Here is a 127,763-nt window from a genome sequence, read left to right on the forward strand (position 1 = left end):
ACTAACTAACATTGTAGCCTCTATGGTTGTAGCCTAGCAGAGTGGACAAGTTGCTGTTAGCTGACAGTGAGGCATGTACATGTCCATCAAAGTGACCACGCCCTAATTTATGCAAAAACGTAATATACCTAATATAAATAAAAGGGTCGTGTTAGAAAACAATTCACTCACAGATTCATAATCATGAAGGTGGAATCTAACTATATCGATAATAATATTTATTGCATCCATGGGTAGAAACATGTTTTTTTCTGCTGTAAAGTTGGGCATTTTAACATGGGGGTCTATGGAAATTGCTCCTTTCTGCAGCCAGTCCCTAGTGGCCCATGTATGAACTGCAGTGTGTGGCACTTCCGTATTGGCGTCCCGGCTGTTCCCCAGAGTTTGCGGCTTGGGTTCAACCGATCTGAAGCACTTTCTGAAGCAGTCACGTGGTATCGACAGGCAGCGAGGCTTTGTTTGTCATCGGTGACGTCACTGGCCCAAAATGATACAAGCCTCGATACAAGCTTCACAAAAAGCTTCGGGGATTACTCGACACACGCTCCGAAGCCTCGGCGCAATACATAACATTACTAGAAATCATTCAAAGTGACACAGATACATTGGATTTTCCTATGGATTAACTTCAGCATCGTTTTTATCGTTTTAATGCCATTGAAGACCACTTTTGACCAGACTACAACAGAGGTGAGCCATGTTACCGTTTCTAGCTACCTAGCTCTATATATTTTGATGTGTGTTCTTGTGAGTGAATTTCGGTGCAGTCATCTGTTAGCATTTTTCGCTCGTTGCTAATTCAGAGGCTCAGCGTTAGCATTGTGGGGTTTTTTTTGAAAAAAGATTAGAATGATCAGTTAGATGAGTTTCTTTCCGTTACATGGATATAAAAAAATCATAGTTTATTGAATGAACATGCCCTCAGACACTGTTTCCTGCAAGATGTTGCAGGAGGCCCCCAGTACCGGGGTCTCTCGGGCTTAACGGGATTTGTTGACTGGATACAAAAATAGAGACTTGATTTGTTTTTTGGATTTCTCAATGTGCTGAGTTTGAAAAGCTATTTTAATCTTCCTTATAAAACATTTGCCAACACTTCATATCTGCAGTGCAGAGCAGCCAGAGCCGGCGGTGCAGAAGTCATCAATACAGCCAGTCAATAACACTCAGCTTATTATTTTTCTGAGGCATCAGAGTTAGCGTCAGACAGCATGTGACTCCGGACACTGGTTAGAAAGAACTTACAAACAGAAGCCCATTGAGGACTAATGACTTAATAGAGTCTGTAGGAAATGGGTCATTCCTTTGACTTTCTGTAAACTCGGCTACACTTCCTGTACCTCTCTCTGAACTGAACAACAGAAACACACAGATACTCATGTTTTTAATCATTTTGGGCTACAAACTTTTCACAAGAGAAATGTTATGTATATAATTTTTTTTATAATTCATAAACAGGGCATTAGAATCACATTAGTGTTTTAATGTTTAACTAATTAGTTAGTAGGTGTACAAGGGTTTGTAGCCAGTTTATCACCAAACACCAAAATCATTTTTTCAGGTTTTATCCATTAAAGGTTTATCAGTATAAATATATATTCTGGAAAAGAAATGGAAAATGTAAAAACATCATATTTTGTATTTGGTTAAAGGTAGGGTAGGTAAGAATGGAGAAATCAGCTCGAGTGCGCTAGAATTTGAAAGTGCGCAGCCGAAACGTAGTTCCCAGCACTTATGGTGCATTTCCACTGCAGCGGGTAGCCCCGTTTAAGCGTCCTTAATCGTCCTCAAGTGGCCAGGCCAGTTTTGGGTGGCCTTTCCATATAGCGTAGCACCAGCTAGCGGGTACTTTTTCCCTCTTTTTCCAGCCCCATAAAATCGTGGTTCTATCAGGCCAGGGCCAGGGCTGAACTAGTGACGTCAACACTCTCGACTGCTGATTGGTCAGAGAGAATCGTCACAAGATCGCGCGCGAGATCACCCCTGGTGTCGCATATATATCTAGAAGCAAGCTTGCAGCATTTTTATACACAGCATTTTTGTAAACGGAGGAGCTACAAAAATGGCAACGTCAAAGAAAAGCACACCGTGGTCGACCGAGGAGGTGACGACGTTCCTACATCTCATTGGGGATGATAAAATCCAGCGGGAGCTCGACGGAACAACTCGAAATGTGAAAAAAAAAGCCGATCGCCCCGCCTACACTGCGTTGCTACCCCAGGTCCTAAACTGTAATGGAAATGCGCCACGGCCTCGGATGGCCAGCGAGGTAGCCCGAGGCCTGAGCGAGGACCCTTAGGGACGCTTAAACGGGGCTACCCCGCTGCAGTGGAAATGTGCCATTAGTTCCCCCATGGAACTAAAGAGCAGATCGCGTTCACACCGGAATAAGTCCCTGAGGGAAGATTACGCAAATTAAGCATGGATGTATAATAAGAACTGGATACAGCGTGGGAGGCGGGGTCTCATTCATTCCTATGAGAGTTGTTCATTGGCGCATGAAGACAAAATGGCCCAACTTTTGAGAGAGTGAAACGTCACGAAAGTAGGCTATTCATATAATCATATAATCCGTTCTTATTGTGCATCCATGGGTAAAGGTAAAACTCATGTAGTACTGAACACGTCTCTTTCCCAATGTTAGTCAATGGGAAAAAGTATTTCCGGGCCCAGCGACTGATACGGAAGTGTAGTACCACCTTTTGGCCACAACAAATATTTTCCTGCGCACTTCCTGGGGGCTTGAAATGAAGCCGCTGACGTCACTTCTTCTTCTTCTGCTTTGGGTTTACTGGCAGGCCGCAAACAACTTTGCGGCGTATACTGCCACCCAAATTCCCCGGCCGGAAGCAAGCCCCTGGGGCTGATAGTTTTTGTAGGCCCCCTATTTAAACATCAAATCAAAGTCATTTATAGCCTCGGCAGGCTCTATGATCTTCTCCACATATGCGCGCCTGGTCGTCTCCTCCAGATGAGTGACGTATCGGGCCTCCCTCATGTATCTGTCCGGTTGCCGTTGGCTCCCCGCCTCCACATAGCAAGTCCTCGTCGTCCTCCCATCTCCTCAAACAGATAATGTCCCTCCTGTCTGTTTTTCCTCTCCCGCTACTCCAGCTACTCCATCGCTATCAGAACCAGACGGCCTACTTGGCTCCGAGGCCGGCACCGCTGACGCTCGGTACAGAGCTCATCTGTCCTTCCTCCTCATCCTGGCCTACAGGTTTAAAATAACCTGTAAGCTTCGGCATGTTTTGTAATAGCTGCATGTCTCGAAACTCCTTTTCCCTCAACAATTTCCTTTTCCGAGCGCCACTCTCAAACATTTTCTTCTCCGACATTTTCTCCTAAACAACCTTCATCTGTCACTCAATCACTCGCAATTTGAATAAGTCACATGTGAAACATATTCTCATTCTGATTGGCTGTTAAGTGGTGCCCACGGACTGTTACGGAGTCATCTCTGGAATCCATCGATCTGATTGATTGAGCATATTATCAAAATAGTATGGAGGGAAGATATTTTCGTTGGGATTACTGGTCTGGGGGAAGCTCACGAGTGTGTGTGTGTATACATGTGTGTGTTTGTGTAATTTTGCTTTGTGTGTATTGTGTTTGTTTCCCGGGGAAAACACTCACGAGAAACACCGGCTGTTGTTGTGCCTGCTGTGACGTCAAGTTACTCCGTTCTCCGCTTGTAATTATGCCGTTACAAGCTTCAAAGTTGTATTTATCATCTGAATTTGCTGAAACAAGTTTAATATTCTGAAAGCCAAGACTTTGTTTATTTGAAATCAGATGAAAACAAACTGTAACGGACCCTGCCGTGTTATCTATGATTACTATACACCTTACATTCATAATTTCAGCCGGAGGGAGGGGGAGTGAGTGGCGAGTGAGAGCTGTCATCTTCCCTTTACAAGCTTCAAAAATGTATTTATCGTGTGATTTTGGAAATAAAAGTGTCATATTCTGAAAGCCAAGACTTTGTTTATTTAATTTTTTTTTAAAACACCCAAAAAAAAGAGTATTGGCTCATGATAGGCCCCCGATCTCCGTAGGCCCCTGGGCTTCAGCCCAGGTCAGCCCGTGCATTAAGGCGGCCCTGGCCGGAAGTCCCCGGAGTTGGGGACTGGAATCAGTAGAAGCCTTCCGAGTAAATGGCCAGAACGCCGACACTTCCTCATCACTCCACGGCTCCCATGTTTTTTTTTGTGTTGCCATAAGTTATTCTCTCTCCGTCGGGGCTAATGCTAATAATGCTAATGCCAGCAAATATAATGGCGGCTTCACAAAACCTTTCAGAGTTTTACAGGGCGTGGTTTGCAATTCGCACAGCCAATCAGAAATTGGAACTTTTTTCTCCCTAAGAAAGTACCTGCTCTCTAGCTGGGACTGAAAAGGGGGGAACAGTTCTCATGAACTAAGTTCTCTTTTTGGTGTGAACGCAAAATCCCGGGCACTATCGGAACTAAAAGGGAAAAGCACAGGGGAAAGTACTCCGGTGTGAAAGCGCCTAATGAGGGCACGAGATGGAAGGCTGACAGGCAGGTAGGCCATCCAGTTATTTTAGCCGGGCCGGCTAAAATAATTGGTCTTGCTTTTTACAGCGCCATGGCTTCCACAGATGAAATGTTGTTATGTATTTATTGTCAAAGCATTTAATGTATTCATTGCTATCGGGATGTTACGAGCATCCATGGAATATAACAAAAAGTGTTTCTGAAGTGAATTACCTACCCCACCTTTAAGGTAATAACTACAGCAGAATAAAATACACAATGTGTGTGTAAAGGTTGGGGGGGGGATTTTATAAATAAAATAAAAAATTAAGTCTATCGAAGGAGCTGTTAGATATGACAGAACTATACTACTAATGACAGAAATTCATTCATCCTCATGGGAAAAATCTTCATTACTCAAACATACTTGTACCAAACTAAACATCCTGAAGATGATTTACCTTTACCTCCTTTTTCTAGTACAAAATCAAATGTACATTAAGTTAAATAAAAAGCTCCTCCTTTACCAGCTGGATCCTTAAAGTAAAACACCTGAATGCATCAACAATAAGAAGGCAACAATATAAAATACATTATTCAGAAATAGGCGGTGCGTTTAGGTTAATCTTGATGCTAATAGCCTTCTTTACTTTTACTTAATTAAGTACAATTTGTCATGCAAAAATGTTACATGATATGTCTCCACAATGTGGTTTGAGTTATTTTAGCAATGAAATATTTGCTGTTATCAAGAGACTCGGAGCACTGCTGCCCCCCTGTGGTTATTATTGGAGTTACACTCAACCACGCACCGAAAGGTAGGAGAACAGCGGCTTTATTTCTGTATTTACCAGGGGTTTTATTGTTTCGCAGTTATCCATCCTTTGGCTTGGTTTTCTCATAATTGATGACCTTTTGCCACAAGGAATCCTCTAAATTGCTGTAAAAAATAAGTAGATTTAGTATGCTCACCTTTCGCTGAACATTTCCAAATCTGGAGGTGCACTATCATGTTCATTTAGTTGATACGAAAGGAAATACTTGCTGAAAATGTTTGGTTCCTCATTACGAATAAACGTCTTTGAATTTCTGTAGTAAAACAATCTGACCAGAGGAATTTCCCCTAAACACAGCAGATATATTTTCACTTAGCATGGCAGCTACCAGTGGCGTCGCCAGACCTGGGCATTCGGAGCTTTAGCCCCGAATGTTTTTTCTGTAGCCCCGGACAAATCTCCCTCAATAATATAATACATTGACCGTGCTTTACGTGAACTTCATCATGACACAAGAGAGGATAGGACTGTAATTTCCCTTGTTCAGTGAATGCAACAGAGGCATGACACCAGACCAATCGGAGAGTTGCATGGAAATAAACGTGTGCTTGTGTCATTCAAGCTCGGCTCTGTATGTGTGTGGCAATAGCGCATTTAGTGTGATCGAGAGAGGGAGAGAGGGACCGGTGCCAGCAGGGACCGTGTTGTTAGCATCTGGTTAGCTAGCTGCACTAACGGACATAAGGAGCTGTTTGTTCCACAACAAGCTGGAGGAGGGTCCTCTCCTCTCAGACTGAGAGACTCAGGTGAGCGAAAGGACTCTGAGTGTTTAGATAGTTCACTTTTTTCCTTGCATTCACACCTAATAGTCCGCTTCTCTGGTGCGCACCAGACAACAGTTTGTTACATTGTTTCATTTTCAAGGTTCGGTTTGCGTTCACACGGGCAAAACTCAAACGGACTATAAACTTTAAACACAAGTCATGTGCACGGAAATGCTGTTCAACAATTGGTCAGACATTAAGGGGGTAAAAACGCAAATCCACATACGATTATATAATCAGTCCGTTAAAAAACATCATAGCACATATAATGAGAGACGTTCTGCAGAAAGGAGGGGCGTTTCACCGACGACAGGTGTTCTTACTTTTATGTTGTTGACGGAGCATTTTTACTTTACACGACACTGTTCAACACTTAATTCTGCTTCACTCTTTAACTAAACAACCGCGGATGTCTTGAAAGACTCTTTCGCTAAAGTTTTTTTTTTGAAGACATCCGTGTTCTTGTGACACATAAATACTACGCTTCCTATGTTTTGGTGCGGACTGCGTTCACACCAGCAATGAACCGCTCCAGAGTTCACAAGCAAGCGTTCCGAGACCACATATTTTAGCGGACCAGAGTCCGGTTGTTTACTTCACTTCAGAGGTCTCGTACTGCGTTCACACCGACCCAAATGAACCGCACCAAGCGGCTAAACGCACCAGGGTTCGATTCAACTGGACTATAAAAGGCTGGTGTGAATGTGCCGTTATCTCAGTGGGTCTCAAACGGTTTGGTCACAAATTATTCAAAAGATTATATCCGCGGCACACCTTCATATGATCATTATAGTCTATATGGCAGTAAAACAAGAATAGAGTTTAAAAGGGGAGTGATTTGTAAAATATCCATAAAGAAAAAGAAAATCTGTTTACAGTTGTGTTTCATCTGGGTGTTGAGAGATGTATCCATAGATCTCTTAATGTTGCTCTCAAAGTGCACCAGATTGATGCTTTTAACTTCAATATTTAAAAAAATCTTCTCGGGGGAACATCCCCGCGGACCCCCCTAGAGGAGGTGAGGTCCGCCCCCCACTCATAAAAAATAGCACTTTACCCCTGCCTAATCAGTGAGCTGATTATCGAGCCTTCATTGTAACAGTCACGGGCGTACTGTGTGTGCGTGTGGGGAGTGTTGCAGTAGAAAATTCCACTGTAGCGCTGCGGCCGCTGCCACTGTGGGCTAAGCCCCGAATGTTTTCAGGTCCAGGCGACGCCCCTGGCAGCTACAGGTGTAAGCAATCAACGTGGCCCCGTTCCGTGTAGCTGTACTAGTCAACCAGCATGCGTACTGTGCGGTCTAAAACTACAGTTTATTTTGTCATGTGACCAATTGACTCCAACTTCATACCAGATATTGTATTTGGACTTTAGGACTCTTTTTATTATATGTGAATATTGCTATTTAAAATGCAGCTGTTTTTCTATTAGTCTTCTATTTTTTAATGGCTTCCATGTCTTGTGACCCAGTGACTCTGGCCGTTTCTCAATCTCGAGGATACTGGCTTCCAAGCCAATATTTTAAGGATGCTACGTCATCGAGTGCCGCCGAAGGACTGTTATTGTGGGGATTTTAAGGACGCGAAGTCTACCTATGCCTCGGTGGAATTCCAAGTATGCTGAAGATTGAAACAGTACTTCGGGGCACTCGATGACGTAGGATCCTTGAAATATTGGCTTGGAAGCCAGTATCATCGAGATTGAGAAACGGCCATTTTTTGGTAAACTGGACAATAGGACACACCTCAATAATTTTAATGTCATTTGACCCAATGACCTCAAATTAATGCAGCATTGTATTACTACACTAGACAAGTATGATGACACATCTCTTTATTGTATATTAGCCCTTTTTTATACTCTACAAATAATGTTAAGAACATTCTTTACAGAAACGTGTTGAGTGTGGTGATGTTTCAGATTTGTTTTCAATAGTATAAATACAAAATAGGTGATGTTGACTTTTAGAATGGGATAATAAATAGTAAAAATAAATGTTGGCAATTTCCCCTAAGAAATGTATGCCTGTGTTGGTTCAAGTTTGTATCTTCTTGGTCGAATGCACTTATTGTAAGTCACTTTGGATAAAAGCGTCAGCTAAATTAAATGTAATGTTGGTTGTGTCAAACAGTCCAATTTGTTGTCGATTGCATTTTATGAAAGGAAATAAAACAAGTGTAAAAAATAAATAACAAATGTTGATTACAAGCTAGATACTTACAAATTAAGTAAATGTAAAAAATGCATCGTAAAAAAGTCAATAAGGAAAAGAAGTAGGGCTGTCAGTCGATTAAAAATATTTAATCGCATGATTGTCCATAGTTAATCGCACATCTTGTATCTGTTCTAAATGCACCTTAGAGGAATATTTTTCAAGTTTTTAACACTCTTAACATATGAGTGGACAAATATGCTTTATGCAAATGTTTATTATCATTTGAACAATGACAAATATTCTCATGAATATTAAACACAACAACCTCTGAACATTACAAATATTCGCCTCAATTCAACCTGGAACCTCTCATTCAATAATACAATACAGTGTGTGTGCGTGCACGCGCGTGATGGAGGCATATGCTCGAACGGGAGCTGCAATCATGTTGCGCACATTACCCGTGCTGAGTGTGCTGACTTTTCGTACAATGTCCCACTGTCTGGCTTCCTGCATAAAGTCAAGTGCTCAGCACAGTTGTCGGCGAAATGTTGCTCCTCTGTTTTCATTGAAACAGCTCCTTATATCCGTTAGCATCTGGTGCTAGCTAGCTGCACTAACAACAATACTCGTAAGGTCTCTCTCTCGCTCGCGCCACACATACACACACCCTCCCGGTCCTCCCGATGGCCAATCGGTGCCTGCCGGTGAGCGTGGAAGTGTGGTCTGCCGCAAGCAGATGGCAGGAGCGGGGCTTTCAGCATCAGCTTGTAGATGGTATTTTAAACTCGATGCGCTCTGAAACTACGGGGCGGCCGAGGACAAAAAATACACATGCTTTAATCGCTTTAAAATAATTAGTGGCGTTATTTATTTTTTTGCGCGTTAACTTGACAGCCCTAAAAAGAAGATTTTAGAATTTAAAGAAAGGTATAACCTGTTTGTACACAGGAAAAGAAGGAATCAGGACACTTGCCATTTTTTATACATATTTTAAGAAAATACTGACAGATGCTAGCAATGACTATATACACAAGGGTGTTCATAACAGCAGGTTATTTTGCCATTTAAGGATGATATAAAAACAGATCGATATCACTGGCTCGGCTTCTCACTTCTTGGACAGCTTGACTTGTTTATTTTTTGGGGGCGCCCACTTCAAACACATAGTGTCAACTGTGGAAGAGACAACACACAAAAGAGAAACATTTTCATAAGACACAAAGCTAGGAAGAAACCATCCATCTTTTTCTGGTTTTAAAACCTAAACATTTTGGTATTATTGTTTCAGTCAGAATGAAGGTCGAATTAAGGGAATAAAAGAATTGCAATGCCTAATATGAAATGTCTGGACCTACCTGTGATTGGTGGTTTTTTGTACTGGGCGCTCTTCAGGTGCTCCTCTACCAGTTTGGGCGTCACACAGATAACGTGCTGACCTTTCCAGTATTTCACCATATTGAGCGACTGCAGCGTGCTGATTATGTCACTCTGCGTGATGCTGGTCATCTGGCTGAGGGACAAGGAGAGGGAGGAGGGTCTGATATGAGCATCAAAATCAGATAAGAAAAATGGCTTGGTGTCTGATGGTAATGGATCTTGTTATCGTACAGTATTACACGGCTTAGTTGAAAGGTTGATTGCCATTGGCTTATTTTTGACATTGTACAGTATGCCCTTGCTATATAGCAGACCACTGTTAATAACAATCTAATCATAGGACTATGTCCAATCCTATCAATGAATTTTGGAATATCTCGTGAATATTCCGATTTTTTGAAAGCACAAAACTTTGAATACATGCTTGAACTGTCCCCAGTAAAGAAAACATGTTTTGAAGAAAAAGCAAGACACGTTAAATGAGAGAAAGAGCTGGACAACAGAAAAATCAGCAGGAGACAGACAGGAAGTAAACACTAACTGGAACACCATAATACTCTGGCAGTGTTTAAAGACTGGTTAATGGAAAAGAAAATGTGAACAGACTGACAGAAACAGGGCAAAAAACATAGTCAGTGCTGCAGTTGTTTCATGAATATGTTCAATATTCTACTTGTGAAAAACAGATATGACTCTCTACCTGAGGTCCTTGATGGACAGCGTTCCTCTAAAGTCCCTCAGGATCTCCAGCAGGACCCAGGACCAGTAACTCCTGTAGCTCAGCTTCCCCAGGTCAGACAGAGGCTTCTCTGGAGAACCCACTGCACTCTCCAGCTTAGACAGCTCATAACCTGCACACACAGCAGCAACAACTCAGTGTTAAGACAAGAAATTGGGTTTTGTGAAAGTTTCCACATTTTAGAATGAAATAAAATAAAAGATAAACATCACGCTAAAATAACGCTCGTTTTTGGCTGCGATCATTAACAAAGAAAATATTAAATTGAAGGTAAACTGCATATATATAATTTTAGGGAGTGTATAGGCTAATCTATAATGAAAAGACCTAATTAACTGCATTTTTTTTAAATAATATGTTCCATCATTAGCTGTTCAAAAACATATTAGCTGCAGTCATGGTCTCTCACTTACTGAAGGCTATGAGGAACTTCCCGTAGCCTCTGCGTTGGTACGGCGGCAGTGTGAGAATACACGCCACATTATTCCCATCTGGAGACTCTTTCTCCTGGAAAGACAACAAGGCAAACAGTTGTTAATTATTTCAGTAGGAGATGCTCCCCACCACTATTGTTAGTCAAACATTGAGATTTAGACACTTTTAAAATGTTTTGTAAGTAGAGAAATGCATGCAACACTGCCACAGAGATACATACATTGCCTATTATTAAGAAACATGGTATATAAACACAACTGTGGCTAAGAAATAAAACTCCACATGGTGCATACAAGCGAGATCGGACACCAGTTAACAAAAATAAAACGTACTTTGGAGAAGTAGCCGACGATGTGCGCTCCCTGTTTGTTGACTTCAGTGAGAATGTAGAAGATGAAGGGCTCTACGTCAAAATAAAGCGTCTTGTGGTCGAGGAATAGTTTTGCTAGAAGACAAAGATTTTGACAGTAGATCTGCAAACAGAGACCAACAATGAATCATACGATGATCAACACCATCACAAAAAAAAGTATTTCTTACAGAATAAACTGATTCCTAAAATAAATATCTGTCTAGTTTTATTCCACGAGAAACACAGAATTGACACAGAGACCATTATTAAGCATTAATTCATATTCAGGTGTTGCTAAAGCCTCCAGTTGGACTCACCTTGTGGTCCCGCCCATCCACTTCATACACCGATATGTTGCTTCTTCTGTAGATTTCTTTGCCTGAAGGCTGCTTCCACTGACAATGGGACTGAGAAGACAGTCATAAAGTTCAAACCTCTTGCAGTCAGGTCGTCACTTAATCACTGCTATTTTTTAACCTTGGTACAAAACATTATCAAATGTTGCTTCACAGGTGGGAAAATGTGTGTCAAAGAAAAACACATTTCCCGGTTTTTTTCAGTTTGAGTTAAAATTCAAGACATTCTGCAGCACATTTACTATGACTGTTCATTTAGAAGAAAAATACATTTTGTTTCACAAGTTATATCTCTATCCTTAAGACTTGGATAGAGGAAATTGGAGCTACAGATACATTGGCAAGTACAATATTCCCGACTATTTCAAAGATAGGGGCTTTTGTTTGCAAAAAATCAACCATTCCCAGGATCATAAAGCGAGGGGTAAGCTGCACGTACAAGGTGATGTCTGAAGGTCTTCTCGAACTTCATGTATTTAAGGCAATACTCGCAGATCCACAGCTTGGGCTGCTTGCCGTAGTCCTCTGGAAACGGCGAAAAGTACCAGGCGTCAATCTCAAAGTTTCCTATCTGGATCTTATCCACATATTTCACTTTGGTGATCTGAGGGAGAGACATGCCATTGAGTACAGTGAGGAACAATAACTTAAATCACAAACAACAATTACACAAGCCAAATAATGTAAATAATGTAGAGAAGCAGACCAAGGTTATTTGCTTACTGTATTTCTAGTCTTTAATAACAGAAACTTACCGCCTCATGCTCCTTCTCAAGCGCAGCTGTTGTTGGGTCCATCTCAGCGTACGTCTGCAAATAAATCACTATTAGATACATATCTACTAGGGGTGTAACGGTACACGTACCCGTACCGAAATTATTCGGTACGGGCCCTTCGGTTCGGTACACGTGTGTACCGAAGTGTACCGAACGAATATAACGTTAAACGTAAAAAAATTGAGAACGTGAACAACTTCTTGGAAGTAATCTCAGGTGCTGCGTCGCAGCATTCAGAGTAATTTGCTCCCATTGTGTTCAACGCGTCATAGAGCGAGCAAGTCATTTCATTGGACGAGCTGGTCAGAGGGATGCGTTCAAATGTAGTCAGTAATTTGTGGAACTGTCGAAATGGCGAACGCAGATAAAGTTGAGCTCGAAAATCCTCCAGCATCATTGAAGTCTCCGGTTTGGGAACATTTTGGTTTCGCAGTTACGTACAAGGATGACGGACAAAGACAGGTGGACCGAACCAAAGCTGTTTGTCGGCATTGTTCAACTAACATTGGTTACGCGGCTGGCGATACATCAAACTTGCACACTCATTTGAAAAGGCATCACCCGAACGTGAATATCACCGGTACCAAAAGACTGAAGTGCAAACCCAACTCCCACTAGCATTTAAGCCTCCACCACTCGCAAAAACTTCAGACCGAGCCAAAGCTATTACAAACGGCAAATATCCTTATGTTGCCATGTTAGCAAAGCGCTACCTGGCTGTATCTGCTACTACCTCTGTCCCTAGCGAGAGGGTGTTCTCCACAGCAGGAGACATTGTTAGTGCCAGCAGATCTGCCCTTTCGGCAAGCAATGTGGACAAGTTCATCTTTCTTTAAAAAAACATGAAATGACAAGCAAGTCCTAATGTCAAACTGGCTGCTTAGGTACTAGTACAGTACAACTACAGATTATTTCAGTTCATCGAAAAGCTGCACCTTAATGTTTATTTTATTATATTTTATATTTATTAGAGTGAATATTCATAGTTTAATAATAATTAAAAACCCAAAACTAATATGTTGTGTTTTGTGAGTACTATCAATCAATCAATCAATCAATCAATCATCAATCAATGTTTATTTATATAGCCCAATATCACAAATGTTACATTTGTCTCAGTGGTCTTCACAGTGTGTACAGAATATCAGTATGACAATACGACACCCTCTGTCCTTAGACCCTCACATCGTACAAGGAAAAACTTCCAAAGAAAACCCAGTTTAAAGGGAAAATGGGAGAAACCTCAGGGAGAGCAACAGAGGAGGGATCCCTCTCCCAGGACGGACAGACGTGCAATAGATGCCGTGTGTAAATTGAAAAGATAATACATTTGCAACTAGTACAGTAAAGTTCAAATACAGATTATTTCAGTTCATCGAAATGCTGCACCTTAATGTTTATTTTATTATATTTTGTATTTATTTGAGTGAATACATTATTCACAGTTTAATAATAATTATGTTTTGTGATAATTTTTTCTGCTGTACCGAAAACGTACCGAACCGAACCCTGACCTAAAAACCGAGGTACGTACCGAACCGAAATGTTTGTGAACCGTTACACCCCTAATATCTACCATTTAGAAAAGCAGCATGAAATATAACAGACATAACGGAAAACACCCGTACCTTCTGTACATGGTTGATCTCATCATGCTTGCGCTTCTGGTTGCGAGTGATTTTCCTTTCAGGCTGTTCACCCAAATCCCCAACAGCTCCGATCTCTGTGCTCTTCCTCACTGCATCCTTCACCTGCTTGGTGAGTGCCAGGCGGCCCTTTAGCACCCATTCATCTAGCCGTCTGTTGACTGCATGCCAAAGAAAAGATCATCATGGTCATTGTCAGAGTAGTGGGTAGGGGGAGAAAGTTTGTATGGTCAAATAAGAAAAGGGTATACAAAGGAAGCGAAATGACAATGGAGCATTAGCAAATAAACATTGACGATGTAGCAGATATTAAGGTGTTAAATGTGCATTGCATTCATGATTATAATCATCATTTCATGTACTTACATCCTACATAGTGGACATAGAACTCCTCCCTTCCCTCCTGTTCATTCAGTCGGGACTGAATAACCTCTGCTGTATCTGGAAAGTGAGAAAGATCCAATGAGACTGGTGTCAGGTACAAATAATAAGCTTTGCAACTGCTGAATATCACGACTCGCCAAACTCCATTCATTTGTCTGCGCCTTGACTTTTTTGCATACCCACTTATTACTATCTCAAATGATAAAGTGACATGTTATGTGTTGGTCTATAATACAATTCGGCAATCTCATAATCACTCAAACTGAAACGTTATTCTATTTAATCCATTAGAAATACAATTTTATTAGCACGCCTGCTGTTTGCACTGTTATGGTTTTATAACCCATGACGAATGTTCAAGAAAGCCCCGCTGCTCTGCTGTAAATTAAAAATATCACAGTAACGTCTGACTGTCACAAGAATCAATAAGACTTTGCGCAACATTTCAATTTAATTTGGTGTGAATTTGGCCTAAAACACAAGCAGAGTGCACGCTTCTAACGTTAACCCGCTAACTGAAAAGAGACATCACTCACGCCATGTCTTGTCGGCTCGTTGACATAAATACGTTTCTCCAATCTCGACCGACACCTCCTGCTCCCTGCCGCAGCAGAACACCCCACCACCTTCCGGGGTGTAGTGAATACTCGATCCCCCGGCTTCCCTCAGACGGCCAATGGCCTCCGCCTCCGCCTCATCCTCCTCCCCGCCACTGCCGTTTGAAGAGCACGCAGCCGGGATACCACTGTCCATTTCACCCCGCTCACTCTCCATATGACTAGAATCCATGTCTACATCCATTACAGGCTCTGAGTCCGTGTTATTCGTGTAGCTTTTGATAAAGTCGGTCCCGCCAGTCATAACCTTAGCCGTTTTGAAAACAACAACACGCCGCTGCGATCCTTCTCTCCTGCGCAGAGTATTCTCAGGGGCTGCTCTACAATAACAAAAGAAACTGCCAAGATGGCGTCGCTGCGAGCTTCATCATTACGTAGTTCAGTTTCCGCCTCTCCCAAACAACTACATTTCACATGAATCTTAGCAGCACCATGTTGTTTAAAGATATATTGAACCCATGGGCGTCGCAGCCATTATATGAGGGTGGAACAAGTCCCCCCCACTTTTTGAAATGATTAGTTTAGACCCCCCCACTTTTACCATTTGGAAAGTCCGTGAATCGGACTATCCACTCGCCGCACTTTGTTCCTCGCCGCGGAACGCGGAATGTGGCGGGGTCGGATAAAAGGCGGGGTTGGATGTCCGACCCCGCCTTGTGAGTCCACATTACACATCAGTAGATGGCGGTAATGCGCCCGGAGCTGGTAGTGAAGTGGCATACCTTTTCCAATATAAATGTATCCCCTTCTGTTTATAATCTTTTCTGGACTGAAATATGAACTGTTTTACAGGGCATCAAAGTGTTCTCGGCAAACAGCTATGTCGTTCACACTTGGTTTATACCTAGGCTATGTTGCAGAATCCTGAACAGCATCTCCCGGTAGTTATGCGTATTATCATTATTATATTTTCTGGAATCATATGAAAATCCCTGAATGTAGGCCTATATTCATTTTACCATCTCTCACAAGGATAAAGCAGACGATTTCCGGAGGATTCTGGTTCCTGTGTGGCGCCCAGGGCATTGGACAATATATGTCAGTGATATAAATGTACTTATCTGTATTTCAAGCTAAACACAAAATATTATTAATTTCATCAATAAAGTACAACATCTTCTTATACTGTTACTGTAATTTCAAAATTAAGATAAGTATTTCAGCTCAAATTTTGTAATTGTGTGTTCTATTTGCTGTGGTAACTATTTTGTAGATAATGAAGCCACAAGAAAGGGAGATCTTTTTTTTAGATTCCCTAAATGGCACTGGCTTCCGTGATGAAAGCCAAATGGAAACATTGAGGTTTTTAAGCACAGCAATTATGTTCAGTTTTAAGGTTCTGTTCTCTGCAACCTGCGGGACGAAGACAGCTGGGAAGACAGGATGGATCCATTTATGTTCAGGTTCAAATTTGAGTCGGACTATTTAATGTTTTTTGAGCAGTGCATTGATAAAGACAACTTTAAAGTTCATGCCTGTTTTGAAGAGTGCGTTGAATGTTTCCATCAGCAAAGCCTTTCACTGTTGTATAGATTTTCTTTTTATATACTTGGTTTGGTTTTTATATTTACTGTATTTGCTTTTTCGGTTCTATTATCTTAATGATTGTTCTGTTATATGATAAATGTTGTAAATAATAAATGCTTTTTCTATCATTCTATGAAATGCAGTGCAATGTATCATTTGAAATATATGGACTAGATATGAGTATGCACAGAAGTGACTAAATGAATAATCAATTAAAACAAATATTAAATAATGAACTTAAATACACTAATATAGAAAATATGACTTTGTATACCACATTGCACATGTGGTATAAAAAGGTATATTTAAATACATTGATGCATTTAATTAGTATGACGTTTTTATATTTAGTTTTTAAATTATATTTAGTCGAGTGCAGAGTTGTATTTGTAGGCTACTTATTGTAGTTGTCCAGCAGATGATGCTGTTTGTCTCATTAGGATATCCATACACCCCGCCCATCGGACGTCCAGCCCCGCCCACATCTGACCACGCCCCATTCCGCGTGCTGCAGGACCTATAGCTTTGTAGAGCGCTGTGTCAGTGCTTCACTATCAAATCCATTCCACTTGCTTATTGAGAGAATGCCCAAATCAATGAAACTCCGTACCATGTTTTCACTGCTACTTTGTACCAAGGCAGATTCTCACATAGCGCGCGCATGTTCAAGGAGTGTTGTCATAGTTGGACAGCTCAGATATGTTCGTTGTATGAAGCGATGCCGGTAGCGGAGGTAAGGCACACACACCAAGTGTTCAGGAAATGGTTAATACAGCGAAAATCAAAGCTGACGATCTCTTGGTTTGATATGTTTTCTCCCCCAGACAACATGGACATAAGAACATTGTTTTACAAGAAGAGGAAAGTAAGTCTTCAGCTGTCAGCAGTTAATCAGTTAAAAGTGATGGCGGCGGGGGCAAAATCGTCTCACTTCTGGAGAGGAGTTTCGTCTGTATGTCATGATAGAGAGATACAAATAATGAATAGTTTAGATGAGAAAAGGCATCGAAATGCCAGGTTACTAGTATTTACCATGTAAACAGGGAACATGAATAACCCGATCTCTCTGTGCTCATGTAAACACCATGATGTAGCCTACTGTAGAGACGCAGTCAGTGTGTTTTACTGGAGCCTCAGTTCGATAAGAGATTATTTTCTTTAACTTCGGTACTCTCTCTCAAAATGGTAATGTGCATTATGTTTTAATTATACTTCTTATCATTCAGAAGCTTTTTGTGTGTGTTTATGTTTTACTGAGTGCTTATAGGCAATTTCCATCCCAGTATTCAGTTAACTATTTATTTTCTGTGCACATTACATAGACTAGCTAATATTCTACCTACTGCTTGGGACTTTGAGTCTTCAAAATGTCCAATGTCACAGACTGGGACTTACTTTAGAGTCAGTTGTATTTACATTCAGTATGACTTGTTATGATTCAATGTGAAAGAGTATACTGCTCAATACATAGTGATCACTTCACCACCTCTCTTGACATCTAGGCGCTTGAGAGTGAGTCAGAGGCAGAACACAGGGACAGTGGAGAGAGATCCATTGCTGAGGTGAGTGATGAAAGGGAAATGACAGTTTAGAGTCAATTGTGATGTGGACTCATCCCAGAATTTTAAGGAAATCAGTGGGGATATTGAACAGGAAACATTTCAGTCAAGGGGCATCATATGACCAATATAGACGGAAGAGCAACATTTATTTGAACATTTAAGTCAATGATACCATTCCTAGGTGAACTTAATATCAGTATGGGGTCAGATCAGTCTCAATATTAATAAATGCTCACAGAAGGATTCACAAATGTATTTTGCGATTTATATATAAATGACTCTCCACAACAATATCTCTCAATGCAATCACAAATATTTATTGTTGTATATAAATGTACACAAAATGGGCATTTAAACTGCTTTTTATTAATTCAAAGACGGCTCTGAATTAATAATCAAATATGTTTCCTTTCTTTACTACTGGATGAAATTACAAAATGTACCCATCATTTTCCTCATGCTAGTATAGCCACATAAAAGTATCAAACCAAATGCACCAGAATACAGGAAATCTATTTGTTTTCGTGGGGGAATAGCAGAAGACCCAGGTGGAGCTAATTTAGCCATTTTACTTAGTGTTGGTTTTATTTTATTTAACACGCATTTGAATGTTCACCTCCAGAAACAACAGTAACTTGAGGTATAAACCAGGCACTGTATGTACCATAGGATCATATTTCCTGCAACAATACAGTTACCTGAATTTGCAATATTATTGTCAATCAAACAATATATTAAGCTGCAAATGTCTGTAACTGAACTAACCCTTCATAAAAAAAAGGACAGGGAACACAGATGCAATGTGACACACAGAACATTTAATCTGCAGTTCTTTCAAGTCAAATAGCACCACAACGAAAAGCAACAACAATCTGTATCTGATATTAGTGTGCATGTCAGTACAAACCATAGAGCGGGTTAACGGCAATGTACGGGAGGAAAGGAAACTAAGCCAGTCGTTTCTGGTGCAGGGCTTTAATTTACGCAGACTGAAAATGGAGGCACACGCACATTTGTTCACTGGCCCTCCTGTTGCCCTTTGTCATAGAACCTCCTCCCTCGCCCTCTCTCTCTCCACCACATTGTGCTGGAAGCCCCTGACGTGACCCCGGCGGGGCCCCCCACCTCTGTCGTACAGGTTGTTGGGTCCTCCCCTGCTTCTTGAAGCCCGCCCGTCCCACTGGTAGCGCCCGGTGGTTGGGTCCGAGTCCCCCCAGTGAGGAGCTCTTCTCCTTCCACGGTGACCCCGCCCGCCTGCAGCTTCTTTTGGGCATCCAGTGTCCAAGGCTGCCTGGTACAGTGGGGGACCCTCCCCAGACATCGGGGTCTCTGCCGGGACCACCCTGCCTGTCTTAGACTGACAGAATTCTGCATTCTCTTGCATGTGTTGGTTACCCTGAGCTTTAATCGGCCCCTCGTGGCAGGACAGAGACAGTTTGTGCAGGTGCTCCGTGACGGGGGCCGCTCTCCGGTGATGTTGCGGTCGGAACCGGCCTCCTCTCCTCGGCCCCCGCCTCGGAGCCTGAGCGCCCCTGCAGTGGGAGAGTCCAGGAACAGAGTGGTCCGCTCTGAAACCAGTTTCATAAGAGGGAACCTTAGAAGCAGAGGGTGCCGGGGGGGTGGGGGAGGCGTCTGGGTCGAGGTTTTCGTTTTCAGCAGCAGGTGGAGCCTGTGGGAGTTTACAGGCGTCATGTTAATCTTTTTGTATAAAATGAGGCATAAAACTCAAATGTAAGATGTCCTCAAATAATAAATTTCAACTAAATAAAACATTAAAGGTCCCATGTCATGGCCATTTCTACTGATCATAATTCCATTGTTGAGGTCTACTAGAATAGATGTATATTGTGCAATTTTCCAAACTCACATTGGTTTCTCATACAGCATCTCTGTATAGTATGTGTATTCAGGGCCGGCCCTGACCAATTTGCTGCCCTAGGCAAGATTTTAGCTGGCGCCCGGTGCATTCCTCCGTCTGGATGTGGAGCACTTTTGCTAAATGTTTCGACAAATACATGCTAAACTCTTATTGCACTTTAGGCAACGAGCATCGAGACGGGTAAAGTTTAACCACATCTCGGAGCGCGTTCTCTCCGCCATGGCCTCCGTGTGTGTGTGTTGCTGCATGTCGAAAATACAAAAAATAATCAGACGCATTTTGCAGTCTATTTCTTTCTTTCAGTTTTTAGTACTTTATCAATTTTTTCTGTATAAATAGTTACAATATTGCTTTTTTTACGCAAGTTGAGATTTTTTTTGAAACACAATATTTTGTATTTTCGAGAAATAGTTACTGAGGAAAAAAATACATTCTAAACGTGTGTTATATATAAGAGCAGAACACTGCAGCCTGTATCTGAACCCAGAAATCCAAATACGTCTGATGCAATTAAGAGAAGGAATCATGGAACATTTTAATGCGACGTGTTTTATGAGCTGCAGCCTGTCAATGTGTGGCCATATCATTTCAGATTCATTCTCACCTCGTTGGTATGGATGAGAAATCGATTTGATTCCACCTCCGGGTCAATGATCCCCCCTTTAGACCGCTGCCTCTCCAGAAGCTTCTGCAGCTTGCACCACTTCTGCTGACATTTTGAACCAATCACCACTTCGTCCAGCTGAGTGAGAAAAACAAAAGACTTTCAATGGTTATTACTGACTTTGGAAACGACTTCCAAAGTGGTGAGATTGTGAAATTAAGCTATGAGCCGCAATAATGAACTATTTATTCAATTAGATGATGCAACATAAAATAATAAATATTCCCATCGATACAAGTACATAAGGTGCACTATGTTACCTCGGGCAGCTGGGGAGCAGGCGAGGACAGAAGCTGCTCCACGTCGTACGACAGCGGCTCTCTACACACCGGACACACCACAGTCAGCTCCTGTGAGGGGAGTCAGAAAATGAAATCACTTATAAAAGAGAGACACAAAAAGGTTTGTTTGGCCGGAGCTCCTCTCACCTGACGCTGGGTGTGGTCTCGGGTCTTGTCCTCCTCTAACTCACGCTCCCTCTGCTGGAGCTCACTCTCTGCGTGGCTGGCGTAGCGGCCGAGGCAGTGGGAGTGGAAGTAGTGGTAGCAGCTCGTCTTGGAGAACGTCTCTCCCTCCTGGAGACATCCAGTGCACATAGAAACATTAAATGGGTTTGCAGAGGCAGATTTTAGGAACATTTCTGCTTACAAGAAGTTGCTTAAGAAATATACTTTCCTTTTCAACATTTCTAATTGGAATTCTTTTGTATTTATTATATATACATTATTCTATTAACTAAAATGAATTATAGTGATAGACAAAATGTTATAGGGATTGATGTTGTTGATGATGATGATGATGATGTACCTTAAAGCCATAGAGGCAAATGACACAGTTTCCATGAGGAATATTGCTTTCAGTCAAGATTTCTTTAGCTTTCTATAGGAGAGAAAAAAAGGAGAAAAGTTAGAAACTTGACTTCAAGCAGCGGTACTTCTCACTATTACCATTATGTATGAATTAAATAAAAAGCACTATATATAGTGACCTCAATGAGCTGATACAGCACGGGTGAACCCAGACAGGACTGAGCCTCCAACTGAAGACACTTTTGGACACTAAAAGAAAAGGTGGCACATGCTTATAGAGTTTTACACTCCAAAAGAAACATTTCCGAGCAGAAAGTAGTGATAATAGAGTTCAATCGCACTTTATTACCTACTGATCTTGTCATCAGAAAGCCCCCGAGGGTTACGAATGGAGATTGCTGGAGAAGACGAGGGATACTAAGCACACAAAACAGGGAAGAGAGTCAAAATGTAATTATGTCCATCAGTGTGTTGAGCTTTACAGGTGGTGTTATAGCACTATGGCAGCATTCCATACCTTTTCTATTAGTATATACTGCTACTGCCCTAAAAAGTATGTACGGTTGCAGGCAGTATGCATACAAACGGGACTATACCCTGAGTTCCAATACCCATACATACTACTAAAAAAAAATTAGTATTTCCCAATAAATAGTATGTCAAATGTAGTATGCCAAAAATACCTGGATGTCCTACAGCATCAGGTCCCATATTAAAGAGCCTGTGACACGAGTTTCCCCCATCATCCAAACCCATCAATTTGAGTACATATCGTCCCCTTGAAAACCGTTACTGAACTGATTTTGGATATTTGTACTTTGATAACCATTAATCTGCCTTCAATGTTGACAATTTTCTGGATCTTCTCGGGGATTCTTCAAGTCCCGCCAAATGATGTGTGACGTCATTGCGGGCACAGCGCTCCAGCTGCACCGTCCAGGATCCCAGCATCTGCATGCAAACGCACGATGGCGCACACAGCAGCAAGCGATGACAGCGATCACAGTTTAATGTTGAACGTGTCTGAGAGCTCATATGAGGCTGAAGGATCAGTTTATGTTGTATCTGTTAGAAGTTTAGGAATGAGGTGTGTCAATATGGGCGATCATACGGTCATGTAGCCAGTGGTGGAATGGGACTACAAATCATCCCGGGACTCTCGACCAGCCCACTTCGGTACCGCTAGTAAATTGTCAACGGGGGGAGTGGGGGATGTGCTAGTGACTTATCCGACCGGCCCACTTCGGTACCGGCCCATCGGGATTCGTCCCAATGGCCAGTCCGCCACTGCACCCAGCCCAGCCCACGTAAACTGTCAACAGGGGGAGCCTCGCTGCGGGGAAACGGTGGACCTAGTGTCCCGATCGGAGTGGGAATAATAATCATAATCATAATCCGTGCATTTTATCCATTAATTTCCCAACATTGTGGTAAAAAAACCACACGTTTAATCCACGTTTGTGTACTACTACAAAAAGCATCGGTTTGTTTTCTCATCAGGAAATGCAGACCGGCTCAAACAAACGATTTTTAAATCATCATTCTCACGATCATTTAATGTATCATATGTTCACCGAATTGACATGAAAGCACTAATAAATGTAGTTTCATCCACTTGAGTTTACAACTACAAAAATAATCGATTTGTTTTTATATCACATCTGACGGGAGGAAATTAAGCAGCTCCAATTTTAATCCTAATTTAATCATCATCTTCACCACGATCATTTATGTTTAAATTCGCCGAATTGACATGAAAGCACTGACAAATATGAATATACTGTAGTCAACTTCATTAAAACATTATTAACGTGCCTAATCTCAGTAATTCACCATTTCTACGCATGACAACACACTATAGAGGCTTCTCAATTCTTAAATTTCCCCTCCTCGACTCCTATCCTCGAGACTTAGTCCCGCCCACAGGAGATGCGAGCGGAGGACCGAGGAGAGAGGAGGGGAAGCAGCAGACATTTAAAGAAATGAGAACTCCTCTCATATTAAAGCGACGTCTGTTCATTATTACAACAGCTGCATCAGCTGTCGAGTGTTTTGTCAGAGAGCTGTATTTTATAATCTCTGTTAGATCAGCTGAACATTGTTCCCCCACATATTTGCTTTGCATTCATTGAGAGTGCGGTATAATGAGACAATAACAGGCTACAGATGCAGACACACAAATAACACAATCAGAGACTGGATATATACCCCCCCTCCCCCCTCTCTATGGTCGCTGAAATGGGGAATTGAAATGACGGGCCAAAGGTTGTATTTACAAGTATTAAAAGTAAGGACACCAAACCAACTGAGACCCGTCTGTCCGCCGCATCTACGCACTGTACAACACACACCTACACACTGTACCACACACACACCTACACACTGTACCACACACACCTACAGCTCCTAAAGCATAATCAAGCTACAGCCGTTGTGTATTTTATTATGTGAAGCACTAAACTGTCTTAGAAAAATATCGACTCTTTTTTTGTAGATATCTACTAAACTAAAGCAAATAAAGAGAGTAGGCCTGTTATACTGAGTGATATACATTCTACACACTGCTCTGCTTTCTGCACGGACCTCACGGCTGTTCTCTCTGGAAACATCGCGACGCGATGAAAACAGTTTATAAAATAATATCCAGGGGATGCATGCAGAGCTGTCATTGGCTGAGATAAGTCCGGCCGTGCGTCACGCCTCCACCGTTCCCGGAAATGCATCCACGGAGGAGCCGTGGAGGAACCATCAGTGTATCCTCGGTTAGAGCTCCTCCAGAGAGCCTTCTCGACGCTCGATCCTCTGTGTGCATTTAGAGAAATTAGATGTCCTTCAACATGGCGCGCTGAAATTCATTTCCGGGTCACTACCGGAGGACCGAGGAGTCGAGGAGGGGTAATTTGAGTATTGAGAAGCCTCTTATGTCCGTGTTTGGCTCTCTCGCCGCACAGTGAAGCGTTCCCACATTGACGTCACTTCCGGCTTCCCCCAAAACTTAAAAATGAGTCGAAGGAATTTCCCCGTGATGTTCGAAATTATTGATATTTATCGGAACGGTATTGCACCTTTTTTTTGAAACTGACGGTTCGAGATGACTAGTAGCCCAATATTTCATTGCTGTCACAGGCTCTTTGAAGTTAAAGGTGCAATGTTAGGACTAAGCACTATGTCAGAATAAAAAAATCGGATATTTGTCACTTTTATTTTATATTTTATTCGTCAGCGTGGCAACTAAATAGAATACTGGTATGTTTTGGAACGCAGGACTGTGGTGTTTTCAGTTGATTGTATCCTTACAGGTACATAGCAGACACCTTATTAATGTGAGCCGTGGAGAGAAATGTGAGCAGTGTTGTATCAATAAACCTCATCACAACACAGAGACCGACATACTGTAAACACAGTCCAGTAGCAGGATAAGATCATAAATGATGTACCTGCTGATCCAGGGTCAGAGTCAGGGTGAGGCGGACAAACTGTGAGACAGAGTCCTCCGCTGTGGACGGGTACAGGACCAGGCTCACCTCCCAGCACCTGCAGGACACAGCTGCAGCTTCAACAACACTCTCTAAACACAGATACACTCTGAAGCCAAAAAGGCAGCAATCATTATGCAGAATGGCCCAATTAAGGACGATACACTTGATATGATGTAATAATGTGCATTTTAATGTAACTAGAAACTAAAGTTATCCAGTATTGTAGTATAACGTTTCATGAAATTGGAATACTCATGTATAAGTACTTCAAAATCTGTACTTGATTACAGTTCTTGAGTAAATAAACTTGCACCACTGTCTCGTACTGTAAATCACTAACAACATGTCTTAAAGCTAAAGCTTGATGTCATTTTAGCTCATTTTTGTCTCACCCTTCTTCTTTCCTGTTGACCAGCAGTTCATCCAGATAGATGGACTGCAGCACCTCGATTTCAGACAAAACACTGCGGAGAAGAGACATATAATGTTTAACTTGTATTGATGCCATTCTGTCCTGTTTTATAACAGGTTGACACATTATGCTAGCGTTAGCTGGTTGCTAGTTAACCATATAGCCAGAGCAGAACTGCTACATTTCCTCTGATGTTAAACCGTCACTAAATAAGTAAACCGGATATCAATTGTATTGAATGTCATGAAATGTGTTTGATGGTAAAAAGAGGAAATACATGCTGTAAACTAACTCACTCGCACTCGGCTGCCATGATGAGGTTTGTCGCTGTTTGAGCTAGCTGCAGCTGCTAAAACCTTGATATAGCACACGGTTCTTTCAAAACAAAAGTGTCACGGCAAGCTCTTGTTACCGTTTTAAATAAATCACGTAACTAGACATTTACTGGATCATTTTAGGTCTGATTTAAACGTAACATTCCCATTTATTAAGGGAAAGGGTGAATCATACATACTTGGGCCTAAATTATAAAACTTGTATTTGAATGCGTTCACCGGAAGTACCAGCGTGTTGTTATGACTGACTTGATGTCAAGTGACCATGGAAGGGACATGTGCTGATTTCCATTGCCCTCTAGTGGGCACAGTAAGAACTGCATAATACAAATAACTAATAACAATACTGATAATAATTATGAGTCATAATGTCTTTAAAATGACATTATGACTCATTATATTATATGACATCATTATGAGTCCTATCATTTTAGTTTGTTCATCATTGAGTAAATGTTGGAATGTGTGTAAAATTGACCTATGGTTTTGACCCATGTGCTGACACATTCATACAGTGATCCATTTTGTGGGAATAAATCTTTTGAATAGTTTTCATCATTCATTGTTTGTCTACCATTAAAATGTTCATCTTGTAAAACACTTCACAACTTTGTTTTGGAAAGTGATAGCTTTGTTAATAAAAAATATGAATACTTTATTATTGTTATTTGGCACTAAGGTGCTCAAAACTTAAGTATTTTCTTTAACCACTTTAACATACTGTATGATAGATGTTGGATACACCACTAATAACACCTGCAATACTCATTTACACATATACACATCTGTCTCTCTCAGGGGGGGCAAGGGGGGACAGCTGATCCCCCACTGTAGATTCCCCCCAGCTGCCCCCCTAACTTTTGTGTCCCTAAAACTGTACTTGTAGAAGCAAACTTACACTATGTCCACAAGCTTCTCAAGTAACGAAACAAGAAATACATTAATTAAAAGTGAATCATTTGAAATATAATCTTAGGCCCCTCAAAAACGTAGCACTGCGGAGTGGCGTTCACTCGGACAGTGACACTCAGGAGCGACCGAGCTGTCCCAGCAACCAAAGAAGGATCAGTTTCCCCTGGCAGCATTCCCCCTTGGACCAGTTTTGCTTGAAACAAAATATTAAAAACTATAAAATCCACATAAATTACTCTCACACATCATAGCAACCAGGCTGCATAAATTAAACCAGGTTGCACCTTTTACCGTCAAACTGGGTGTTACAAAGTAAACAGTCTAAACACAGCTGCCTGTGTGCGTCACGTTTGATAAATACTTTCTGATTTGATATTTACTATAGCCTATTAGCTATAGCTATTAGCTACATGGCCCTAACGTGTAAGGTAATACAATCATTTGTACCAGTGCTTTTGACATCGAGACTCTTTCATGCCAGAGGAGCTGGAGTGATTCAACGACAACAAAAAAGATATATCTGAGAAGTGATCAGGATGAATAGAAAGAGAAAAGGGAATACACTGGAGAGACCATGGGTCAGAGCAGGAGAAGGCCAGGAGGAGATGAAGACATTAGTGAAAAAGAAGAAATGAATGTGAGGAATGAAGATGTGATGTCGGACTCAGAAAGAGGGACAGTGATCAGGAGCAGATGAAACTCCAGCTGGACCGCATGGTATGTTTTTATTCTTCCTACATACGATAACAGCAGCAGTGGCTCTTAGTATAGAGAAATATTGCCTGAAATGTTTCGCTGCACAGGTCGCCTTAAGCTCTCTTAAGAGATGGGTGATGTCATTTGTGGACTAGATGGATAAGATGGACTTTTATTAATCCCTCGTGGGGAAATTGTTTCTCTGCATTTGACCCATCCTAGTGTTAGGAGCAGTGTGCTGCCATTTACTTAATAATAACTAAGTACTTTGTCTGAACTTACAGTAAATATAATTTTAGGGTAGCCTTCCTGTACTTAACATGAGTATTGTCTGTTTTTGTTTGTTTGTCTGAACACCTTGTTTCTCTTTTGCATTAAGACCACTTGTGTTAGGGTATGATTTAACAAGATATAGGTTATATATACATTATAAAATACCACTTACTGTCCACCCTGTCATGACTTCTTGCGCCACCTTTGCCACCCCATGTAATATGTGTTCTCTCTCTCTCTCTCTCTCTCTCTCTCTCTCTCTCTCTCTCTCTCTCTCTCTCTCTCTCTCTCTCTCTCTCTCTCTCTCTCTCTCTCTCTCCCACACACACACACACCCACACCGACACACTAACACCTACACACACCCCCAGACTGTGTTGTTTTGTTGTGGTATTGAGTGTCAGGCTGACAGGCGGATGTGAGTGAGCTCCACCTGCAGCGGCTGTGCACAGCAGGCGGTTTGGAGCCACGAAGATTCAGGTCAGACACGCATCTTTAAAACTTTCTGCAAACACACGGCCTGTTTCTGTCTGACTCTGCACACCTCGCTGAAGGCACCGCAGTATCTCTGCATTATTGATCTGTGATGAGACATGTTTCTCTCTGTGTGAAGATGCTATAACCGTTTTAAGAAAAACTGAATCTTGAATGAAAATATAGGAACATATAAATGAAGAAAGGAGAGGCATGCATGCAATGACATGATACTGCATGGTGTCATTTTGATCGCAGTTTATTTTCAATTGCTAACACATATGAAAACATGGCTCATTTTCTCAAAACACTGAACATAATTCCTAAACAACACACCCAAAGTGCAAACACCTCATATATCCTGCAGAATGACTCAAAACGACATCAACACCTATCAAAACCTAACTTTTGCACCGAATTGCACACACTTCGTACAAGACTCTTTGTCCAACCAACTACACACCGTGGTGCTCAATCAAAAACACACGTACTTTTATGGGTTTCTGCACCAAAGAAATAAGCGCAGAATCTCAAATATTCTGTTGAAACAAAACGTGTTTATTTTCCTCCACAACTGCTTAGCGCAACATTTTTGAACAAACAGTTGTGTGAACAAAAAATATGCTCTCTATCAAATACAGTAAAAGGAAAAGAAAACGGATTTAAGCTGAATGTCTGGCCACATCACCTCATCAGCATGCACCTATATGCCTGACGTTCATACAGCTCCAACCGTTATGCTGCAAATAACTCTTCAACTGACTTCCATTCATCCTCCCTCTCACTCCCTGGACCTCTACCTCTTGCTGCTATGTCTAAATATCCATTGTTGTTGTAAAAAGTTCTTACTAGTAGCCTTTTCCTAGTGCTTGCATCCTGACTGATGAGTCAACAATATGCATGCGTATTTGTTTATTGGTTCATGTGTGTAGCATTTCTTAATGGCAGTGCTATGAAAATGGCAAACAAGTGAATATGTTAGATTGCGGTGTCTTCCTTAGAGAACTGTGTGCAGTGTCTTCTGCCAAGATGAGTTGAAAACTGGGTGCAGAGCTGAAATGTGTTGGAGATTTGAGCTGAGGTTTTGCTCTTTGTGTGTGGGTTTACATAATTATTGCACAATGATGCACTATGTGTCATTTATGTGTTAGCCACTGAAAAAAACTGTACTAAAATTCACTAAACCACACACCTAAAGTGCAACACACCTCATATATCCTGCAAAATTCTGCACTGCAGAAATATGTGCAGAAACACAAATGTTCTGTTGAAACAAAACAAAATGTTTCTTTATACACAACTAATCAGGGCAACATGCATGAAGAGCACAGCAGTTGTGTGAATAAAAAATATGCTCTTTATCAAATACATAAAATGCTAAGGAAAACTTTGAGGAAAAATATAATTTTTCTCTAAAAAAAAGAGAAAAGAAAAAATACCTGAATTGACTTGAATTCGTCCTCCCTCTCACTCCCACATCCTTCTCTTCATAGTGATGCTATGTTGCTTCCACCTATATGACAGTCTTTATATAGTGCCCACAGGACCAAGCAATCATGTGTGGCCTGATGGCACATGTATTTTCGAATGGTTTCATGTGTGAGGCGTTTTCAGTGGCAGTGTTTTGAAAGTGACTTTATGTCAGATTTCTGTTTCTCACTGAACATGTGTTTAGGGTTTTGGAGACTTGAGCTGAGGTTTAGCTATCTGAGAGTCAGTTCATGTGTCATTGTAGTGGTTAGCAATGGGAAAAAACTCTTCTTTTTGCTTTTAAATGTAACACTTAGATTCACTTCATATGAAGAATGTGATGAATGATCTATTATATGATATTATTTATAGTCTGAAGATATCAATGTTTTTCATATAAATGTTTTTTATTTATCTTTTGAATTGTGTATTCTTATAATTTATTTTTAGTTCCTTTTTGTTTTATTTCAGTAACTGTTTGGTAACCTAAAATAAAGGTGGACTAGACATATGTACAGTGGCCCTGAAGTGCAAGACACCACAGCATTTCACAAAACGCCACAGCATTTAGACCCTCCAGAAAAACGCGGGCTAAAATCCTTGATTATGCGATCAAACATGCGGGGTTTTATGTGATTTTATGCGGGTGAAATAGCGGGAAGTTGCGAAATATGCTAAATATGCGGAACAAATAAATATTGGGCTGTTTTATTTATTCTCTCTCACACACAACCTGCCACTAACGTTAAACCCCTTTACTATTCAATTAAACACATTCAATGTTTATTTATTGTAAAAGCAATTGGGCTATTTTAATCACACACACACACACACACACACACACACACACACAAACAAACACACACTTCTCCGCCTCATTCTGTTTTAATTTACTCGTTAGTTATCTGACCAGCTTCAATCTTGTAGGCTTCTCACCTCGTTTCTTGTAGCCCTCGAAAGAGTTTTGGAAGTTGATGCCTCGGTGAACGTGAGTTGTTTGGCTTTCTTGTCCGCAGCAGCAGAAAGCATTTTCGAATGTTTGAATGAATCAAAGTGGGTCGTCACCGTCGATGTTCTCTTATGCTCCAACACACAGTTGCACGGGGTGCAGAATAGTTTCCCCCCACTTTCGTGCAAGACATCGGGGTACTGCTTTGCCCGGTCTTTAGCAGAAATGTTCGTCGGTAAATTAGATGGATTAGATGTTTTCATCTTGGTGTTTTCTCTCTCGTGTGAGCTCCTCCTTCACTCTACGGTGTTGTTTACCTTCTGTGATGCGCGAGCTGATGACATTGCGTCATCATCATCACTTCACGTCAAGACGAGTTAACTTTTTTCCCCTCAACTTTGTGTGGAAAAATGCGGGGATTATGCGGCCTTTTAAAAATCTGCACCATTTTGCTGATTATGCGGTAAATTCTGCAATCGCAGAATCGCGTTTTTCTGGAGGGTCTAAGCATTTTAAAAAACGCCACAGCATTTCACAAAACACCACAGCATTTCACATTGGACGGAAAGGGTATTCCTTAGGGAGAACACTTCTTGTTTGTGATTGGACAGAGCCAGCCATAGAAGCACTGCTGTGATTGGTTGTTTTTGCTGCCAGTCAAGAAATTACGCTTCGTGATTGGCCCAACACATCAGCCGTTAGCTGTTAGCACACACTCAGAGCTCACAGCTCCTCATATCTGTTCAGAAACTGGACAAAAGTTAAACATGTACAAACCACAGACTGTCTGTGTCATGGCGAATACAGTCGCTGCTTTATTTATGTCTGTATGACGTGGTTGTGAGTGTGGACGGAGCAGTTACAGGTTAGTTTAGCCTGGTCGATCCGATTCCGATCCGGCCCGCCCCCTCTCCAGCGTCTTGTTTGAATGACAGGAGTAAACACAGAATTAATGCTTTATTCATTCATGGTTTCTAAGGGGCTTATCTCCATGTAAATACTATGGTAGACCACCCAATATTCGCATCGCTCTAATCGCTGGAGTTTCACCGCGGCTGTCAGCTGTGTTTGCTCCTGTCAATGCTGTCATTCACAAGACGCGCTGGAGAGGGGGCGGGGCGTATCTCCATGTCAATTCTATGGGAGATACCAACTACAACAAAATGAACATATTTGACCGTAATTTAATTGTAATACACGTTTCAAAGTGATGCCGAAGCAACTACATACTGATAACGGTTAGTAAAAACCATGAATTAACGCTTTGACAAGTCTGCAGACAAGACGGCAGGCGAAAAGCTTTTAAAATGCGTGTTTTCTGAATGGAATCGGATCCATCAGGCTAAACTAACCTGTTGCTGCTCCGTCCACACTCACAACAACGTCATACAGACATTAATAAAGCAGCGACTGTATTCGCCATGACATAGACAGTCTGTGGTTTGTACATGTTTAACTTTTGTCCAGTTTCTGAACAGATATGAGGAGCTGTGAGCTCTGAGTGTGTGCTAACGGCTGATGTGTTGGGACATATTTCGCTGTCGGGTGTTGACCAATCACGAAGCGTCATTTCTTGACTGGCAGCAAAAACAACCAATCACAGCAGTGCTTCTCTGGCTGGCTCTGTCCAATCACAAACAAGAAGTGTTCTCCCTAAAGGAATACCCTTTCTGTCCAATGTGAAATGCTGTGGTGTTTTCTGAAATGCTGTGGCGTTTTCTGAAATGCTGTAGTGTTTTCTGAAATGCTGTGGTGTCTTGCACTTCAGGGCCACCGTACATATTGCTATACTGTTTTAAAATAAATTATTATTGAGTATTGCTGGTCCATATTCCTCCAATTGATTGAAAGACAGGTATATGAATGAATTGAGAAAGTACATTTGTTCATGCGGTCAAGTGTCTTTAAACCAGCTTCGAAGAGTTTTTTCAATATAATATGACCCTTCTGTGTTGTTCTGTTTCAAATGATATTTTGAAACATTTTCTCTCTCACTGATTCAAGTTCACATAGGTTGAGTATAGCAGAGACAAATTATAGAAATATAATTTTATTACGCAATAAAGTGCTCTGCAGGAAATTAGATTTGCTGTTATTTCCAAAAGATAGAGACATTAGTGCACTTATCCAAGAAATGCACTACATTAAACTGCTCTTTCTGAGCAGCGTGATGTTAAGCTTCTCTGCAAAAACGGGACTTCCTCAGGAACTTCCCTGACTCAATATGTTGCATGTGGTCAGGTTGGTATGCCAATAATAAAAGTATTGTAAGGCATGACAGGCTTAACACTCAAATGCAGAACTCACTATAGTGTCGCTCTCAACTTATTCCTATCACCAAAAACACACACAAATGACCCCAGCTGAACGTCCACATACTGAACCTAGCACCTTTGGGCCCCTGAGGTTCTGGGCTCACAGAATAGATGCCCATTTTATTCATTTTTTGTCAATGAATGCATCAATTTACAGCCAGTGGAACTCAGAATTGAATGCATGATAAAACTAGAAAAAGTGCATTCAATAGATGTATCTCCCTCTCACAAGATAAGTTAAATCTAACTTGATAATCCCTCTCTGCTCCCTTTTAAGATGGCATTGAAAATGACAAAAACAAGTATTTATCTATTTGAAATGTTACCTTACTTTACTGGAACGCAACATATGGGATATTAATTGATTCGTCAGTTCAAAATAAGACCAGACTTTACTGTAAATGTCTTACAATAAAGGCCAAAATGGCAAGCAACAAACTAGGGAAATCTGGTTTTAAGGTCTTTGCTACTGATGCAGTTGTTGATCAGATTGAGCCTTTTCCAGACGGACAGGGGAGGGAGGATTCAGTCAATTATGAAAATATCTAAAAATATATTTGTCATAACATGTTAAATCACCGCAACCACGAGAGGTTCTTGATCATACAGTCATACATCTACAGGCTACCTAACTGATGACACACACACACACACACACACACACACACACACACACACACACACACACACACACACACACACACACACACACACACACACACACACACACACACACACACACACACACACACACACACACACACACACACACACACACACACACACACACACACACACACACACACACACACACACACACACACACACACACACGTGAACATATGTATGATCCGTTTTAAATCTGTCTGAGGTAACAATGCAGTCTTTTTAAGAAGTATGCATAGGCCTATCTAGATGAACAAGATGCTTAATTTGTCAGGGTTACTTTTGCATGTGTGTGTTCTTGAAACGTGCAACTAAACAACAGTTGCAGATGTGCTCAGTATATGTGTGACCGTCCCTTGATAAAGCGTCCTCTGAGGAAGGTCTGTGGTTAGAATACAAGGAAAGGAAGGGGATGTTGCATGAAGTGAAACAGAGAGGGACAGGAAACTGTGCACATTTCTGCAAAATAAAAGGGAAAATACAAGGTCAACTAAACACACACTATTTAACAGTATTGGGCTTCTTCACCCAACTTTTATCTCAGAACTATTTTCATATCTTTACATATTTAGGATATAGCCTAGATGCAAGATATAAAATATGATTTAACAAGTTACTGTTTCCAGCCAACAAATGTCTTGTTTTATTGATAACAAAGCTGAAGATTTTAACAAAATGTCTAAAAATGAAAAATAATACATAAATGCAACAACTCATGATCTACAGACACAAAGAGAGAGAGAGAGTGAGAGTGTACCAGAATATTAAAGAACTATAGATTGAAACAGGTTTTAATTCCAATACCTGCCTAAAAATGTGTCGGATAAGGTTTCCTCAATAGATTATTTGATTCCCTAATGCAACCTTTATTTCCCAACAATTTGTGTTTATATATTCAATTCAACCAATTGTTTGTAGGCTAAAGCAAGAGATATCAAACTTCTTTAAATATTCAACTCGCTTAAAAATTAAAAACGTTTGGGCACCTATAAGGATGCCACCTGGGAAGAGACCGAGGGGTAGACCTAGGACCAGGTGGAGGGATTATATCTCTTCGCTGGCCTGGGAGCGCCTTGGGATCCCCCAGTCAGAGCTGGTTGATGTGGCCAGGGAAAAGAAAGTTTGGGGTTCTCTGCTGGAACTGCTACCCCCGCGACCCGACCACGGATAAGCGGGAGAAGATGGATGGATGGATGGATGGATGGATGGATGGATGGATGGAAACTCGCTTAAAAATGCTGCAACAAGTGGCATGACTTTTATTTTGAAAGTGAGGCCGGAAGTGACATTTAACGCACTCGGTGGCTGGTACTTGTAGCAGAGGCGATCATCAGACCGCACAGAGCAGACACACGCAGACACAAATCATCGTGTTCACGCAACCTCATCCAGACAAAAGAGCAACAAAACGCCACTCACTCAAAACTTTTGTTTGTTTGTGCTAACTGTTTTAAACATTCAAAATATGCTTCTGTGTTCACACTTCGGACGGAGAAGAGGCCAGCCTTAGAATAAAAATCACCACAGAGTGTTCTCCGGAGAGGAGGAAAGGTAAGCTGAACAATGCTGTTTTAATATCTGAAAATGTATTAACCTCATACTTCCTTATGAAAACAAATATGAAATTAAGTAACGGCTCAGTTCTCTTCCTCTTTCTATTGCTCTCTATCTCCAACTTCTCTTTCGTTACTTGAAACTAAATAATGACTTTTCTTTTTACAAAATATGTTATTTCGTAACTGGATGAAGCCCTCTCTGACAGCAGACACAACATTAAACATTAGCTTTTGGCAACTTAGGTGATATCAGTTATATGCACATTTACGCCAATCTTGGATGTTATACTTGTAAAACCAGGTTAAATCTACATTTCTGAACTAATTTTAATTGTTATTTCATCTCTATTTTCTGGATCTCCCCTCTTGGCTTGGATTGTACGTGTTCAAGCTGCATGTTTTTATGGTTTTTCACCCCCGTCATTTAGGGGAAGTAGCTTGAAAGCTTTTGTTGGTGGGCAAGATTGAGTGATATGATGTCAATACTAATACACAATCTTTGATAATCTCATTAGTTCTTAATATATGTTTAGTTTTTCTGTCTAAATCCATGGAGATCGATGCTTTTCTACCACCACAGAGCTCAGGGTCACAGGTCAATGCCCTGCTGCTCTCTATGAACCACCTCATGTCAAGACCTCCTCCTCTGCAAACACCCCCACACACACCCTTCTGCACCCAGTGGTGGAAGAAAACGTAATGCTGCAACTAACTAACTAACTAACTAACTAACTAACTAACTATGAATTAGGGATTCAAATACACACTTTTATTTAGAGAAACGTTTTTTTTTTTAGGCAACAGTTTATTGTTTAATGTGGTTTCCAATAATGGTTTTGCATCTCCTTTGAGCATGTATCCTCGTTGTAAGTGTTTGCCGGCGGACACTGTCATAAATTGAATTTGTATCCAGTTTTCATCCACATTTTGACGACACACATGTTAGATCTTGGTCGTTCTTAACTATTTATTTCAACCAGATAAAGGAATTTAGTCATCGGAATCTGGATCCTAAGTCCGCCCTGGGTCCCAATAATCAGCATTTTAAAAAAAAGTGTTTTAATCAACTGGTCCGTTTGTTTTGATGATGAGAATAATTATGCAGGTTATTTAGACTCCCGGTTAACCTCCTTTCTTACCGGGAAAAGATCCAAGGCCACCAAATTCCGTATTTTGTTATACATTTTTCTGAGCGACCCCTAGCGGTTGCAAAATATATGTAGAGATTTCAATCTGCCGATTTTATTTGTCTACGTTATTTTAAAGGTCCCATGTCATGCTTTTCCGGTTATTACCCGTCCCCTTGTGTGTTATGAAGGTTTTTCTGCATGTAAACGGTCTGCAGAGTTAAAACCCTCAAAGTACACCCTGTAGCGAGTAAAACTCTAACACAGAGAAGACCTGTCTATGCTGCCCCAGAACGCCTCGTTGGAGATTTATCTTTTTCTTCCTGTGTACAGTGACGTGCCCATACCCAAATGGACCAATCCGTGGAGCCGTTACGTTACGTCCATGGATCGGTCCAAATGGACCTGCGGACTTTCACACACACACACTCAATCTTTTCTCAGCTGTAGCTCCGCCGATTTCTCCTCCCTGAGAAGGCGGGTGTGTGTGTGTTTGGGCTGGTTTCGGGCTGGGTTTCGCTGTCTCGCAGACGGACACTGGGCTCATAGGGAGGGGGGGGGGGGCCAAGAGCTCCATCAAGCCGTTTAGGACAGAGAGTGAATACATACTTTACAGAGATGCTGTATGAGAAACTAATGTGAGTTTGGAAAATTGCACAATATAAATCTATTTTAGTAGACCTCAACAAAGGAATTATGATCAGTAAAAATGGCCATGACATGGGACCTATAACATTTCACATATTCCATATGTCTATTGACCTTACAAAAAACTACAGCTGAAATAATTATTTCATAAGAAGATCGACAAAAAATGTATCAGCAAAGATTCTAAATATTCTACGGTGCTGATTCAACGTTTTTCCCTCAACATCATTTTCACGTGGATATCTATCTTAGTTTTCAGGTTTGATCAGATAAAACAACCATTATAAAGACATTCCCTCGGGTCCTGAGACATTTTAATCTGCAATTTTTCATTATTTGTATTATAATAATAATTATATTATTATATATAATTATACGGAGGCGTGTGGCGCTGTGGATGGAGCGTTGGTGTTCAGATCAGGGGGTCACAGGTTCAAACCCCACTGCAGTCAGCATGTCGTTGTGTCCCTGAGACACTTCACCCCAAATTGTTCCTGTGGGGATTGCCCACAGTATTGAGTATGTAAGTCGCTTTGGATAAAAGCGTCTAACAAGTAATGTAATATTATTATGGTTGCAGTTTTTTCACAACGTGGTAAGTGTTGTGAATTGAAACTCAACTACTCGTCCAAAATAAGCAGGGCCGCCCCTCCCTACAGGCCGATCACGCAGACTGTGTGGGGCCTCACCTCGCGGAGGGGGCCTCAGCTTGCAGAGGTGCCTCATTTTCCGTAGGGAGCCACATTTTCCGTAGGGAGCCTCATCTGAAGAGCAAATGCGGGGCACCTACAGTGTAAGCGCGCCACAGTTTCGCCGCTGCGAGGCTCCGCTAGCACCCCCCCCCCCCCACGCTCGCGACACAGAGGGCCTCATCATATAACCTGAAAATAAGTATGTATCATTTTGTAACGTAAGTAATGTGTTTGTTACATGAGTGAATTCATCCATTGTCCATGACCTCCTCTTATGCAGACTTTGATTACAAACGTATTTGTGATACATCAAAAACTAACTTTTTAAGACAACAGGCTCTTGGATAGATTAAGATTTTAAAATACATTTATTATGACATGGCAGTTTTAAAAATACAAACAAACTGTTATGGGTGTAACGGTACACGTACCCGTACCGAAATTATTCGGTACGGGCCCTTCGGTTCGGTACACGTGTGTACCGAAGTGTACCCAACGAATATAACGTTAAACGTAAAAAATTGAGAACGTGAACAACTTCTTGGAAGTAATCTCAGGTGCTGCGTCGCAGCATTCAGAGTAATTTGCTCCCATTGTGTTCAACGCGTCATAGAGCGAGCAAATCATTTCATTGGACGAGCTGGTCAGAAGGATGCGTTCAAATGTAGTCAGTAATTTGAGGAACTGTCGAAATGGCGAACGCAGATAAAGTTGAGCTTGAAAATCCTCCAGCATCATTGAAGTCTCCGGTTTGGGAACATTTTGGTTTCGCAGTTACGTACAAGGATGACGGACAAAGACAGGTGGACCGAACCAAAGCTGTTTGTCGGCATTGTTCAACTAACATTGGTTACGCGGCTGGCAATACATCAAACTTGCACATGCACTCATTTGACAAGGCATCACCCGAACGTGAATATCACCGGTACCAAAAGACTGAAGTGCAAACCCAACTCCCGCTAGCATTTAAGCCTCCAACACTCGCAAAAACTTCAGACCGAGCCAAAGCTATTACAAACGGCAAATATCCTTATGTTGCCATGTTAGCAAAGCACTACCTGGCTGTATCTGCTACCTCTGTCCCTAGCGAGAGGGTGTTCTCCACGGCAGGAGACATTGCTAGTGCCAGCAGATCTGCCCTTTCGGCAAGCAATGTGGACAAGTTAATTTTTCTTTCAAAAAACATGAAATGACAAGCAAGTCCTAATGTCAAACTGGCTGCTTAGGTACTAGTACAGTACAGTACAAATACAGATTATTTCAGTTCATCGAAAAGCTGCACCTTAATGTTTATTTTATTATATTTTAAATTTATTTGAGTGAATATTCATAGTTTAATAATAATTAAAAACCCAAAACTAATATTTTATGTTTTGTGAGTACTAGTACAGTAAAGTTCAAATACAGATTATTTCAGTTCATCGAAAGGCTGCACCTTAATGTTTATTTTATTATATTTTGTATTTATTTGAGTGAATACATTATTCACAGTTTAATAATAATTAAAAAAAAAATATGTTATGTTTTGTGATAATTTTTCTGCTGTACCGAAAACGTACCGAACCGAACCGTGACCTAAAAACCGAGGTACGTAACGAACCGAAATGTTTGTGAACCGTTACACCCCTACAAACTGTATATAAATTCACTAGAACTAGCTCTTCCTTGACCAACTATTACAGTGAAACACTCCGTACACATTAATGAACAATCACATAACATCATATGTTATATTGTGGAACACACAGGAGCCATTAACGATTAATAATTTAGCTAATAATACTCACATTAAAAATGCATTATTAATAATGTTAAAGTTAAGGATCTGAACATCCTCCACTATTTGTAAAAGAAGGCAAAACAATTCAGAACAACATTGTGATTGTAGCAGAAGAAAAGGAATAAAAGAAAGAGTTTTAGCTGCTTCTGTTCTCTGGATAACTTCTGCCCTCATGGACCGTGCAGTTTAAGATGGATGTGCAAAATGAGAGAGACATCTCTGTAGTTAAAATACTGAAACTTAAAAAGCAACACTGAAAGCAACACTTCTTTAATATACTCAAAAAGATATTGATTAACTTCCTTACATCCCCAGTCTACAGAAGACATGAGTTGGCAACTACTTCTAATCAAATTATCACTATTCAATTGTCCTTTTTCAACAAAAATCAATTTTTTTTGTTGGTTTCAGCTTTTCATTCCTGCGCACACGGTTGACGTTGTAAATTCAAACAACTCTTGGTCTTAGGCAACTAAACTACTTGGTTTGGTTGAGGGAAAAAAATCCTGCTTTGGTTCGAAAAGAGTAAGCCGTCATATAGCTCAGTTTGTTATACTGAAGGCCAATGGACTGCAGCTTGCTCCACATGCGGAGGACCTAGGTTCGAATCCAGCCCGTGTATCATTCACTCTTTCATATCTGTCACTCAAATAAAGACACTGGTTGCCATAACAAATATTTAGATTTTCACCGGACAAACAGTGTTCTCTTGTTGTGAGAAAGTCACGTGTTGTTCTTTTTCTCGGCCATAGCAAAATCTATCTTAAATTAAACAAGAGATTGGTGTGTTATTTATACTTCCACACCTGCCTTGCATCGCTCCCGGCACGTAAAAAGCCGTAACATAACTTATTGTTGAATAAAGTCAGCAAACCATATCATAATACATGTTATAATAAGGATCATGTTAGTTGAAGTAAATTAAAAGCTAACCAACTAAAATATTCACTTAGAGTATTTTGCTAGCAATATCTGTTAGCATGCTAGCAAGATAGGACTAGCAAGCTATCTGTAACTAAACTACGCTGCATGATCAGTTGTTACATTAGCTGATTAAGTCATTTGTTCACATTAAGTACATTTAAAAGCCACATCATCCCCGGCAGTGATTAGCAGAAGTTATTCATTCAATCTGGTATTTTGCTCATTTGATTTTGCTTTATTGCAACACACAGTCAGCCCATTAGTAACATTCTTTTGAATTCTTTCAGCAGATCCGTCCACAGATCTTACCATTGAGAGTTTTGTTTGTAGAATCTTTGTATTGAGGGACGTTTGTTTGTCACATGGGAAAATGAATACACCGGGTGTTTCACAGCAGTACATCTACTCCTATGGTACTTGAGTTGAAAGAAGTTTCAAGCTTGCAGAGCGCTCTACAGCTGCACGAGTGAAGCGATGGTAGATTCAGTTTACTTCACCACATCCTTCACTTCATAACCACAAAGATAGTGATTGTTTTCACATCTGTGGGAAACTAACCTAAATTAGTAAGTAAGACTGACTGCTGTCGTGAGATTCAAATTCTGACTGAATTTAAAATCTGACTTTTATAAAAGCCTATCTCTTTTAATTGGAGAATAACATTTTCACTAATGTCGTCCTAACCTCTGCATTGCTGCTTGTTTATCCGTAAACAGTTAGTCAAAATGAGAAGTGGCTTTTGTGATTCTTCCTAATTTAAAAATAGATTACAAATGATTTTTTCCAGTTGCTTTACATGTCGTTTCCATGTGCCAATTCAAGTGCCCTAAAAAACTCAAGTCTGAACAAAGTGATAGGCTTCTGTGTTTACAGTGCATATAGTCCTGTGAATGTGTACTTGGTTTACTTAGATTAAACTTAAATGAGCTCCGTTATGTTTTGTTATAGGATTCAAGTGTTTAATTTAACTTATGCCACTTTTAATAACCCTAATAGTTTGTTTTGGACCCTTTTTAGGGCTAAACAATAGGGCACAGTCCAATATCCATCTGGAGGCGCAATCTTTGTTAAAGGCAATGTCTGTATTTGCTGCAAAAATGTCCCCGTCCATGAATTGTTTCCAATACTCTTATTATCACTCTTTACAAGTGATGGGTTTTCGCTTTTGGCTCATTTTCCATCCGAAAAACACGCCGTCTGCCTGTCCTGTACCACTTGTTATGACTTCTCTCTCTCTCGCGTATTCCGTTAAGACCCACCCCGTCTCACTCCTCGTGCTGAAACCTACCAATCAGAGTAGGGGCGGGTCTTCATAGAATACGTTTGGGGAACAAAATCAAGCTTTTTAAAAGGCGAGTGGATTTTAGCAGGCAGAGAGTGTGGACCAACGATTGAACGATAAAAAGAACGGCTCTCACCAAGCACGACTCGGTTCCCCTCGTTTGTACCAAAGAGCCTTTCAAAAGAATCGGCTCGTTCGCGACCGACACATCACGACTCTTTACAATCAGCAAGTTTTATCTCAGAGAAAAAAAGAAACGTCTCAGAAAAGAATATATACTTTTGTCAAACATGCACCCTGAAGCATCACGCTTAGCAGGAACATCATTGCTTGAAAGATCTTTTTAAATATAAAGTAGACTTATTCTACCAATAGTCACGCAACATTAACCATGTACTGTCCAACATCACATTAGTAGTTTTATAAAGATTGCAAACCCCCCCCAAATCTGATTACGTTTAACTTTTTGGAAACTGTATTTGATAGCAATTCAATTCTTGATTGAGAAAGTATAATTTCATTCATTCTTCCTCCCTGCACAGAAACTCATCGCTGATCTCGTCTCTGCGCCTTCTTCTCTTCGTTACCTTTCGGATACTACAGCCGGTCCTGATGGAGGCCACAGGGAAATATGATTTTGCTGCAACAGCAGACGATGAGCTCAGCTTCAAAAAGGGAGACATACTTAAGGTCAGTGGACGATTAATTCATTTAACAATATACCTTCACATTTGTTTTACTTCCTCATACTCCGCACTGTGAAGCTTTCTGCATAATACTGCCATTTTTATATTATGTTTTTGTTTCTTTCAGTAAATGCTCTTATTTTTCTATTTTAATTCTTATTGTTCTGATCAGGTTTTAAGCCCACAAGATGATTGGTATAAAGCAGAGATGAACGGGCTGGAAGGATTCGTGCCACAAAACTACATCGAGATGCAGACACCGAGGTGAGAGACAATACATCCTGTTACAAACAGTTAACCTGGAAAAGAGTTACCTTTATATGGGATGACATCCAATTCATAATCATTCATTCATATTCGCTAAACACTTAAAGACATCACTGCAGACTTTCGGAACTTGGATGGACATTTAAAACTTTTTAATGACTTTTTAAAGAACCATTTATCGATTAATGTAGAACATATTCAGTAGTTGCAGCCATAATTATCTGTGTGTGTGTGTGTGTGTGTGTGTGTGTGTGTGTGTGTGTGTGTGTGTGTGTGTGTGTGTGTGTGTGTGTGTGTGTGTGTGTGTGTGTGTGTGTGTGCACTCAGGTGGTTTCAGGAGGACGCCAGTCGTAACGCTGCAGAGGACATCCTCCGCTACAAAGATGTGGGAGACTTTGTGATCCGAGGGTGTCAGAGCTCCCCGGGAGACTTCTCCATCTCTGTCAAGTGAGTTAGGACCCTTGCCTTTAAAAATGGATATGCAGGTCAGGGTTTCCGTTAGCCGGTAATTACCGGTTTTTAGCTGGTAACATTTATAAAAAAACGGTAAATTCAAAACCTGCCGGTCAAAAGGTCCAGTAATAATTAGGGATGCTCCGATCGATCGGCCGCCGGTCATTATCGGCCGATATTCACTCTTAATAGTTTGATCGGTGCTCTCTATAAAGGTTGATCAGGAGAGCCAATCAGATGAAGCAAAATACATGACACTTTTCTCTGTGCGGCAAAAGAAGCTCGCCAAAATGGCTTCACTGGTCATGGCAGCTTTTCAAGGTGTCCGAAAAGACAATAAAACAGCTATATGCAACGTGTGAAGCAGAAAGAGAGAGAGATCAGCTGCAGCTCTACCGGATCACAGCTCCGCCCGCTGCCTGTGACGGACCGGTGAGCGGAGCAAAACACACACTTCAAGTTAGACCTAACACACTTAGCTACTTTATCTACCTCTGGAACTAGCTAAACTAGTTATACATATGTTTATTCTTCACTGTCGGGTCACTCATTACTGGATCAGCGAGCTGCATGAGTCTGATACAGAAGAGAGAGCGGGAGAGAGGAATTGTATTATTCCCGTGTTATTATCCAAAAATAATGTAAACTTTTGAATAATGTACTTCATCTACTGTAAGTAGTTTGTTTGAATGTAATAATGATGATTATAAAGTGAAGCAATGTAAAAATGAGCCCCATTAACTGAGTTTTAAAGATCAGCATATATTACCGGTCATAGTCCTGTAATTACCTGCTAACGGAAACTCTGCTACACAATTCTTATTATTCTTATTATTGAAACATGACCGGTAAGTTTCTAATTTGTCCGGTAAAATGTATTATTTCCGAACACTTGACCGGCGGAAACCTAATACAGGTATATCCGAATGGAATCCTGTCTTTGCAATCTTGTTTAGATCCAGATAAAAGTGGATTTAGGTTTGTTTCTAAAGTTAGAAACAAAAAAACAACTTCCTTTTCTTTAACCTTAAAGCTGCAGTCAGAAATATTGTAAGTGTGTCATGGCATTTAAGATATGCCAGTGTTAAAGGTTCATACTGTTGTGTAATCAGTAAAGAGCTTTAAGAAATATAAATCATCTGTATGCTTCCTGTTGTTTTCTGTGCTAATAATAATATTAGTATTCATAATAATACACAGTTTTTGTATAGCATTTTAAATACAAGAAATGCACATTAAAACGCCTTACAATAAAAAATAAATCCAAAAATACTTTTTATGAATTAAAAAACATATATGATCAAAACTAAAAGAAGAAAAAGAGACATTTGAGATTTTTTTCACCCATCAATTTCCACATTTTCAAAATCTGTTCTCATTGTCTTTTTGGACCACTGTTATTTCTATATAATTCATATTATTAGGAATAAAGTATTCCAGATATTTCAATATATTTAATTTGATTAGAAATAAAGTTTCTCATAAAAACTGAATATTTAAGAAATGCTCGTCGCAGATATACTTTTAGATTATTGTCCTAAGTATGACGGTACAAGAAACACAAATAAGAACAGATGTTGTGGCTCAACATAATTTAAATGGATCAAATGTAAGCCTGTTAGAAAAGATCTCCCACTGAGCATAATTCAACCCTCAGAAACAGTAAACCCAATGGTTCCTTTGAGCGTATCATTATATAAAGAAGAGTTCAACTCTGACTCATTTTCTCGCCTTCCTTGCTTCACTTACATGCTGCAAACTCTGCGAGACTCTTACATATTTACAGAAGGAGACAGCTGCAGGAGCATCACAGTAAACAAGTTGAGTTAGTTTACCTATGAGTGTCTGCAGATATTCAGACCACCAGAGAAAAAGATCTGCACACTGTACAGCTTTCTTTAACTCTCCTCTCTGATGGTTGCTTTTTTATGCTCAGGACTTCCATGATTAATGATACCAAGAGTACAACAGAACACAACGATAAGAGCAAACAAACAACAGGACAACAAGAGTTCAAAGCAGTTGTTCTTTGACATATCGTTCTTACATATTGCACCTGGAATGCTTGGAGGTCGGTTGTTGGAAATCTAGGAAAGTTCAGACCTCTTGAGTTTTTTAGGGATTTTGTGTTAAAGGTGGGGTAGGTAAGTTTCAGAAACCGGCTCGAGATACACTTTTTGTTATATTCCATGGAATGCTCTTAACACCCCGACAGCAATGAATATCTTAAGTGCTTTGACAAAAAATCCATAAAAAAATGTCATCTGTAGAAGCCGTAATACTGTAAAAAGTACAACCAATCCGTTTAGCCGGGCCTATTGGATGGCCTATCTGCCTGTCAGCCTTCCATCGGGGCACAAACTTATCTCGTGTCCTCATTGGTCATGTGCGCGTTCGTGTGTGTTGGAGGAGGGGCTCTATAAGGAAGTGGCAGATTTTCTCCGGTTGTGTATTTTCAAATTCTAGCGCACTCGAGCCGGTTTCTCAAACTTACCTACCCCACCTTTAAGATAAGGATTCGGCCTGTGAATTTTGAGGTTGTAGTTTTGTCCTTTGACCAGCAGAGGACAATCCAGCCCAGGAAACAGCTGAACCTCTGGAATGTTGGTGCACAAGAAGCCTAGTCCTTCCTTGAAATATTTTTAAAGCAACACTTCTCACTACATTTCTGTTTATCAAATACTTACCCAGCGCTACTTTGAATTCTTGAAGAAAATGTTGTTTGTCTAGATTCAAAAACAAATCTAAGTGTCATTTATCCAGTTGTATGCTCAATACTTCTCAAAAACACGCATTTCTTAAACAGGAATGCTCCACGAATTCTGAGTGAGTTTTTGGATTCTTCTTTCAACATGAAGGCATGCGAGAAAGCAACATGTTCTTCCATGAAGTATTTATTTAAAGTGATTGTCAATGGACCTTGTAAGTGTCTTAATGTGGCTTTGCACTTTACTCTGTGTTTCTGTGTCCATGCTTTATTTCCCCCTAGGCATGAGAGTGATGTTCAGCACTTCAAAGTGATGAAAGACAACAAAGGGCAGTACTTCCTGTGGTCGGAGAAGTTCACCTCGTTAAACAAGCTGGTGGAGTTTTACGAGTCCACCTCCATCTCTAAGACCAGGGAGATATACCTCAAAGACGGCAGCTCGGACAGTAAGAGCCCCCCCACGCCAACGGCGGTAAGAGACGGTTCAGTTTGACACAGGGGCTTAGTTTTGATTTTCAATAGTTCAGTAAACTTGCTAAAAGCAGATTTCAAAGCCATGAAAAGGTCACACCACAGGGAACTATTGCACCTGGGCGGGTGGGTTTCTTGTTAAAAATGTGGTTGATCAAATTAAACCAAAGATAGAGAACTAAACATGGTATAACCATGCTTTTTTCACACAATGGTAAGAGCCATATAAAAAACTCACTTGAAAAAGAATAAGAAATGAACAACAACAAAAAAAGAGAAGAAACTAACTTACTAAAAACTGTAAAAATGATCATGATCACATTTTTTGGTTTTGTATGTATGTATTCGTGGTACATTTACACTCTATTTTCTCAGTTTCATTTTATTTCTTGGAAGTTAAAGAAATCATATTAAACATTTTTGGGAAGTCACATGATATGATATCCTACATTTCTGAATCATTTGAAATGAGTTCAAATGTTTTTGCTTCCTTCCTTGTTGTCCACAGGGCGTTCACATGAAATAGAAATAGAAATGACAGCTTATACTGTAGTTCCTGTAAGTCACGTTCTGTTTCCTTCCTTTAGGTGAAGAGGGGAAGTTTGCCTGAACAACGTAACACGGCGGCAGCCATCGTTGCTTCAACGCGCAGAGCTTCAGACCAGCCTCACAACCAGCTGGTACACACTTTACTTTTGCTTCCTTATGTGTTCATTTGGAATGTACGCTATATTTTATTACACTGTTTTTTTTTAAAAAGGTTAGTCTGGATTCATCAAAACCACACAATAACTCAAACAAAGGCAGTGGCAGGGCAGCATCTAAAAGGAATGTGTTTGTCAATAGAGTCTGTTGGCTTTTAAAGAGCATAGATGATGGCTTAAAGGTGGGGTAGGTAAGTTTGAGAAACCGGCTCGAGATCGCTAGAATTTGAAAATACACAACCGGAGAAAATCTGCCACTTCCTTATAGAGCCCCTCCTCCAACACACACGAATGCGCACATGACCAATGAGGGCACGAGATGAGTTTGTGCCCCGATGGAAGGCTGACAGGCAGGTAGGCCGGGCCGGCTAAACGGATTGGTTGTACTTTTTACAGTTCTACGGCTTCTACAGATGACGTTTTTTTATGGATTTTTTGTCAAAGCACTTCAGATATTCATTGCTATCAGGATGTTAAGAGCATTCCATGGAATATAACAAAAAGTGTATCTCGAGCCGGTTTCTGAAACTTACCTACCCCACCTTTAAGTTCCCCATCGGAAACTTCCGAAACATACATGATACAAGTTTGTTAACAATACATAAGTTAACATGTCAATGTTGACATCTCATTTTACATGGGAAACGAACATTACTCACTTGGGTGAAAATACGTTTGGCCCATCCATTCATCCAATGTGTGCTTTCACGTATTCATGAGACATCAGAAAACAAACGTGACCTGAAAGAAAATACATTTCCCTCAAAGCGTAAATGAGTATGCAATCTGCATTGTCAACTACGTTGTACAGGAACATGATTTTTTAGGTGACCGTCGTGTCAAGAGATATGCAGGTTGAAGCCTTGCTGGATTTCTGTCATTATGTGTCAGCCTTCTTCTTCTCAAACCTTAATAGTCAGATGTTTCCTCAGCCTTGTTCTATTAACATATGTTTATGCTAATGTTTAAGTATCGCAAACAACAGCATTTGATAAAACATCGTCAGTTGCACAAACGTAGCAAACATTACAAACATTAGTAGTAGAAGTACCAGAGTGTATGAATACTCTGTTACAAGTAAAAGTCCTGCATTCAAAAGCTAACTTTAGTAAAAGTAGAAAAGCATTATCATCAAAATATACTTAAAGTAGCAAAAGTAAGTACTTATTTTGCAATCTGTTAATTATAGGGTAGCTTGTGATTGTTACTCCAGGTGTAACTAAAGTCTTATTGAAGTGTTGAATATAGTTAAAATCATCAAAATCTGCGAAGTAACTAAAGGTGTTAAATAAAAAGTAGTGGAGTAAAAGTACATGATTTACCTCTACATTGTAGTGGAGTAGAAGTACCAAGTAGCATAACATGGAAATATAATATTCAAGTAAAGTAAAAATTATCTAAAGAAAATACAGTACTTGAGTAAATGTACTTAGTTACTTCCCTCCTCTGCATTTACCTCTCGTGTCTGATCAGCTGATTCAGCAGTGGACTTTCCGATATTTCCATAAGGAGTGAAAACACGACAGTATGAAACATGGCCAATAGTAGCAGACATGGCCAAAAATAGTTTATGAACTATGGTTAGATCTTTGGAAGCATGCCGGTTTGGATCGCAACAGGTTTAGAACTTGTTAGCACTTGATAGTTATACTTATTCCGTGTGGCTGTAATTCATTTTCAATAAACACCTGTTCAAGTTTAACCTTACCTTTCCTTTGCCAGTGAGTGCATTTGAGTCTTCACATAAAGCTTGGAACACAAGTCAGAACGAATACTATGATTGTTGATAATTATGAATCAGTTGTTACTTGTCTGTTTGAGTGCACAGTCAGCTAAAGTGTTTTTTTCCTTTCTGTTCCAGGCTAAGAGAGCGGGTCTGGAGGAGCGAGCTCACACCATCGGTCACACAGGAAGAAGCAGCCCCGTCAGAGCTGGCTTTCCTCCCCATCGCGCATCTGAAACCTTGCCCCCTCCTCAGGTCAGGCCCTCTCTTTATTTGTAAAAATCAAACAGTTACAAACAGAATTACGCAGAACCTTATCATCAAATAACTTTTTGACTTAAACTCCTTAACAAAACCTATAGAGTGTTTTCTCTAGGATGTTGTCATTGATGCTGACTTGAATCATTCATAGATAATAAAACTAACTTGTTGAGTTTTATTGTTTCATCATTCAAGCAGTAACTAAAGTGTAACTGAGTGAAAACTTGTTTTTCTAACCCTAACCCTTATAAAACTCATGTTGGCCACAAGAGGCTGAAGTGCACCAACAACAAATTCTCTAAATACAACTAATAACATTTATAATTTCCTAAAAAGCAGATAGGCACCAATTAAAATACATATATCGCAGAAAGAAAGTAACATACATAGGTTACATACCTTAATAATACACAAAATATTTACCTAGTATTTAGACTGCATTGAGAAATTAAAACTCACCTGAAAAAAATGCATGTTAATTACAGGGAAAACTATTCTATATCACAAATGTAAGTTATTTGTAACTTAAACAGCACATATTTCTATTCACTGAAAATGTGTTTTAATCATAAATAATGGTTAACACTTTAAACAGGACATTTCAGGGGACCTATCATGCAAAATGCACTTTTTGATGGTTTTTTATACATAAATATGTGTCCCCGGTGCGTCAGGGAACTCACGCAGCATCAGAAAATAAAACCCTCTGTCTTTTCCTCCGTACCCACATCTCTAAAAACGGGGCTACAACGGAGCTGATCTAGATTTGCGTCCGATATGACGTAATATCTGAAATGTGAACCCACGGCCCTATCAGAAACATTGCCATCAGAAATAATGCCCGACTGTTTTGGACGTAATATGGTCGGTGTTTGCATTAGCATCGCTAACACTCAGAGCTAACCTGTACTGGGGAGCATGTGTGTGAAGAAGCAGGAAGTAAAAAGGAACTCACCTTGTGGTATAACCGGCATACTGTTTCAGAGATAACCCTTGATAATCCATGATATGGCGTTTCATCACGGCAGCATTTAGTTTAGACAGTAGCTGCGGGGTCCCACATGAGCTCAGACCCCTCCTTTTTTTTATCAATCTTTTTTTTAAAAAGCTTTATACATAAAATCAGCACTTTTGAAACAGGAAGTGAAATAGAGGGATATGAGGCATGGCTAGAATGGGTGATCTGTTTGGTATTTTGAGCAAAACACTTCATAGACATGTTTTTTATATATTTTTATATATCTGAGATCTGCCTAAAAATAGCATGATAGGTGACCTTTAAACTGATATTTAACACCAACATTTAACCTGCCCCTTAGAGGGCGTCCACGATGCAGGTCAAGGCGCTGTACGACTTCAACGCAGAAGAAGAAGATGAACTGGGTTTCAGCACGGGCGACATCATTGAGGTGTTGGATCGCTCTGACCCGTCGTGGTGGAGAGGGAAGCTGCGGGGGAAAAGCGGGCTGTTTCCTGCCAATTACACAACGCAGCTTTGAGAAAACGCCACAGGCGAAGCACTTACTGAGCCTGCACGCATTCACAGACTCGCTCTGCAGCTGCTGACTAACTGACTTATTTAACCTCAGCACTTCAAGTTCATCAAGGAATGTGAGTCAGCTACTGTTTTCAGATACTATTCATACATCTAAAAAGTCACAGACACACCCCAATGGACTTTCCAAAACCAGCCAAATGTTTGTTGGCTGGTCTGCTGATGAACTGTGTCTGCTTGTGTTTTAACGGTAGTCACATTTTGTACCACATAACGTTTTTTTTTTTATTAGTTCAGTTGATTTCCAAGAGGTTTGAATACTTATCATAGAAGTGTAATTTCCTCGCAATAAAATTGTTCTTATCACTGATTTGAGGTTTTAATTTAATAATCTGAGTCATGAGGTCCTTCTGTGGAAATACAAAGGAAAACCACAACAATTCTGTAAAGAAACTCCTCCTTGAAAGCATTGTTGTTTTCAAATTATTATTATTAGATTTGTTTTATTGTTTTAATTATTTATATAGAAACCTGAAATGTTTTTATCGAGGTAATTATTAAGTCATATTTCGTGTCTCTGTGAGGGTTGTCTGAACCAGCCAAAATAAAACCAGAAGTAATAAAAGTTAGCCTTTACAATAAAAGCTTCCAATGGTACTTTTATTTAAACTATATGGCAAGAAAGTGTTTCTTTATATGATTAAAAAAAACTTGTATGTATGAATTAAATTATGGAAAAAGACTGCAATTATATGCTCACATCAATGGCAGCAGCTTCAGTATGTTTATTAGGACGCTTTAACATGTAGACAGATGTAAACCATCAAACACTTAATTCCTTGTGCCACATCATTTCCATTCTCTTGATGAAAAACACCTACATGCACCACCAAACTGACCCCTCTGTAAATGTAATCGATTATTAAAATAATATTATTTTTTAGAGAATAAATGTTGACACAAACCTTCAAAACTATTATATCGGATGACTTCACTTTACAGGAGGAGGATTACAATTTGTAATCTGGAAAGTAACTAAATCTGAAAACTGTACTAAAGTCAGACAAATGTAGTGAAGTCAAAGTACAGGTAACACAAACATAAACTCTACAAGTCACACTATAAAAGTATAAATGTACTGTAGCCTTGAATAATGGTATATTGCAAAAAGCAATAGTGAAAATAAACATGTAAAAGTAGTACTTGATTACATAACTTAAAATGTATTTATTTACATTCCACCATTGATTGAAACAGCTGACCTTCCCAAACAATTATGTAGACAACTTTTTATTTTATTCTGAAAGTCTTGCTTCAGGAAGTTCTGTAATAAATGGGGGGGGGGGGGGGGTGTTGACTTCCACTCAGTAGTCAGTCCCGCCTCCTGCAGCCACTCCTGGCGTATACCTGCCGCACAGGTAACCAGATTCGGGGTAACTTAAACCGGCTATGGCGGATTCCCAGCTGCTGTGCCTGGACGATGAGCATGTCAACGAAAAGATCCCGGAGACCAAACCGGAGTTTTACTACAGCGAGGAGCAGCGGGCCGCCCTGGAGCGGCTCCTGAAGAGCGGGGACGGAGCCTTCAAGATGCGGCTGAAGGAGGACAACATCAAAGACTTCCTCTCGGCCAGGGAGATCAGGTCCCTCCGGAAAATGTTCAACGAGTACGACACGGACAGTGACTCCGAGTCCGGGGACCAGGAGAAGTCCAAGGGGTCCTCCAGCGCGGACTCCGGGGTGCACTCCACATACTGGCCCGAGATGTCCGACACCGAGGTCCCGCCTCTGGACATCGGCTGGCCGGGCAGCAGCGGCGTCTACAAGGGGGTGACCCGGGTGAGCGTGCACTCCCACCCGCCCAGGGGCCCCGGGCCGCACATCAAGCAGGTGGTGAGGGGGCTCATACAGGAGGCACGCAAGGTAACTTTTACTTTCATTTCATTTCATTTCAAACCTTTATTTAACCAGATTGGTCCCATTGAGATCATAGATCTCTTTTTCAAGGGAGACCTGCAGCATATAGGTTCCACATGAAACATAAAACAATAAAGGACATTATACATTATATTTACAGGATACATAGTTATAGACATTTACAAGTGCCCATTGTATCAGCAAGCATTTCATTTACCCTAGCTTTAAAAACATGCAGAGGAATGAGATTGCTCAGTTTCAATTCTTGCTGAAGATTGTTCCAAGCAAGCTGCGCACATAAAAGCTGTCTTACCTAAGAGAGTCCTTGCTCTTGGCACATCTAACAAGACCACATCATGTGACCTCAGACAATAGCTGCTTGCAACTCTCAGTGTTATCAGAGAGCAGATATAATACGGGAGTTTACCCAACAAAGCTTTATAGATAAACGTGTACCAATGACTGAGCCTCCGTACAGAGAGTGATGGTAAACCTGCCTTGGTATACAGTGTACAGTGATGTGTAAGTGCTTTCACAATTTGTGACAAATCTCAGAGCACTGTGATACGCAGCATCCAATTTGCTCAGGTAATTGGCAGGTGCATTCATATAGACCAGATCCCCATAGTCCAGCACAGGTAAAAAGGTCACAGAGCCTTTTCCTGGCCTCAAGCGAGAAACAGGACTTGTTTCTGAAAAAGAAACCTAGCCTAACCCTCAGTTTTTTTAGCAGGTTATTGACCTGAAGTTTAAAAGAGACAATCATCAAGCCAGATACCAAGGTATTTGTAACAGGCAACAACTTCAAGTTTTGTTCCTTGCGTAGTTACAATATCTAAAACAGGCTCTGGTGTCTTTTTAGCTTTTGAAAAGAGCATTACCTTGGTTTTATCCACATTTAAAAGAAGCTTTAATTCAGAGAGCTGAGTCTGAATAGTGTTAAAAACAGCCTGTAATTTAACAACAGCCTCTTTAATGGAGGGACCTGCACAATACTTAATTAATACAACAATATGTGTGGTCCTATCTAGACATATTATTGTGGTACAAGGATATATAATAACATACTATAACAAAAGGGTTTTCATTTAAATAAGCAGATAACAAACTGTTGAAAAAAAGGTAAGCTAAGGTTACAAAGTGCTTTACAATACAATGAGTGAGTGATGACTGCAGCCTGCAAAAATAAACACACAAAAGAAAAGAAAACAAAAAAGATATCAAGTCCATTCTTATTTAAAAAAGTTTGAAGCAAATGTAGTCAAATCTAAATAAAGTTTTTAAAAAAATGAAATGGTTCCAATGTAACAAAGTGAACTACAATTTTATTTTCACCAGAAAACGTTTTATTTTAAATGTTGGTGAAATTACTATGTTAAAATGTTCTCTTGTTACATATGGTGACATATGGTTACATATAGGCACAATACTTTGTATTAGTGTTGTCACGATACCAACATTTTGGTTTCGATACCGATACCAAGTCAAGAATTGCGATTCCGATTCTTTTTCGATACTTTTCTTAAAAAAAGGGAAACACGGAATATCGGCTTTAAAATTAGGAATAACAGATGATTTTAGCAGTCAGATCAACTAAAGCAGCAGTTAGTAAGAACAGAAACACCAAAGAGTCACATCTAATATAAATATATATAAAAGCATTTATTTTAATTGTGTAGCAGTGAGTTTAACATTTTGGCAGCACTGTTGAGCATTTTGAAAATGTATTTTCATGCCTCTGTGCAAGGCTTAGTCTTTCTATCTGTATAGCCACTGGTGTAAAGTAACCAAGTTCATAAACTCAAGTACTACTTGGGTACAATTTTGAGATACTTGTACTTTATTTAAGTATTTCAATATTTCTTTTGCTACTTTGTACTTCTAATCCACTACAGTTCAGACATAATGGTGTACTTTTCCTCCACTACATGTATTTAATCCCTTTAGTTACTCTACAGATCTGGATGAATGATGTGAAATATAACCAAGTGTTGAATCAGACTTTAGTTCCACCTGGAGTAAATCCACCAGCTACCCTGCAGTCTACAAAGTCATTCAAACTAGCTGCACATTTACCAGCTTTGAGAACACTTTCATGATCAATCATTATAAAACATATCATATATATTATTCTGAAATGGACCAATTTGCACAATGACTACTTTTACTGTCGCTACTTTAATACTTTTACTTGAGGAACATTTTGAATGCAGTACTTTTACTGTAACAGAGTATTCCTACACTCTGGTGCTTCTAGTACAAGACCTGAGTACTTATACTTTTACTGTCGCTACTTTAACTATATTTTGATGATAATACTTTTGTACTTTTATTTGAGGAACATTTTGATTGCAGGATTGTTCCTACATTCTGGTACTTCTACTTTAACTCAAGTACAATACCTGGGTACTTCTACTTTTACTCAAGTACAAGATATATACTTATACCACCTCCGTTTATAGCCTATGAAAAAAACTAATAGAAAACGAAGGCTAAAGCTAACGTTAGCAGATAGTGATGCTAGTTTGCTAGTTAAGTTTGCTCAACGATAATATTGCGACAGAAAAAACTGTTCAGTGCACATCACGCTCTGCCGCTCCCACAGGGAGCTCTGCTCTGAACACCTGAACCGCCCGTTCACAGACTTCTGGCGTCTTTTTTGTCAACAAGCCGAGGCGCAGCGGCAGTTGCACTCCCACTTGCAGCCATGCTTCTCGTTTTCTCACATGCTCTGGCAGCTAGCGCGTGGCCGTGTGCACGAGAGAGGGGAGGGGCTTAGAGCGTGATTGAGAGGAGCGGGACTGCAGGCAGGGCTGCCGTGCAGGGAGTGGAAGCAGAGCGCTGAACACACACGGCTCTTATTAAAACGGCGCTTTTTCACGGGAGTACTTTTCCCCGTCATTCTTAAAGTACCGATACTAATGAAACGGAGGAATCGTACCGTTTTTAACGGCAGGGTATCGCGGTACCTTTCAAGTATCGGTACACCGTGCAACACTACTTTGTATGAACTTTTACTTTGTTTTTTGTGAAAATCACGAGGAAAACACGATGCGACATGAGTAAAACTCATTAACTCAATACTTAAAAACAACCGGGGCGCCACCAACAATTAGAGCAATTAAACTTCTGTAGTGATAAATCATCTATACAAGTTTTCCAAAGCAAATGGGTATATTGGTAGGTCTTTTATATATCTTGTTTTGTCTGAACAACAGTGACAAACCAATACATATTTAGTTAAAGCAGAACATGTTCACATTTGCAAAGCTATAACTCAATAGTGGCATACACAAGACAATTATTGTTTTGAGACTTTTGTGATTAAAAGCATTAATGCTTGCTTTATACAAATACAATGCATGCAATGGAATTCATTTGAAAAGTGTGCAAGAGAATGATATACACATAAAGAATTGTTCGAGAAGCAAAACATGTATGTTCAGCAAAGACAAATATGTTGAACCTTATCTACATGTTTTCCCTTTTTTAAAGTAAAGGGAAACACAATGTATGCCCCTTAATTACATAACGTGCAGTAACGTATCTTCTTGTACTTCATGTCCCCAACCAGTTCAGAGACGGCAGAACAAAGCTCGAGAAATGTTCAAAATGATTGGCTACAGGCAGGGGTGGACTGGCCATCTGGCATACCGGGCATTTTCCCGGTGGGCCGACGTGCCTTTTGGGCCGACACGTCATTTCTTTTTTTTTTCTGAAGTCCCGGCCCATAAGACGGGTATATTGGCCCTCTGTTTAAATGTTTTTAGTAATTGACACTGGGCCGGCCCAATCAAATCTTTAATCACCTCCCCCTTTGGGCCGCTCGGTGTGCATCATTAAATCACGCCCCCAGGAGGTGAGCCGGCCGTTGAAGCCAAACTTCCTTTTTTTTCGAGAAAAAAAAAAGTTCGAGTTAGAAATGGCGAAGGCGAAGGCCAAGCGAAAAGGGAGAGCAGAACAATTGCGGGCAAGAAAAAAGCAGGCCCTTCGTGCTGATGCTGCCGCTTGTGTCAAAATAACCGACATGTTTAGTACAGGTGCAGGTCCATCTTCTTCTAACCCGTGGCCGATATTGGTGGTGAGGAAGATGATGAGAGGGAGAGAGATCAGCGCGAGTGGGGAGAGCGAGGAGAACTGGCGGTAAGCAGAAGCTAAGAAAATTAGGAAAATATTATTATTAAGGTTATGATACTCTGTAATTCTGGAACCCATTAATATCCCTTTGATGAAGCACTAATAAGACAAATATTATAAGAGAAACATTCGTTAGCCTCCAAGCTAGTAAGCTGGCTTTTTTAGGTTTTCCCTGGCAAGTTAAAATATAGCTTAATGGGACTCTGATACGTTGTCTCATTGAAAGTTAACCAACATTCATGAACAATTACTGTCAGCTGGCAGCTTGTTTCGTTTAGTGTATTTACTTATTTGGTTATAAGGGCAACAGTGGTCTTTTGGGACCTGAAGAAAATGTTTATAGTCAGCTTGTTGTGGTAGTTTTGATTGACAATATATAGAATGAATAATATAGAAATAGATAAAAAATGGAGGCACACATGTAGTTTTGACCATTAACTGTGTGGTATTGTTATGTCAATGCCTATTTGTATGGACCTCTATCAGGGAATCCATTCATTCTGTATCACTGTGTTGAGCCAGGTAGCATCCCCAGAGGAGGAGAGTGAGGAGAGCAAAGAGCAGGAGGACATAGATTACTTTGCCCGCCCCGAGCCATCTATGTTACAGATGTTTTAGAACAGCACCCACAACAACATACCAGAAATCCAGTTGTGCAGACGGTATTCACCTGTAAAGATGGCACCAGCAGAAAGTGGCGTCATATTGCAAGGGACGTCATATGTTGTTTTGTTTTGTATGTCTTTATAACTGGAATGTCAGATTGGAGGCACGCACACCAGCGTACAGAGGAGCACAAAAAGAGCATTACACATTCAACCTGTGCTGAAGCTTTTTTCTTACGGTGCTCTAAAGCAGACATCGAAAGCATGTTTGCTGGCAGTCAGATGTCTGCTCATAGGGAACAAGTCCGAAAGAGACGTCAGGTTTTGGAGTATGTGGTGGATGTGGTGAAAGTGCAGGCAGGTGGAGAATGAGGGAGCATATATGCTAGCTGACAACACCGTGGACCACGGTAACTTTTTGGAGCTCATCCTTTTATTAGGAAAGTATGATGTCTGGTTAAAAGAGCATCTGGATGATTGCGTAGAGAAGAGCAAGAAATTGCACCAATCCAGTGGAACAAAAGGTAGAGGGTCTCTCATCCCCCTACTCTCCAAAACTACTGTTAACTCCATCATAGAAACTGTTCGTAGTCTAATCAAAGAAAGTATCTCCAGTGATGTCCAGAAGGCCGGAATGTCTTCTGTTCAGCTGGACACAACACAAGACAGAACTTCTCAGGATCAGTGTTCAGTAATCTTAAAATATGTCAATGAGACTGTGCAAGAGAGGCTTGTGGCTTTAGTGAAGTGCCACGCATCCACCGGACAATACTTCATGCATCTGAAACTGGACAAGGGCATGTGTGTATAGGTAATGCAACGGATGGAGCATCCAATATGAAAGGCCGGTACAAAGGATTTTCTGCACTGATGACCTCCCAGTCACCCACTCATGTCCATGTGTGGTGCTATGCTCATGTTCTTAATCTTGTCCTGGCTGAAACTACCCAAAATGTCATCGAATGTGGAACACTTTTCAACCTAATCAATGACATAGCAGTGTTTATCAGGGAGTCATATCAGAGCGTCAATCTGTGGGAGAAACAAGCCCAAGAAAAGATGCCGTCGACTCATCCTGTAGACTCATCTGGTCCTATCTCTATCGTGTTGTCATAGAAAGGGGAGGCAGGGCACTATAGGGTCCCCCCCCCTTAAATTAACTAGAAGTCATCATTTAAGGGGTTATTTTTAAAACTTTTCTTCTGGGGGGTGGGCATACCCCCCCAGACATTACATTACATTGCATTTAGCTGAGGATTTTATCCAAAGCGACTTACAATAAGTGCGTTCCACCAGGAAGACACAACCTTGAAGAAAACAGAATCATAAAGTACATCAGGTTTCATAGAGCCAAACATTTCAAGTGCTACTCAACTGGCTTTAGATAAGCCAGTCCTTTAGTATATAAGTGCTTTGTTAACAATTCTATCGCTCGAAGTGGAGTCGAAAGAGATGAATTTTCAGTCTGGAAGATGTGTAAGCTTTCTGCTGTCCTGATTTCAATGGGGAGCTCATTCCACCATTTTGGAGCCAGGATAGCAAACCCACGTGTTTTTGCTGATGGGAACTTGGTTTGGCCTACCTGCCTGTCAGCCTTCCATCTGTGCACAAACTTATCTTGTGCCCTCATTGGTCATGTGCGCGTTCGTGTGTGTTGGAGGAGTGGCTCTGTAAGGAAGTCTGAAGTTGGTGCATCATGGCATGTGGCTCATTAAAAAATAAGTACAGCTATTGTCTCCCTCTTGTATAACTGGTGCCCCACCTGCAGCAGGTAATGCAGGGTTGCCAACTCTCACGCATCTAGCGTATGACACACGCTTTCACTCTCAATCTCACGCTCTCACGCTGCCCAAACTATTCTCAAGCCAAAAACAAGATGAACCGGTGATCGTCTTTTGTTGGTTATTTACAATGTTGAGTTGACAGCTGCTCAAGTTGTTGATCCGCTCCCTCCCCGCCTCCACCACCATCAGACCCCCCTATTAGTGCTCGGTCACTGTTCGCTTTGTGAGAGGGTTTGAAGGTCTAATTTCTAATGATTGATAGTTACACATACTTGTTGTATGTATTAGTTTAGTTTGCCCCTGGTACGTAAAAAGGATAATAATAGCGTTTTTTTAAATTATACTGAGTTATTCTTCTTGTCAATAACCGCTACTATTTGTTTGTTTTATGGATTTGGGCCGGCTGGGTCTAAATGCCAGGGCCGATTTGCTGTCCCAGTCCAGCCCTGGCTACAGGTGATCATTTGACCGCCTCCTGCAGGTGAAACAGACAATTTGCCCCCAGGCGTAAACCATCAATGTCACTCCACATGTATTTGATTAATAAATGCTAAAGCATGTAATGGATGACAGGATCTATAGCAGGGGTGCCCAATAAGTCAATCGTGATCGACCGGTCGATCGCAAAGGTAGTGTGGGTAGATCGCAGCATTGAAAAAGAATTAAAAAAAGTTAGCCTATCATCCATCCTTACTATGGCATTTGCCACTTGATTGACGTACAGGTAAGCCAGTCTGAGATCTCATCTTTTCTAACACGCAGTTCACCATGGATACGCAGTCAACCGCGCCAGCTGCAAATCACCGGCAGGCTGATGACCTATTCAGCCTTCCAATTTCTACAATTCTACTAAAGAAAGGGTATAACATTGACGTAATGACCAAAAATGTACTGAGTTGTATTGTGCCATACGGGTTCATGCAGTTATGCAAGGTACACCAACATCAGGTATACTCAGTATATATATATATATACATGGTATCTGGTATGTCGTTATGCGTCAGATATTCTTTTAATACTGATTTAAACCAAACCCAAAGAACTACAGTGACTCTATTAATCCGATGTATGGTCTGTCTGACAAACTTCGGACAGGTTTCAACATGTTATTCGAAAGTAAAAATGGCGGACAAGCTTTAATACCCAGATGTATTATTATGGTTAACGGCATTGCACAGCTTCTCTCTGTTTCAGCTTGCAGGAGTGACTTCCTTCATCATGTGATGGATAGCTAGCTAGGTAGATAATGATAAGGTCAGAATCATTTAGAACATACGTTTTAAATAACAATTACATAACTAGCTTCATAATTTACATGCACTTAGATTACGTCTTGAAAAAGCACTATTCTTAAAAATGTGTGTTTGCCTACATTAGGTCAGTGTATCTCCTGGAGGATTAAAGAAAGTTACTAAACGTCTGCCAGGGTTGTGTCTTTATGAATTGCTGCTAATACACTGTCCACACGGTTAAAGGCAGTGCAATCAGATGGGGATACAGATACAAAAAAAGACTGAGTAGGGACATCAATATGCCTATGGTTAAACCTCCCACAGACCATTATAACATTTACTCTGCAGTTTTGACATAACCAACTTTTTTACCATACATACAGAAAATTGTTAAAACGTGCATGAATACAAAATCATATTTTGCACATACAGAATTTTCCATTACAATGTAAAGCAGGGAAGCGTTTGATAAAGCCCACGGCATTAATAAAGAAACGTACATAATTGGGAGAGTCTAATGCACGTCGAAACAAGCCGAGTCATTCGAGCTGCAGACGGAGAAGGTCGAAATGTCAGCTTCACATCAGGACTTGCAGCAGAAAGATAGGCTTGTTCTGCCTCCCCCGCCATGTTAGGGTTCTTCATGTCTTTGTTTCCCTCCACCCTCTGGATGTTTGACCCCAGAGGTATGCAAGCTTCAGCCAAAAGAGGGGAGCGTGCACTGGTGATTGGTGTGATGTGAAGCACCAGCTGCTACCGTTGCAGGTTGGGGTAACCGGGTTTGTTTTTACCAGAGTTTGACTGCTTGGAGATAGCTTAGTCAGATCCCTTTAAAAGCAATGTTGCACACCTGTTATTAAAATACATTTAAAGGTCAGGATTTCGCAATTTCAGAAACGTTGTAGTCACTCGATGCCAATGAAATGATCATTGACATTCCATGATTCTCAATGCCAATTGGATGAGACTCAAATAAATCAACACATCCCATGTACTTCAACATACACTGCTTTATTACCACTGATTTATGTGAGGAAGTTAAGTCTTAATTCTCTCTAATATCTGTTTTTCAGTGCGAAGGTGAGTAAATAGAACCTGAATGCACCATAGTGCAACTCTCTGGAACCTTCAATGCTGCTAATTGCTGACGTTAACGACCTCTCCTTTCTCTGAGAAAAGAGAAAGACATTTATTATCTTCCAGAACTATTTCAAACCTACAGAAATCTGTCATTTTAATCAATATAACAGTGAATTTAATTTCATCGCTTGAAATGGCGACGCATGTTTTCTTTTGATTGAGTGTTAAAGTTTATTATCTTTTGACAATAGCTTAGGGCCATGACCGCATAATATCTGACCACACTGAGATTCTTCCCCTTGAGGTAAAGTAAATTATCTACTCATGAAAGCCTGCCAAACAGTTGACTGTACTTCTGCAATTAGATATCCTGAAGTTACAATTGACTTTATACTAGGGCTTTGAATGCAGGAAGGAAATGGTTTTCATGCCAGATATATATCATGACTTTCTGGTTGAACTACATTCAAGAAAAAGTGCAACTTTGCAGGAAATGTCTATATTGACAAAGATATGTTTGCAGTCAGTTAAGAAAGCCATCGTTTAAGGTATGTGTTTAACCGTTCTGAAAACTGCAGTTGGTGTTGGTGTACTGTATGTCTTAGTACATTTACTCAAGTTCATTATTTGCTAACGCATACTAAAGACTCACGTATGGTTTAGTTTTAACGGTGGATGTTAATGCGAATCAACCCAGCGGCTGTCAACATAAAACTGTCTTCCAGCATAACTTGTTTGGAGACTGGTCAGGCCCAAACATGTACAGGACACGTAAGGTGCAATAAGGAAATGCTAAAAGCCTCGCATGGTCTGCATTGCATTCACGGATTTGAAACCCAGTGTGGCTGTTAAACGCTTCATTGCTAATGCTCATCATGTTTGTTTATCAAAGTAGGCCGCAGTAAAGATGCCTTAAAGACAAGAGTACTAAAATGGAAAGCGTGTTAGTTAATAGTTTTCTGTGTTGTTGTACAATGTGTAGCCTGCTGTGTCTTGTTACAGGATGATTTATCTTCAGCTCGGATCGTGTACTGTTATGTAATGGAGACCGGGCCTGCTGCTCGGCTGCTCCCAGCCTGTGGAATGCTCTCCCCGACCAAATGAGAGCACCACAGACCGTGGAGGCTTTTAAAAAAGGCCTCAAAACCCATCTCTTCAAAAGAGCCTTTGCCTAGACATTTTTATCACCCTTTTATTTTTTTTTTTATTGCTTTTTAATTAATTCTACCGTGTTGTGTAATGTTTATTTATACTGTTCATGCTCACTACTTGTAGCACTTCGGGATTTGCATTCAAATATGAAGTGCTTTATAAATGGAACTCATTATTATTATTATTATTATTATTATTAATGTATTGAGCAAAGACACCGCTTTTGAAATAATTAAGAATGTTAATCCCAGCCGTTGCTGGACTTCGTCCAAAACGGAGAGTAACCTTTTAATCACCTGGAAAAACAAGTTCCCATGAATTACAGTATCAACTGATGCTTTCCTGGCAAATAACAATTACCTAGACTATAATAACACAGTCATAATATGTCGCTCTTGTTTGCTGAAAGTGGGATTGGCTAAAAATGTTTGAGTCCTAATTTTGCTGTAGGCGGTATGGTTTGTTATAAAAGCTTCGAGATGTAAATCAACCCCAATAAAAGCACATGTAGTAACGTGCACACACACATCTTAACATATCCACCTGGGGAGGTTTTATTTGACTGGAAAACAAAATGGATATGAGGAAAGAGAATCAAAAGGGATTCCAGAATAATACAGGCAAACAGGGAAGATCTCCGGTGTCTTGTCTTTTGTCTTGGTCAAGGTGATTGTCACAATGCTACAATGTACTTTCAATAAAAAGATCTAGAAATCCTGAATGCACTCCATTTTTAAATAATACAAAAAAGAAGCCAGCAAAAGTCTTCCCCTGAATATGTGTGAAAAAAGTTTGAGTAGGTTTACAAAACCATAGGAAATGTTCTTACAGTAAAAAAAAGAAAATGAACTTTATGTGAATGTAACTAGTAGTAATGGATAAGCAGTAGCCAAGTCATCGATAAACAGCAAAATGAATGAATAAACAGATTTGAACTCATCTTACTTGTACTAAGAAAATGAGATAATTAGCTAAATGCTGGTCCATAGTTGACATTGATAGCTGAATGGTGAATGGATGAAATAATCTGACTGGGCTGTGGTGGGATGTCTAATAAATAGGGTTGAGAACCAGTGGTTTGGTAACAATGCATACTATTTTATAATCCCATCGTAAATGTAAGATCTAAAAGATTAATCTGTAATCTTATCCCAATATTTCCCTCTAAAATGTTTTCAATAGTGTAAAGACGCATCCAATTAGGATTGAGTGTATTTAGTTACTTTCCACCACAGCTGCTGTCGCTCTGTTGAGCTGCATTGAACCCCCTCCTCCTCCTCTCCCCCCCACTTGTTTCCCCCAGGTGGTGGCCATAGTGATGGACCTGCTGACAGACCTGCAGATCCTCCAGGACCTGCTGGATGCCTCATCACGGCGGGGGGTGGCTGTCTACGCTGTGCTGGAGGCCAGGGGAGTGCCCCACTTCCTGGATATGTGCACACGGCTGCAGATTAATGCAGTCCATCTGCGGGTGAGCTCAGCAAACACAGGAGAGCATGACGGAGGGAGGAGGCTCCCTCCTACAACACACAGAGGGAGCATGGAGAGTGGGTCATTCCTCTCCTCCTTAAATCCACAATGGCAGTGGCTGCAATAATTATCATGGATTAAAACAAATTGTATGAGTCTTTCACAACGTACTATCCCAATTTGTCTGCAATTAAAACATAATCTAACAATTACTGGAGCCAGAGGTTGGAGGTAATGTTCCCAGGATAAAAAACGGTTTTGAAGTCCTACATTTACCAGATGTTCTGCAGAATTTCTGTCATACATTTACGAGGAACACATTTAAGCACAATCTTTCCAATTTTCCTTCCGGTAAAATTGTGACATAAATGTAAGAGAATGTTTCTGCCAATGTGTTTTGACCTACAAGCTTCAAACGGCCCATATTATAACAAATTGAATTTGTTAAGGACAGTTCCAATTGTTTTATTATTTTAGGGATGTACCGAGTATACCATCATTTCCAAAATTCACAACATGTTTTATCCAACAAAATACTGCTGAATATTTGTCACCATTGGAGGTATAACGACATGATCATTGCGGTCAAAAACGGTTTGCTTCCGAGCATGATGCACACAAAGAAAAGCCTGCACCTTTATTACCAGGGAGGCCTATCGGCAATCTCTCAGCACCATAAATCCATTTAACTAATCACAATAACAAATTCCCTTTTGTATTGGGTCATGATGTCATTAAACATTTCGAAAGACACATAAAGCTTTATTTGAAAACATCACAAGAAGCTGTGGATGTAAGAACAATATTTAAAAAGTATAAAAGGGGGGATGTCTGCCATAAGATCTTTGAGGAATTTAAAATATAAGATGCTTAAAAAAAGGCCTTTTCCCCCCATGTATTTATTTAAGGGTTAAACATAATCCTCCTACTTTTATAAACTAGCATTTCGTACAGGTCTAATCTCACTGGAACAGCAGTTCAGTGAGTCAGACTGTCCCTCTACCCCCACAGGGACACACTACCCGGCCTTATCTCTCCAGCTGAGTGTTGTAGCTCCTGTGTAGGATAGCTGCAGCATTCCTTGGTTTTAGTGGTGTCAGTTGATACGGCAGTGAAAGGCCTTTTCAGAGTGCTGGGCTCTGTTACTCTTACTTCTCACAAATGAACATTCATAGTTTCTGAGAACAGATCCAAAGCCTGTAACCCGATGCTGCGGCAGAGCCAAGCCTCCTCCCAGTGTGTCCGTTTCGTGTCTCCTTCTCTAACTCTTTCTCAGCCCTTTAAGTAAACACATGTGTCCAAAGGGTTAGTTTATTTGTATCGGGACAGTTGACTTAATGTTGCAATGTGTGCACAGTTTGTCTTGGCACGTCATGCATGATATACTGGACATGGGCCCAATTAAAAGCTGAGCGTTTACTCCGGCTCACCTGTGTCCTCCTAAGCCAGATGAAATTTGTAATCAAGTGGGTGTTTTTTTTTACAGAATCTCCGTGTGCGCATGGTGAGAGGTTCAGGGCTGAACCTGTCGTTTGGAAAGCTGCCCGGGTCCCTGTGCTCCAAATACATGCTGGTGGACGGAGAGAAAGTCATGTTTGGGTCTTACAGGTGAGCATGAATGTCTCGCAGTGCCTTAAAATCCAGGGGATATAAGGACACATTCAAAAGTACACAAACAGAACTCTTAAGTATTCTTGCTCTCAATTTTGTAGGAGAATTAGACATCAACCTTTTATAATCCTTCGTAGTTGGGAAGCCACAGTCAATAGAATGGATTTGAATTATTTTCTTATTTGAAAAAAAAAGTAATTATATCAGCACAGCGCCTTTTATGAGTGCGAGTCTGTGGCCTGCATATTACATAATATTTCATAGCTCTACACCGACTACAAATTATATCAGTCATTAGCGAGCTTGAAATATTAATGTACACTTGTTTAGCATTATTCAAATGTATCTGATTCAAACTCATCTAGTTTACTTACACAAAGGAAAAGACATAGCGAGATGATCGAGAAACGTACATGAAATTAGGAATTATGGCAATTTAGGAGATTCATTTATGCCAATGATCAAATCTCTCACACAGGTTAGTAAAACAAAGGATTTATCCAAAAGACGGCCATTTTGTGCAGCAGATTTGACTTATTAGCAGAACTATTTTCTTGATAATTTGTCACTCAACTCAGATAATAAAAAAAATCTCACACTTGTCTTGCTATATGATATAGTACTACTATAAGATACTATAAGAGAATATATATAATGATTTTTGTTGTACATTTATTTTTTCCCCCTGTAAATGTACGACTTTTAGTTATTTCCTTCTCCCCTAGTTTCATAATCCAACTTTTTTAAATCTACAATGGTTCTGATGCACTTTTGTAAAAACAAAAACTGAAGATGAAACATTTCCCTTGAGATCCAAATGTGTTGAGGCTTCAAAAAATATTTTACTAGAAGCTGCAGGCTTTACAACATATTGTGGCTACTGATTTAGGTGTCAGTTGAGAGCTCAGTTTATAATGATTTACGAGGTTAAACCCAACACCGCGAATAAGGTCTGTGGAAAACGAACCTGTTTGATAAATGCACATTTTGTTCAGCGGGATAATATCCACATGTCTTCCCTGCTTTTATAACTTTCTAATCATAAATCTTATCGCCAGAAGCAAAATGCTATGTTTGAACAGTTTGCAGGAGGCAGGCACTTGCTTTCAAGTGCCTGCACTTGCGTCACTGCACCACTCTATTATTACAGTAAGAACAATTTTAAATACAGGAAGCACATGTTAGTTCAACCTAAAGTACGGACAAAATAATATTTTTATCTCAATACAGACATTTCAATTCCAAAGAGAGGCATGAAAACACTGAGAAACATACTGTGCACACATGATATCATTCTAACCAAGAGTTATAATTTGTGGCCTCAATTTTATTAAACTGTTTCCACGCTTCATTTAATATGTTGGCAGGAATTTAATTATTTACAATTTTCTGCAGTGCACAAGGACACATCATTCATTTTTCACTGCTTAAAGTGGCCCTCGTATGCTCATTTTTAGAGTTCATATTTGTATTTTGTGTCTCTACTTTTTCACTTTTTATTGATCAAAAAGCTTTTTATTTTTCTCATACTGCCTGTGCTGCACTACCTCTTTTCACCCTCTGTCTGAAACCAGAGCCCAGTCTGCTCTGATTGGTTAGCTGGCTGGCTGTGTTGTGATCTATCAACTGCTTAGGGATGTCCCACTCATTAGCATATCACAAACTTTGGGAGCGCCAGCCCATAGAAGCGAGTGTTTTTCTTTTTTCTTAATAACAGGACATTTTCTGTCAAAAAGTGAAAGTGTTTACTTGCATCAATGGTTGTAATTTAGATGATTTCATAAGTACGAGTAATGGTATAGCTTGACTGCTCTCACAAGAGTAAGAATTACAGCACAGGTGAGCAGCAGAATCCAAAGGACTTCCCTCTCTGTACTCCCAGTTTAAATCTTCAGATTCTCACTCTAAAATGATGCTTTACGACTGTTGTCACTTGATCGGCCATCTTCCTTTTGACCTCTGCCTGAAGGCGCTGTATTTCTAATTGTTCTTTTTGTTGCTTTTTCTGGACAGTTTGGTTTGCAGCAGCTCTTTGGCATATTTGAGAAATCCTGATGTAATGCTTAATATGGCTTTTAAGGGAAAACAGATCTGAAGGTTCTTGAATCCAAAAGAGAGCCTGCTTTAGTTTAGGCCAATGTTGCCTTCTACTTTTGGAATATTTCCATTCAGTCTTTTGTGTGTGTGTGGCATGTTTACTGTTCATCCATCAGTCCTTTGATGACATCTCTGGGCGCAACCTACCAGCCAGGTAGGTTGAGCCCATGTAAGTTGAGCCCAGAGTGGCAACTTCAAAGGACCCGCGGGTCCTTTGAAGTTGCCACATCGTCAATTAAGGCCAACTGGCTAATAGCCAGAGGTATTTCATTGTAATTCTCTCCAAGCAAGAAATCCGACACAAGTGGGTTTCTTTCTACAAGTTTAGTTGAAGCTTCTCTCCTCCAAATCCACTGTGAAAACCAAACATAACTACTGACAAAAAGGTCCCAAAGGTAATTGATTTTCAGTGCGCTATGAACTCAATTATTAAATAAATCAAAACCGGAGACTGATTTCTGCAAAGTGAAATGAACACGGTGATTTTTCGACTTGTGTGATAAATGGAAGTTCACGTCAAGACATTAGGGTCAGCACAATTATCAGTTTTTAAAAAATATTAAGGTTTGTTTACATGAGATAAAAAGCCAGATTTTGTTGGATCAGTCAAGAATATAGCAAGGTGTATATTTGAATGTATGCATGTTTTTAACCTTGAAACAATAAACGCATGGTACTGCATAATGTAAAGGCCTTAATAGGTGTTCATATATATTGAATGAATCTTTCTAAAGTCTAAACAAATCTTTAAAAAATGGGAGATAAGATTTTATAAATAGTTTTTTTTAGATAAGATTTAAAAATCTCAAAATAATTGTCAGTGTTTTGTGAAAAAAAAGAAAATTGTCAATGTCTAAAAACAAATGGGCAAAAATATCCTTGACCCTAAGTAATTATTGTATTTTTTATTTTATTTTGGTAAGTATAAGTTGGTATCAAATATCTTAGCATTATCATTAAAAAAGGATACAAACTAAGAACCCTGCTCTTCCTCCACAGTATTAGTTTAAATATCTCTTCTCTCCTCCAGCTTTACCTGGACCTCCTCTCGGATGGACAGGAACACGATCACCGTGATGTCGGGACAGATTGTGGACTCCTTTGATAATGACTTTCGGGAGCTCTATGCCGTGTCCGAGCTGGTGGACCTCTACCAGGAGTTCAACATCACCAAGCCGCCAATTTCTACGCCCATCAGGATGCCAAAGGTGGAGAGAATCCAGCCAATTCCTGTGTCCATGTCTCGCTTTCAAGTATCTGTCGGGGACTCTAGACAGGTAGACTTAAAGGTGCCTGCACATAAATATTACAACCCTAAGTACTCTTTAGTTTTTGGGAACAGTACGGGCCACACTGGTTCCCTACAAGACCTGTCGAGAGTCAGCGACTCGCCGGTTGGGGGGCTGATCCAGAGGAACGGCCTGCAGAAAGGCATGCTTCAAAACAGCAAGGACAAGGTGGACCCAGCCCCCCCTCAGAGTCCTGGTTCCCCTGCAGAGGACGAGGACGAGGATGGAAAGGGAAGCTTGAAGAGGAACCAGCTTTTTGGAGCTAAGAAACAACGCAGCTCTTTCAGGCACTTCCTGAAAGGCAGAGGAGCCAATCAGAGTTCAGAGACTATAGAGGAAGGCGTGGTCACTGCTCAGAGCCAGTCCCCTGTCTGTAAGGTGCCAGAGCTAAATGGCAATGCAAATAAGATGGAAGAATCCTTTGAGATTATTGAGAAACCGGATTTACCGAAACCCAAAATCAAGAAGCCCTTAAAGACCCTTCAGAGAAGCATGTCCCTGCAGACCATCAACACAGGAGACGAAGACGGTACGTCCTCACAAAGTATTTTATTTAATCATTTGTTTGTTTAATAATGGTTCGCATTCCAACTAAATGTTGATTTTGCTAGCATTTGATTTAGCCTAGTGTGCAGAGTATTTTACTTCCTTTATTTGTTAAATAAAATGTCAGAACATGCATCTCAATTGTGTATTTTTACTCCTGCCTTAAACCTGCTTATTGCTAGCTCTGATATGTGGAAAGATGTGGGATTTCCTCTTGTGTTAGTAACCAAATCAAGAGAAAATCCCATGTTTCTGGTCAGAAGGAGAAACACTCCTCCGTTTAAACATTATAAAAAAGGCTAGGATATAAGGCATGTATTTGGAGATGAGCAAGTCTGCCCCTAGTGGATTTGTTAAAACTACTAACCGCCTTCTGTAGGAATAATCGTACAAACCTCATGTTAAGGCCACTTCAGGTTGGTACAAGCTGAGGTCTGCCATGCTTAGCAGGAATATTGTATTATCTTTTGAATAAGGGCGAAAACTGGATGTAATTGTAGTCAGTGTTATCATTTGGACCTTTTCACATTTGAGGGGCCATAACAAAACCATTTTTGACATTGGCAGAGGTCTATGCTCTGTAAGTGCCCTCAAGTTTTATACTTAAGTCCTTTTTCTTTTTCTCAACAGGAACTAAAAGCCGCCGGCGGCATCAAAAGAAGAATTGCATCCAGTCATGAGATGAAAAACAAGAGGTCAGTCAGAGTTATGAGGAGCAGCAGAGGATCTCCAGATGAAACAGTATGAGTCACAGTATCTGCTTACCGTAACCGGGTGACACGACGCTCTCTGGCCTGGTATTCTGCAGGTGAATAAAGGAGAGGAGAGAGAGAGAGAGAGAGATATTGTAGCTCAACTAATCATGTGAGGAAAAAACTCCTCCCAGAGAATCTAAACATTGTTGCCAAAGTACTAATGGAGGGCGATTTCATTGCCTTTGTTTTAGTGTTTATGTTTTGTTTTTAGTAAATTATTCTACAGTTAAAGGGATAGTTAATTATTTTTGATCTACTTATCCGCAGTCATTGTACCTACAATAGATGGTGGTTGGCTTCAGGTTTGGAGAAACAGATGGGAGCACCTGCTGAAATCTAAGCAATGTACTTCTTTGGACTGGGGTAGCAGCAAAACATATTTAGACTACTAAACAATTCATATCAGTTAAATTGAATACTATATTTAGAATAATTTAGCTGCTTTACCTTGCTGTCAGGTGGCCCTTTTCAACAGGGTTCAGAAACTGTTAGATTCCAAGCTACCAGACATGGACAAAAAAGTTAATTTGAACTTGCAAACCTTGTTGCTGATCTGCTGCTGCCTCAATCAGTTATTTTGTTGGTGTTTTTGTTTGGCGAGGCAAAAAAACCAGGATGAGCAAAATACTTGCGTACAAATATTTTGCATAGAACATATTCATAATGCACCGATTGCGATGACTAGATGTGCGCCATGTCATCATTAGAAAAAGAGAGAAGTGTATTTACCGTTACTCTCTACTTTAATTGACTTCTCTTTTAGCTAAATGCTCAGACTGCATTTAAATTCCTTCTGGTAAAACGGTACACAGTCTAGGGCTTTTATTGTGAAAGGTTTGAACGGAAAAGTGGATCCTGTATGCACTTCTTTTGTCAGGGTTAAAAAGATGCATCTTTGTTTAGACTAAGAACCCCCGTTACATTTTTTACATTACATTACATGTTACTTGTTAGATGCTTTTATCCAAAGCCACTTACATACTCAATACTGTGGACAATCCCCACAGGAGAATTTTGGCGTGATGTGTCTTGCCCAGGGACACAACGACATGCTGACTGCAGTGGGGTTTGAACCTGTGACCCCCTGATCCGAACATATACGCACAACCCACTGCGCCACACACCTCCTGTTTCTGCTAATAGACAATAAACATCTTCATGGTACATTGGTACATATACACATACCTCATACCACTGAGATACACTGATATAGTGTACATTTTTACACAATGTACGATTCGTAATACTTGAATATGCTTTAAGAAAATCAACAGCCTACATCTCAGCTCTCCAGAGGGTTTCATTTATTTAGTTAGCAGCTCATGGCTTACAACAGGAGCCCCTGATTGCTTATCATAAGAGGAAATAGGAAGGGTTTCTTTCAAGCATGTTATGAAAATAAGTCATTGGGCTTTTTTCTTATCTTAGATTTGATAGAAAAAAATTTCAACTTGAATTGACTGAATTTGTTTGAAGAGTGGGCTTCTTAACACATGCACACTGTGTAATATCTGTTTTCATCTATATTTAAGAAATACAATATAAGACGAGCACAAGCTTCATTTTTGGGCCATACTCCATTATACTTTTTGAATTTGCTGAGGGCCGATTCAAAATGGTCCGCGGGCCGCATTTGGCCCCCGGGCCATAGTTTGTTTAAATATAACATTATCATTTTTATTTTGTATAAAATATACATATTCTTTTACGGCAAAAAAAGGTGCAAATGAAAAAAAACCTATGTGTTAAGGTCTTAAAAATGTGTTGATAAGTGCACCTGACTTCAAAACATCCAACTATCCCTTTACTGTAAGTGTTTTCTTATATGATATGCATGAACCTGGTCACCACAGAGCAGCCAAGGATTATCACACCTGGTTGCTATGGAGACAGGAGAAGTGATCAGATGTGCTGTTTGTCACCGAGTGTTGCCTTTCAGACTGAGGAGCCTTAGTAACAGAAGAACTGTTGATCAGAGAGCGTCGTGCAGGCGGTGAATTATGTACGTTGTGTTGAGTTCAGCGGTGCAGACACACGCCTGCTCGGCTTCCTGCAGTGGGAGGACTTTGTTTACACTTTGCTTTTGTTCATTGGCAGAGACGATAATGTGAATCCTTGAGAAACTACTTGAGATGCAAATAATCCTAATTTTGTAGCAGAGATTGAATAAAAGACTTGAAAAAAATGGTTTGTGTGTGAATTAAGATGTCAGATTCAAACGTGGGGATATCTTTCAAAGAATGCCAAATAATGTAATAAAAGCTTCATCAGATTGTTCATTTTACCCAACATGACACATTTCTAAGTTATATTCTGTTGCATTACTTTAAGCTCTAAATCCTGCTTAATGGTCTCCCTGAAAAGAAAATACTTTAGGTTTGTATCGTGCATTTGGCAAACTACACACAAGAAAATGTTTCACTTTTAGTTCGTACATAGGCTATATATACTGTGTATGTGTATATATATATATATAGCCTGTGCTCACCATAGGAATATAACAGAATCTCTTAACTGTAAATCAGTAATACAACATTTTTAAGTAAAATGTGAACTATTTGTTATGTAATAATGAAAATACAACGATTTAGCCTTGAAAGACCCAAGACATCTTTTGTTAGAAAATATATAAAAAGTTATATCATAACCTAAATGATATATTCTGAATAAAATCATGTCCCCCACTTTGAGAATAACTGTCTTCAACACATATCTCCCTATTTGGCATACCATCAAGAATTGTATTTAGCCACCTTTTTTAGGTTTCACTAACCATGACCCTATCTTTAAACACAGTGGATACCAAAAACATATTACAAGCACATGATGAAGAAATATGTATGTTTTGCAACCTAATAAAACATTTCCACATATATGATTTTAGTAAGAAAAAACAACATTGAAAGATGTTTTTATCTCACATTGAGGTCTATGAAAAGCCATGGGAAACTGAACACATTAGGGACCTGTAAGCTTTAGGAAAGAAGCCTGACATGTTTACACAATCCAGTCCAAACTAACAAACCCTCCCATGTTTGATCAATACATACTGAGGAGATGTTATACATACAAACAGTTTGTTAGTGAGGGGGTGTACCTGCTCCAAGGAAACACAACTTTTATCACAGCATCACACACACACACTCACGACAGGAAGAGCCGACACATCCGATTACTTCTGAATCTGATAACCGAGGGTTTAACAGTAGATTAACTTCTCACTTTGCATCATCTTCATTACAGCAATACAAGATAGTCAGTGGTCACAGAGAAAGTTAACATTTGAACAACCCAGTGATAGAATAAATAAAGGTGCAGCTCCACCTGCTGGAGTAACGGATTCACAAAACACCAGTTTATGTTCCAACATGGGTTTTAATCCTCCATCAATACAGTCATTACATTATAACAACACGTTCAAGCTAAATAAAATATACTGTACAGTGACCGTTTCAAAATAGTATTCATAAGTTAATTTTTTTAATATGACAGAATCTTTTCAGTTTTTTCAACCTGCTTTTTAAATGTATATACAACAACGTATCAGTAATAATGCACTCTATTGTAAAAGAAAAATATTTATGATAATTCATTTTCAGGTTTAGATGAGTAAGTACAGTTATAAAAGTGGAAAAACGTTGAATCAACATTTTGAACAAGAGCTCAAATTGAAGGCACTTTATTTACATCATAAAACTGTACATTATATAAAGTAAGATTGTTGATTCAGTTTAATAAATGTTTAAATATTCTAAATAAAAAGACATTTCAATCAATAATAATAAATAATTGTTACTCCAAATAGCCCAGAGGATATTAAGACAAACTGGCTTTTTCTTTGTATTATGTTTGTGTCTTATTTTTACGTTTATTTTATTTTATCTATTGTCTTTGTGCTTGTTTTATATATCTTTATAGACTTTTTAGAATGCTTTGCAGTTATTATGAATCTTGTCTAAACATTGTGAATTGCTCGCATCCCATTTCCTACACTTTACATCTCTGTGTTGTCCATTTGAGTCTTCTTTTTGTAATGTGTTGTCTCTTAGTGGATGTTTTCCATTTTCAAGGGCGACTGTCTGCGAGGGAGTGTGGTCGTCTTTCAATCAGAAGGTTGTGGGTTAAATCCCAGCCCGTGCTTTCAACATGTCGATGTATCCTTGGGCAAGATACTTAACCCTGAGTTGCTCCCGAAGGCATGGCCAACAGTGTGTGAATGTTAGTTCCCAGAGCGATGTACACTGCTCTGTATGAATGGAGAACTTGTAGCATGTAACGCGCTTTGAGGGGTCGTAAAGACTGGATAAAGTGCTATAAGTACAGTCCATTTACCATTTATCTATGTTTAGGTAATCTTTCATCTTATCCTGGTTGTATTCCATGTTTTTTCTTGGTTCTCTTCGCTTTGTTATGGTTTTGGACATATTTTATGGATTCTTTTTTGCAATAGAAGTTCACGGTCACTTGATGAAGAGTTTGGGTCGTAGGGGCCATGGACCTGCTCAGGCCTGTTTTACTTTTAGGACACTATCAAGCCTTCCTTCGATCACTTCTCTGGTAGCAGATGTTTGTCAGTAGGACTAGCATTCCCTTAAGTCTGTGCGGTAGTGCATGCAGTTTGCAGAAGTAAGGTCAAGACTCAAAATCACAAGCCGAAAATAGTTCACCAACATTTTACAATTCAACAAATGTTACTTCCCAATTTGAACCTTTCTGAGAAATGCTTTGCTATTCACGTTTGGAAAGTTGACAGGGTACAAACATGTATTCACACATGCAGGATTACAATACTTGTCCTCCAATGCCTTGTGTTTCAGTCCCATCAGCAAGTGTTGCCTGTGACCTTCCTCTTTCTCAGAGAGACCAGGTCATAAAACGGATCTTTGGTGATGCATGTCCTGAAAGAGAAGTGTTGTATTCAGTTTTAAACTGAGATCATCAAGAGCAAGGCAAGGCAAGTTTATTTATATAGCACTTTTCAACACAAGGCAATTCAAAGTGCTTTACAAAAAATGAAAGACATTAAGCATTAAAAAAGAAAAGCTAATAAAATAAACATTAAAAGAAAAAATACATGGATAAAAGTTACAGTGCAGTTTAAGATATGAATAGTTCAATAAAAGCAGCGACAAAAAGATAAGTCTTCAGCCTGGATTTAAAAGTAGTAAGAGTTGCAGCGGACCTGCAGGTTTCTGGGAGTTTGTTCCAGATATTTGGAGCATAATAACTGAACGCTGCTTCTCCATGTTTAGCTCTGACTCTGGGGACAGAAAGCTGACCAGTCCCTGAAGACCTGAGAGATCTGGATGGTTCATCATTCAGCAGGAGGTCAGAAATGTAATTTGGGCCTAAACCATTCAGTGCTTTATAAACCAGCAGCAGTATTTTGAAATCTATTCTTTGACACACAGGAAGCCAGTGTAAAGACTTCAGAACAGGAGTGATGTGATCCACTTTCTTAGTGTCAGTGAGTAGAAGTAGTAGTAGATTTTTCTCTTTGCCTTTATGTCAACAAAGTGACCATTTTCTCTGTACTGCAGGCATTGTCACTTCTACAGTAGCTTGGGCAACTGCTAGTATTGATTATTAATGAATATATTAAATCTATATAATGAAAGAAAATAGAGAAAAAAACAACTATTTACAGCTCTCAAGGTATAATCTTTAAATTGTTTGACTTACAATGGAATCGGCAAATGTTACTAGTAGACAGATTTGTATGGATATTTGACATGTTTCCTGTGAGTTCTCATAACGTAGACAGCTCTTACCTGATCGCATCCATCCAAACGTCCCGCTCTTCGGATCCGGCGGCCCGCAGCTTATAGGACTGATGTTTGCCCTGCACCACTCTGCCTTTGTTCTCCGTCTTGCAGGCCTTGATCTTTTGTCCTTTGGGGTTATATAACTCCAGACAATACTGTTCAAACACAGACAAAGACACACATGCCGTACTGTTACTTTGTGCCTATGCTTTCTGTTTGTTCTATGAGCTTTCTGATAGGCTTTTGACTCGCTGTTTCAACACTTGTGTTACATATATTCATTTAGAAATAAACTGTGTCATTCATTAAGTTGTTTGGCAGCAGATTGTGTTTTAATTGTTTATTCAATAGGGACAGAGCACACTTCTAAACGTCAGTTTAAAAATACAAGGTCCCACAGCTGTACAAGTGACACATACACAGTAAACGAGTGGGAAAACACATTTTGCAATATGGCAAGATATTCTTCTAGAATCACTTAATTACAGATAACCATGAAATCCTCATCACTGCTACACATTCCAGCTTTTTGAAATAAACATTTAAGATTTGTCACATCCTAGCTTGTACACCTTATCTAAGGAGAACACCTAGAGGAGAGGATTGTGTAACGAAACATTTGGGGAATCTCCCTGCATTTATCTCCAGTTATGGGAGGGTTATTTTTTATTTTGTAATATTTCCATTCTTCTAGATTTTCATTCTGATAATGAATGTTTGTCACGATGGCTCATTTCATTTAAGAAATTCTATTATTTAGTTGCCTTTATAAAATGCTTTCCTAGTATTTAAGGTATTGAATACCTGTTTGTTGTTGTCTGGTAGGCTCCTGACGCACAGGTTCTCCAGAGGAATAATACCGATCGGGTCTTTATCCTGCAGGAAGAGGCGGATATTAAAACACAGATTCAACCTTTAAACCCCACGTAGAATATGTACTGTTGAAGCAAAGGTTTTGTAGCAGCAGAAAGACAAATACTTACTGTGGTGTATTCAAAGTAGTACAAGCAGCTGTCTGTTAAAATAAACCACCTCCTCTTCCAGGTTTTAACTCGCCCACCTTCAACAAAGACAACATAATTGTAGGAAAACGTTTCTTTTTGTAATCTTCTCTAAATACAACAGCATCTTAAAGCTTTTTGAGTTTTAAGTAAATCAATTATTCTAAGGGTAAATGTTCGATTTGATCTTTTTTTCATGATTAATGTACACATTTATTCTCAATTAATTTGTATCAGAGAATTTAAGCCGCCCTCCTCTGGCTCTGCAATAACAACTCGTTTTTTACTTACAATGGCCCTAATGCGCAGGAGAGACTAAACGCCTCCAGGAGTGTCAGATTATCTTCTGTGTGTTACAAATCATCTTCTCACCCATTTTCAGGAGCCAGCCTTCTCTGTCTGGATTAAAAAACGTCAGCGTGAGGTCGTTCCCATCATCCTCAGGGATTTTGAATGGCTCGCTGCGGATGCTCGCATACAGTTTCTGGAAGAGATGACAATTTCAACATCAGATGTAGAATATTTCAAGTTTTCGAAAGTCTGGTTTTCCTTAAAAAAATTGGATGAAGGTCAAAAACCTTCAAAATGAAGCTTTAGCGCAAGTTCAATAAGGAAGACCTAACACGAGTCACTTACACGTCACTCGATGGCTCCCGTCACCCCTCAGCAGCCAATAGCTGCACATGCTAAATTCCTTAAATGCCTGCTCTTCCTCCCTGTCAGTTGTCATTTGCAGATGACCCAACCCGCCTCCACCCCTCTCGCCTCCAGTCTCCTCCAGGACAAAGCTAAACCTTCCTTCTTCAGATCGGTCCCACCTACTCAGCACCACCACCAGTGTCTAGACCCCGGGGATTTCATCGGAGCGGTGCTTTCCCTCCTGAATCATTATCCTGCAAACCGGGGCCTAATCGCCAAACACCATTACATCCTCCTGTTGTATTATCATGGAAATCATTTCATTCATATGACGTGTAACAATAAATATGTAATTCTTACATCACGTCTCTCCGGTTTGAACCAGAGTTTTTGCTCACGTCTACTGTTGTCTAAAGGCTCAGAAACAACTTGTTCATACAGTATGTTCCACAGCCAAGCAGAAAAAACACTTTTTTAGCAAGAAATGTGTAAATGTATCCTGCACTAAACTCAATATGAGAATAAGTTATATTTTTCAAACTTTTATATTTAGTAAGCACGCTATTCCTCAGATCTTTTAGTAAGCGGTCTCATATCAGAAAGATTTCCTTTATACCAAACTACACATGGCAACAAGCCTTTCGTACTTCCTCCCGCACTGTGATTGGACGGTGTAGTTCACTTGAAACTGCTCACAACAAAATATATTTAGAGACATTGCTGTTGATGTATTTGTAGTTTCTGAGCAGCAAAGGATCAGTGCCATCTAGTTCTGCTATATGACATTTATATGGCATTTTCAATCCACCTCTGAGGTGAACCATCCCTTTTCAACAGAAGCATTGGTAATAGCATCAGACCGTGAGCAGTTCTGCGGGCAGGTCCTCTCCGTGGTTGATTCCTCTGTTCATGGAAATGAATCGCTGCAGATTGGGTTTGTCTTTCACGTTGGGGTTGTGGAGACTTGTGTTGAGCATGATGATGGCAAAAGACAGGATGTAGCATGTGTCTGTAACACACATCAACACAAATACACACACCACAGTTAGTTTCCTTCAGCTGATCATCATCAAATAAAACCCCATTATAAATAAAAGGTTTGTGTGAGGCAGAGATGAGAAGATAGCAAGGCTTGTCGTGTGTTGTGAAAAGAAAGAAATATAACAGTGGATAACTTGTCTTCTAGATATTTATGAAATTAGGGAAACTTTTGAATTCGACTGTCTGAGAAAGTGAGTCAGGCAGCGCCTTTGTTGTTCGTACCCGTGGATTGAAAGACCCCTGGGTTACAGTCGCAGTAGCGAGTTGCAAACGCCTCCATCATCCTGTCAATCTTCTGAGCTTCTCCCGGGAGACGAAAGCTCCAGAGGAACTGTCTGCAAGACGGCAGAGGAGTCAAACAACATGCATACACCATATCAAACACACGCTGTGAAGAAGGAGGAGAAATCCCTCATCATCAGAAAACAAGAAAAAAGGTAAAACTGCTGCAACGTTTTTTGCTGATATAAATTCTGCTCGACGAACCTCAGCGCCTGCACCAGATTCAGGTCGGAGAATTCATGCAGGCCCACAAACTCTTTCAGTGTCTGCAGATGCATTTCCTCCCTGTGTGAAATTTAAATATAGTTAACACAATGTTAAGATGTAGTGTAAACCCTTTTATAAAAAAAACATTTAAATGCGGAATGAGTACATTTGGCCGATAATTGGCTGGAGTAGTTCATTGCACTGGTTCTTTTGATTAAAGTAAATACTTATTCAACCACTGCTTTTGATTTAAACGAATGTTTATGTTTCATTTTGTGGCATCAGGATATATTTCAGCCACGGTTTTCCTCCTGATCGAAGTTACATCCATGACCTTTGACGGCACCCGCCTGTCATTCAAAGCAACCAGTGATATGGTTAAATAACTTTAAGCCCGAGTATATCTTAAACAGGTGAGTTTTATAAAAGTTACATCCCGTGCAGTGGTCAACAAAAGGGATATAAGCTATAGATCCCAAAACCATTATTTCAAAAACGTTTATTTGTGCTCTAATTCTGGCCATTTCAACGTGGGGGTCTTTGGAGATGGACATTTCGGAGCCAGCCTAGAGTGGCCATTTGATTATTTGCAGTTTTGTGCACTTTAGCATAGATAGACTGCGCTGCTTTATTACAACCCATTTCAGTTAGTTACCACCAGGCTCACATTTTGTCAGAGCACTTTACCTGTCTCCCAAGAAGTTGCCAATGGCGGTCTTGTTCAGTCCCTCCTCTTTGTAAAGAAACTCAGCCACTGACTCTGCTCGCCATTCCAGCAATTCATTTTCCACTAGGTAATGGACACCCTGTAAAAACATTAGCATGCACATCAGTTATGTCCATGTTAACAAAGAGTACCTTTTCCAAATAAAACCCTACTGAACATGAACACTGAAGTAATGGAAGAAGCTGACGTCAATGGTGGTGAAGACAACAAGTCCCATGATCCCACTCTACTTTACGACGCCACTAAACTCCATCCTTTGTTATTGTTTTGATTAAGAGACCCAGGGTAGCAGAATGGTTTTTGCATATAACGGTCATTCAAAATCACACAATGCTATTGTACTGTCCCTTTTTGACAACAAATGCTTTACACCTATTTTATTTACATTTTTGTATTTTAAGTTTTGAACTCTTGGTTGGACAAAACAAGCAGTTTGAAGTCACCACATGGGCCCTGGGAATTTGTAATGATAATGTTTCATTACTTTTGACATCATTTGATACAGTCCCTGGGGTCGAGTTTGAGACTGCAGTTAAATGAACTGTCCCTGGTTTCTAGGAATTTATGAAAACACAATTATCAGTCAGAAAATGTGGGATATACTTAAATAAAAGTGAACATAAGTTAAATCGCCCTTTTTTTGGCCAATAAATGGAGCGTCTCATCATAGCATTATATGATTCGATGAAAAAATGTTGCTTACAATTGAGCATTGAAGTGGATTTGTTTTCTAGATGTTATATTTGAGGGGGGGGGAGAAAGGGCCATTATGTTAATGTGTGTGTAAGCTGACTAAAGGTCACTTACGGCATTAACATTTCTTTAGCTAGTTTGAAATGTAGATTGAATATTGGCTGTTCTTACAGAAACTGTAGTTTGTGAATGTCCCTGACGAGCTTTTATGTTGGCCAAAGCTTGTTTATATTCTTATCAGCAGTGCCAACTCTGCAGGTTGATAATCAAGAAAGTTTTCTTCTACTCCTCTGAGTCACTCTTCGTCATTGATCACCGTGAAAAAGAAGGCGAAAAAGGTTAGCACACCATTATCTTACTAAATCTCAAAGCATGTTCACATCCAAAACCAAACCAAATATGACCTTTTCTTCTGAGTGTGCACTCCTGTTGAGTAGCTCTTCATATCAATTGCACTTTCAAAACCCCTTTAACCCCAAGAAGCCTTAACACTTCTCCTCCTCCCACTTGTACGTGTTCTCAGGCCTGAGCTCAGAGCGGTCACGTGCCGAGGGACTCAGTTTTTAACTGAGTACGCAGAGAGGAAGCAGCGAAAAAGACGTAGGTCGCTGTGGTGAAGTGGCGCTTCTGCACCACTTCAGGGAACAGGATGTGGCTGTTCTCGCTATTCATCATCCTCTGCGTCTGTGCACAGTTTGCGTTTCTGCACAACACACACACACACACACACACACACACACACACACACAGACACACACAGACACATACTCTAATCTACATCAGCTCTGAGACAAGTTATATTCGCTGCCATCAGACTGTTAACCTTCAGATCCAGGGGAGTTTAAGTCAAAAGTTTGATTTGACCTTCTACCCCTTTACTCACTGTAGCATACTTTTTAAATGTTGAATATAATTATTAGATTGTTATCAAATAGGAAATAAACTCACCTTGTTTGGGTTCATGTTGAATTTCTTTTTCCCACGTAAGAATCTCTTGTTCCTCACAACATTTTTACTGCAATAAAGATTTTTTTTTACATTAGTATATCATACAACATAAATACAATTATTAAATAAAGCAGACATATTATGCTCATTGACAAATTCATACTTTTCACCCTCTCTCTGAAACCAGAGCCCAGTCTGCCCTGATTGGTTAGCTGGCTGTCTTTGTGGTGATTAGTCAACAGTTTAGAGATCACCCTCCATTAGCATATCACAACCAATGTGTGGGGGTGTTAGCCAATAGAAGCGAGTTTTACATAGTGATGTCACTATGTCACTGAAGTAAACAAAGGACTATAATTGAGGCTTGTGGGAGAGAAACTCCCTCTGTAGGGAAACTGTGTTTGCAACTGTGTAGTCTGCTTTCTCAATCTGGATACAGCATCACTTCTTTGCAGTTTTGCTATATTTATATGAAATACATAAAATCATAAAGACATTTAAAAAACAAAAACATTATATGTTGCTGAGGCTCAAAATGTTTAAACGAGAAGTTATTTGGAGTTTTGACTCGACTTGATAATAACTCGACTGATAAATCAACTATTAAAACAATCAACATGTTTATCAATACATTTTCTGTCATTGAACTATTCACTAAAATAAATTCCTCAGAGCATTATCTGAATTGTTCTTAAAGGTGTATCTCATAATTGTATTTATAGTTTTTGGGTGAGATTAGCAGTCCAGTAGCCTACTGATAAGAGTGTTTATCAAGCCAGTAGCACAGTTATAGCTAAATGAAGTGTCATCATACAGATGAAATGTAATTATCACTTTCTGAAATCAGCGTCAAAAGCAATAAGAAGTCAGCCACATGCACATAATCTCTTCAAATGTTCACAAGACTTTGAACATCAGTGAGCAACAGAAGTACTTATACTCCATGGTTCAAGTGAAAATATAATACATTTGAATATCCACATTTAAGTCATGTGTTGAGAGTGCATGAGAAATAGTTGGCGAGCAAGTAAACAAGTAAAGCTACAATTACAGATAAATTGTTGAAATTAAAACTAAACTAAAAGTAATGATAAACAGCTAAAACAGTAAACCTGAAAGGGGATCGCAAAGTTGCTAAGAGCCCTGGATAAACAATATAATTAGTTGTAATAGTTGAGATTAAAATGTTTCGTAGCTAAAACTAGAAATAAACTATAAGTTGAAATAATTATTGCCATCTTTAACTAAAGTTGGCAAACTATCTAAAAACAATGGATGAACAGTAAAAAAACTAATTAAGATAAACAGTTGGAAGAGTTGGCTAAAAGTAATGTCATTGTCTGAATAAGTAGGTCAAACTAAAGGATAAACAGCTGAAATTGTAATCAAAAGGAATGGATCAACGGTTCAAATAGTTAGCTTGAAGTTCTGGATAAACAGTTGACAGAGCTGTGAGGCTGCAATCGAGGAACCACTGCTACGGGCTATGTCAAGTATTTTCATAAGAAGAAATGCAGTTCTAAAAACATCAGGGTGAAAGGTTTGAGTGGCAGGTTTACAGGTTACACTGCAAGTGCAGCATCTAATCGAACATATGTTGACTTCTGACTCAAAAAGAAAATTACAAAAAGCTGCTTCTATGAAATGTTCAAACTGAGCACTTACTACAAGTGAAGTGGTAGTCTGCCAGTGTCGCTTAAATAAGAGCGAAAGACCGTGCTGACTCATAGATAAGCTGATCTATATACAAAAAGAGCAAGAAATACTCACTTCTGCTCCTTCATTAAGGGGTGGTGGATATCTGGCATGACGTGATTGATTTCCAACCTCAGCTTCTGAGACAGGGAGATGAGAATGAGAGCAGTGTTGTAGCTTAGTACCAAGATTTGTCATTATTACAGATCCCCATAGAATCAATGCTAGATGACTCAGGGCCGATTGGTCCCCGTCAGTTATAAAAGAGGATCTTTAAATAATATTTCATTGAAACTTGTTGAATTAAATGCCTTTGTGTGCTGAGAGCTTTGTCCAGGCAGCCAGGAGAATAATAATGAGGGATTTATTGTAAGACCTTGGAGGGATATATTCATCACATTACCTGAATGTCATCCAGCATTTGAAATGTGTGAATCCCATAGGTGTCACCATCCCTCCTCTCTCCTGGGGCTAGGATTGGTGAACCTGTGGAAAAAGTATATTTGGGAAGGCAATCAGTAGACATTCAGCAGCAATGTGCACTTTCTTGACAACCTAGCTCACGCCTACGCTCCCTCTCTCACAGACTAGCATACATCCAAACGTCCTCCTAGTTAGTGGACAGTAAGTAGGGAATGAGGTCTAAAAACATCCCCTTCCTCTTTACAATCCATCCATCCATCCATCCATCTTCTCCCGCTTATCCGTGGTCGGGTCACGGGGGTAGCAGTTCCAGCAGAGAGCCCCACACTTCCTTTTCCCTGGCAACATCAACCAATCATGTTATTTTGTGCAAATGTGTTAATGGGGGGATGATTTGAAACCGATTAAAAAGCAAGTTTAAGGCACAATATGTAATGTTCTACCACAAGGGGTCTCTCAATAAACAAATACCAAGAGTTGGTTGGTGTCGTGTAGTAGCATGGGATAATGGGAGGGTTTCTCTTCATCACCACAGTTTCTCCGAGTTAGGATTCTTTCATTTTCATCATTCAGGACGTTTTTGGGTGCCCATTAAAACCAGTAAAAAACACAAATATATAGCGATTTTAGTTAAAAACTAGAGAATGCAATTCCTGAAGAAATTGCTAGTGGGAATGCTTTATGCTGAAAAGCTGACGCTAAACTGCTATGCTGAAATGTAATGTGTAAGAAGAAAGTGAATGATTTAGATTAAAATGAAATGTGTAAGAAGAAAGTGAAGAATTTAGATTGAAATGAAATGTGTAAGAAGAAAGTGAAGAATTTAGATTGAAATGATACATGAACACTGGGGGCTTGAATATGTGATGAGAGAAGAAAAGAAAGTAAAAAGGCTTGGAACAGCAGCAGAATATTTGAACCGCAAACTTCTGAACTAAGTTGATGGCGAATGATCTGTCGCCATGGCAACGGCATTTGATGACACCCCATAATATGATTAGATGCGTTGATGGCTGCATCGTTACCAAACCTGTGAAGTCTTGGGCTGTTTGGAGTATTTTCACTCAAGTTATGAGAAAATCTCAAAACTGTCCCGTAGATGTCTTCAAGGCTGGACTGTTAGCACACTTGAGCACTTTTTGAACATTTTCATATAGTTATAGCGACATCATGTTTTATGGTGAGGGATGTGTTTCCATGGAAACGGCATATGGTGAGATCTCAGATTTGGCGTAGAGCTCTTGAGGCATGGACCGGTGATATACAAGTGAAGATTGGGGGACGATTGGACCGTGTCGATTGGACTTACAGCCTCATCGTGTTTCATGGCGAGTGGTCTGTCGCCATGGCAACGGCATTTGATGACACCCCATACTACGCTTAGATGCATTGATGGCTGCATCGTTATCAAACCTGTGAAGTTCTGGGCTGTTTGGAGTATTTTCACTGAAGCTATGAGAAAACCGTGTTTCAAGATGAGCATTGTGTTGCCATGGCAACGGCATTTGAAGAAATCTTAAAACTGTCCCGAAGATGTCTTCACAGCTGGACTGTAGAAGTCTGCTGCATGTCAGTTGGAGTGATGACATCATCGTGTTCCATGACACAGGTGTTTATATTTGAGCTAACGAGCTCTGTAGAGATCACAGGTTTCCATTGTTCTGAATGAGAGATAAACCTCTTACATGTGAACGTTTTGTGGAAGAACCGTAACAGATATCTGTGAAATTTCAAAACGTGAAGCATGTCAAGGAAGTTGAGTATCTGAAGTGTAATTTTTGTGTAGTTTCGGGTTAATAATGTGGCCTTTTTGGCAGTTTAACTAAAGGTGTGCGGCTGCTACCGTGAGGAAATATCTGCCTGAAATTACAATGGGCTTTAATGGAGGCATGTTGAAAGTTTGTGTCACTTCATGCCCTCAAGAGGCATTTTGTTTAATTATTTTTGCTTAATTATTTGTCATTTTTCATGCTGTGAGATGTTTTCCTACGTTTGTCATGATAAAGTATGTCTCAGGAATGTAGGGTTTGGGAATTATGGCAGTTTAAAATAAATATATGAAGGCAAATTTCAAGATTTTCTACCCTCTAGCTGTGACATCACGCACTCTAGTTAATGTTAAAATATGAAGAAAACCTCTAAAACATGGTCTTAAAAATGTGTAATATCTCTAAAAGTAAGAATGAGTTTTAAAAGTTGTTTTACACGAATAATGTCAGAAAGATGTGTAACATTTTAAAGTTGGAATGAGGTTTCTGAGTGAAAGTATGAATGAACAGTTAGCAGTTGAAGTCGCATGAAGATTTGTTGAAGTCTGAAGATTTCCTCCATTGACTTCAATGTTAAAAATGTGATGTATTATGGGATGTATCTCTGGACTTATGAAAGTTATGAATGAGAAAGGTAATAGCCATTGATTCCCGACCGAGCTGAACGTTTTGATGTTTGAACGGAGTTTCTGCGATGTTCAATGCGGGAGGAGAAGAGGGCCAAAATACCGGCGGAATAATAATAAAAATGTCCTGCGTAGAATAACAGTTAGTTGGAATGCTGTTAACAGCATTCCCACTAAATCAGTAATTCTTCAATGCTGGCCAGTGGAAAACAGACTTAAAGGTGGGGTAGGTAATTTTGGAGAAACCAGCTCCAGTGCGCTAGAATTTGAAGATACACAAGCGGAAAAAATCTGCCACTTCCTTACAGAGCCCCTCCTCCAACACACACACGAACGCGCACATGACCAATGCAACCCGGTATCACGGCAAGACATGAACATGTGACGATTTACCATGCTGGGAGACGTGAAGATGTCACGATTTCGTCCCTTCAAACGTGACAGTTACACGGTATTGTTAACCCATGTTAACCAGTGGAGAAATACCCGGAAATGCCAAGCAAATGCTACCCCGACGGTCGGTTGTTATTGTCAATATTAATATAATAATGATTTATTTTGTAATATTCACACTCGATTACGCCGATTTTCTTGTTGCCCCAGCTGGTCGACACCTCTTTTAGCAGAAACAAAGGCTACATTAATGTATTAAATCAATGTTAATCCATGCGTGTGGATGTGGAATTAACGAACGTGATGTTGTGCAATTGCGTTGCCAGGCAACAGCTTCGGTTCATGTTAATTTACAAACTCTTCAACTACAACCGTAGTTATATTTAAAAACATGTTAGAAGGCCTCATGAAATACTTTAATGTAAATTAAAATGTAATGTGAAGGAATGTGTGTATAACAAAATACATCGGTCATAAAGTAAACCGGAAACAGACGTAGGCAAGATCCTCAGCTCGATGATTGGATGGGACGAAATCGTGACATCTTCACGTCTCCCAGCATGGTAAATCGTCACATGTTCATGTCTTGCCGTGATACCGGGTTGGACCAATGAGGGCACGAGATAAGTTTGTGCACAGATGGAAGGCTGACAGGCAGGTAGGCCATCCAGTAATTTTAGCCGGGCCGGCTAAAATGATTGGTCGTGCTTTTTACAGTACTACGGCTTCCACAGATGAAATTTTTTTATGGATTTTTTGTCAAAGCACTTAAGATATTCATTGCTATCGGGATGTTAAGAGCATTCCATGGAATATAAATATAGAGCACATATAGAGCCGTCCATGGCCAAGCCCCAGCCTACATCAATGACCTTATCCACCCGCACATCACAACCCGGGCCCTGAGGTCCTCTGAGCAAGGCCTCCTAAGAGTGCCCCGAACCAGGCTAAAGACTAAGGGTGACCGTGCCTTTGAGGCGGTGGCCCCAAGGCTTTGGAACAAACTCCCCCAAATAATAAAAAACTCGGCCTCAATAGAGGTTTTTAAGGGGCGGTTAAAGACCCACCTCTTCCGACAGGCCTTTGGGTCGCCGGAGGAGGTGAGTTAGTGGCTGTCTTCTTTTTTTTCTTTTTTTATTATGGGTGTTTTGTCGTATGTTTTATCCTATGTATTACCTGCTGCCGTTTTATGCCTTTTATTCTACATTTTATAGTTGTACTGTGAATTGTGTCCTGTGTACTGTACTGTAAAGCACTTTGTACATCCGTGTTGAGAAGGGTGCTATATAAATAAAGTTTTACTTACTTACTTACTATAACAAAAAGTATATCTCAAGCCGGTTTCTCAAACTTACCTACCCCACCTTCAAGTGCTTTGACCAAAAAGGTACTGATGTAAGCTCAGCTTGTTCCTCTGACAATTCTAGATCCAGATGTTCTGGAGCTTTCTACCGGATGCCATATTATCCGCAGAGGTTTCCTACTTTCCCAAAACTGGTCCCATGATAACAAACAATTTAATGTTTACAATAAGTGTTTCTCCTACAATGTTCCGCTAAAATTGAACTTATTGGAAACCTTTAGGGTTAAGTACACAACTCAAAAAGATAGATAACATAGATCTATTTGAGATTTGAATACCCAAAAGTTACAAATTATATCTTACATTAATAAGGCTGATTTTGGGTTAATTAAAGCACACTTTATTTGAATTTGTGTGGGTTAGTCCCCAATTTTGTGGCGTAAAAATCAAGTAACATGCACAAAGCTAGATAGGTTTTAATTTGGTCTCAAATGATAAAGAATAAAACTGAATTGTCAAGTATCTGTTGTAGAAAATGAAAAATAATTTCCACATATAGGGCATACAAGATAAGTCAACATTACTGAATAGATTGTTACCCACAAAATCTATTAGCAGCATTTGAAGTGAATTCTATTGACCTAACATCCCAAATCCCACAAAAGCCTTGATATTGTTTTTTGAACTGTAGCTTTTCCTCATTATATTGATTAAAATTAAAAATGATAGCGTACCTTTTCCCCAGAGGAAGCTGTCTTTTCTCCGTACAGCCATGTTTTTGATGCAATGTGACTGATGGCTGTACAGGAAACAAAACTGTGAGTGTGAGACTGAAAAAAACTCAGTGCTGCTATTTTGTGACACTGTGGCGCCTCTCAGTTCACTCAGCAGCCTCTTACTTCATATCTAGTGATGTGCACAGCAAAATGTTGACATGGACTCTCTTTATGTGTGTGGACATTTCTTTAATAAACGTAGATGTCATTCATGCTCTACAACTGCGCAACATCGCTATTGCACATGTCTTATTACAAATACAAAACGCAACTACAACTACTACTATTACTGCACACCTCCATAAGAACCATACAATTTAAATGGAAAAAATATGACAAACATACACAAAAGGGGAATGGCCTATAAGAGGAGCCACACTTTATCTTTGTAATATACCAAAACGTTTTTTATTTGCATTTAAAGACTTGGGTGTCAAACATGTTCACTTCTGCAGGAAGGAAACAGCCTAAACAGTGTGTGGTTACCTCCAGTTTAAATATGAGGCCCCCTCTAGTGGGGCTTAGCACCTCAGAGAATATAAAATACAGAAGGATGTATTTCTGAACAGGGGCAGTGGCTTTGACCTCCAAAACATCATATACACGTTTTTTATATCTTTTGATATATCTGATACCCTTAATATATGCCTAAAAATAACATGATAGAAGATATTGAAGCTACTTCTTTTTGAAGCTATCATTAAATCTATTATTATTATTATTATTAATTGTATTATACTTAGTACAAAATATACTGTACAAAAAAAAAAAAAATCTACTAATAACTGGTTATATGTCAGAAATAATAAAATATTACTTAACTGGATTTAATAATCAAACATGTGCGTGGGGGGTTAGTCCTGTGTAATAGTCAGATATTATTTTTAAACATAATGAGTCAAGATCAGTGTATTTTAAGCAGGATGTGAGTATGTTGTGTGACTCTATCATGCTAACTTTCCAATTGTAACATGGGTCACTTTCTGTTAGGATGAAGAGAGTGAATATAGCTTTGTTTTTTTAAGTCTGACGTAAGAGTTTGAAGCATTTGAATCGGAAAAGTTCAAAGTTAAAGCAACCTTAATTGCCCCCAAAGTGGGAGTAGTAACATACTAACCCAGGGGTCGGCAACCCGCGGCTCTCGAGCCGCATGCGGCTCTTTAAGCCCTCTACTCTGGCTCCCTTGAGCTTTGTGAAGCTGAGCTTTGTGAAGCTGACCGTTGAGCGGCCCGACCAAGCAAGGAGGCAGAGGCAGAACGTCCCAAATACAACCCGGTGTGGGCATTTATTACTCGTGGACACATGATTCACAGCCTCAATATTGCTGTCCACGGGAACACAGTCAGCAGCCACAAGGATCTCACACACACTAACAGGAAAACAGAACCTAAATACACCCAGGACTAATCAAACCAACAAGACACAGGTGAGGGGGGAGGAGAAACATAGGGCACCAGGTGAACACAATCACCAGCAACAGACAAGACGGGAGGGGGAACACTTTTCAAACTAAAACAGGAAACAGAGACAGACAAACTAAAACATAGACAGATCGTAACAAATAGATGCATAAATTGCATGTATATTCACATTCTTCCTGTGCCATGTTTCAGTGTAGAACATATCAATATACTTCGCCAAATATGAAGCTATATTATCCGTAATGGAGGCCGAGATCTATGGCCCCAGAGATCACCTCCGTTACAAGCTTAAACAAAAATAAGAAGGAAATAAAATAAAGATATTTGTAGGTCTATTTATATTTTGTTTGAAAATGTTTTGTATCTTGTATTTTGAGGTGATACTGTGAAGGCTTCTCAATTCTCTAATTTCCCCTCCTCGACTCCTCGAATCCTCGGTCCTCCGGTAGTGACCCGGAAATGGATTTCACCGCGCCATGTTGAAGGACATCTCATTTCTGTAAATGCACATCGAGGACTGAGGATCGAGCGTCGAGGAGGCTCTCTGGAGGAGCTACAACCGAGGAAACACTGATGGGTCCTCCCAGGGCCGGCCCTGACCAATTTGCCGGATATTTTACAAATCACCCCCCTTTCAAACTGTATTCTTGTTTATTAATAACAACTTTTTTGTACTGTCAGTATTTTATACCTGTTTTTCACCTGTTCTCTTATTTTTTTATAACTATAATGATCATATAAAGGTGTGCCTTTACCTCACTGAGCTGAGATTATCAGAGCCTCTCAGTCTTTCAGGAGAGAGCTCTCTAAAGCTCTCCCCCCCCCCCCCCCCGCGGCCGCTTACACAGTAAATTCCAATGTTAATAAAAGCACACAGAAGCTGTGTACGTTTTTTGGGAGTTTGATTTATTTTAAATTAACACTAATACAAAATTAAAACCTATGATTGCACACTAAAACCATTATTTCAAAAAAAGAACAATTTCACATAAACCTTTGGTTTTTACTGGGACTGGGGCAGTTCACTTGATTTTGGGGGGGGGTGTGTGCCATAGTTTATGGGTGTTGTACGCAATATAGGCGTAGTTCTGTTAGTATAAGATAATGAGATGTACTTTGTTGATCCAAAATCGGGAAATTGTGTTGTTATGAAATGAAAAAAAACATATATTTTTTTTATTTCTAACTTTTTTTTTTTTTCAGTTTTCGGCGCCCCCTATGGGTTGATGCGCCCTTAGCATTCGCCTATACTGCCTATGCCGAGGGCCGGCCCTGGGACCTCCACGGCTCCTCTGGATGTATTTCCGGGAACAGAGATGTTTCAAAGAGTCGTGATGCACGGCCGGACTGATCTCAGCCAATGACAGCTCTGCATGCATCCCCTGGATATTATTGTATTAACTGCTTTCATCGCAATGCGATGTTTCCAGTGAGAACAACTGTGAGGTCCTGCAGAAAGCAGAGCAGTGTGTATATAATATATATCACTCAGTATAACAGGCCTACATTAATCTCTTTATTTGTATGCTTTAGTTGAGTAGATATCTACAAAAAAGAGTCTATATTTTTCGAAAACTATTTAGTGCTTCACATAATAAAATACACAACGGCTGTATCCTGATATATTTATATGCTTTAGGAGCTGTACACACACACTATGAGTCTGGAAGTACTTCCATTCGCTTCGTTTTCATCTGTAGATGTGATTTGATGTGTCGTTTGTACATTTTGATGGTGGAAAACATAGGTAAATGTGCCGTTCGGAATGTTTATAAGTAGGTGCATGTTGTACAGTGTGTAGGTACGTGTTGTACAGTGTATGTGTGTTGTACAGTGTGTAGATGCAGCGGACAGACAGGTCTCAATTTATTTGGTGTCCTATGCTTACTTTTAATACTTGGAAATAAAACTTTTGGCCCGTAATTTAAATTCCCCATTTCAGAGAAGGTTATTATGTGTTATTACTGTTGTGTTATTCAATAATACACGTGAGTTCAACTGTCACAATTACGTATCTCTTTATTGGTAGCCCACATGCTAGAACACTCCTAGCTCACATGCCCCGTTACCATAACATGTCGTCCGCCTATGACGTCAATGAACCGTGCCTGTAAGGCTCCACTCCTATTGGCTAACACACACACATATACAATAACACCACATCTCCCTTTTTATGAATCAATGGGTAGACTGCCATTGACTCCACAGACCTTAGAGGATTATTCTGCCTCTGTAGGGTGGAAGGTCTGTTCCTATCTGAACCAGATATAAAATAACAACAACTCCAGACCTTCATGAACTAAATGTAACCCTATGATATGTTGTGTATTACACAACATTAATGCACAACATTAATAATAACCAGGTTTTTTTACTCTCTTATAAAACTCTCTATAGTATCTCTTAGACTTCTGGTTTGTTTACAAGTCCAACCTAGCCGGTCTCACCACGGCTCTCCCAGACCTGGTTCTCGGGGTAGGTGGCAGATCTTGAGCACCGGGCTCAGGAGGTTCTGCAATATGCGGCTCTGGACCACCTCCTGAATGCTGCTCAGCTGCATCCCTGCCGCTCTGCTCTGACGAGGAGTACATGGGGATGAGATGATGGCGATTACGCCGGACTGTCCCATGACGTCCCTCAAGAATGTAGGAGTGCGGCATGTTGTGACTTCCCATAACCTGATTTAGTATATTTAGTATTTAGTGAAGATGGCGCCAGCAGTGTGCACGGCGAGACGTCTCCCAGGCCTGTTCGGCCTTTTATTAGTTCTAGTAGTTCTATTGTTTTGTGTTTTTTGTCAAAATGTCTCTGCTCTACTAGTTTACGACCGCCAGTCGCTTATGGAAATCAAAGCGTTTCAGGAGGGGGTATTAGAGCAATGTTTGGGAGAGCCAACCTCGAATCCTCCTCCTCCACTTCTTTCAAGCATACCGACATACCTGCGCCGCCAGGTATATGCCATCCCCCAGAGGAAGCGCCCAAGACGAAGGGGAAAGCGGGGCGGAGAAGCCGTAAGGATCAGGGCTTACCTGCTTTCTCTACGTGGAAAGGCCCCTGGCCTCAATAGCAGTGGATGCTACGCTGCCCCGATGACTAGGCAGAGATGGCTCCTCCACGTCTTTCCGGATGGCCGCTCAGTGAGCCTACCGGAGCAGGCTAATTTCCCCAGGCGGATACGCAGGGGTGGCGTGGATCACAGACACCTTCGCCCACTGGATTTTACTCAAAAACCGGAAAGAGAGGAGCTTACTCTCCGCCTGGCACTCATCAATGCTAGATCGCTAGCTAACAAGACTTTCCTGCTTAATGACTTTTTTAAATCCCGGGATTTGGACTTTATGTTTCTGACGGAGACGTGGATTCGTGCTGGTGAGTTAACAGCCTTTTCGGAGCTTCTACCACCTGACTGTTCATTCATCAGCACCCCGCGGACCACCGGTAGAGGTGGAGGGCTGGCGTCGGTCTTTAAATCCAGCTTTAACTGCCGTCAAACTCCGTCGAACAACTTCTCCAGCTTTGAGCTGCAACTTTTCAAACTACACTTACCACTTCCAGTGCTCGTTGCTTTGATCTATCGCCCTCCAAGTTCAATAAGGATTTTATTCAGGAATTCTCAGACTTTGTAGCGGGGGTTATCTTGAACTTTGATCGATTTTTAATTATTGGCGATTTTAATATTCATGTGTGCTGTGATTCCCGACCGCTCGTCAAAGATTTTATGAATCTCATTGACTCTTTTAATCTTACACAGTCGGTTAATGGCCCGACACATGAGAAGGGACACACACTGGACCTGGTGTTGTCTCATGGTTTAGATGTTTGTATCAGGGACATTTGTGACACTGGTATTTCGGACCATTTGCCTGTGTTATTTACTATGATGCTGCCTTGCTCTCAAGTTGACTCGTGCGTTCCGGAGCGACGCCTACGTGCGCTGAATCCTCTGACAGCGTCACAGTTTTCCGTTGCCTTTAATGATGCTGTCCTTTCCACTTTAAATGACTCTTGTGATGCCAGTGCTGAGGAGATTCTCAGCCTTTTTAATTCTACTTGCACGGATATTCTGGACCTGATCGCTCCATTCACGGCCAGACACCCTAAACCTGTGACTGAACCGTGGTTAACTGACTCTACCCGCGCCCTACGACGCGCATGTAGACGAGCAGAGAGGAGATGGAAGAAGGATAAACTTCACGTCTCCTTGGGGATTCTGAGAGACAGTTTAAGCGAATATCAGAGGGCTGTTAAATGTGCAAAAACTCATTTTATTTCAAATCTTGTGTCCAAAAACAGAAATAGGCCCCAGTTCCTTTTTACCACTCTTAATTCTCTTTTAAATCCCTGTAACTCTCCCTGTGTTGTGCCATCACCTACTCTATGTGAAAAGTTTCTTTCATTCTTTAATGATAAAGTCTTGGCCATCAGATCTTCACCTCCTCCTCTCACCTTAGACCCAGCAGTGTCTCCTGTGTGCTCAGCTATCTTCGAGCAGTTTGACCTGGTTTCACTGTCCGAGTTATCTGAGGTGGTTAGAAAATTGAAACCTTCACAATACCCCTTTGACAGTATTCCTCCCAGACTACTGAAAGACGTTTTTAATACTATTGGGTCATATATTTTAACTTTGATAAATATCTCTCTCACCTCAGGCTACGTTCCAACCTTTTTTAAACATGCTGTAGTGCAGCCTCTTATCAAAAAACAAACCTTGATCATTCTGTTCTCTCCAACTTTAGACCTATCTCTAAGCTTCCCTTCCTGTCTAAAGTCCTAGAGAAATTGGTTTTAGCACAACTGCAGTCACACCTTGTTTTAAACTGCATATCAGAGAAGTTTCAGTCTGGTTTTAAATCACGCCACAGCACGGAAACTGCTCTTCTAAGAGTTTTGAATGATCTTCTTTTAACTGCTGATTCTGGGAATTCTGCTGTGCTTGTGCTTTTAGATTTGTCTGCTGCTTTTGACACCATTGACCACCACATTTTATTATCACGCCTTGAACTGTGTGTCGGTATTAAAGGTAACGTCCTAAAATGGTTTAAATCCTATCTGTCAGAAAGGACCTTTTCTGTGCATCTTGGCCAGTATTCTTCAGCTGCAGCCCCACTAGCATATGGGGTCCCACAAGGCTCTGTCCTGGGCCCCATTTTGTTCAGTCTGTATTTACTACCTCTGGGGTCAATTTTTAAAAAGCACAACATTTCTTACCATTGCTTTGCAGATGATCTGCAGGTATACCTGCCTATAACAGCAAATAAGGAATCTAGGATTGCCTTGCTTAGCTGTCTGAAAGACATAAAATCATGGATGGAAATCAACTTCTTGACTCTTAATGAAAAGAAGACAGAGATTATAATATTTGGACAGTCTGAACTCCTGGATGGCTTTAATAGTGTACTCGGCCCCTTAGCCTCCTACAGCCGTCCCTCTGTCAGAAATCTTGGAGTCATCTTTGACAACTGTTTTAAATTTGACAAACAGATAAGCTCAGTTGTCAAGACAAGCTTCTTCCAGCTGCGGCTTCTGGGGAAGGTAAAAGCCTATCTTCCTAGTAAGGAATTTGAACAGCTAATCCACTTATTTATCACGTCTCGTTTAGACTACTGTAACTCCCTCTATATTGGTGTTGACAAGTGCTTGATCCGTCGCCTGCAGCTGGTCCAAAATGCGGCTGCACGCCTTCTTACTGGGAAGAGACGTTATGACCACATCACACCCGTTCTGGCAGACCTTCATTGGCTTCCTGTCAGTTACAGGATCCAGTTCAAGTACTTACTTGTTGTTTTTAAATCATTGCATGGACTGGCACCACATTACCTGTCTGAGTTGTTGCACCGCCATGCTCCTGCTAGAGCATTGCGCTCAGCTCAGCAGAATATGTTGGTGGTTCCTCGGAGCAGGAAAAAAACCAGAGGTGACAGGGCCTTCAGTGTTGCAGCTCCCAGACTGTGGAACAGCCTCCCAGCACATATCCGGACTGTTGAGTCTATTGAACTTTTTAAATCCCAGCTAAAAACTCACCTCTTTGCACTGGCTTTTAATACTAGTTGAGCATTACATTTTTATATTTGTATGTGTTGTTTTATTTATTTATTTTTTATATGTTTCTAGTTATTGTGCTTTTTATTATGTTTTTAATTATTGTTTTTATTATCGTACTCCCATTGGGTTATTCACTATTGTAGTTACTGCCTGCCCTGTACAGCACTTTGGTCAGCCGAAGGTTGTTTTAAATGTGCTATATAAATAAATAAAGATTGAGATTGATAACCGTTCCACTCGCCTTCTGATCCGTGACCCAAACCTCTTTTCCCGGTGCAAGCCTCTAGAGACTTCTCACTCGATGACGCAGGTTGTACCGCTGTGCATCCTTTATTCTCCTCTCTCTTTCTCGCAGAACTACAGCCTCGCTGTCGGGAAGAGCCGGATCCAGCAGCGCTGGTAATGTTGGCACCGTCGTGCGAAGTCTCCTCCCCATGAGAAGTTGCGCAGGGCTATACCTGTTTTGTAGTGGGGTGGTTCTGTAAGCCAGCAGAGCCAGATATGGGTCTGCTGCTTTCTTAAGGAGACTCTTCACAGTCATTACAGCCCGTTCTGCCTCACCGTTGCTCTGTGGATATTTCGTGCTGCTGGTGACGTGTTTAAATCCATACGACTCTGCAAACTCTTCAAATGCCCTTCCCGAGAATGGCGGCCCGTTGTCTGTGACCAGCATCTCAGGGATACCATGTCGTGCAAAGATGGATTTGAGATGGTGGATTACATCTGTTGATTTTGTGGGTGTCAGCAAAGCCATTTCCACATACCTTGATGCATAATCCACTACCAGCAGATATGACTTGCTTCCCAGCATAAACAAGTCGGCACCCAGTTTCTGCCATGGTCGGCCTGGGTATTGTGTTGGCATTATCGGCTCTTTGGGGTTCTGTCTCTACTTGCTGCATGTCTGGCAGTTGAGAACCAACTAATTCAGCTGCTGACTTAGCCCTGACCACCATACAGACTGGCGGGCACGCTCCCTACACTTCACCACTCCTTGGTGACCTTCATGTAGTCTGGCGAGCACATCATTTCTCATTGTTGCGGGGATGACGAGTCTGTCCCCCTTTAACAGTAGTCCGTCCTTTACAGTTATGAACGCTTGTTCCGCCCAGAATAACTTTATGGCTGGTTCGCTGTTGCTGTGTGCTGGCCATTTCTCTTCACACAGCTGCATCACTCTTCCACACACACTGTCCTTTGCCAACTGCTCTTTTAGCTCTTCCAGGTAAGCCGTGCTTGCTGGCAAACCATTGATAATCATGTCCACATAGATATTCATGCTCTCGAGGAACTCTTTTTCATCTGATGTGGCGTCTCTTTTCACAGGTGCACGTGACAGTGTATCAGCCGTCCACAGGCTTTTCCCTGGCACATGTGTGATTGAGTAGGAATAACGCATCAGGCGCATCCGGAAACGTTGAATCCGTGGGGGAAGCGCATCCAATGCCTGAGACCCCAGGAGACTCAGTAGAGGTTTATGATCCGTTTCCAGCTCAAAGTGTCTACCGATGAGAACGTTGCGAAACCTTTCACAAGCCCAGGTTAAGCCTAAAGTATGGAGTCAGATTTGGGTCAATATTCTAGCGCGTAAAACAAGCTACTCACGAGCTGAAAATGTGCTTTTACACGCGCATAAAATGACCCTCGCGCACAGATTAAACCCCCGCGAGCGGCTCTGCGCCCGCGAGTGGCTCTGCGCTCGCTCGCGAGAGAAACAGCCTTCTTGCTCGCTCGCGGGAGTGTCAGCCTCGCGGAGTCTGTCTACGCGTGCGTGAAAAGTTTCTGGCACTTTGGGGCGGAGCCACTGGACTTTGATTGACAGCTGCAAGGAAACCCGGGGTTGCCAGGTTTGATAAATGCCTGAACTACCAAGAGCCGAGGAGAGACGGCAGCAAAATCAGTTGGACGAGATTGAATGGTAAAGTTGTCCATATGTGTATATATAATTGTTGCATTTAAGTGATATATTGGTTGTAAAAATGTATTTGCTTGATACAAAAGGACATTCTTTATAACCAATTGCTTTATTATCACGCATTTGTAATATTTGTATGCTAGAACTTTTTGTATTCTTTTTGAAAAATAAAAAATAAATAGCTCACTTGTCATTCATTTTAATCCTTAATTATCCATCCAACACTGAAAAGGTGGTCCTTGTGAAGAGTCTCATCACTATATTCCCTCAGCTGAAAGTCATTTACAACAATAGTTTGCTGAAGATTAAGTTTGTTTTAACCAAGGTATAAGGTTTTTTTAGGTGTGATTTTATGAATGATCTATTCTGTCAACATTTGATGAATTAGAAAAATATTAATGTTTTTAAATGTTAACAATTATTTTCTTAATGACATATTGTGTTAATGAAATCCTTGTAAATAAATGTCCAATGAATTTATTCTTGCATTCAATTTTTTTGAATAAAAACCATATCCACCACCTGGTACTTCCAGTAATCGTCATTGACACACAATGTGCAGATATAACACAATCAAATGTTAATTCTGGTTAAAGAAATATAACACAAAATGTGCAGAAATAACAAATGAGTGTGTTCATCTTGGTTACACATTTATGACACACAATGTGTAAAATGTGCACATTGTGTGTTAGGGGCATGTAACACATTTTGTGTGTAAAAATGATTTACACATAAATAAACACAACACGTGTTGTCCCTGAGCACACTCTGTAGGTGTGTTGAAATTCAACACATGTTGTGTCATATTTGACACATCCCTTCTAAGAGTGTACAGCAGACAGTAGCTAGCAATTTTCGACAGATACAGCCCACTCAAAAATATATTGTTTTATATAAAATAAATTTTTATATATATATATATATATATATATATATATATATATATATTAGCTGTACACTTTACGAATATAATAGTTTTTTATGGACAATTTTACCATTCAATCTCGTCCAACTGATTTTGCTGCCGTCACTCCTCGGCTCTTGGTAGTGCAGGCATTTATCAAACCTGGCAACTCCGGGTTTTCTTGCAGCTGTCAATCAAAGTCCAGTGGCTCCGCTCCAAAATCCCAGAAACTTTTCACGCGCGCGTAGACAGACTCCGCGAGGCTGACACTCCCGCGAGCGAGCAAGAAAGGTGTCTCTCTCACGAACGAGCGCAGAGCCACTCGCGGGCGCAGAGCCGCTCGCGGGGGTTTAATCTGCGCGCGAGGGTCATTTTATGCGCGTGTAAAAGCACATTTTCCGCTCGTGAGTAGCTTGTTTTACACGCTAGAATATTGACCCAAATCTAACTCCATACTAAAGCTTCCTTTTCTACCTGTGCGTATCTCTGCTCCGTCTGTGTGAGAGAACGTGACATATAGGCTACCGGCCTCCAATCCTCTTCCCATTTCTGCAGAAGCACACTCCCCAAGCCGTATGATGATGCATCTGCTGAGACCTTGGTTTTTCTGTTTATGTCATACATGGCTAGCACTGGTGGAGATATCAGAGAGTCTTTCAGATCTTGGAAGGCTCTGGCCTGATCAATGCCCCACAGCCAGCAGTTCTTTTTGGAGAGCAGGTCTCGAAGTGGCTTGTCTCGCTCTGCTAGCTGCAGTTACCTCAGTTGTCATTCTGTTTTGGAAATGCTCAGGGGCTGAGGCTATGCCGAAAGGTAGCCGATTGAAGTGGTATCGGCCAAAGGGTGTGATGAACGTTGTGTACTTGGCTGAGCCTTTTGTTAGAGGTATTTGCCAAAACCCCATGTTTGCATCCAACTTGCTGAATATTTTGGTTCCAGCCAGCTTTCCCAGTGTTTCTTCCACTGAAGGTAGAATGTATTTTTCTCGACACAGACTCGTTCAGTTTAGTTAGATCCACACATATGCGAACAGCCCCTGTCTTTTTAGGCGCCACCACCATGCCAGCGCACCAATCTGTAGGCTCCTCAACTCTGCTGATCACCCCCAGGTCTTCCATGTGGGACAGTTCCTCTTTGACTTTGTCCATCAGTGGCAGTGGAATCCTTCTAGGCGTCTTCAGAGAAAACGGTTGGGCCCATGGTTTCAGCTTAATGGCATATGGCTGCCGCACCTCTCCAAGACCGCTGGATACTGTTGGGTAATTAGTCTTTAGCGTGTCCATAGTGACGTTGTCTAGTCGTGCCACTAGCTTCAGCGCTACACTGGCAGGCCTCCCGAGCAATGCTGTTTGCAAGCGTCGAATGACATACACATCCTCCATAAGTTCTCTCTCTCCTTTCTTCAGCATTATACTAGCAAATCCCACTACGTCTAAAGGATTTTTCCCTGGACCCCAAAGTGGCTTCCTTGGCTTTTGAAGAGCTGGTGGAGCTTTGTGCTTATAGACCTCCTTAAACACGGAGTGAGGAATGACTGTAACATCAGCCCCAGTGTCAATTTTGAACTGCACGCTTCTGTTGTTAATGTCAATGTCTGCCATCCACGGATCATTGTCGGCCTCAATGCTGCCTAAGAGCAAGCTTTCCTCTTCTTCATTAATCTCATGCACGCTTTTAGCTGCTTTACACACGCGCATATAATGTCCCATTTTCCCACATGCATGGCATTTTACATCCTTGGCTGGACACTCAGTCTTTACATGTGAAGGAGAACAACCACAGTTATCACACTTTGCATCATTGTTGTATTGTGGCTTGGCTTGGTAGCTATTAGCAGATTGAGCTTTGGTTTTAGCATATTTGCTACTGCTCTTAAACACTAATTTAGCATCACATGCCTCAGTTCTATCATCACCTCGCAGAGAAGATTGTTGCCGTTTCACCTCTTCACTCTGCCGAGCCATGGTAATAGCTTTTCCCAAGGTAAGGTCTGAGTCCAGTTGCATCCGTTCAGACAGCCGCTTATCCGTCAATCCGACAACAAGCCTGTCTCGAATGAGTTCATCATGTAGCACTCCGTAGCTACAATGCTCCGCTAGTGCATATAGAGCTGTGACGAACGAGTCCACTAGTTCACCTTCTCCCTGTCTGCGCATATTAAACTTTGCTCGCTCATATATGACATTTTTCTTGACAAAGAAGAAGCCTTGAAAGCCATCCCGCACAAGTGTCTCTCTGAGCCGCTGTGAGAGTCAATCCACGTAAAATATCATCTGCTTCATCTCCCATGCAGTATATCAATGTGTTGACTTGATTCTCTTCTGAGCTACTGTTCAGATTACTTCCCAGGCGAAATCTCTCGATACGCCATATCCATTTGGCCCATTCCTGCGGTCTTGAAAAGTCGAAAGGCTCCGGTGGCTGGATGCCAAACGTAGCACTCGGTCCTGCCTGTGTATTTTTTTTTATTCTCCTTATAAGAGTTGTTTGTTTATTATTAGAGGTAAACAGTTTTCTATAATGTAATAAATAATAAATGCAAAAAAACTGTAGTTTGTGTCTATGATGTAACAATATATACAACTTTATAAGCTATCAAAAAAATACAAAATGTTGGCATAGGTGCTATGTGAAACCTGAAAAAACAAGATTTGAAATTGAAAAAATAATTGTTTTGAATCTGAAAACGAAAAATCTGCAACTGAAAAAAACAAGGATTCAAATATCAAAATATGTATAAAGGTGAAATCTGAAAATAAATATTTTATTCAAAAAAATTGCTGAACTGAATCAAAATAATATTCAACCTGAAAAATGATTTCAAATACTTTTTGAATACATTATTGTATTTTTCAAAGTTCAGGATAAAAACTTGAACTTTCAAATAAATTGTATTTTTTTGAATGATCAAAACGTATGACCCTGAAATAGCTCCATACAGGCACGCTGCAGTGCAGGGAGTGGAAGCAGAGCGCTGAACACACACGGCTCTTATTAAAACGGCGCTTTCTCACCGGAGTACTTTTCCCCGTCATTCGTAAAGTACTGATACTAATGAAACGGAGGAATCGTACCGTTTTTAACGGCAGGGTATCGCTGTACCTTTCAAGTATCGGTACACCGTGCAACACTAGTTTGATGTCCTTTATTGTTTTCTGTCGTTCATGTTTTTATGTCGTAACCTACTTGCTGCAGGTCTTCCTTGGAAAAGAGGTCGATGATCTCAATGGAACCACCTGGTTAAATAAAGGTTTGAGATGAAATGAAATGCCACCTGGTAAGTTAAGATCCTTCGTCAAGTGGCCCGATCTCCTTTTATTTCATTCACTATCCTCCTTTTTGGGGGTTCCCCTATATGCTCACGGCTGCATTTCCCCCTTTAGATATACGATTTCAGGATCGGGGTCTAATCGCCAAAGACTTAACATTTATCATGTGACATGTGTCAATAAATGTTCTTTAAACAAAATGAAGTCTCTCCTGATTGAAATGAAGCTCAGCGCAAGTTCTTTCAGGAAGACTGGTATACATTCAGTCCGCAGCTGCTTATAATCAGCTCATCACGGGCGTTCTCTTTAACCTATTACATTCACCTCATTCTCCAGCAGCCAATCACTGTGCTGCAGCCAAACTTTAAAATGGTTCTCCTCTCTCCTGCAGTCAGCTGTGATTTCAGGTTGTCATGCTGCCGCCCGCCTCCTCCCCACCCACCTCCTTTCATCATATCCCGCCAGGAGAGTTAATCCAAAGACCTCATCACACCTCCTCTTCATCCTATCTCCTCATCAAATCCAGATCTTCAGCATCATCACCAGTGTCTAGACCCCGGGGGCTTCCCCTATATGCTCACGGCTGCATTTCCCCCTTTAGATATACGATTTCAGGATCGGGTCTAATCGCCAAAGACTTAACATTTATCATGTGACATGTGTCAATACATGTTCTTTAAACAAAATGAAGTCTCTCCTGATTGAACTAACAAAAACATATCAGCACCGATTCTAATTAAAAGAGGATGCCGTCAGGGATGTCCCCTGTCCCCACTTGTATTCACAGCAATCAAACCATTTGCAATAAGGATGCATACAGACATTGTGGGAATAACAATTGGGCATTTTATTTATCTCGCACCTGAATAGAACAATTCCTGCTGTGTTGGAATTAATAAGCTTGTTCGGCTCCATATCAGGGTATACAATCAATCACACTAAATCCTCCATGCTTTTCCTTAATGAGACGGACACGGAAAACTCTCCTACAGAAGCTTCTAAATGTAAAGTGGTAGATCAAGTCACATGTCTGGGAATACAAATTGGACCCAAACTAGATTGGATTGTTAAAATTAACTATGAACCTTTGATAGATAAAATAGCTAAATCAATTGGTAGGTCGATTACCTTGCCTCTATCTTTGGTTGGCAGAATAAATATAATAAAAAGGAATATACTTCCTTAGATACTTTATTTATTTCAAAAATATTCCTTTACCTCCACTTAACGACTTTTTCAGAAAGGTAGAAGATTATTTACAGAATTTATGTGGGTAAATAAACAAGCCAGAGTGCGCATGTCCCTGCTATACTTGCCATATAATAAGGGGGGGGGGGGGGGTGAAAATTCCAAATATAACCTGGTATTATTAGGAAGCACAACTAAGGAGCATCAAGTTTTATTTTGCAAAGAAGGATATTCCACAATGGAAATAGATGGAATCCGAGAGCTTAAGTTTGCCTTTACCCCTCTACCTATACTCACTTTGACGAGTTTGATGAACATAACTAATAATCCAATAGTCAAAAATATGATCAAGGTATGGTCTGATGTGGAACAAATTCTTAAAGGAACTAATACATTGTCTAGTCTAGTACAATCCGATATGGGGAAACCAACACTTTACTCCAGGGAGAGCGGATGCTGTATTTAGAACATGGAAATCTAAGGGACTAGTTAAAATTCAGGACCTGTATTTGCCCAACTCAGATAGCATGATGCGAACAAATTAAACGTAAGTATAACATAGATCAAAAATATATGTTAATTTCTCCAACTAAGAAGTTTCATAAGAACAAGTCAGGATGGTATTATAACCAAACCCTTAACATCTGAATTAGAGAAAATGATGGCTAAGGATAGCCTAAGCAAAGGTGCTATGTCAGAGCTATACGATTTAATATTGTCCAATTCACAAGAGAATTCAGAAGATAAACGAAATGCCTGGAGTAAAGATCTGGGAACAGAGATCTCCTCAGAGGACTGGGAATCAATATGCAAGAAGGCTCAATCCCAATCAGTCAACACAAGATTACAAATGTTACAATACAGATGAATAATGAGAACATATATCACACAAGCCAAATTACATAAATATAATAGTAATATTCCAGATCTATGTATAAAATGTATGGAGGAAAGGGGGACTCTATTTCATTGTTGCAATGCAGTAAGGTCGAAGATTTTGGGAAATACATAAAAACATATATAAAGATTATCACAAAAGAACTTTTGATTAATCCTGTTTTTTTTATTTTAGGACTTTACCCAAAAGGTCACAAGTATACCAAGGGCGAACAAATAATCATAGATATGTGTCTTTTGCACGCAAAAAAAAAATCTATTGCACTATTTTGGAAAAAGACCAGCCGACCAATCACCACATATATGGTCAGGTCTTTCAGAGGATTTTTCAATTGATTTACCAAGACTGAGCTGATTTGCCATTGACAGATTTTGTTATCAATTACAAAGAGGGCAGCAGGAAGACGCGGGCTCTGCTCGTGACCTTTCTGGTGCTGTACTGTAGTCTGATCCCAGAGGCGCTATACGGCTCTCACTCTAAACATGGGTTGTACATTGCATGATTAAGGGAGTGTAATACAAAGCTATAGCCATGATATCTTCTTCCCGCTCCAGATAGAATAATGAGATGGATTACCTTGATTTTACCTATTGACCGCTGAGCTCTCTTCGTGAGTTCTTTAAATCAGTGACGTCGTGCGGTGAGGTTCATGGCTGGTGAGGCACGGACTCTTTCAGAGTCAGATTTACAAATATTATATTTTGACCTTAATCGAAATGTTCGGTTATTTTCAAAAGCTTTTTTAGTCTGATGCCTCGATTCATTTTAAACAGTCCGTTCAACAAAAGGATACCCAAAATCTAAATATTGGATTGCTCTTTCTTAGTAAGATCCCATGTTCATTACAATTGTGGTCTTACCTTGACTTGAAGATGAAGTCCATGCTATCCTTCTGGACAACAATCTCCATTACATTTTTGTAAAAGTCCTCCTTATCTTCCTGTAGTTTCAAAAGTCTAGCTTGTTGTTTGCGTCTACCGTCTCTGCGTAGAATAACAGTAGCAACAAGAACCTGTGGGCTCACGTGCGCCCCCTTCAGTGCGGCAGAGGTTATGGCTGCCTCCCCTGGTGCTTTTTTCATTGCCGTTGTATGATGAGACCAGCGGGCCTAAATATCATACGTGAAATAAGTTATTTAGAGATTATGGATGGTGAGGATAAATGTAATAAAGGGATCTACAAACATTACATTAGTGACATACAGTGAGATGGTGCAGGCATGCGCTTAGGGCCCGCTTTCCAGCCAGTTTCTGTGAGGTGACGCATTCTGAGGTGAGGCAGAGCTCATCTGTGCCTCACCTCACCCCATAGTAAACTGGCTTGAGCGCGCTCACAAAATTAGTGCCCGCGCTCCAGCCAGTTACTGTGGGCTTACGTGAGGCAGAGCTCGTCCCTGCCTCACTCCTCATCGCTCCCATGTAGTTGTTGCGGAGCTCGGTCAATTTGCTGATTTTGACTATAAAAAGCGATTGGAATCATACTTAAATCACATTTACAACACAGATCAGTGGAGACATTTTATTATTATCACTATTTCGTTTTTCTTTAGTTGTTTTTCCGTTACATTGGAGTATGACAGGTGAGACTCTGCCTCCCCTGACTGCACGTCGATGCTTTAAATCAATGGTTTATTGTGGCTTGCTGCACCTTGAATATTCGGAAAGAAAAATAACTTTTAGGAGCCACATAATACAGACTTTGCAAAGATGTGCAAACAACAGCATTCTGTTTAACAGCCTTACACGGAAATGTATCTGCATTGTAAAAGTCTTAAATGTTCTTACATGTTTTCATTATCTAAGTTGTTTGTTTGTTGAAGTTGCTAGACATAGGTGAAATATATACTTTAAATTAAAAAGTATACTAAACAACAGGGGACTCCAGTAAAGGAAAGGTAATTATCCTTATCTTCCCTACGTTTAATAGGCTTTTTAATATACTAAGAACAAGTAACTTTCACTTTCCAATATTAAGATGATACAACTTCACAAATAATGGGTTATTGCAATAAAATGTTGGTACATTTTAGTTTCTTAGTTAGTTCAGAAAGTTTTGTAAATGAAGATAAATAAAATGAGTTTTTTCTTTATGTGTTTAGAGATATCCACCCACCTTCTCGTGCAGAACACTTATCATAACTGACTTTACAGAGGTCTCTTATATAATGTGAGTTTGTATATGAAATGTTGAATACATCTGGCAGACCACGCACATACATGCAGCAACAGAAGGGCTGACTCTCCTTGTTGTCATGGTACTTTTAACAACAGCCAAGGCACCCTTTGTAGCCTTGAAGAGAGAGAGAGAAATCATTTATAGCTGTTTGTTCAAATGTATCAGAATCAGAATACCTTTATTGGTCCCAGGGGAAATGTATGTAGTTACGTATGTGTATGGGAGAAGCAAGTGTGTGTGAGCGGGGGCTATTTCGACAAATAATGATCTATTGATCTTTTGCAGCGCTCTTGCTCAATCCATACATCTAAAAAGGCAGCTGTTTATCAGCTTTACGAGACCCATGGCACCAATCACCCTGATCTGAAGCACAAAGCAGGAGCTAGAACAGTCTGTGAAATACTCTCATATCCAAAGTAATAAAAAAACGTCTGCTTCTATTTATCACCAGCCTTTAAATTTAAGATTGTTGACAATCTGGTGAACTGATATCTTCATTGCTTATTTCTTTCGTTTTCCAAAACCTAACCTTATAAAAATCATTACCAACACGAGAAAGAACAGATAGGAAATAAAAGTCTGAAATGTGTCTTCTTTTGTCAGTTTGTAATCCCAATGTGTTGGCCTACTGTATATTTAGAGTATGCTGTAGGAGAAAACAAGCTGACGTCACTGATGAGGACATGCATTAGCTGGTGTGCAAAACACATGCAGCATGAAAACAGCACTATTTAAAAATTGGTTTGTACACATTACCATGGAGTAAACTGGTGGTGTATTAGGGTGTACAAATAGATGGGAGAGGAGCAGCAGACTATAATTTCACAGACTTCCTCATAAAATCACAGAATCCTGTTTTTAGAATAAGATAAATTACGGAGCCTATTTACAACCTGTAGGCTAGCTACAATGGCGAGATGAAGCTTTAGGAAGCTTTCCAGCCAGTTGGTTCGCAAAAGGGTTCATCTCATGAGGCTTCATCATGGGCTTCATCTGAACACAAACCCCCTGTTGGTCAAAGTGTGTACAACAGGCAGATTGGACATCTCAACAGTGTGCTCTATCTCATACCGAGTTCCCAATGAGTAAAGCCTTAGAATAACTCTAAACAACCAACATTAAATCATATTTTCATGTTAACAATATTGTTTTTATTCCAGTTGAATGATTGTGATTGAAAAGCCTAAGGAGGCTGGTACACATTGCAAAGAGGGATTTGTAAATGGTAAATGGACTGTACTTATATAGCGCTTTATCCAGTCTTTAAGACCCCTCAAAGCGCTTTACATACTACATGCCGTTCACCCATTCATACAGAGCAGTGTATGTTAGGACATGCACTAACATACATACACATTCACACACCGTTGGCCATGCCATCGGGAGCAACTCAGGGTTAAGTATCTTGCTCAAGGATACATCGACATGTTGACTGCATGGGCTGGGATCGAACCCACAACCTTCTGGTTGAAAGACGACCGCACTCCCTCGCAGCCACAGTCGCCACAGTTGTATTCCTTAATAATATTCATAAACTTAACCATGTTGTAGCCTGAGAAAGGCTAAACCATATCAAAGAATACATTTATTAACTACATTATCTCATAACTGTAGCTTTTATAAACAACAAAAAATAAGTACTGTTCAGTCGTTGAACCAGGAACCCTGCGGTCATGAGTCAACTGCTTTCCAGCTGAGCCACAGCACACACACTGAATCTCCCTGTCAACACTGGACCATATGTATTCATGTTTTTATTCATGTTTTTATTCCTACATTTATTTATGCTTGTATCTATTTATTATGACATGTTCCGACCTCTATATAAGTAAGGGTCTGAGCTCTCTTAATTCCATCGTGTCACCGGGCCCGGGTACAGGAGGGGTATTATGGTTCTTATAAATACATCCATGGCATGGGTAATATCAGCACTGTGGTTCAACCATCCATGGGTTCAACGGTTCGACCGATCTGAATCGCTTCGTGATGCAGTCACGTGGTATCGACAGGCAGTGAGGCTTCGTTTGTCATCGATGACGTCACTGGCCCAAAACGATACAAGCCTCGATACATGCTTCACAAAAAGCTTCGGGGATTACTCGACACACGCTTCGAAGCCTCGGCGCAATACGTAACATCACTAATTAACACTACTACAACGTTATTTCACATTACATTACATTGCATTTAGCTGACGCTTTTATCCAAAGCAACTTACTATAAGTGCGTTCGACCAACAAGATACAAACTTGAAGAAAACAGAATCATATAAGTACATCAGGTTTCATAGAGCTACAACATTTCAAGTGCTACTCAACTGGCTTTAGATAAGCCAGTCCTTTATTAGTATATAAGTGCTTTGTTAGTAATTCTATCGCTCGAAGTGGAGTCGAAAGAGATGAGTTTTTAGTCTGCGCCGGAAGATGTGCAGGCTATCTGCTGTCCTGATTTCAATGGGGAGCTCATTCCACCATTTCACTTCACTTATTGTGTTAAACTGACCTTAGCAGTTTAGATAAAATATCACCGACTGCTGTTACCTTTAGGCTGTATGGGTATTACAGACTTTTAAACTAACCACAGACACTGTCTCATTCACAGTCTGATGGCAGTGCCCTGCAGCATTTAACGGCTCCCCGCCACCGATGAATATACAGGAGAACACTGTTATTGATTTTTGGCTTTAATTTGGAATTTATATATACGTTTTGTGCTGGGGATTCCTGTTGGCCTGGCAGGTGTACAGTGACAGAAGAAACAGTACTTTGGTCAGTGTTGATAAGTCTGGTTACAAACATGTAAGCTATAGCCAACATTGTCAGAAAACAAAAAGTCTTGCAATTGAGGGAATCAAAACTGGCACACAGAGCTTTTGGAAAATACTTTTTAAGCCAAAAAACAAACAAAAGTGTGGGACACCATGAAAACCATGACAGGAATGGTCATCCTCAGCTAAACCAATAGTTACGGACAATGAATTTGGTTTGCTAATGAACTAAACACGTTCTTTACCTGTTTCGAGTCACTGGATAATTCTGCAAAGTGCACTGAAATTCTCGAAACCATAATATCTGCTTCCTCTGACAAAATTACCATCAGTGTCTAAGAGGTCAGAAAAACATTTCAGTGCACCAACATCAAGAAAGCGGCTGGGCCAGATGGGTGCAGTGTTTTTTTTGCTGAAAAACATTGCTACTGAACTGGTTCCAGTGTGGCAACCCATCTTTCAGGCTTCCATTGACACGCAGGAAAACCGTATTACATCTTTCTCCCCCCCTTCGCTGCTCTCTCTCTCCCCTCCGGTACACGGCACCGTAAGACGTAGTGTGGAGTTGCATTAGGTAACGCTGTGGTGGCTGTACTACTCCAGCCGTCTCCTTTGTGTTTGTTTGTTTGTTTGTTTGTTTCCCCCTGTCTGTGTTGTTTGTGTGGGCGTGGTGGCTGTCACTCCTAGCTCCCAGCTCAACCTCCACTCACCTGCTGCAATTGTTACGCCCCTGATAAAAGGGAAGAATTTTGACAAGAGTCAAAGTTAGGTTTCATTCTCCGGTACTTTACTCGAGACAGTCAACAAATGCAACACCTTTCAATAGCACATACAACTTGGCTATTAACACTGTATTTCAATCATGAGACTCCTTAATTACCACAATATCATTGATAAGATAATTGACAACATAGCAGAACCCTCACAGAATTATTTAACTAAAATATAAAGACAACATATTACATATAACTGTGTGCATACACAATACACAAGATGGCGGAAAATGCGCGCTCCGCAGTGTTTGTTCATGTAACCATGTAGACGTTACACATTCTCGGCTATCACACACATCAGCCCAAGCTGATAAAACGTAATAATAACACACTCAATATTTCACACAACTACTTTAAAACACTCCTTACACATGTTATGTTATAGTTTGGCCCAATTTGTTATGGTTTTGTACTATCTACATACCTGATAAAAGGGAAGAATTTTGACAAGAGTCAAAGTTAGGCTTCATTCTCCGGTACTTTACTCCGGTGAGGAAAGTACCGCGAAACCCCTCAGATATGTGGGCGGAGACAAGAGCAATCGATCTCCGTCTCCCAGATCAAGGCCATCTAGTCGATCACAGTTTAACAGATCACACGTCTCCAAAACAAACACAAACAAGCGCAGGCAGAATACCTTCTCATCATTTCCAAACATCCTACAATTAAACTGTGGTGTTATTGTATATGTGTGTGTGTTAGCCAATAGGAGTGAAGCCTTACGGGCACGGTTGATTGACGTCATAGGCAGAGGACATGTTATGGTAACGGGGCATGTGAGCTAGGTGTGTTCGAGCATGTGGGCTACCAATAAAGAGACACGTAATTGTGACAGTTGAACTAATGTGTATTATTGAGTAACACGACATGGTGTCAGAAGTCCTGTCGACAGTACGTGGAGTGTGACCGGGAAAAAGTATTGTTTGGAGCCAATTGACGGTGAAAAGGGAAGAAAGAGGACATGGCAGACGAGAATGCTAACGGAGATGCAGCGCGACCCGCGGCGGGACCGAGTGCTACGTTTAGCATCCAGCCACCGGAGCCTTTCGACTTTTCAAGACCGGTTCGAGAGATTTCGCCTGGCAAGTAATCTGAACAGTAGCTCAGAAGAGAATCAAGTCAACACATTGATATACTGCATGGGAGATGAAGCAGATGATATTTTACGTGGATTGACTCTCACAGCGGCTCAGAGAGACACTTGTGCGGGATGGCTTTCAAGGCTTCTTCGTTGTCAAGAAAAATGTCATATATGAGCGGGCAAAGTTTAATATGCGCAGACAGGGAGAAGGTGAACTAGTGGACTCGTTCGTCACAGCTCTATATGCACTAGCTACGGAGTGCTACATGATGAACTCATTCGAGACAGGCTTGTTGTCGGATTGACGGATAAGCGGCTGTCTGAACGGATGCAACTGGACTCAGACCTTACCTTGGGAAAAGCTATTACCATGGCTCGGCAGAGTGAAGAGGTGAAACGGCAACAATCTTCTCTGCGAGGTGATGATAGAACTGAGGCATGTGATGCTAAATTAGTGTTTAAGAGCAGTAGCAAATATGCTAAAAACAAAGCTCAATCTGCTAATAGCTACCAAGCCAAGCCACAATACTACAATGATGCAAAGTGTTATAACTGTGGTTGTTCTCCTTCACATGTAAAGACTGAGTGTCCAGCCAAGGATGTAAAATGCCATGCATGTGGGAAAATGGGACATTATATGCGCGTGTGTAAAGCAGTAAAAGCGTGCATGAGATTAATAAAGAAGAGGAAAGCTTGCTCTTAGGCAGCATTGAGGCCGACGATGATCCGTGGATGGCAGACATTGACATTAACAACAAAGCGTGCAGTTCAAAATTGACACTGGGGCTGATGTTACAGTCATTCCTCACTCCGTGTTTAAGGAGGTCTATAAGCACAAAGCTCCACCAGCTCTTCAAAAGCCAAGGAAGCCACTTTGGGGTCCAGGGAAAAATCCTTTAGACGTAGTGGGCTTTGCTAGTATGCTGCTGAAGAAAGGAGAGAGAGAACTTATAGAGGATGTGTATGTCATTCGACGCTTGCAAACAGCATTGCTCGGGAGGCCTGCCAGTGTAGCTGCTAGTGGCACGACTAGACAACGTCACTATGGACACGCTAAAGACTAATTACCCAACAGTATGCAGCGGTCTTGGAGAGGTGCGGCAGCCATATGCCATTAAGCTGAAACCAGGGGCCCAACCGTTTTCTCTGAAGACGCCTAGAAGGATTCCACTGCCACTGATGGACAAAGTCAAAGAGGAACTGTCCCGCATGGAAGACCTGGGGGTGATCAGCAGAGTTGAGGAGCCTACAGATTGGTGCGCTGGCATGGTGGTGGCGCCTAAAAAGACAGGGGCTGTTCGCATATGTGTGGATCTAACTAAACTGAACGAGTCTGTGTGTCGAGAAAAATACATTCTACCTTCAGTGGAAGAAACACTGGGAAAGCTGGCTGGAGCCAAAATATTCAGCAAGTTGGATGCAAACATGGGGTTTTGGCAAATACCTCTAACAAAAGGCTCAGCCAAGTACACAACGTTCATCACACCCTTTGGCCGATACCACTTCAATCGGCTACCTTTCGGCATAGCCTCAGCCCCTGAGCATTTCCAAAACAGGATGACAACTGAGGTAACTGAGGGACTAGAGAGGGTCGTCTGTCACATGGACGATGTACTGGTGTGGGGCCAAACACAGGAGGAGCATGACGCTCGTCTGTATGCTGTGCTGGAGAAGATCCAAAAGGCAGGAATCACCTTGAATGTGGAAAAGTGTGACATATCCAAACAGGAGGTGACATACCTGGGCCATGTGATCACTGCTAGCGGCATTAGACCAGACCCGAGCAAGACAGAGGCGGTAAGGAAAATGGAAGAGCCGAAAAATGTGAGCGAGCTGAGGAGCTTTCTAGGCATGGTCAACCAGCTGGGGAAGTTCATACCGCAGCTAGCAGAGCGAGACAAGCCACTTCGAGACCTGCTCTCCAAAAAGAACTGCTGGCTGTGGGGCATCGATCAGGCCAGAGCCTTCCAAGATCTGAAAGACTCTCTGATATCTCCACCAGTGCTAGCCATGTATGACACAAACAGAGAAACCAAGGTCTCAGCTGATACATCATCATACGGCTTGGGGAGTGTGCTTCTGCAGAAATGGGAAGAGGATTGGAGGCCGGTAGCCTATATGTCACGTTCTCTCACACAGACGGAGCAGAGATACGCACAGGTAGAAAAGGAAGCTTTAGGCTTAACCTGGGCTTGTGAAAGGTTTCGCAACTTTCTCATCGGTAGACACTTTGAGCTGGAAACGGATCATAAACCTCTACTGAGTCTCCTGGGGTCTCAGGCATTGGATGCGCTTCCCCACGGATTCAACGTTTCCGGATGCGCCTGATGCGTTATTCCTACTCAATCACACATGTGCCAGGGAAAAGCCTGTGGACGGCTGATACACTGTCACGTGCACCTGTGAAAAGAGACTCCACACCAGATGAAAAAGAGTTCCTCGAGAGCACGAATATCTATGTGGACATGATTATCGATGGTTTGCCAGCAAGCACGGCTTACCTGGAAGAGCTAAAAGAGCAGTTGGCAAAGGACAGTGTGTGTGGAAGAGTGATGCAGCTGTGTGAAGAGAAATGGCCAGCACACAGCAACAGCGAACCAGCCATAAAGTTATTCTGGGCGGAACAAGCGTTCATAACTGTAAAGGACGGACTACTGTTAAAGGGGGACAGACTCGTCATCCCCGCAACAATGAGAAATGATGTGCTCGCCAGACTACATAAAGGTCACCAAGGAGTGGTGAAGGGTAGGGAGCGTGCCCGGCAGTCTGTATGGTGGCCAGGGCTAAGTCAGCCGCTAAATTAGTTGGTTCTCAACTGCCGGACATGCAGCAAGGAGAGACAGAACCCAAAAGAGCCGATGATGCCAACACAATACCCAGGCCGACCATGGCAGAAACTGGGTGCCGACTTGTTTATGCTGGGAAGCAAGTCATATCTGCTGGTAGTGGATTATGCATCAAGGTATGTGGAAATGGCTTTGCTGACACCCACAAAATCAACAGATGTAATCCACCATCTCAAATCCATCTTTGCACAACATGGTATCCCTGAGACGCTGGTCACAGACAACGGGCCGCAGTTCTCGGGAAGGGCATTTGAAGAGTTTGCAGAGTCGTATGGATTTAAACACGTCACCAGCAGCACGAAATATCCACAGAGCAACGGTGAGGCAGAACGGGCTGTGAAGACGGTAAAGAGTCTCCTTAAGAAAGCAGCAGACCCATATCTGGCTCTGCTGGCTTACAGAACCACCCCACTACAAAACGGTTATAGCCCTGCGCAACTTCTCATGGGGAGGAGGCTTCGCACGACGGTGCCAACATTACCAGCGCTGCTGGATCCGGCTCTTCCCGACAGCGAGGCTGTAGTTCTGCGAGAAAGAGAGAGGAGAATAAAGGATGCGTCATCGAGTGAGAAGTCTCGAGAGGCTTGCACCGGGAAAAGAGGTTTGGGTCACGGATCAGAAGGCGAGTGGAACGGTTATGGGAAGTCACAACACGCCGCGCTCCTACATTCTTGAGGGACCTCATGGGACAGTCCGGCGTAATCGCCATCATCTCATCCCCATGTACTCCTCGTCAGAGCAGAGCGGCAGGGATGCAGCTGAGCAGCATTCAGGAGGTGGTCCAGAGCCACATATTGCAGAACCTCCGGAGCCCGGGGCTCAAGATCTGCCACCTACCCCGAGAACCAGATCTGGGAGAGCCGTGGTGAGACCGGCTAGGTTGGACTTGTAAACAAACCAGAAGGCTAAGAGATATTATAGAGAGTTTTATAAGTGAGTAAAAAAAACTGGTTATTATTAATGTTGTGCATTAATGTTGTGTAATACACAAAATAGCATAGGGTTACATTTAGTTCATGAAGGTCTGGAGTTAACTGTTATTTTATATCTGGTTCAGATAGGAACAGACCTTCCACCCTACAGAGGCAGAATAATCCTCTAAGGTCTGTGGAGTCAATGGCAGTCTACCCATTGATTCATAAAAAGGGAGATGTGGTGTTATTGTATATTTGTGTGTGTTAGCCAATAGGAGTGAAGCCTTACGGGCACGGTTGATTGACGTCATAGGCAGAGGACATGTTATGGTAACGGGGCATGTGAGCTAGGAGTGTTCGAGCATGTGGGCTACCAATAAAGAGACACGTAATTGTGACAGTTGAACTCACGTGTATTATTGAATAACACGACATTAACAAAGGTCAAAGGTAACAGTTAAAATACTGTCAATGTTAAAAAACAATCTATTACACAATCAGCTGTGCACCCTCCCCGACTACACACCTGCTTTCCATCAAGCCATTTACAACGGCATATTCTTTCACACACAGTGACGTCACAAGCTACCCACAATGCAACACGCGCCATATATATATATAAATACGCCATTTTCCTGGAGGTGCAAATATCCTGGAGGTGCAAATATAAGTAAGCTAGCTAACGTAGCCAGGCAGAGCGCACTAGGTTTTTTTTCTGAATTAACGACCGAAGAAATCGCTGCATGTCTTCGGATTACATCTCTGGACTTGAGGGGTGTGCTCTAGGTCGTTACCAGCGTAAACTAGAGCTGTGTGGGTTGTCGGATTGCCCTTACAGACTGCCTGCAGATGTATGGAAAAACGACCCTCGAAAGTGGCCTTCGTCGATTTTGGCTGCATCTACGTCTAATTTCTGGAAACACCAGGTGAATACCCCACTTGTCACAATAATATTATCATGCCATTGCATATATGTGGTATTTTAGAGTTGACTAGATATTGATTAAGGCAATAGACTATGATATTCTGCTTGTACCTCGCGTGAAATGGCGGATACCGGAAGTACGGTGTCGCCCTCGGCACAATACCCGTATGTGTGTGAAAGAATCAACGGAGGCTCCACAACCTTTCTTCGCCAGATCGTCAAGTATCAGCCGTATCTCGCGTCTCCCCTCCGGTACACAGCACCATAGTGTGGAGTTGCATTAGGTAACGCGAGATACGGCTGATACTTGCGCATTCATTTCTGTTATGGATCAGTATTGTTGTGACTCGACAGATATGTTAGGTTTAGTTATGTTTTTATTTTGAAAGTAATCTTTCCTGTCATTTCAGATCCCACAGTTCCTGTCTTTGTGTGTTTCCCGCCAGTGAGATTGCTTGGCCCTGCCCTGATTGTTTTCACCTGTGCCCATCCCCCTCACCTATATATAGCCCTGGTGTTTCTCTGTTCCTTTGTCAGTTCGTTATGTTTCATGTCGTGAGCACCCAGGCCTTTTCACTCCTGATACCTACCTTGGGATTTAGACCTTTTGTCAAGTGAGTTTTTGTGTTGCTGTACAACTTTGTTTTGGCTTTTTATAGACGTTTCATCAGAAATGTCAGTTCTATTGCTTCCCCGCTACATGTACTTACCTCTCCTCATGTCCCGTTTGAATGGAACTCCAAAGCTGCTAATGCTTTTCAAGCTCTAAAGGAGATGTTCACCTCTGCTCCCATCCTCACCATCCCAGATCCACTTCGACAGTTCGTGGTAGAGGTGGATGCCTCTAACCTCGGTGTGGGGGCAGTTCTCTCTCAGCGGGCTGCAAAGGATAATAAGCTCCATCCCTGTGCTTTTCTCTCCCGTAAGTTGTCCTCAGCGGAAAGGAACTACGACGTGGGAAATCGTGAACTACTGGCAGTGAAACAAGCCTTGGAGGAGTGGAGACATTGGCTAGAGGGGGCCGCTCAGCCGTTCCTGGTATGGACAGACCATAAGAACCTCGAATACATGAAAAAGGCTAAGAGACTGAATTCACGCCAGGCTAGATGGACACTTTTTTTCAGTCGTTTTGATTTTACCTTGTCATTTAGACCTGGCTCCCAGAACACCAAGCCAGATGCCTTGTCCCGTCTGTTTGACCCTGAGCCTGCTGCCAAGGAACCAGAACCCATCCTACCACTGAACCGTGTGGTAGGAGCGGTAACTTGGCAGATAGAAAAAGAGGTGCAGCAAGCAAATGTTGAGAGTCCAGCACCTAGTGAGTGTCCGCCTAATAGGCTGTTTGTTACAGTGCCCTTACGCTCCAAGATCATTCACTGAGCTCACACGTCCTTGCTCACTTGTCATCCTGGGATTAGAGGAACCATGTTCGCACTTAAGCAGCGTTTCTGGTGGCCGTCCATGGCTAAAGATGTTGGTGAATATGTGAATGCCTGTCCTGTTTGTGCTTGCAGCAAAACCTCTTCCATGCCTCGGGCTGGGTTGCTGCAGCCGTTGCCCATTCCCCAACGGCCCTGGTCTGACATATCCATGGACTTTGTTACTGGACTCCCGGTGTCTCAAGGTAAGACCACTGTACTAACAGTGGTAGATCGTTTTTCGAAAATGACTCATTTTATTCCATTGACCAAGCTACCCTCGGCCAAGGAAACGGCGGAAATTATGATGGTCAATGTGTTCCGGATACATGGATTTCCCAGGGATATTGTGTCAGACCGGGGCCCACAGTTTGTTTCCAAGTTCTGGAAGGAGTTCTGCAGTCTCATTGGAGCCACCGCTAGCCTCTCCTCTGGGTATCACCCCCAGTCCAACGGACAAACGGAGAGATTAAATCAAGTGTTGGAGACATGTCTGAGGTGCTTGGTGGCTCAGAATCCCTCATCATGGAGCAAGCATCTAACCTGGGTGGAATACGCCCACAATTCTCTTCCTACCTCTGCCACTGGTATGACTCCCTTCCAGTGCGTCTTTGGCTACCAACCACCCGTGTTTGCTGAGACTGAAAAGGAGGTCTTGGTCCCGTCTACACATGCCCTGGTCAGACGTTGCCATCGCATCTGGGCGGCTGCCAGTCGAACCCTTCTAAGGAGTTCTTCTTCAATGAAACGGGGGGCTGACCGACACCGCCGGCCAGCCACAGTGTACCAGCCTGGGCAGAATGTGTGGTTGTCCACGAAAGATCTACCCCTCCATGTCGCTTCAAGAAAATTAGCCCCCAGGTTTGTTGGTCCCTTTCCAATAACGAAGATCGTGAACCCTGTGTCTGTGCGCCTGCGACTCCCCAGATCCCTGCGGGTCCACCCTACATTCCACGTTGGGAAGATCAAGCCTGTCAAGGAAAGCAGTTTGGTGCCCGCAACTAAACCTCCGCCACCCCCCAGAATGGTTGATGGTGGCCTTGTTTATACAGTAAAGAAACTGCTGGCAGTCCGGAGAAGGGGACGTGGCAGGCAGTTCCTCGTTGACTGGAAAGGCTATGGAGCAGAGAATAGGATGTGGATCCCGTCTCGCTACGTTGTGGATCAGGAGTTGATCAGGGATTTCGACAGGCAACATCCTAATCTGCCTGGGCCGTCAGGAGACGTCCCTAGAGGGGGGGGTAATGTTGTGACTCGACAGATATGTTAGGTTTAGTTATGTTTTTATTTTGAAAGTAATCTTTCCTGTCATTTCAGATCCCACAGTTCCTGCCTTTGTGTGTTTCCCACCAGTGAGATTGCTTGGCCCTGCCCTGATTGTTTTCACCTGTGCCCATCCCCCTCACCTATATATAGCCCTGGTGTTTCTCTGTTCCTTTGTCAGTTCGTTATGTTTCATGTCGTGAGCACCCAGGCCTTTTGACTCCTGATACCTACCTTGGGATTTAGACCTTTTGTCAAGTGAGTTTTTGTGTTGCTGTACAACTTTGTTTTGGCTTTTTATCTACTTTCTATTTTTTGTGAAAGTACGATTTAATTTGTGATTAAAGAACATTCTATTTTTGGACATCTGTCTCCGAATCCTGCTTTTGGGTCCTGCGTCCTGTATCTCGGTTCATAACAAGTATCAACAGTCCTCATTTCATTTTTCATTTCATTTCAAACCTTTATTTATCCAGATTGGTCCCATTGAGATCATAGATCTCTTTTTCAAGGGAGACCTGCAGCATATAGGTTCCACATGAAACATAAAACAATAAAGGACATTATACATTATATTTACAGGATACATAGTTATAGACATTTACAAGTGCCCATTGTATCAGCAAGCATTTCATTTACCCTAGCTTTAAAAACATGCAGAGGAATGAGATTGCTCAGTTTCAATTCTTGCTGAAGATTGTTCCAAGCAAGTGGAGCTGCGCACATAAAAGCTGTCTTACCTAAGACAGTCCTTGCTCTTGGCACATCTAACAAGACTACATCATGTGACCTCAGACAATAGCTGCTTGCAACTCTCTGTGTTATCAGAGAGCAGATATAATACGGGAGTTTACCCAACAAAGCTTTATAGATAAACGTGTACCAATGACTGAGCCTCCGTACAGAGAGTGATGGTAAACCTGCCTTGGTATACAGTGTACAGTGATGTGTAAGCGCTTTACAATTTGTGACAAATCTCAGAGCACTGTGATACGCAGCATCCAATTTGCTCAGGTATTTGGCAGGTGCATTCATATACAACAAATCCCCATAGTCCAGCACAGGTAAAAAGGTCACAGAGCCTTTTCCTGGCCTCAAGCGAGAAACAGGACTTGTTTCTGAAAAAGAAACCTAGCCTAACCCTCAGTTTTTTAAGCAGGTTATTGACATGAAGTTTAAAAGAGAGACAATCATCAAGCCAGATACCAAGGTATTTGTAACAGGCAACAACTTCAAGTTTTGTTCCTTGCGTAGTTACAATATCTAAAACAGAGTCTGGTGTCTTTTTAGCTTTTGAAAAGAGCATTACCTTGGTTTTATCCACATTTAAAAGAAGCTTTAATTCAGAGAACTGAGTCTGAATAGTGTTAAAAACAGCTTGTAATTTAACAACAGCCTCCTGAATGGAGGGACCTGCACAATACATCACAGTATCATCCGCATAAAAATGTAAAGTAGCTTCATCCACATTATCACCTACACTGTTAATATATTTGGAGAATAAAAGTGGTCCTAAAACAGAACCTTGTGGTACACCATTAGAAATGTTTAACCATTCAGAAGACAGTCCATCAAAATGAACACATTGGGACCTTTCAGAGAGGTAGTTCACAAACCACCCCACTGCAAGGCTGGATATGCCAATACTGAGTAGCCTCTGCTTTAAAATGCGATGATCAACGGTGTCAAACGCTTTGGAAAGGTCAATAAACCGAGCTGCACAACTCTGCTTATTATCTAAAATAGTAGTAATGTCATTTACCACTTTCATTGTCGCAGTGATGGTGCTGTGTTTCTTTCTGAATCCTGACTGATGTTTAGACAGGATATCATTTATACATAAAAACTCCTTTACTTGTTCACTCACTAAGCGTTCGAGCACCTTAGCCAGAACTGACAATTTAGAGATTGGCCTATAGTTATTTAAAATAGTTGCCTCCCCTCCTTTCAGTAAAGGCAAGACATAAGCAGACTTCCATACTTTTGGAATTGTGTTCGTGCTGAGGGAGAGGTTAAAAAGAGAAGTAAGAGGCAGCTATCTTTAAAAAGAAAGGTTCTACGTTGTCCGGGCCAGCCGGTTTCCTAGGATCTAACTTGGATAATGCTTCATGAACAATACCAATAGTTAAAGGAGTAAAACTGAAAGGGTTTTCCAGACCACATTGTTCAGAGTCAAGGATTGGAGCGTTCACAGGAGCCACACAGCCAAACAGAGAGCCACAAGACACAAAATGCTCATTAAAGCAATTTAGCATAGTAGCCCTGTCTGATATAGTGCCAGATGCTGTGGTAAGGCACGGAGGTAGCTCATTTGGGATATCACCAGTGGAAATCGATTTTATGGCTTTCCAAAATTTCCTAGGATTATTCAGGTTTTCTGTGGTAACCGACAAATAGTACTTTGATTTAGCACTTTTTATTTGAGCTGTGAAGCTATTTCTTAGCTGCCTAAAACGTAGCCATTCGACCTCTGAGCCTGATTTCCTAGCCTTAGCCCAGGCCTTGTTTCTCTCATGAAGGAGACTGGACAGCTTAGCAGAAAACCAGGGATTGTTTCGTCCCTTCACTCTAAATTTACGCAGAGGTGCATGTCTATCTATAATTTTCATAAAACCAAGATAAAAATAAGACCATGCAGTTTCTACATCAGCACACAAATTGATTCTACCCCAATCAAAATCAAACAGATCATGTAAAAAACCCTGCTCCACAAAGTGTTTTTTGTCTCTCTTTGTGATGACACGTGGTTTAACCTTTTGGACCTTAGTGTCCCTAATTGTGGCCACAACACAGTGGTCACTCACATCATTAGAAAATACTCCCACAGATGAGTATTTATGTGGAACATTTGTTAAAATTAGATCAATTAAGGAGGATTTATTTGGGGACTTAATATTTGGGCGAGTAGGACTGTCTATAATATGGGTAAAATTCAGGTTTTTAAAATCCTCTGACACAGAAGTTAACCAGTCCCAATTAAAATCACCAAGCAGCACTATTTCCTTGTAGGAAAGTTGCGATAACAGTTTTGCCAAAGACGATAAAGAGTCCTTGACAGCCGAAGGGGCCCTGTAGCAGCCCACCACCATGAGCTGTTGACCCTTTGTTACCTCAATATTCACAGCTAAAAATTCTAGCTGTTTACTAACAGATTTGGAAACCATATTAGTTACACAAAACTTATTTTTCACATAAATGGCAACGCCATGCTCGGTGGACCTGGATTTGGCTGTACATTTCCTGATAGTAACAACAATAAAAATACCAAGCACCTTTTCCTCTTAATCAACACACATACATTGTCAGCTGTTCTAGAGTCACCAGCAAACTTCGCGAAAGTGAGATTAGAGTTTAAAAAACAATTCTGAAGGACCATCGTGGCAGGCATGTGAGAAAGACAAACATTTTCCGAAATGAATGTCCGCGACAGTGCAACCAGCAATTGTTTGTGCAACACCTCCGAAACTGTACAGGGGATGTCCACTGCGGGCGGCAGAACATACCGAATCCAGTAGATTGTTCAGGACGACTAGCGATCTTCTCCTTGTCCAGCACAGCCAAGAAAAGGCACAGCAGAAACACGACACCCGCCATTCTCCCAGTCCAGTACAACAATATCCACGCTGTTCCCGGAGCAAGGTGGAACCAGGCCTCAGCTATAGCAGCACAGCAGAGTAGAGAAGGTAATCCCACCGCGTTACACCGGCTATTTAATCCACTTTACATCTCCGCCGGTAGCACAGGCGCGGAGAGGAGCGGAGAGGAGCGGCGATACGCGGCGAGAGGAGCAGCAAGAGGAGCGGCAAGAGGAGCGGCAAGAGGAGCGGCAAGAGGAGCGGCAAGAGGAGCGGCGATACGCGGTGTGAGGAGCGGCGAGAAGGGCGGCGAGAGGAGAGCCGGGACCACACTTCCGACTCTTTATCTCTGCAAGAGTTGCTCCCTCTCGTGCTAAATCCACTCGGCGGGCAAAAGTAGGATCCCAGAAGTGATTCGCCCAGTGTGGAGTGGCTCCTGAAACCCTTCCCGACGTGCCTTTAGTGGAACTCGGGTCCGCTGTGGTGGATGAGGTTGCCAGTCCTGCCAGTAACGTTACTATATTATCAATACTACTTTAGTTATAGCCTGATATATGATTGCTAACTTTCAGTGGCGAGCCGTGACTTTTATACCTAGGCCCTCTGACCCTCTGACCTTCTGGTTCTCCACACACCACAGCTCCATTTCTCTCCGATGGCCGTTATTTTTTCTAATCCTTGGCTGCTCCTGGTCTCTTGGACGCCTAGCAGGCTCATAATTATAATCATATGCATTCGAATATATATTTTCAACCTCTTCTGTGTCAAAACTAGCATTGTGATCCATGTTTATTCATACGTTAAACCGGCCACTCTGCCCCATGTTACGTCACACACGGGAGGTCATGTGCGGAGGCTTTTTTATGCGGAAGTGAAAATGTCTTACTAAAACGACGCTAGATGTCACTGTAGTGTATGTGACGAAGGTAACTTCGTCACTGTGAACTGACGGCTTCGGACCTGGTAACTCAGCACTTTGGTGAACAGTTTTGCACTTTATGAGCGCGATTGCACAGTACCGTTTGGCATGGCATATTTGCACATTTTATATAATTTATACTAATTATTGAGAGAGTATTTATTAAAGGATTAAACCGTATTAATTGAAATGTCGTCTGGCAGGTGCTGGTCGGGTCCTCGGCTCCGCCTGACAAGATAGGGGAGTTAGCGAGAGCGCCGAAAGTGTTTATGCTGGTGTATAATGACAGCGGTTAAGAATAATCCGGGTGCAAATAATATGTGGGGGGTGTAGACATCATAGTGTTAAGTGGCATTAATTGTACAAGTGCTGACTGCGTTTAGTTGGGTGTGTACTTCTGTTCAGTTATATGTTTCTGTTTGAAAAGTGTTCCCCCTCCCATTATGTCTGTTGCTGGATTGTGTGCACCTGGGGCCCTGTGTTGTCTCCTCCCCCCTCACCTGTGTCTAGTTGCTGATTAGTGTGTGTGGGTATTTAGGCTCGGTTTCCCTGGCTGTTAGGGGCAGGTAGTGTGTGTGAGATCCTGGTGGCTGTGCTCATGTGAACAGCAGATTGAGGCTGTGTCATGTTTGTGAGTAATAAATGCCCACACCGGCTTATATTTGAATTCTCTGCCTCTTTCTCCTTGCTTGGTCGGGCCGCTCAACGGTCAGCTTCACAGTGTATATTTCTGTATATTCTTTTGAAAATCTAGTGTATTCATCATTTTCCTACACATTTATTCACTGGTGTCTCTAACCTGCAAGTTGCTCTTTAAGACATTTAGCTTATCTACTAAGGAGAGGGTCCGCCAGATCCTTGACATTCAAGGCCTAGGAGACAACAAGCCATCTCAGCTAATGGAGAAAATGCTAAATCTGCTAGGGGGGGGGAAGATCCCCGGATTTTGTTCATGGAGACGTTCCTGCGCCACTTGCCTTCACGGGTTCAGACGGCGCCCCGTGCCTTGGCTGAAGAGGCCGACCTTTTTTTCCTGGCTACCCAGCAATCCGGTGCAGAGGCGCTAGCTGTGACGCTCAGCGCCCCCTCAACAGTTAATAAGGCTTGGGGGAGGCTGGACGCGATGGTACCAAGCCGGCGTGGGGACACAGGAGAGTCTCTTTACCACGCGCGGTTCGGGGCCAGGGCGAAGAAGTGTGTCGCTCCCTGCAGTTACAAACCTCCGGGAAACGGAGGAGCCGGCGCTCAGTAGTGGCCCTGAGCGTTGGCTTCTCTTCGTTAGCGACAGAGTCTCAGGAAGCTTGTTTCTGTGTGACACACAGTCGTTGGGGGTTCCGCTGGGAGTCCTGCCAACTCCGTGCCCTGACCTGTTGGGGGTCCCGCCGACACCTGTCCCGCCGGGGGTCCCACCAACACCTGTTCCGTCGGAGGTCCAGCCAGCTCCGAATCCTGTTCATTCAGAGGTCCCGCTGCCACCAGATCCTAACCCGCCAGGGATCCCGCCTACACCATGTCCAGTTCTGTTGGGGGTCCTGCTGACGTCTCTTCCGCCTACACCTTGTCCTGTTCCGACGGTGGTCCCGTCGACACCAGCCCTTGTTCCGTCTGGGGTCCAGTCGACACCAGCCCATGTTCTGTCCAGGGTCCCGTCTGTGCCTGACCCGTCGGGGGTTCCGTCTGCACCTGTCCCGACGGCTCAGTTTCCTGTCCGGCCACCACCGGTTCCTGTACCATCGGGGGTTCCGCCATCTCCAGCTCCCAGTGCTCCCGTTCCCTGTGCTCCTGCTCCAGCGATCCAGCTGACCCCGGAGGGGCCCCATCGCGGCCTACGCTGTCTCCCTGCCCGTTCTCCGGAGCTGTCCCGGCACTTCCTTCCTGCCTGTCCTCTGGAGTTGTCCCGTCGCCGCCTTCTTGCCCGTCCTTGTGCCCGGTCCCCTGAGTTCCCCAGCTGCGGCCTTCGCCCTCGAGCCCAGCCCCCTGAGTTCCCCAGCCGCTGCCTTCGCCCTCGAGCCCGGCCCCCTGAGTGCCGTGGCCTTCGCCCTTGAGCCCGGCCCCCTGAGTTCCCCAGCCGCGGCCTTCACCCTCGAGGCCGGCGCCCTGACTTTCCCAGCCGACGCCTTCGCCCTCGAGTCCGGCCCCCTAATTTACCCTGACGAGGCCTTCACCCCTGTCTTCGGCCCCCTGAGTTTCCCCACCGCGTACTTCCCTGCTATGTTGCTGTTCCCCTGGGCCGTCCGCACGAGCCCCCCTTCTTGGCCTCTACCTTGCCCCTGGGCCGTCCGCCCGAGTCCCCCTTCTCGGCCTCTGATTTGCCCCCGGGCCGTCCGCCCGAGTCCCCCTTCTCAGCCTCTGCTTGCTCTGTCCACCCGAGTCTCTCCTCCGGTCCCCCTCCACTCACCCTGCTGGATGTTTCGGACTATTTGTTTTTAGGGATGTCTGGTATCCGTCCCTTGAGGGGGGGGGGGGGTAATGTCACGATCTGTCTGTGTATTCCCTCCTACCTGTTCCCTCCTACCTGACTACCTGATTGTGTTCACCTTGTGCCCCTGTGTTTTCTCCTCCCTCCTCACCTGTGTCTTGTTTGTTTCATTAGTCCTGTGTGTATTTAGGTTCTGCATTTTCTGTTAGTCTTTGTGAGATCCTTGTTTGTTTTTGACTGTGTTCACGGGGGAAGAGCTCTGTATTTTTCTTGTAACCTTTAAATAAAGGTATCTTTTCCTGTAAAACCTCCATTTGGGACCTACCTGCTTCGCTCAACCCTGACACAATTTTGTTGGATACAAAATCTAAATGTATTTTTTTCTTCACTGCAATTGAATGAAAGCTTTACTATCCATTATTTTAATATTGTTTATCTTTTTCGTTTAATGTCTCTTAATGGATGGAAGGGATTATTTAATCATCACTCCTATGCATGGGCGTCGCAGCCATTATATGAGGGTGGGACAAGTCCCCCCCACTTTTTCAAATGATTAGTTTAGACCCCCCCACTTTTACTATGCGGAAAGTCCGTGAATCGGTCTATCCACTCTGTAGAGTGCTGTGTCAGTGCTTCATATCAAAACCATTCCACTTGCTTATTGAGAGAATGCCCAAATCAATGAAACACCGTACCATGTTTTCACTGCTATTTTGTACCAAGGCAGATTCTCACATAGCGCGCACATGTTCAAGGAGTGTTGTCATAGGTAGACAGCTCAGATCTGTTGTATGAAGCGATGCCGGTAGCGGAGGTAAGGTACACACACCTAATGTTCAGGAAATGGTTAATACAGCGAAAATCAAAGCTGACGATCTCTTGGTTTGATATGTTTTCTCCCCCAGACAACATGGACATAAGAACATTTCAAAGAAGAGGAAAGTAAGTCTTCAGCTGGTAGCAGTTAATCAGTTAACAGTGATGGCGGTGGCGTCTCACTTCTGGAGAGGAGTTTCGTCTTTATGTCATGATAGAGAGATACAAATACTGAATAGTTTAGATGAGAAAAGGCATCGAATTGCCAGGTTACTAGTATTTACCATGTAAACAGGGAACATGAATAACCCGATCTCTCTGTGCTCATGTAAACACCATATCCCCAATATGATCATAACCGGGATAATACTCATAAACGGCTTACTGATGTCCATGTAGAGACGCAGTCAGTGTGTTTTACTGGAGCCTCAGTTCGATGAGAGATTATTTTCTGAGTTCTTTAACTTCGGTACTCTCTCTCAAAATTATAATGTGCATTATGTTTTAATTATACTTCTTATCATTCAGAAGCTTGTTGTGTGTGTTTATGTTTTACTGAGTGCTTATAGGCAATTTCCATCCCAGTATTCAGTTAACTGTTTATTTTCTGTGCACATTACATAGACTAGCTAATATTCTACCTACTGCTTGGGACTTTGAGTCTTCAAAATGTCCAATGTCACAGACTGGGACTTACTTTAGAGTCAGTTGTATTTACATTCAGTATGACTTGTTATGATTCAATGTGAAAGAGTATACTGCTCAATACATAGTGATCACTTCACCACCTCTCTTGACATCTAGGCGCTTGAGAGTGAGTCAGAGGCAGAACACAGGGACAGTGGAGAGAGATCCATTGCTGAGGTGAGTGATGAAAGGGAAATGACAGTTTAGAGTAAATTGTGATGTGGACTCTCATCCCAGAATTGTAAGGAAATCAGTGGGGATATTGAACAGGAAACATTTCAGTCAAGGGGCATCATATGACCAATATAGACAGAAGAGCAACATGTATTTGAACATTTAAGTCAATGATACCATTCCTAGGTGAACTTAATATCAGTATGGAGTCAGATCAGTCTCAATATTAATAAATGCGCACAGAAGGATTCACAAATGTATTTTGCTATTTATATATAACTGATTCCACAACAATATCTCTCAATGCACTCACAAATATTTATTGTTGTATATAAATGTACAAAAAATGGGCTTTAAACTGCTTTTATTGTGAACCTCTGCATTTGTGTTTTGTTTTTTTGAGACTTCCCTGACGGAAATGACAAATGCATATTTTTTTAACAGGAAACTATGGAAATTATAACTAATTGTGGTTTTCTTTTACATTACTTAAAACAATAGTTATTTATATGTCAGAATTATGCCTATATTTGTGAAACTTTTTTTATCTGTGGATTTTTTTACATTTATATACAACAATAAAAAAAATTGTTTGCATTGAAAAATATTTTTGTGGAGTCATTTATATATAAATCCCGAAATACATTTGTGAATCCTTTTGTGCATTTATTAATATTGAGACTGATCTGACTCCATACATCCTAGGATATGCTCACTTTCAAACTGTAACTCCACAATGCACCCTCAAATCATTGTAATTTATTTACACACAATGGCAGAGAGTGTAGTCAAGTGCTTTGAAACACAGCCCGGCGTCAACATATATACACAATGCAAATATTATGTTTTAGAACATAAACTCAAGGTTTAGTATCCAGAATACCTGTATATATATATTTTTTTCTTCTCGTGGGGGAGGACCCCCACCCGTTAAAAATGTCCCCCCCCACATTCAGGATGCTTCCTACGCCCATGCTCCTACGCTAATAATAGATTATGGGATTGATAAGGCTAGCCTGGACATCAAATTCAGCTGTTAATAAACATAAATGTGAGTTGGTTGACTGAACTGTTTATATACACTATATACACACAAACAAATTCCTTGTATGTAAAAAAAACTACTTTGCAAAAACAAAATGTTGATTCCATAACATAATTATATACATGTGATGATTTGCTTATTTAGTTTAACACACAAAATAAAAAATGTAATACTTCCCTTACAGTATAGGCTAATGTAAGTGTGCTAAGTGGAACCCCTCCAACTT

General features: G+C 41.2%; 5 protein-coding genes and 1 long non-coding RNA gene across 8 annotated transcripts; 3 read left to right on the plus strand and 3 right to left on the minus strand.

The window, feature by feature from the left end:
* Positions 1-8,512: 8,512 nt before the first annotated feature.
* On the minus strand, positions 8,513-15,455 carry kat8 (K(lysine) acetyltransferase 8). Its single transcript, XM_034090040.2, has 11 exons — positions 14,859-15,455; positions 14,305-14,379; positions 13,921-14,099; positions 12,272-12,325; positions 11,956-12,120; positions 11,478-11,567; positions 11,141-11,281; positions 10,787-10,880; positions 10,335-10,485; positions 9,613-9,767; positions 8,513-9,430 (listed from the first exon to the last, which is right to left on the minus strand). Exons 1-11 carry the CDS (start codon positions 15,181-15,183, stop codon positions 9,366-9,368), a joined length of 1,494 nt encoding a protein of 497 aa, XP_033945931.1. The 5' UTR covers positions 15,184-15,455; the 3' UTR covers positions 8,513-9,365.
* A 1,702-nt stretch (positions 15,456-17,157) lies between these two features.
* Positions 17,158-18,028, plus strand: LOC139434307 (uncharacterized). The gene is made up of 3 exons (XR_011643668.1): positions 17,158-17,199; positions 17,291-17,331; positions 17,969-18,028. It is a non-coding gene; the product is annotated as an uncharacterized lncRNA (long non-coding RNA).
* A 798-nt stretch (positions 18,029-18,826) lies between these two features.
* rnf25 (ring finger protein 25) lies at positions 18,827-26,129 on the minus strand. The gene is made up of 10 exons (XM_034090156.1): positions 25,568-26,129; positions 25,252-25,323; positions 24,818-24,914; positions 21,730-21,797; positions 21,560-21,629; positions 21,379-21,450; positions 21,000-21,146; positions 20,832-20,921; positions 20,512-20,649; positions 18,827-19,697 (listed from the first exon to the last, which is right to left on the minus strand). Exons 1-10 carry the CDS (start codon positions 25,582-25,584, stop codon positions 19,071-19,073), a joined length of 1,398 nt encoding a protein of 465 aa, XP_033946047.1. The 5' UTR covers positions 25,585-26,129; the 3' UTR covers positions 18,827-19,070.
* Positions 26,130-27,879: 1,750 nt separating this feature from the next.
* On the plus strand, positions 27,880-50,781 carry grap2a (GRB2 related adaptor protein 2a). 2 transcript variants are annotated; one of them, XM_034089851.1, is made up of 8 exons: positions 27,880-27,967; positions 41,913-42,060; positions 42,229-42,320; positions 42,651-42,770; positions 45,766-45,955; positions 46,542-46,634; positions 48,520-48,636; positions 49,962-50,781. In XM_034089851.1, exons 2-8 carry the CDS (start codon positions 41,983-41,985, stop codon positions 50,139-50,141), a joined length of 870 nt encoding a protein of 289 aa, XP_033945742.1. In that variant the 5' UTR covers positions 27,880-27,967; positions 41,913-41,982; the 3' UTR covers positions 50,142-50,781. The 2 variants fall into 2 exon arrangements, with proteins under 2 accessions (XP_033945742.1, XP_033945741.1); XM_034089850.1 differs by lacking the exon at positions 27,880-27,967 and adding an exon at positions 34,674-34,912.
* A 748-nt stretch (positions 50,782-51,529) lies between these two features.
* fam83fa (family with sequence similarity 83 member Fa) lies at positions 51,530-71,967 on the plus strand. Its single transcript, XM_034088688.2, has 5 exons — positions 51,530-52,060; positions 63,348-63,515; positions 65,001-65,122; positions 68,253-69,040; positions 69,688-71,967. Exons 1-5 carry the CDS (start codon positions 51,587-51,589, stop codon positions 69,735-69,737), a joined length of 1,602 nt encoding a protein of 533 aa, XP_033944579.1. The 5' UTR covers positions 51,530-51,586; the 3' UTR covers positions 69,738-71,967.
* Positions 71,968-73,167: 1,200 nt separating this feature from the next.
* On the minus strand, positions 73,168-88,155 carry LOC117451584 (cytohesin-3-like). 2 transcript variants are annotated; one of them, XM_034089968.2, is made up of 13 exons: positions 88,059-88,155; positions 83,214-83,296; positions 82,886-82,950; positions 81,116-81,182; positions 79,435-79,553; positions 78,745-78,825; positions 78,481-78,593; positions 78,078-78,226; positions 76,951-77,062; positions 76,561-76,637; positions 76,382-76,453; positions 75,584-75,732; positions 73,168-74,710 (listed from the first exon to the last, which is right to left on the minus strand). In XM_034089968.2, exons 1-13 carry the CDS (start codon positions 88,096-88,098, stop codon positions 74,635-74,637), a joined length of 1,203 nt encoding a protein of 400 aa, XP_033945859.1. In that variant the 5' UTR covers positions 88,099-88,155; the 3' UTR covers positions 73,168-74,634. The 2 variants fall into 2 exon arrangements, with proteins under 2 accessions (XP_033945859.1, XP_033945858.1); XM_034089967.2 differs by having other exon boundaries at positions 82,886-82,947; positions 88,059-88,134.
* Between the last annotated feature and the right edge of the window lie 39,608 nt (positions 88,156-127,763).

This window comes from Pseudochaenichthys georgianus, chromosome 8 (genome assembly GCF_902827115.2).
Source record: "Pseudochaenichthys georgianus chromosome 8, fPseGeo1.2, whole genome shotgun sequence".
Classification (NCBI taxonomy): domain Eukaryota; kingdom Metazoa; phylum Chordata; class Actinopteri; order Perciformes; family Channichthyidae; genus Pseudochaenichthys; species Pseudochaenichthys georgianus.

What these genes read in the sequence shown, in the direction of transcription:
- grap2a (XM_034089851.1), top strand. Translation starts at nt 41,983, where the DNA reads ATGGAGGCCACAGGGAAATATGATTTTGCTGCAACAGCAGACGATGAG. An exon ending in AAAAGGGAGACATACTTAAG is followed by an intron (nt 42,061 to 42,228) that starts GTCAGTGGACGA and finishes TGTTCTGATCAG; the next exon opens with GTTTTAAGCCCACAAGATGA. An exon ending in GCCCCCCCACGCCAACGGCG is followed by an intron (nt 45,956 to 46,541) that starts GTAAGAGACGGT and finishes TCCTTCCTTTAG; the next exon opens with GTGAAGAGGGGAAGTTTGCC.
- LOC117451584 (XM_034089968.2), bottom strand. Translation starts at nt 88,098, where the DNA reads ATGGCTGTACGGAGAAAAGACAGCTTCCTCTGGGGAAAAG. An exon ending in GGCAACTTCTTGGGAGACAG is followed by an intron (nt 78,826 to 79,434) that starts GTAAAGTGCTCT and finishes AATTTCACACAG; the next exon opens with GGAGGAAATGCATCTGCAGA. An exon ending in ACTACTTTGAATACACCACA is followed by an intron (nt 76,454 to 76,560) that starts GTAAGTATTTGT and finishes CTCTTCCTGCAG; the next exon opens with GATAAAGACCCGATCGGTAT.
- fam83fa (XM_034088688.2), top strand. Translation starts at nt 51,587, where the DNA reads ATGGCGGATTCCCAGCTGCTGTGCCTGGACGATGAGCATGTCAACGAA. An exon ending in TCATACAGGAGGCACGCAAG is followed by an intron (nt 52,061 to 63,347) that starts GTAACTTTTACT and finishes TGTTTCCCCCAG; the next exon opens with GTGGTGGCCATAGTGATGGA. An exon ending in CAACACAGGAGACGAAGACG is followed by an intron (nt 69,041 to 69,687) that starts GTACGTCCTCAC and finishes TTTTCTCAACAG; the next exon opens with GAACTAAAAGCCGCCGGCGG.
- kat8 (XM_034090040.2), bottom strand. Translation starts at nt 15,183, where the DNA reads ATGACTGGCGGGACCGACTTTATCAAAAGCTACACGAATAACACGGAC. An exon ending in TGGATGGGCGGGACCACAAG is followed by an intron (nt 11,282 to 11,477) that starts GTGAGTCCAACT and finishes CTCTGTTTGCAG; the next exon opens with ATCTACTGTCAAAATCTTTG. An exon ending in GAAGTTCCTCATAGCCTTCA is followed by an intron (nt 10,486 to 10,786) that starts GTAAGTGAGAGA and finishes CTGTGTGTGCAG; the next exon opens with GTTATGAGCTGTCTAAGCTG.
- rnf25 (XM_034090156.1), bottom strand. An exon ending in CTCTGACCCTGGATCAGCAG is followed by an intron (nt 21,798 to 24,817) that starts GTACATCATTTA and finishes TTGTGTGCTTAG; the next exon opens with TATCCCTCGTCTTCTCCAGC. An exon ending in TGCTGTATCAGCTCATTGAG is followed by an intron (nt 21,451 to 21,559) that starts GTCACTATATAT and finishes TCTCTCCTATAG; the next exon opens with AAAGCTAAAGAAATCTTGAC.